Source organism: Thunnus thynnus, chromosome 21 (genome assembly GCF_963924715.1).
Source record: "Thunnus thynnus chromosome 21, fThuThy2.1, whole genome shotgun sequence".
NCBI classification, from domain to species: Eukaryota; Metazoa; Chordata; class Actinopteri; order Scombriformes; family Scombridae; genus Thunnus; species Thunnus thynnus.
This window is the reverse complement of record NC_089537.1, coordinates 13222481-13364480: the sequence shown is the minus strand read 5'-3', so window position 1 is coordinate 13364480 and position 142000 is coordinate 13222481. Positions and strand designations below refer to the sequence as shown.

The window sequence follows — 142000 nt, the reverse complement described above, 5'->3', positions numbered from 1 at the left end:
TCAATAACATGAGAGATCACTCACTCACTCTGAGTATTGGAAGTTTGCTGCAAACCAGCAACATTTACACAATGAACTTTATGTGGTGTTGATAAATGCATTTATGAATTATTACCAATAACAAATCTGCATGGGAAATTGGTGCATTTTATTTTCCCAATTAATTATAATCAATGTCAACAGGATATAGGTTTGAAATCCTGTCAAGAGGGCTGTGGATTAGCTTGAGCAAGAAGTGGGTTTCTCTGAAAGAGGAAACGCTTGTAAATGGATGAGACTACTCATTAACCTCATTATCTTTGGCCTCAGTAGTCCTGCAAAACACAAGTGTGCTGCATCCCTTCTAGATCTAGAAGAAGACTCTTCTTTTAAAACAGGCAGCACATGAAATTACATGTGCTGCCTTGGGTCTATAAATTGTATAGACCCAAACATCATCAATTAAAACTGTTTTTTCTTTTGTTTTGTTATTGGCAGCTTTTGAAATGTTCCCAAATATGCCAAAGGTGCAAATATGTGCTTTGTGATCCATCTGCAACTCTTCTCACTGCTCCTAATTCAGTGTGATGTCTCCAAGTCTAGATGCAAGGGCCGAAGCAAAGCTTTTACATAACCGAAAGCTAAGCTGCTTAGAAAAAGTGAGCTCTTGTTTACTTCTAGTTAGAAGAAAACATATGAGCACCGAGCGGCTCCACGGTTGAGCATTTATCGCTAAAGACAATTTAGGGCTGTTATTAAAAAAATGTGTGAAATAAAAAGAAAGTATGTTTTGCATCCAAGGCTTAATTTGGACATCAGCAGAGATGCAGGTCATATAATGGAGACATCAGCTACATCAACCATCACTGCTCCGTTACTAATACATCTAATCTGTTGTTGACATGCTTTACTGACTTGAGTTTGTGTCAAGTGTTTGTTACAATGAAGCCGTCTGACCTTTGATAGTAGAGTTGATAAGTAGTTTGATATGACAATATTTACTGCTAGTCAGGACTTTTGGCAACGATTTGTTATTTTGGCATCAGTGTGATGAAATACTTTCATTTCAGATTAGCCAATAACAGATTGCTACAGTCTCAGTTTACTTTATACATAAACATTTTTCTCAACTGCTTTTTCAGAAAATGTACTAAATAATGACATATATTGACATAGGAACATAAAATTACATTTTGATAATGACAGCAGCAAACCAGTTAGGAGCTCCAGTCCAGCCTACTGGGACATTTACAGTATTTTTGCTTTGGTTCAATTTTTAGATGCAGAACTCTTAATGCAAAGAGCCAATGTGACTTGCTAAGTTTTAAATTCTGTGCTCACAAACATTAAAACTGCACATTCAATCCTGAGAATACAGCCAACTAATATTATTAAAGTTTATGTTTATCACTGGTCATACAGTTTTCAGGCATTTATCTGTATATTGACCATTTCACCACAACTGCACTATATTGCTGCATCCTTTTAACTGTCAGAATGTGAGATATTTTAAGTTTCACATACTGTATTTTGGATGATCATATTTACTGTACACCATTTCAAATGCTTCTGTATGCAAGTGCACATTTTTCTACTTGTATTTTAATCTTTGAGGACAGCATGACTGCTGCTTGCAAAAATTCTATTAAAAAAAATTGTTAAAATCCAGTATTGAGCACAATGTTTTGACACTCTTATAAACTTGATGCATAAGCTGCATGCTGTAAGAATAATAGACTCATCATTAATTAATGGTATTAGTTACATCTATGCTTTCCCTGTTGTTACAAACCAAAATATCAGCAGTGAATATGATGCCTCACAGTTGTGATGACTATAAAAAAAATGTGCATTCAATCAAAAACAGAAAGGAAACAATCATCTGACTTTAATATTTGCTTTAGTAAACTTTTTATCCAAGTGTTCTCCATTAATATTACACATATTAAACATGTCAAATGGCCAGTATTTACACAATGTGTGACACTTAAAAGATGCATTTGAAGAAGAGACAGAAATCGTGGACAGTCACAGCTTCTCAGCCATCACACAGTCATTTCATATTGCATCATGTAAGTCCAGTTCAGTGCTTTGAAGCCAAGGCACAAACAGAAGCAGCAGGACACAGGAGGCTCCAGGTCTCAGTGCTTCCCAGGTTTGCCTCTCTTCTTCCCACCTCCTCCTCCTCCTCCACCTCCTGCTTTCCCTCCTTTGCCTCTCATACCCTTCCCTTTGCCTTTTCCTGGCATGTTGCCTTTGCGTCCCCTCTTCCCTGCTCCTCCTTTCTTGTATTTGGCCGCGGCCTCCTCTCTGTCTTCCTCTCTCATCTGCTTGTTGACAGCCTTGGTGATGTCCAACTTGGGCTTCTTGCTGTCCATGATTTTCAGAAGCTCCAGCTGCTTCTGCTTCTCACTGGAAAAGTCACCGATGAGGGGCTGAAACTTCCTCTTCTTGCCTGTGTTCCTCGGTGGTTTTTCTTTGGGCAGGCGGTCCTGGAACTTTCCAGCGGAGGCTGTGGAGCTCCGGGCCACACTCACGGCTCTGGCCAGCTCATCTTTAGACTGCTGGGCTACGGGGGTGAGCCCCACACCTGGCACTTTGATCTTCTGCGCTCTGGCGATGTTCTTCAGCCGGTTGAACTCATTCTTGGCCACTCTCTCCTTCTTGGCTTTGACGCGTTTGGCGAACTGGTCCTCATTCGGGTCTGCGGTCTCCGGCACCTCGATCAGCCACTCTTTGGTGTCATCTTTGGCCCTCTTGTAGCCCCAGCGGCGCCTCCATTCCTTCGCCGTCTCATCCCAAACCAGGTTGGTCTTCTTCTTCTTCTGTATGCCCTTCAGCTTGGCGAACTCTTCCCATTTTGTGGGAGGTTTGGCCTTCGGTGGAGGTTTCTCTCTGGGCAGCGGGGTCGCCGCGTCCGGTAGTTTGACCACGATCGCCTCCTCTACTCTCTCTGTGGGCTGTTTCCAGATTTCATTGACCAGCAGCTGCGTGTTGTCGCGGGCCAATGCGCGGAGGAAGTCTTCTTTCTGCTCTCTCAAGTCCCGGGTCTCGACGCGGTTTCTGTCACAAGCTAGCAGGTTGCCGATGTCAAACTCCAGGTCCAGCTCTTTCTGGACGGATATACTTTTTAGCTTTTCTGCCTCATCTTGCTCAGCTTTGGCCAACAGCGCCTCAACATTGCACGCTGCCATGATAGTCCTATTAAATATCCGGTACCCACGTGTGGTGAAACGGAAAAACACAAGAAATTACATCCGGGTCGACGATTTTTTTTTTTCCTAGGACAGCCAACTCATGACCCACCCTACTTTGCCTCTGATTGGCTAGTACTCGTTGCCTTCGGTGGTCGGATTGGTTAGGTTTAGGTATGAGGAATACGATTGGACAGGATTAGGGTAACAAGCTCAGGGTCAGCCAATCAGAGGCAGAGAAGGGCAGGTCATGACTTCACCATCCTAGGAAACATGTGACATTCACAAGGTGTCGGAATAAACGGAAAGATGAGTTCCCAACCCAGAAAATTCCCAAAATATAGCATATCTTCTTTGTAGCGTCCAAGTTATTTCCACATTACTAATTAAAAGACTTCCCAACTCGGGAAAGGGGACCATCCGAGGAGCACATGAATGCAGCAACAGTTGATGCGTGAGACATGTCCACTTAAAGCCACACGAGGGCGACATTGTTTCATTTCTGTTTTATTTGTGTATGTCTTTAAAAAAATGTTTAAAAATTCATGATATTGCAGATATAACAATTATAAAAGCCAAAGTAACAACATTTAATATAAAATTAATACAGGAATAAAGTTTTAACTTTCTGATAAGTCTGTCTTTATAAAGAAGTAACTTTCTTTTTTGCTTGAATATATTCATTGGTTCTTATATTTTTACACATACAGTAAATACATACAAAGTAAAACAAAACAAAAAACAATACAAACAAGAAAAATATAGTTCATTAGTTCAGCATACTGTCATACATGAACTTCATTTCTCAATCAGTTCATCAGAAAGTATAAAGTTGGTAACTTAGTCTCCAGATGGTGATTAAAGCGTCCCCATATTACTGAGAATGTTTGTAAATGTCCTTCTGCAGCATCCTGTGTGTCAGCTTCTCCATGGTCAGGCAGCTTGAAAGGCTTTTTAGTCATTGAGTAACAGATGGTGCTTTAGTGTTTTCCATAGAGTGCAGTAGAATATTTTGATTGTAGAAAACAAAGGCTGATCATTTTTGCTTTAAGACTTTGACAATTTCATATCATCAGGAAAAGAAAGAGAGAAAGAGACCCAGGATATAGATAGATCAATAAGATAAAGATAAAGTAGTAACTATTAATAATTAACAAATCATTAACTAGTGCTTTACACATATTTTTAAAATCAGCCATTAGTGAGATTAAGAAGTTTTGGGTTGCCAGGTTATGAGAAATACATTTGACTGTCCAGAAATAAAATACAAATATACAAATTTATGGATATACTGGGGACATAATACGCTGCCACCTGTTTACATAAATATGTGGTATTTTTACACTTTAATATTTTTTTTTAGATTTAAAGAAAGGTTTTAAAAATCATTTTCAAAAATGTAACATTCATTTTTTTAAACATATACGTATTATTTATTGTCTTAGGTACACACATAGGTACAAGAAGTAAAGCTGTGTAAACAGAAGTATATATTGTGGCAAAAAAAAATACTTTTATTTAAAAATAATTTACCTAATATCATCATATTATTATAATGATATTGTAATTCTTTGTCAAATTTAGTATCAATGCATCAATATCTATTTCTTTTTGTGTTGATTTTCTTTCTTCAGATAACTGAACATAGAAACTAAAAGATAAAAACTAAAAGATCATTCTACCAAAATACAAAACTTTCATTAGTGACAAACATTAAAGTGCAAAGACACAACGAGAAATGAAAATACAAGTTTAATCACTGCAGACAAATGGAAACAAATACTGTACGTGAATATGTCATCTTTCCATTACAAGCAGGAGGACAAAATTAACATAAAAAAACATATCAGTTTGCAGTGTGTGTGAGATATTTTAGATTCTCCTCTATTTGGATATACATTATTTAAAGAAAATAGGATTTCTTTCATGTTTTCATCCGAGTTTGAGTCTGAGTTTCTGGCTGCACATCATTTTAAACTCCTGGAGTTGTGATAAACTTTATAATAGGATTACTATGAGTGTTTTCACGAGAGATTAAATTCACTGAAGTATTAATATCCCCCTTCGCTATAATATATTCTGTAAATGTTTCTGCCATAGAGTCGGGATCCGTAATAACTCTATTTTTGTCCCAGTCTCCACTAATTTGGAGGAGGAGAAGGATGAGGAGGAGGAGGGAGTCCTGTTACAATTCACTGGCTGCTGGTCGCTCAAAGATGGTGGTGTTATTATTATTTTGGGCTCCAGTAATTGCATTCATCACCAGACTTGCCATGTGAATACCAACACTCTGACAGGCACGGAGATAAGGTCACAAGTGATGCTGTGTTTGGAGATGTGAGGAGGAAATGCGTAATTAGTGGCCCAAAGTCCCTGTCGTGATTTAGAGAAGGCTATAAGGTCCTCTGTGACGTGCGGATGTATAGTGCCTAAAGCCACCCAGTTTAGACATAGTCCAGTCCAGCTGCTGGTATCGCTTGCCTGTGTCGTCCACTGTCATTAAGCTTTTTTGCTGACTTTTGATCTGGGGTGAATTCAGCCAAACAGGATTACTTTTCCATGGTTTTTCTTTTATAGACAGCACAGGTCTCTATGAGCTGTGGCCATGGAGCAAAGTCATCCCCACTTTCAGTGTTTGTGTCTCTGCAGAGCTTAAATGTGCTTAAAGGATGAACTTTAGAAACACATTTCTCAATAACATATGGCTGCTTTCATGTCATTTATTATTTGTCACTTTTAGCTAAAAGCGCTTATCAAATGGATTCTCTGACTCTTGGTGATAATTAAACCTTCTTGCAACATAACAGATAGTCTCAGAAATGCTACATTTAAGTTTGTTTTTTTCTGAGTTTCTGAAAAATTGATATTTTGGACTTGCAGGGTGGTTTTAACTTGACATTATGCAACTGAGTGACTCACATCTGATGTTTACAGTAAAGCCAATTTAGAGTGTAATTTAACCAGAAACATGAAATATCTCTTTAACGGCAAATTGCTCCTCCAATTCCTGTCTTATTTCTTTTATTCTGGACTGACTGGACAATTTATTATTCAGTTTCTGTCCTCGTTTGCCTTTCATCTGCATCTGCAACAGGCGATGCCCTTGCAGTGCTTGCATGTACTCTTTGTATAACATCTCTTCAACCCTGTGAGAACATGCAAAGGAAGCAATTCTGTAAACATTTCTTTCGTTGCACATGAAATGATGACCTTAAAAAAACAGGAAACACAATTAAACAAAAATAAATAAAGCCAAACTTCATTTATCTACAGTGTAAAGAGATGCTGACAATGTATGAAAAACATATTTACATTTGTATATTTTTATGAATGAATGGAATCAGTGAATGGTTGACTGAGCAGGCGTTAAACCCCATAACTCTAACAGGATCAGTGGTTTGCATTATTTAAAGAGCTACAAGCACCATTCATGCTACGTATCGTAGCCCTATTTATAGAACGCATGCACATGTGCGGTTAAAATATTACATTTGTCCAGTTTATTTGCATACTGCTTTTTTCATATGTTATAACAGTATCTGTGTTTGTTCACAGAGGTTGATCACGTGAGGATCTGCGTGCGTCACTCTTTTTTTGTCTCGTCTTTAAATACCTACTGACTGGTGGCCACCAGGATCTCCACGAATCACAGGAGGAGAGAAAGCACGTTCATTCATGCAAAAACTTGCCTGAGGCTTTAAACTTCCTTCTCCCTCCAAAATATGACCTGTTAGTGTCAAAGAAGAGGTGAGAGCGCCAAAGGGCCCGATAAAGAAGGAGAGCAAAAAAAAAAAACATCTCATCAGCACCATCCTGGCATAAATAAGACATGATTAGCTGCTGACAGTTTCCTCATGTATTTATAGAGGTTGTATTATTACGTCAAATTCTTTGACCTACTTGGCTGGAAGATTTTTCTGGAAGTTTGAATGGAATATCTTTCAGATTGTTGTCTTCAAATAACATCATGCTGTATTTTTCTGTATTTTACAACAGACTGCTTTACTACAGAGAAAAATAACTGAATTTCAGGCTTCCCACGCATCAGCAAGGTATATAGGAGGCTTAAAAATATTCCCTGAACATACAGTGAGCCTATAGATCCATCACTGTGGTAAATATCACGGATAACAGCTTCACGTGACATGATTTCTCAGAGAGGAATCAATAAAAGGGATGGTCTGTCCAAGTTAACTCTGAGCTGCTCATGCAAAACAAAAAAACCTGCATGACGGAGCTGTTAGCTGATAGGCTTAGGCACTTCTGTAGATTACATTCACCACTTCCTGATTCCACATCAAGACGGAAATGAGCGTCCCCTGGCCAACAGAGTTTAGTTGGCTGACAGTTGAGGTCAGAGCCTTTATTGATCTGCTGTGGTTGAGACAAAAACACCATTTGGCCCTGTGCAATGCCTCACAGGTGCCTACTGCTTCCAAACTACCGCCTGCCCTGCGTGGGATCTCACGCTCTGAGAAGGACAAGCCAGAAGATAAACTGCATCATCTGTTTTTGCACAGGGGAAAATTAAATCAACAAGGGCTTGCACAGAATCACCAGCCACCTCACTGCATCTCCTGTACTCATTTAAAACCTCTTAATATGTGACAAAAGGAGGCAAAAGGTAATCCTGTTGCTGCGACAGGTATTACCCGTCTCTCTGGAGCCAGTTCACACTGGGTGTGCTGTTTGCAGGTGAGCGGGAAACACAGCTGTAGCCTCCCGGAAGTACATGCACCCTCTCCGTCCAGCTGACGTGAGTGAAACAGTTCAGCTGCTCCCTAAAACCTGGCCTGCTTCCTAGAACCAGCATGGTGTGGAGGGGAGAGTCCTTGAGCTATCATTCCAGTGTGTGTGCCTGTGTGTGTGTGTGTGTGTGTGTGTGTGTGGTTCAAAATCATGCAAGCAGGTGCATGACGTATGTGTATGTGTTGCAGAGGCTCCATGCTGGATGTTGGAGGCAGACAGAGCTGGTTAGCACCTGGTGTCATGGCAACTTACAGAGGTCGTCCCTCAGTTTGGTATTCAGCAGCACTGTGGGGGCTTATCGCCATGACATCATCAGATACACTCTGTACTCTGTTGAGCCAGAGCCTCTACAAAGTTATCTTACAACTTTGTGAGAAAACATGATGAAATGATAAGTAGTTGATTGACCAATCTTTTTGTCTCTGTTATCAACAGCTGGTACTTTTTTCTTTATATTTTTTGATCAGGATTTAGGATTTACATACAGCACCTTTCATGCCGGTCACAGTCTTCTCATCATTTCCATTCAATCAAAATTATATTTATTTCAAATCCAGAGGCGCAAATCCAGCAATCATGGCGAGTGTGTGCCTGTCTGAGCTTAAGGGAATAGTTTAGAATTTTGGGACATACGCTAATTTGCTTTCTTGCCAAGTGTTAGCTAAGAGGATTGATGCCACCAGAGCTACAGCCAGAAGTCGGTTAGCTTAGCTTAGCATAAAAATTAGAAACAGGGAAACAGCTAGCCTTGACTCTTTGGCCGGGCACATGTAACTTCCAGCCAACAAGTGTAGACTCCAGGAAGTTACTGCAACTAGCCAAAAAATAGTCCAGCACATAAACCTCTGTAAAACCACAACGTGTCATTTTAAGACTTTGGTTTTTGTTTGGATTAAACAAACAAGATATAACGTGTTAATTAATGAGTTTAGAGGTACCAGTAGGTGGATATTGTTACCCTTGGACAGAGCCAGGCTAGCTGTTTCACCCCGTTTCCCATCTTTGTGCTAAGCTAATGCCGTGTTCATGGTATATTGGATGGATGGGAAGGACCAGGACCATGTTAAGGACATGCGAGCATTCACACCATCTGACCATCCAGGAAGGTTGCAAAATGACATTGTATCAATTAACTTTGGATTCAGTTACACTGAATGACAGACTTGTACATGTTAGCTTAGCTCTCAGGCACTTACTGAGTGCCAAGTCGGATATATTGGACCTTTCAGAAAAATCCCAGTTTCATGGAGATTGATGTGAATGCTATTTACAAGTGTAACTCCAATACGATATGGAGGCAGCATAAGCAAACCAGCTGCTGGCTCCAGTTACATATTTACCATAAAAAAGTGGTATTATTGCTGTTCTCAGTTAACTCTGCAAGAAAGCGATTAGGTGCGTTTCCCAAAATGTCAAACTATTCCTTTAAATTGAGCAGAGTTGCACACAATAACTAGTTCTCTAGTCTTTCACCTCACAGTTGTGTTAAGTCTCCAATGGGATGCATGAAAGTGTCTTTAAATAGCTCGACATGTTCTTCTACAGCCTGTGGTCTTATTCACAAACTTATAATCAGATCCCACAACACAGAGAGAGAGAGAAAGAAAGAGAGAGAGGAGCAGAAACACCAACTTTTGCCAAACCTGTGCAGCCTAATGTGTCATCCAGCCCCTCAGGTAGAGCCCGAGAAATCCTCTTTGAAGCCTCGGTGCAGCTCCAATAATGAGTGAGCTAAGCGCTGGACCCCTACATGAGGGGCATCCAGGGACCTTATTGATCCCTTGTTAATTAGTACGTAGGTGCACATTGGCGCATAATTAGACTGATACTGAGCGTAATGAATGCAGACAACCACAGATTCCTCTGAGGAATTGTTCACTGCAGGAAGGATGTAGAATTTGGTCAATCAGACATTATTTTGGGGGGAAAGAAGGTTTTTTGTACTGTAGGTGTAACGTACACGGACAACAGTTCAGCAGGAATTTATATATATACTATTTATTTTTAATGTATATCATTATAATTCCATTTTAATGCAATTTAATGAGAGACATTTTAAGTATCTGATGATAAAAAGAAAGTCAGCCACCCTGATGACAGACACTTCACATGCTTTATCAAAGACAAGAGGGCTTTTAGCCACTAAGTGCTACTCAATCTGACACAAACAGATTTGATGGCAATGGACCATGGGGAATGTAAGAAAAAAAAAAGATACTGAAAGAAATTGTTTCAAACTAAATATTCGTTCTGACAAGTGACAAATTGGCCTTTTCAGAGATGCACTGAAGACACAGTAGAAGTGCCGTTGTCTCCCTTGTGGGCTTCGTGTCACGCACTGCAGATGTTTCAAGAGGGATTTGTAGAGCAATTCGGACATTTTATCTGTCTATTGAACTTCAAAAACTCTTCAAAAACTCATTTGTGAACGCACCTGGAGAGGGTTGAGTGGGAGATGTGGTCAGGATGATCCCAAGTTGGTGGCACAGTTTAGAGATGAACTTGTTTTTGGCTTCTTTTTATAATTTTTGCAATATATTTAGTTTGTTCCAAGCAGCTATAAAGCTTTTGCATTTTCCCACATCTATTTCTCTAATTCTTGACTGACTTTACAACCTATTAGTCAGTTTCTGGCAAAAGTCTGCCCTTACTCAGCACTTGGTGTCCCGCAACATCTGCAGCAAGTCATGCTGTTGCAGTGTTTGCATGTACTGTTCTGTAGTATATTACAGAGTATTACACCCTGAATAGGTTGAGATTCCAACACATACACCGGGGAATAATGACTTTGTTCCTGTGCCATTCAACAGGAGCGACTCCTCCTGGATCAGTCAATGTGTTGAATGAGTCAGAGCAGCAGTGCTCATTAGCAAAAGGGCAGAAGTCACCTTGCTCCACTCATCCTCAGGGCCACTGTCACTTATCGCTAACAGAGTGTCAGAATGTCGCTGGCATGCTAAACATCCCTGTATGATCAGATTCATGTTGGAGCAGAGAATCACCAATGATTTACACAGTCCTTGCCCCTCTGCTCCTCATGACTGTGTCCCTCAAAGTGACTCCTGTCAGCTAGTTTGCTTTGTTCTCCCATAAGTTGTCTCCAGCTGTCTGATCAACGCTGCGATTAAATGTTGGTCACGCATCATGCAACCCTTTAGCCTGACATGATGCTACAGTCACTAATTGCAAGCTACACTCACCTAACTGTCCTCTCTCGTAGCATGACAGACGCCGAGCAGCATCAGGATCCCAGGGGACGATCCTGAGCTATAAATACTATGGATCACATACATTTATGCAGGGACCCTCAAGCATCGCTATGCTCCCTTTGATATGTAAATTTAATCCCTGCTTTTTTCCCCCTCCCCGTGCCTTAGAGTTTGAGTAAGTGAAACAATTTAGAAGAATTTCACAAGGCGTCTCAGGTTTGGAATACTGAAACACTCATGGTTTCTAAAATAACATTTGATCATAAAGTACAAAGCATAATTTGTGTTAAATGCACTAAATTGGACTTATTGATCAGGTGCAATCCATCCTGAAGTTGTCAGCTTGTTTGCTCAGATTAGTGAGCAATTATTATGATTTTACTGCTAAATCTGTTGCTAATTTGATTAACTGCCAACTTGCTGGTTTGCATTTAAAAGCAAATCTTATCCATTAACAAGTGGACAAAAGTTGAAATGCTACATTAAAACTGAAATTAATAATCATAATAAATTTGAGGTAAATAAATCATAATTACAAATGCAAAGATGAGTCATTCATATGTTGATTGCCAATTAGCAGTGTCTCTGCCCTCAACATGAACGCTTTGTAATGTATGTTTGTCTATAAATCATGACAGCAGAAGCCCTGTGTGGACAAAGTGCATCAGCAAAGAGGAGCAGCGGTCACAAATGGATGCTTTAAAGAACGGTAGTTAAGAGCCTCGGATGTATGGCCTTCAAACATGACCACTAAAACGAACAAGCAACTCTGTCTCACATTCTCAAGAAAACTGTGGGTTGTGACCTTCAGTATACAAAGCTTGAACATATAGCAAGGCTGCCTTTCAGAAAGCACTTTTATCTAGTGCCTCCACACAAAGAATCAAAACCTGGTCTAAGGAGCACAAAACCTGCACCCCTGAGAAATGAAAGGATGTGAACATCAATGAACCTTTATGGGGAGTTTTGGATCTGAGCGTGCAAAGCAGATTTCCACCTCCTTCATCCTTCAAAGAAGGCTTTTTTTTTCAATTCAATAAACACCATTTCAGACTGTGACAGCATCTAAAGAAGGTTTGAATCTGTTTTGAAGGCAAAGCATGACGCGGCTCCCTCTTAGGTGTTTCTGTTATTTTGTCCACACTTAACTCAAGAGGTTAGATGGGGAGGTGGTGGTCAGTGATTCTCAGAGGCCTGAGCCTGAGGTTTTTTTTCATTTCTGTTATACTAACACCTAAAACATCATGAGGCCTGTCATAAGAAAACCAAACACACACACACACTCACACTTTTTTTTTTTTTTACTCTCAGTCTCCCTCTTCCTTCAAACAAGCACCTCAAAGTGAAACCAAACATCACCAGCGCTGCGCTAATTCTCAAGTTTATTTTAAGGGTTTTGTAGACTTTTCTCCCAAGCAGAGATTTACGGATAATTTACACTTGCGTTGCTTTTGCTCGTTGCCTGCATACATGGTGTCAATGAAGAGTAATGCAGAGTGACAGCCGCAGGGCCTCAACATCAGATGTATCCCCCAAATAAAAACATGATGATTCAGTGTCACAGATGATTTAGAACAGATAGCAGATGCTGGATCCATTTTTGATTCTTTACATGCAGGCAGGGAGGAGGAAGGGTGCAACAAAGCAGCATGTTGACTGTAATTGTGTGAATCACCTCCAGCTATATACAACCTACTTGTGGTTAGTTAGACTCCTGTTCCTTCTGCCCTGTTTGAAAGTCATCGCCAATCCGAGTTAAACTGAACTATCTCCACCTCGGGGCTCAACGTTATATCATACAACTCAATCAGGCAGATGGCTGCATATGCTGCTGGAGATTTATTAGTGTCAATCCGCATTGTTGTGAGCATGACGGAGACACATGCGTACATACATGTGTGTACTGGGACACAAAACAAACTTGTGCACAGCAGCGGGCTTCCAGCTCAATGCAGAGCGAGAGATTGGTGTTGTGCCAATAACCAAATCCCTCTTCTAATTAATGTTTACATAACTGTGGCTAATGTAATTCATGCTCACCCATGTTGAGAGGGGTCAAGGAGCTTGGGGGAAGCCCACCTGAGCTGACAATCGCCTGTGTGGGAGTTGTATGCACAGCCCAGTGAACTGGACACATCAGAAGGGATTGAGAGGAGGAGGAGAGAGAAAAGAAACACTAATTACAAAACACAGCTCGCAAACATTGGTCACAGAGCAGTTCAGTGATCAGATTGAAAGTTCTTGCTGAGTGCAGCCTTCTGACTATGTTGAATGAATATTTGTTCTCAAACAAATCCAAGTTTGTCTCATTTAAGTGGTGATAAAACATTTCTACATTGGGATTAGCTTGTTAAAAAGCTGTTGTTTTAACAGTAAAGCAAAGTAATTAAAACAAGCATTTCTGATTAATATGTAAAAGTCAAAATAATTAGCTATGTAAGTGCAGGTACTCAAATATAATGACGGATTAAATTAATTTCTTCTATTTACAGTATCCTGCAGCAGAACATACTCTCAAGCAATCTCAACCTGCTGCCATCAGAGAGCACTTAGTGACTTTTAAATGGCGCTGTAATTTAATTGCAAGGAATCGTGAAAGCTAATCTAAATTGCTCTGTCTCGACAGCCAAGGGCGACGAAGACGAACCTCACCTTTACGGTGTGTGACTTTATTATTTTTATTTTCAAGGCACACAATGAAAGAAATGCAGTCTCTGTCGGCAAAGCGAGTGTTCTAAAAGATGCGTTATAAAGTAAAGCAGGCTGCCACACGGCAAGAATAACTGACACATGAGAGCAACACATTTGATTGTCCTGGAATTAGATACACATCTCATTATATGTGCTACATCACAACAGCTTGATGCACAGGTAAAAATCAAAAAAACTGCATTGCATACAGGACGACTACAGAGATGTACCGAATGGAAATGATTGTTAAGATGAAAAGAAATATGTATATACACCACATGGCAAAGATACAATTTCGTGGATATTTGAAAGGCTTTTCTAAAGATAAGATGGTATAATGCGAACCTTACAACAAAGATGAGATTTAGGACCTGAGGCAGGATGTGCTAAGCAGCTTAGACTACATTCAGAGGTCAGTGTTGAAGAAGTTGTTGAATCTACAGATAGGGGTAATTCAATTGATGATGCAAAGAGAGGCTGAAAGTAGAATGTGTAGTTGTGAAAATGGACCCTGAGAGAAGTGATTGAGCGGTGAGATGCAGTACTTGGACAAAGAGGTACGGACGAGCAAGCACAACAGGTCTCGCTCTTGACACAGATAACTCTGTGTGGAACAAAACAAAGACAAAACAGGCCAATGGTAGTGGAATGAGTGCATCACCATCATGATATAGTAAAGTCTGCCAAAGCAGCTGAAGCAGAGACTAAACTAAGGAGTGTGTAAAGGAAGAAGATGATGATATTGTGTAAGCTCTGATGTGCTGCCATCACCTCAGAAGCTGCAGGCAGTGGCTGTGTGAAGACCACGCTTATATCCTCTGGGCTCAGACACAGCGGTGCTTAAACATATCAGGATGCAAAGTCTTTCACAAGGTCAATATGCTGGCAGCATAACAAGAGCCTGGCAGCTGCCACCGAGAGCACGTAAACAGAAACTAATTTTTTACCCTTTAGCAGTGAGCACCCGGTAAATAAAAATAACTTTAACGTAGCAAAGAAGGAAGAAGTTGTCGTTCACTGAGGTAAAGTTAGGGCAACTAGCAGAGGGTGGGAAGTATTTTTCCAGCTAATCCAAAAGTAGTAAATTATTTATTTAGTTTAAGACGCAGGAGAATTTTCTCCACATAGAAGAGAAAACTTAATCCTTCAGTTTATCTGAGAAATTTAAAATCACAAAATTTGGTGACTCCTGTTTTTAATTGCTTTTAAAGTTCCTGCTGTAATTACTTTTAAATATTTGCTGATGCGGTTCTTAACTGTTTCAGGCAGAAGAGTCAGAGGTGCCAGTTATCCTATATTGTTGGTTTAGTAAAAGGAGAAATGCCCAACCTATCCATCATCATGGCTCAAATTATTGGAACGATGTATCATAGATATATGTTGATTGACAAGTAACAAGAAATTATGGTAGAGATAAGCCAAAGATAGTTTGTTTTTCAGATTTAAAATATCCTGCTCAGTGCATATCATGGTATAATTGAAAGGATCCTTTGATATATTTTGTGTTTATTAAAAAAAAAAAAAGAATATTTTCTTTTGAGAGTTTTTAAATTCTCAAATATCGATATTTGCCTCTGCCTCAAAAATCCATTAAGTATTTAGTGAGGCTCTAATGCAGTGCTTTTCTGTGATTCTGGCCTGTTTCTTATGTATTTTTGGGGAATGCTATGCCTTTATTAGAGAGCCAACAGGAAATGAGGGGAGAGAAAGATGGAGAATGATGTGCCACAAAGGCCAGACCACTGATACTGAGAAGGCACATTTCTGGTGTCCACTTGATAACCCAAATGACACACCTGCTTTTTTCCCTCAAACATCCAAGTAGCAGGGACGGTTACATCAGATGCTCTGTATTGCTAAATGTTTGGATGACCTCTCCATCAGTGCTTGATAAGGGGGACAGAGAAGGACAGTGCAGTACCTGGCACCTCTTCTCCGTCTGACGGCTGCCTCGCTATGATGCTCATCCCACGAAACGGTGTCACGCTTGAATCGTGCAATCACTCACCATGATGAATTTACAAGACAAGATCAGCCCAAGTGTTCAACTTCCTGCCATCCATCCTTACTGTACCTGCATCTTCCTCTTCTCAGTCTCCCACGTATGTGTTTTTTTTTTTTTTTCTGGATCTCTAATCATAAGCTCCCCTACTGTATATTCACTCTCTCCCTCTCTCTGAGAGGTTAAGCCTGATGTTGAAAGGCTTCTGACAGAGGAAGGCTCTAGATTAATGTGTGTATCTCTGTTGATTGATTCATTACATTAGTTTTATTTGACTAGTTCGGTTGATTGATGCCGAGCTCTGGAAGCTTTTAAATTACAGCCACTCAATCGAATTAATCACAAAGAACAAAGTTGAGCGCAGCAATGACTCTCTGAAACAGTTGATGCTTTCAACACCACAATGTATTCATTAAAAACATATTATTCATTGTACAGTAAGAAATAGTACAGTAATTTCTTTATCTACTCTGTGTATGACATAGTGACTTAAATATATCCCTGAAAAGTGATTTTTCTGTGTTCAGTTTCTGAATAGCTTTGTTCAGTTTAGTCTGATGAAAAGATGAATATCTTTGCAGATTGCTGTGTCTCATCATCCTTTACTGTTCTTAAATTTTTCTTGAGTGTTGCTGTCTGGTGTAATTGTCTCATTTTTGATTTGGCCGGGTGCCACTGTGTGATCAGTGCCTGTTAGCGCCTCGCTGATAATCAGAGAGAAACCAAGGAGGGAACTCAGACACCTACACAAAAAATTAGAGCAGACAAATACCTTGCCACTTAGGAAACCCTCCGTCATCCTCTGATCTTAACCAGAAACCAGAAAAATGAAAACGAAGTCATTTGATTTACTCAAGGGTAAAACATGGAAAGTACAGAGGTCAGTTATGTACAGCGTGTTTTCATTGGACAGACACTAATTATCTTCTGATGTGATAACCACCAAAATCAAGACTTTTGCTGCACAAAGGTATATTTTTGACAAGAGCACAGCCCAGCCCGACATTTATTGTTTTTACTGAATTCACTTTCCGAAAAACAACTATCCGTCTCATCCTGCACAAACACAGCTGATTTCATTGCATCTTCACTGGCTTGCATCCTGTCTAATGTGGTGGAGGACATCCATTATGTTTGCTATGGGGCAAATGCCCAGCGCGATCATCTGAGAGGACTTGGGTTTTGCATACATGGCTTTACAAAGGGGCAGGAAGCTCCCTGTGTGTATACATAGACACCGGGTAAAGGCTTTCTTAGAAACCAGTGACCTATTAGTCAATTTGACTAAATCATCACAACTATTGCATCTCCAATATCTTATGGAAAAAGGTCAAGAGGTGAATTTATGAATAATTGATGTCAAATTGCCTTTTGAAATGACCAAACTGGTCACTGCTGTGTGTTGATAGATGAGCATTCCCTTTATTATGCAATCTTGGTTATCCTCACGCTGAACTGTAACTTACTGTGACTGCTTTTGTCTTAAAAAAAAAAAAAGTTTCAGCAGACATGCTTGGTTGAAGAAAGGAAGAAAAGACCACACTGCCTCCAGTACACTGACAGTTTTCTCTCATTAGTCCTCCACTTGACAATAAATACATTCTGCAAAACTGTGTGTCCTTCGAAACAAAGCATACGACTGGAAAGAATGCGAAGTTCATATTAAATATTACATAAAGAAGAAGAAAATGCTATAAATAGCAGGCAAAAACATTTTTATTCATTATATTTTCTGCATATTGACAGCTTGTTTGGTCTGAACCCTTGTTCAAACATAAAAGTTAACCACTGTTTGCTGTAAGACAAACCAAAGTGACAAACATCCAGAGAGACAACCATTTCATCCTTTATGCCTCTGATGGTTACATGGAACGAAGATATCTGCATTAAATTGAAAGGAGATATTTTTTAGGTCAGTGATGCTCAGAGACAAGTCTAAAATAAAGAAAACCATTCGAAGTGTTTTTTTTTCTCTGGCAGTTTTCTGTCACGTTGACCTGTACAATAACTGTCAGTGGTGATGCATATGATGTTTGTCAATCATTTTTCACTGAGGCTTCAAGTTATTTTGTTTCTCATGCTGCTGATCGCGAGTTACAGCTGCATATTTTAAATAAAATACTGAGTTATAAATGATAAACCCAATTTAACCATGATATGACAAAGAAGACAGTATAAGCGTCATATGTTCAGACTAAGGGGCTTCTATGAGAGCCAATTATGGCCAACGTGAGTTATCAAATTCACAGAAAACTGGGTTACAATTTCGATGGAATGGCTTTGGCCTAGATTTCTCTGAAGACGGCAATTTTTGTCACATTATCAACCAGTCAAATCTTTACTAGTTTCTCCACTCTTGCGGCTGCTGCCTCAGTTATTTGAGTAAAACATTATTCATGTATGGCACATATCGCTGAAATGAAATATATCTTAATAGCATCAAATCATGCACAGAGGCAGAACATTTATCACCTGGCACAGTTGCTGAGTTAAACCTTTATATATGCTTTTCAGTTTTCAAACATATAGTATTAAATGCTAGAAATACTGACTCACTCCCACAGTTACAGGCATGCCAAAGATCATCAATTCATTTCATTTTGACTAAATAGTAAGATAGACATCCTGCGTCAGTGCTAAATGGGGTTACAGTCATTTCCTTTTCAAGTAGAAGTGCAGCACAAAATGTAAACTTTTGAACATCCAAGGCCAAATGTTTTTTTGTCCTGTGAATTCGTACGAACTCAGATGTTCACCGGTGACTTGATCTATCACTGAGAACATTGATGGACATTTTCCCTTTGTCCTTTTCACACCAAAATATAAAAACAGTAAAACCACCCCCTTGAACAGAACTTACATGTAATATCTCATTGATTTATAATACAATAAGTAGTACAGCAATATCTAGTGTTCAGGTTATAAGATAAGGCTGGTGATATTACTGTTGACCAAAACCAACCATGAATTGATCCCACTAACAACCATTTCCTGTTTAGCCAAAGCCTGATACATGTATTTTTCCTCTGTTGTCCAAAAACTATTAAAAACACATCAATGAGCCAAAATCTTGCTCCAGGTGTCATGTTCCTTTCTTACAATTAACGTGGGCACTTTAGTTTATTTCCTACATACGTAGTGTTGCTATAAACAATAACTAGCGGACAACAAGTGTATTATATAGTCCTGAACAAACACACTATTTTCTCCTGTTTGACTAACCTTTGCGAAAAACCGCAGTGCCCAGCTGTTCTAGGGAATTATTGAGTCTTTTATAGAAATTAAACTAAAGTTGTGACCTGTTTTAAAAGGTTTGCTTCTGCACAGGAACCAATGGGCTTGAGGCTGAATGCCACAGACAGGGTAGAGGTGTCAGGCAGTAATAAGAGATGGACAAACACACAGTTCGTTCTGGTGTTTTCATTGGATTTGTTGTCAATAAGAAAGATATAGAAAAAAAACAGTATTATCCTAAGTAATCATCACAAAGATTTTCATTTAAATGTTAAGTCACTATCAATCACCAAATGAGGTAACACAATTGTAATTGAGGCTATGGCCCACTAATGAAAGCCCTTGCATTTGCAGTATTATGAACTAAGTGTCGATGGTGACATTCCCAGGAAAAATCCCAAGCAGCACACAGCTAGACACGTTTTCCATTATCCAGCAGTGGTTGGTCCACCAGATAAGAGCTAATGCAACAAAAAGAAGTCCGATTGTATGGAAGTCTATGAGAAAATGACCCTACATCTCACTTGATTTATTACCTCAGTAAACACTTTCCTTATGAGTTTATGGTCTCAATCGCTGGTTACGAGTCTTCTTCAATACAGCATGATGTTCATTTTGTAAATTATTTTCCCATTTAATTTAAATTTGACAATAAAGCAGCATATGCTTTAGGGTGTGGCTACATTGTAATTGACAAGTCGCTACTGTTGTGGATATTTTGAGCGATGGTCAGCACCTCAGTGGAGAAAAGCGAACACGAGCCTTTGATGTCTTAAAGCTGAAAATGTTTATCGAAGCACTTGATCAAGGAGAACTGAAATAGCGAACATCGAAGTCATCTGCAACTTGGATGCTGTCTCTTTCCGTTCTGCCCCCTGAAGGTCTGACTCTTAGTCTTTTGCCTGAGCAGATCAGCCTACAATATGAAAAATTAGTCTAATTGGTTCACTAGTTTCTAAACAAGGAACTGCGTTTTACCCATGTCAGTTCAGGTCATGTTGCATGGAACTTCAGGTCACTGTCAGCACATTCTGGCTCACACTTATCTGTGTCGTCTAGGAAGCCCTCTCTGACCTTGGTGACCATGGCAATGCTGATTTACCCTTTATCAGAGAGGTTTCTGCTTTCCCCAAAACATCACAGACAGCTGGAGTCTCAAGGAGACGAGAGGATGCCTCCTTCCTGCTTAAGAATTACAGCGTGACCCCAAGGCCCTGGCTTGACCCAATGCATCCCAAGTTGTAACCCCTAAAGACGGAAAATTCCATAACAGCGACCACGGCAACAACATTGGTTAGGTAACATAAACATCGTGTAACCCCAGATTCACAAAGTATGGCCGTATCCGTAACTATTACAGTGTGTTTTCAATTCATGAAAGTTAATTGTAACATTTTGGTTGCTTAAAAAAGCCTTGTTCAGCGTTTGGTTGTGATAAAAGACCCTCTAATGACTCTGGTGTTCATTTAGTTCATTTTGTTTTAATGGTTTCCAGCCTTTTTTTTGCTAGCGAAAATTAGCATTAGCATTAGTAATATCACAATTAATCATAGACTGTAAATGCACCATGCTAACCGAGCTAGCAATTAGCGCCATGGTCAGCCCCACCCTCACGTCCATATATGGTTACATCTGGCTCCAAAAATCAAAGATGCTAACGGTCAAATCAAAGATGGCGACAGTCCAATCGCTAAACTCGGGGCTTCAAAACGGCAGTCCACAAACCAACGGGTGATGTCACAGTGACAACATTCATATTTTTTACAGTCTATAAGTTCATGACAGATACTTTGGTTCTATTCTCTACTATTCAATGTTAAAATGAGATTAAAAGGATGTTTAATCTCCCGGTTGTTAATTCTGAAGAGATTAAGTATTGGCTTGTTGCATATATTATGTTCCCTCCTGTGTGAGAAGATTGGTCTCCACTATGTGAACAAGCATTAGGGAAGCCTCTGATTTAACGCCTTCAGAGCTACACATGCTAGATTCATATGGACAGAACGACCCTTGAGGGTTCAGCTGCATTATGGACAGATTTGCTAACACGTTCTCATGCAGGCTCCGTACACACTCTTCCGTTGCATGCAAACCTATAGGAGAAGCCCAGGAAAGCCAGCTGTCTCATGTTTAATTTTTAAGAGGTCATAATTCAAAGAGCTTGTTATACTCAAGATTGTTGTATTCTATCATGTCCAAATGCCTTGCTTATGAAATTCTGAAACTTGCATCTAGACACATTCAAAATAGCTCTTTTTTTCTAAAAGCAGCAGAAGTACACCAGAGGGGATACTGGCCAGCAGCTTTCATCCTGCATAATTAATGAGTCTGTTTAGCCATTTAGTCTGTCATGAGTGAACATTACTGTACATTTATATCATGTGGGCTGGTTACATGAATGCTTTATACAATTTTGTTGTCAATTGTAAAACAAGAAATGCCATTTCTGTGAACTTTTCCCACATCTTTTTTTCTTGAGATGAAAGGCCAAGCTCTCACTTGTGTTTTTATAACAGGTAATATCACTGTGCTATAAACCAAAAGGACACCTGAGCTACAGTACAGAGTGGTGGTCTAAGTGGGGAGTTCTGGGCTCTGCAGTCCCAGCAAACCGCACCAGAACACCCACTATTACTCTTTTAAAAAGCCAGAGTGACCTTGTTTATTAAAACGAGATTGTCAAAGTCGAGCAGAACACCGGAAGTATTAGTAGAAAAACAAAGCTCAATACACTGGGGGAAAGCTGTCCAATTATTTAGGAAGGGACAGTTTGATGAGGAGTACTTGTCCCTCCTCATAGCAGATCACTATTAGAAAGGCAAATGATCAATTAAAAGAATGTGTTGCCATGGAGAATTTGTTTGTGTGAAAGTGGTATTGTGAAATCCTTTATTGGGGGCGTGGGGTGGGGGTCTACTGTCGAGATTCAACTTTACTCATCTTGATTATTTTTGTGTTTCCCACTTGCAGAAAGAGGCTGGGGTCAAAGGTCATATTAAGTGGCAACATCCCAATTTCCCTGCAGGAATCATTAAGGTTTTATCTAATCTAATCATCTGAGAGACTTGCTCTAATTGAGGAAACAAAAGGGATAATAATTTAAGCCTGAGTCTTTTCCGGCGTGGCGTCACAGGAGAGGATTTCTCTCCCAGTGATCCGTACAGGGACAGTGATTTGAAAATGAGGTGACATGAGTTGACCACGAGCAGTCACTCTCTCATCTGGCGGTGTTTTCTATTTGTGTCAGCCAACATGTGTTTCTTATGATGGGACCTGACACCTCCCCCGGAGCAGCATGGAGCGCAGAGAGCGACAAAGTGGAAAGACACTATAGGAGAAAGAATTTCACACGGCCTGCAAATTACACTCTGATATACTAAATTGTCTAAAGCGAATAATATGTGAATTTTGGAAGATGGCAGATATTCTGAAGAAAAACTGTACTCCACAACTACATTTACTATATCAAATGTTCTCCTCTCATTTCTCTCTCAAATTGGCTGATGTTTTACTTTAGTGTGCAGTGTGTGCTTAGTCACTTTGACCTCTGCATATACTGTATGTCTGAAACTTAGTTTTTCCCCAGGCTGTATGTCTGGGGGAAATGGATTTGCTGTTAGGGATTAATGGGTAGGGTTTCATAACATTGTGGAAGGTGACTTAACAAATATGTGGAGTTTATGCTTATGTGGAAAAGTTTCACCATTAATATTTAACAGGATGTGATTCCACACACATTATTAGTCATTACTTATTTAATTGTGTTGCACTTTAGTTGAAGTAAGCGTGAAACAAGTAGAGAAACAGACAAGTGACAGTTCTACTTTCTATCATTAAGCTGTTTAGGATTCTAATGGCTCGATACTTGATGAAGGTCTCGATCTTGAGAGCGTGGTTTTGGCGGAGGGCCCTTCCGAGGTGAAGTGGCCAAGGCACCCAGTGGCAGAGGTGGTGATGTACGTGTACGTGCAGCAGCAGTAATGAATCACTGGGAGACAATGCCCGTCTCTCAGCCCGAGCCGTTTGCAGATGCACATTCGCTGAATACAACACAGGTCAGCTATGGCATCATTAGTGTGGTTCAACAGTCGGTTCTGCACATTGCACCAAAATGTACCTGTTGTACCTGCAACTATGTCATTGCATTTCCAATATGTTTAGTCTCTTTATTATTAATCATTGTTGCATTATGACTGTGTAACTGTTGCAACAAAAAGAGCAGTTAGTGGAGTGTGTTATTTAATAAGGAATATTTTTGTCATGCAGACTAAAGCACATTTAAATCTGGAAACATACAAATTCTGAAAATAAGTGGTGAGTAAGAAGTAGAGTGAGGGAAAAAAAGCACAATTTGAACCCTATCTGGACTCACTACTTAGTTTTTCCAACAGTTCACTTTTGGGTATTTTCCTTTCAGAATCCAAGAATCCCTGCAATCATTTTGAATGAACTCAGTCAAGTGAAAATGCAAGCAGGTGTGGCACCTATAGGCCTATTCTGAAAGCGCCGAGGTAGAGGCGCATGCACGCGCGCGCACACTCACATATGACTCATCTCATCTAAACTAAAGCACTTTGTCAGAGGCGTCCATTCACGTTACACCCCGTGCAAGAACGCGCAGACTCAATCTCATTTTAGAGCGCGACACTTATAGTGAGCTTGGCTATATAAGTCCATTCAGCATCTACTCCTTAAGTAACTATATACTTCAAACAAGTGAAGGAGGGCGGCATCTCGCCAACTACCTGGCAACCTACACGGCTGTACTGGACCTCCTCTAAAGATTGAAGGTATGAAGGCTCTTTTTAAAGCTTCACTTATTTTATACACATTGTGAGTTTGTCTGCATGCTTTTTTTGGCATGTTGCATTTTCTCATTTTCTCGGAAACTGGTCTTGCGCTTTGGCTTCACAAACGTTTTAACAAATTTAGCTGTTTACAGATCATCGAATGCATTTTTGCTGTTAGTAATTTCTCTATATTTTAAAGCTTGATTTCGTTTTTATCGTAAGGAAAAGAGGTATGCAGGCAATGATGCTTAAACTTCCAGTTTATCCATCACCAATCCAAAAATCAGTCTTTACGCGCATATATTCCACAATACCGACCAATTTCTCAAAACCCTTTGTATAATTACTACAGATAAGTGTAAATCACAAAATCTCTTGCAACAATAAATTAACTGTAGCAATTTTGTTCATAGTTACCAACCTCTTACGTTGATGTCATGCCTGATTTATGTGCGTAAATTGCTCATTACGCAGCTCATTTTACACTACAGTTAGGGTGAAAAATAAACATATGGCATTTCTTTTTTTCTTCAGATTCCTGTTGATATCCTGACATGAAGCTCAATTTACTTGGTACCACCGTGATTCTGCTAGTTGCCTTCTTACCGCGCTACGAATGTCGGGCTATTGAGAGCCCTGGCGGTGCCCTGCGCGTCCCAGCTCCCCAAACCCAAAACTCCCAGCAGCAGCAGCAGCAGCAGCAGTCTGGTCCCATCCTAGAGCGGGTTGGAGAGGAGTATTTCATCCGACTAGGCAACGGGGACTCTAACTCTTTCCCATCATCGTCAATGTATCCCGGCGGATCACCTGCCATCTACAACAGAGCGTTGCAACTCCAGCTGACGCGGCGCCTTTTACAAGGGAAAGTTGGGAACATCAGGGCGCTCATAAGCGGCTTCGGAGACCGCGGGGACGACTCGATGGAGAGGGGAAGGAGGTCCGAGGACCCGCCGATATCCCTGGATCTGACCTTCCACCTGCTCCGGGAGATGATGGAGATGTCCAGGGCGGAACAGCTGGCCCAGCAAGCGCAAAATAACAGAAGAATGATGGAGCTCTTCGGGAAATGAAGACCTCTTTCCTGTCCGCCAAAGATCCCCCTTCCCTCTCTTTTCTTTTTTTTGCATTTTTACCATCAGCACAAAACATGCTCTGTACAATATAGTGCTGCTTTATCACTCTATTATTTATAGCTTTAACCTCAAACTATGGAGCGTAAACGGGCTTGACTTAAAATGATCCGATTGTACCTTGCCATTTTAATGTTGGTGTCAAATCTGTAGAATTACACTGTTCTTCATATTTGAAATTAAATTATTTTGGTTGAGCCAGGAAATACTGCATCGAGAAATTGGCATTTTGTTTTAGATTATGAATCACTGTATTTATGATATTTATGTTTGTTAATAAACTTATGTGCAACCAGTCATTTTCTGTTGTGCAAGAGAACGTCTTATATCTATATTTTTTAATAAAAAATTAAAAGCAATGCTTACATTTCTCTGTGGAAATCCTTACATGTGGGTTAAAAATAAATCCCCTAAAAACTAATTAGTTACTAACTCTTCCCAGTTACTCTAATTACTACTCTTGACTAACATAAACTTTATTTGTAACCTCACAATGGGGAAACTGAATATGATTTCTGGTTAAAAACAAAGCAAACAGTTGGTTGGAGAGAGCAGAAATGGCCACTGCATCTTCAGAGTCTTGCCTGCACAGATATTGATTTATAGAGAAAAGATTTTCTACCTGAATACATATGGTGTAACCGTTGCTCTGGAGCAAAGTTAACACCATGCTTCCTCTTTTATGACTGCCAAAAAACCCCAAACAAAACAGCTTTATCTACAAAAATGTACTAAATATCATTCTAAGGATGCTGTAAGAACGCCTGCAGTTATGCAGGTGAGAAACATTGATACAGCATCATTTCATCTAAAGCTTTAATCCTAAAGAAGCAATTCACATTATAACAACAAGAGGCAACCACAGACTGCTCAAAGATGCACCACTGATAGCTAATGAGTGTGAAACACACTTAGTATGTGTGCATGTGTGTGTGTGCACTTGCATGCTGTGCTGATCCTTGACCCACAGTGTCAGGGTAAACCAAACAAGAGCTGTGGGTGTGAGTCATCCTATTCTATTTGGCCCACTTAGCAACTTGAGGCTTAGTGCTGCATTGAGCCCATTTGTAAAGGATCCAACTCACTGAAAGATGGTGTGCAATAATCACATGGGGCTCAGTGGTGGACTACTTTAATACACAACAAGGTGAGACCATTTCAGGGCAGCAGATAGATGACCTGAGGTTCACTGCAGTCTGATATGTACAGTAGGTTGTAGGCAGGAATAGAAACAGTACAGGAGGATCTTATAACTGCCTGCACCGGCTTTAAAAAGGGCACTAATGCCTTTTCTAGCTGGATTTCATTTGACAGGAGAAGATGAGAGAGAAAGAGTGTGAGAAAGAGATAAAGAGAAATAAGTATTTTTTCTTTCTCATGCACACACACACACACACACACACACACACACACATACAAACAGGGAAGGGTGTTACACAAAATCTGTTTCATTGGTGATTCAGTCCAGGCAGAAACCAGAAGCACAGCGACACATGTGGTCGTAAGATGAAACTGAAGGCTGCTTGTTCATCTAGTAACAACCAAGACTTTTTTTTTTTTACAATTCAGTTTTAATGACACATAAAATATGGCAAAATGTGGTGTTTTGCTCATTATAGGAAAATATAACTGTGTTACACAACAAAGAATATGACACATAATACAGGGTGTTGTATGAGATACTTAAATGTCACAGTGCCGTTTTTTTTCCCCCCTCTGCTTCCCTACTCATAAAGTTATATCAGCCATAAAAAAAAGTATACGACATGGAGGAAAACCTGTGGCCCTCTTGTGCTGTTCTCTAATGATGTGGTTTAAACAGTGAGTCGCAAAAGGTCAGCTACATAAAAAATGTATGAATTCAGGAAAAAACAAGACACTCACATCCTGTCTCTCTTTCAGTATGTCTAAAAAATAATACAAGGAAGAGGCAAAACATGTATTTAGTGAAAAAAAAAAAGTAGTCAGTGTGCTGTGATGCGCACTGACAAAATCACAATAAAAGAGAGAGCAGTGAATTGAAACTTCTGCATCTTCTTTTAGAGCTACCTCAGCAACTCAGACTTTCCCTTCAGCACAGATATAAATCTGTCTCACGGTGCCCCAATCTTGGAGAAAAAGTATCACAACTGACCTGAAATCAACATCCAGGAGCAAAACTTATCATGCTCCTGGTTTAGGTGTTGTCTTTGCTGGCAGCTAGGTCTAGGCGGCGCTTTTGGCTGCACTGGGGGACGAGTTCAACTGCTGGGGTGCAGAAGGTTGAACGGAGGTGGCTGTAACAGCACCTCCTCCTGATACAGTCTGGGCCCCATCTCCTTCCTCGGCGCCTGCCTCTCCATCCTCATCCTCTTCGTCCTCATCCTCCTCATCTGTAGAAAGAAGTAGAGGGGGGGGGGGGGGGGGGGGGGGAGTCAGTTAACTTAGCTGTAAACAGTACATTTCTGTCATCCTCAATCTCTGTCCAATCACCTTGCAGGAAGTCGATGCTGCGCAGGGCCGTGCCCTCTTTCTTGAAGTCGACGGTGTAATGATCCATGTTCTCGTACCCACGCTCAACTTTATCCAAATGTGCCGTACTAGATGCCTCTGCAATCCTGAGTGCAAAAGGTGCAATTAGGAATTTATAGGAATAAATCCACCCTCAGATAGTCTATTTAACACTGTTTAAATTGATCTGTGATGTTTAGCACATACCACAACACGACTAAAGATAGCAATTTGATACATTTCGCAGAATTACTTTCAACAGCCCCAAGAGAAGAGGTGTGACCTTGCTGCATTAGGCAGTGGGTTTAGTGTAGATGTAAATTTTGTATGAGGATATTTTGTATGAGGATATAAAAAAGACAACAGCAAACTAAAGGGCACTAAAAAGATAAGAGACATCCCTAAAAGTGTTTTTGATGTACACAACTATACTATAAACACATGTACTCACTTTTTGAGGACATCCTTTGTGTTCTAAAAGAGACAAGAGAAAGAAAGACATTAAATACAATCAGCTAACACATAAAACACTGATGATGGGAAGCATTTTACATTAAGTTTACACCAAAATCTTGAACCCCAGTTGGTATTCTTACCACTAGGAATACAGCCATCTCTTGCTCTTCCATGGTCTGTATCCCCATCTCCACGATCTTACAGCTCTCTTCCAAATGGTCTCCGTACTTCCTGGTCAGGCCCCGGATATAATTCACCTTCTCTTCCTGCTCAGCCGTCACCTTCTGACTCATCTCCCTCTTCTTCTCTTCCAAGATGGAGTACAGGTGGTCAAACTTCTCGCACACCAGAGTCTTCTGCCTCCGACCATTCTCCTATAACACAGAAGTAAGAGACAGAAAGTCAGAAAATTCGTATGTATTGTGAAAATATAACAACATGAATCATTCATCACTACCTTGTGGGTGAGATATGTATATGCAACTTTGGGGTAAAACAGAGTTTAGAATATTCAAAACTATAAAAAGATCAAAACAAAGAAAATGAGGTAATCGTTACTTTCATGTAAATATGATCAACTACAAATGTTCTGGTGGGTTAGCCTGTCTTCCGCCCATGCGGTAGTGCCATATGTGCAGGGAGGACAGTCAAGCTCATTCTGCATGCCCGTCCTGAGTGACGACACATGGGGGACTGGAGCCATTCCAGCTTCCTCTCTACTACGTCCAACTGTGGCACGTGAACCATAGGAAAGCTGTCTGTTCTCCACCCGTTAATTACACTGCTCGTTTTTAATGTCAGTGGGCCAGAGGCAGAAATAGAGTGCCCTGCTAAGTGCACGTCAGAGCGACACAGAAGAAAATGGGAAAACATAAGACAGACTGAGGCACCAAAATATTTATTTTCCCTCTCTCTACTTCTCTGTCTACATCTCACAGACAGATAAAAGCAGAGAGAGCGGAAATGACAAGGACACATTACATCTGTTTGTACGTTGGCGCAGGTGAGTGCAGGTGCATTAGTGTGTGCACAGAGCGAGGCTTGCTGCGTGAGTGAGCAGCCAGGCGCTGCAGCAGTTGGACACTGACCTCTATGGCACGACAGGCTTCCTCTAGCTGACTAATGATGCCTTGCATCCTGTCGTTGTTACCAACCATCATGGCAATCCCGTCACTCAGCTCCGTCTGGGGGGGAAAGGACACGGCAGAGTAAATACCTGAGATTGAGTGTGATTCAAATCTGGGATTTTGATGCATGTGCTGTACATGTACTTAATGTAAATGATGAGATCATGATTTTCACACATTTCAAAAGTTAAATATGAACACATCTTCTTATCTATTTATTTATGATTGTTGTTTTTTCTGTATTATCTCACCTTCTTTGTCTGGTAGATGCTTGTGATAGGCGCCACCTCACAGTCTTTGTGAGCTCCAAATACCTTACACATGGAGCATGTGGGCACACTGTGGGTCACGCAGTAAATGTTGATCTTTTCATCCTCGTGAACATCACACATGGGCGTTTCTTCCTTGCTCTCCGGCGTTGGCTTGCTGCTGTAGAGGTTTAAAGAGAGCAGTGGAGCCTTCCGGTCAGGCAGTACATTCCAGCGCATATTGATGTGACGTGTGATGTCAATTTGATAATGTCAACATCTCAGTAGTTTATTGATGGTCCATCAGTCTTATATTACCATGCACATGGACTGCAAGCACTTTAATCAGTGTGTCACCATCACACGGTGAGGTATACAGGTGTAGGAGATTAGCAATATGCTTGATTTGTATTCATTTTTATCTTTTATATTATCAATTACTAGTCCACAAAATATTTCATTTAGTTATCTGAAATAAAGCCACAAAATACCACTCTATTGTGAATATGGAGAGTATATTCTATTCTATCGTGTATGAAGTTAAGCATCCTGAGTGTAGGAGTTGAAGTGTTTTGGATCTTATGTCATACGAGCCTTTGAGCCATACAGTCAACTAAGTTAATCATCTGTGTAGATAGATGACTACGACCAGAATGTCCTGTCATCCACTCCAGCTCTCTGACTCAGAAGCCACTGGCACTCAGGCCACACCACAGCAGTAACTGCCAACACACCACGAGGTTAAACACAGCTTCGACTGATAAACAAAGCCTGTCTCTGAAATGTCTGTAATGTGTAAGTGGTGACCGTTTAGTTAGATTTTGTCTTATATCAACAGAGACTAAACGGAGCACATCTGTGTGTCTTATCTGTCTCACCTGCTGGACTCCTGTTTGAACATGTCAATAATATTCTCAACCAGCAGGTTCCTTTGCAGCCCGTAAACCCCATGCCTGTCCAGAACCACCTCATGTCTGCAGGACGGGCATCGGAAGCGGCCGCCGGACGTCAACGAGCCGGCCCTCGTTGGGAGGTATGGATTTGAAGCCTGTAAATAGTCGCCATTCAAACCTTGAATTTAGGAGTTTAATGGATAGATTCATCTCACTTGCAGAGATTAATTTAACTGTTTCACTCAACAGTTACGAAATGTTAATCCAGTGGATTAACAGTCTATAATATAAAAGTGTTACCTCATCAAAAACATTCAAAAAATTGAAATGCTCCGCTATGACTCCCAATTTGTGTTTTAACACAAACACTAAACAACAACTAAATCCTAAATTCCCAAGGTCTGCATGTTATCTGACAGTAATAGTTCATTATATTAATAATGTTAGTAAACAAAGCCTTAAATTTTCATTAATGATCATTTGTGGCACACAAAGACGTGATTTTCTGTCTAAAATGCTTCAATTAATTTTAAAAAATATTATGTACCTGTAATTTATGTCATCCAAACAGTTACTGGTTAGGCCTTGAACAGATCAAAATGTAGGGCAAGTTCATAAAAACATCCATTGTTCAGATGACATAAACTGTTAGCTTGAGGTGCTAATGTAAAACAACAGTGTTCCTCAAATTTAAAAAATACTTTTCCCTTTACACTACAAATAAATCTGTGGTGTTTTGTTGGGTTTCTTACCGTGAAAACATCATTGGCACATTTTCTACAGAGGTTGTGCTGGCAGGGCAGGATAACCACCGGCTTTGTAAACATTTCCAGACATATAGGACAAGTGAGCTGTTTCTCCAAGTTCTCCATGCTATTCATTTTGCCAGGAAAAGCTTTAAGCTAAACAAAAACACTACCAAAACCTCATTAGACAAGACCAGTAAAGCTGGTAAAGTAGGGTAAAGTATCCGTTTCTGAGAGCGATGTACAGCGGGCCTGCTGCTCTTGTCCTAGCGGGTGTGGGCTCCTATCTTGCTGGTGTCAGTTCTGTTTTTAGAAGCTATTGCTGTCACGTCAAAGGGTGCCATTTTTACCTTGCCCATATTTGAAACTGAGCAGGGCAATAGTGAACAGCTGCCTACAGCCTCTACATCTTCCTCTACACTGACTGCTATCAAGGGTGACTGTGCAGTGTGTGTTTAAGTGGGAAGGGGGGTCAGAGGGGGGGTGATGATATTGCATTTAAGTAAAATTCAGTATCATCAAACTTACAGTATGTTCCTTACAATTCAATTCACATTTTGCCTGCAGTCACTGAAACCTTTATTCTATTTGTAAAAATGCAAAAAAGGGAGATTTCACCGCTTTTTTTCACATCTAGACCACATTGGACCAGGTCCAGATCTAAAGCCACTATATTTAGACTAGTCAAATCTGGACTATATTATCCCAGAGAGGCTAAATATTCTGTAAAACACAGTTTCAGATTTGTGAAACCTTTATTCTATTTGTAAAAATGCAAAAAAGGGGGAGATTTCACTGATATTTCTCCATCCAGACCATATTAGACTAGGTCCAGATCACAAACCACTATACTCAGACTTCTCATTTCTGGACTAGATTACCATGGAGACTCCTCATTAAAACATAGTTTCCACTTTGTAAAACTTTTATTCTAGTTGTGAAAATGCAAAAAAGGGAGATTTCACTGGGGTTTTTTTTCACGTCTAAACCACATTAGACCAGGTCCAGATCAAAAACCACTATACTTAGACTGGTCAAATCTGGACTAGATTAACAAGGAGACTCTACAGACTCATTAAAACACAGTTTTATAATTGTGAAACCTTTATTCTATTTGTGAAAACTGAAAAACTTTTTTTTTGTATTTTCACAAATAGAATAAAGATTCCACAAATCTGAATCTCTGATTTAAAGAATCTTTAACCTGTCTGGAATAATTTAGTCCAGATTTGACCAGTCTAAGTATGGTGGTTTTTGATCTGTACCTGGTCCAATATGATCTAGATGTGAACAAAACTGTGAAACCTCACTTTTTTTGCATTTTCACAACTAGAATAAATGTTTCAAGTTCAATTAAAAAAAAAATTCTCCAGTAAAAATGAATAAAATTCAGGATTATGATACCCTGTGATGTCCCTTGACGTATTGGAGTTCTGGTTTCTTGAGACTTTTGAGTAACTAAGGGTAAAATGTTAAAATGATCCAAATTTAGGATTGTAAGGCACTTAAAGACAATTTCATGTTATGAAAATGGTGAAATGGCTTCAGAAGATTTCTATGATTCATTCTCATTTAATCTATATTCCCCCTATTTCTTACTTTTTTCAGCACATGAATTAGCTTGAAAGTGACTGAACAACGCCATCTACAGGCATTATGCCACTTTTAAGGTGGACTGGAAAATTCCAGCAAGAATATGTGTATGAATTTGCTCAGACTGGAGCGAAACTGCTGTTCGCTCGACTCCGTCTCAAATGTTATTCACCTAATACAAATTAAATATCTACAGCTGACTATTCATGTGTATCATCGTATAAAACTGCAATGGCTCACCGAGACTTAGCATCTCCCTTCGATAGCTCAGTTGGTAGAGCGGAGGACTGTAGCGGATACATGGTAATCCTTAGGTCGCTGGTTCGAATCCGGCTCGAAGGAGGGTTCACTTTTCAAAATAATCTGTATTTTCCACCTGTGGCCCCTCATGTCTGCGCAGACACAGCAAATTATACCACAAACCTCATCGTTTGAAAACCAATCATGTAGCGTGGTCCATCTTCTACAAGCCAATCAAATGTCGAAGTCCACAATTTGACAACCAACCACGCTGCGTTGTCCATCTTTCTAAACGCCAATCAGATACCGATATCCAACTTTGATAAACCAATCAATTCACGAATTCCATTATTGAATTACCGATTAAGCAAAGCGCTTCATATTTATTGACTTGCCTTGACTCCTGCGTTTCAAAAGTCGCCAAATACGCGACTTTGGGCTTGTTTTTCTGTAAAGTTGTCACATATCGTTTCCTGCTGTCAGAACCACGCATGTGCCAGCCGACATAGTGTCCTTACAGCAGTGGCGCGGGTTCGATTCCGACCCAGACCCTTTGCTGCATGTCATCCCCTCTCTCTATATATCCCATCCTTCCTGTCTCTCTCCCCCATACTTGTTAAAGTGTGTGTACGATTTGTGTGTTACAGGACAAAGCTGAGGACAAGAGACAAGTTGTTCTTTCATTCATTAACTGAGATGTCCAATCAAAGGCCCAGTATGTGTAATTTTTTAAACGATTTAAAAAAAAAACATAACTCCATCTGATTAAGCCAGTAGAGTCCTGGAACTGACACATTACCTCCCTTTATAGCCTGTATTTAGTCAATGTATTCTATGTATTCAATGTATTCAATGTATTTAGTCAAAGTATTTGTGACATACAATAATAAAAGTGGAAAATGCTTTTTTAAGGTAGATTTCCTAACCTCTCTATTGTTCCCTGTTAACCTTATATGACATGATATAGGCCAATTAAAATGTAAAGTAGCCTATTTCGAAATGACAAAATTAAAATAAATTCAAAAGTAATTTTATGATCGTAATATTCCTATAATTAACCTATATGTATTCAGAATACGTGTGTATAACCACTTTGAGCTCTAGTTCATGAATGTGAATGAAGCCTGTTTTCATCTCTCCCATGGTGTTATTCAAATAACCTGCAAATTCTTCTTTAACGATCAATTGATTATTTATACATCTGATCAATTTTATCACACTGTTGACTAAACATCACACCCACAAATGAACCAAAACACAATCTCGTCATATTAGAAGGGTTAAGATGCCACAAATTAGAACCTCTGCGCTATAAAGATATAAAATGTGTAATTTAGCGGATTATACTGCTGGGCTGAAATGTGCACAGGAAACGGCAGGGGGCAGCACAGGGGCCACCTGGGCTCGAGCCTGCCGTAAAGACAGTAGAAGAAGAATCGTCATTGTTTTGGTTGGTTTTGCTCGCAGACTGAATGAAGAGAAAACATTTTGAACAGGGTGTTTGACCATAGACACATCAGTCTAGTGTAACCACATAACTGGAAGAAGTTGTGTAGAAAGCAGCGTTGTATCAAATAGTCAAATGGACTTGTAACAGTGCCGTAAAGGAGATCAATTAAAAATCTTTTTTTTTGTTGTGCAGCGACATAATAATTTTTCATCCAGATAGTAACAAGTCTTTGATGGTTCTGAAAAGTCAGACCAAAAGTACGTATTTTAAACGACCTCAATCGATTGATTATGTAAAAAAAAAGAAAAAATGCTTGTGTTGTGTAATGTATCCATGCACTAGGACCAACTAGGACCAAACAGAGTGAATTATTATGAACAACAAAATCAAAGTTTTCCTATCAAAATACATGAAGCTGCCATGAAGATCTTTACACTTTAATCTCCAACAGCATCAGACTTGGGTCAAGAACATAAGGCATAAAGACAGACAGGTTGTCCACTAATATTGCATCTAAAGTGTGCTACCCAAATAATTAAGTCTTTTACAGTGTTTCATTACAATCAATTAATAAACTGATCATTTAAAAAAGTTATTGTAAATAGATTTATTGAATTTGCATTTAAATGATGCATGAATAAATTAAGTTAAAAAAAAACAAAAGTTCATTACATTTTCTAATTAATAATTTTGTTTAGGTCACTGTCAGGACAAGAACTTACAGTTATGAGACTGATTCATTGATGAAATTGGAATGAAGGGTTAGTGTTTCCTCCTGGCACTAACAAATTCTAACCAAAGAGGGAGGTGGTGCTCAGATGGGGTTATGTTTTATATTAATAAAAGTGTTATGTTACAACATCAGAATATCTACTGGAATATCTTTGCATGATTCACAGTTCAAAAAACTACTTATTTATCTTAAACTGACTCTTTATGCAGCCCCTCAGTTCAGCCTCTGTCTGAAACAGGCAGTTTTAGCTCCTGTCTCTTAAAGTCTCCCCCTCCCAATGAGCCCACTGTGTTCTGATTGGCCAGCTCTTGGAAGCTGCACCATGGGAGACTTCTGTCAATTTTGCAAATACATCCATACATGTTTGAGCCAGAATCTGGTCAGAAATATCCAAGTGGACAATGCAAACAACACACAAAACGTTAGCAACAACATTAGCAACCAAGGCTACGGGATGGATGGCCGTTTATGGGCATGACAAGCTGATGTCAGCTCGTTAGCAAGGTAGAAAAAATCATCGCAAAACAATCATTCAGGGCAGGTTGATTTCTACATACGTTCACCTCAAGTTTTGGAACTTTGACCATGTTTAACATAGACATCCTACATCATAACAGGAAATGAATAACAGAAAATCACAGAAAGCATTATATGTCCCCCTTTAAAATTTTAATTACACAATTCAACTTTTATGCTGGTTGCTACATGTTGCAAATTACACCTGCGTTGGTTCTTTGTCTCCAAGCTCATCTGCAGTGCTAGAAGTTAATTGTTTCCAAATGTAAAAAAAAATATAAATATAAAAGGGGTAACAAGGAGGACTAAGCTGAGACCAGACAGACCAGATAGAGCAAAATGATACACAGTAATTAAACAAGGCTCAATGGACTGGTATGCTTCTGATACCGTTAACTCATCGCTGCTGTGAAGAGGAGGATAAAAAAAAGATGACAGCGTTTGGATTTTTCACAATGGTTTGTAACTCTATATTCAGACAGAGACAGCAATCATTTTTATGTTCAGTGCAGACTTAATGGATGGGTGGAAGCACCTTCCTCTAAATGTGTTTACTGTAGAGTTACATTTACAGTAATAACACTATAACCTGTTGGATGGAAAAACACTGCAGTTTTATCAACTTGCTGCTATTAAGTGATAGCTGAGGCAAAAATACAACAAAAATATTTTTCATTATATTGAATATATTTTATATTATATTGAATATATATTATATTTTTTTCTACAATGTTCCAACGCTGTATTTCACAGTATTACTGTTGTTCATGTCCTTTTTCATCTATGAAGGAGAAAAGATACCCTCAAAGCACATTTTATTTTCTTGTACAAATCACAAGATTCTTCTGGCAACAATTTTCTTCATGAGGAACTTCCTGTTTAAAAAAGATATGAGACATATGGAAGAGGATTAGGGTCACATGTGAAAAATATATTTGAGTTCTGAGATTAAAGTCAGATTTCTGACTTTATTCTCAGATTTCTGAGTTTAAAGCACCTCTCTTATTTTTATCTTCTGTGTCTTCTGTCACATTGAAAAAATGCTATTGAGCTGCTGCGGGCAAGTGAGGAGACGGAAGTGTGTCTTTGAAAATCTCTTTAAAATGTATTTGATGTTTGCACCAGGGCTATATTTGACTTGTTTTATTGTTTTAAGCCCCTACAGCTTTATTGATTTGTATTTTCAACATTGATGGTCAGTAAAATCTAAAACTTTCCTACACTATACAAACAGATATAATGTTATGTTACTACAACCCTCAGTAAATGTTTACACAGTACACACTGCACACTCTTACAACTCATTACAGTAGGTATTTAGGGAGTCCTCTAATAAATCTACAGCAATTGGGTAAAGGATAATGAACAAATAGGCTACGTCAGTCACAAAGTTAATAACTTACCTATAAAAACAAAATAATTCTCATCTGTGCCTCCATCGTAGGCATTGTCTATTAATTCCTTAGATATGAATCAAAACGTTTTTGAAAACCTGTCCAGTTGACACGGAATCCGTGCTCACAGACGCGTCCAGCACCTGAGCTGCGCACCTGTCAGCACTTGGTGCCTTTACGCACAGCGCGTGATGCGCGTGTACGTAGCGGCTGCGCTGCTCCCGCATTCCATGAGGTGATAGAACGCTTGCAGGTCACAAAGGCGCTTCCAGTCATGCAGGCGCCCTTGTGACGTTTGGTCCTTGATGACACTTCAGTTCTAAAGTCCATTTATCAACTCAAGAGAATCTGAGTGACCATTTCTACACAGACCTCCACCGTGAAAGCTACCGAGAGATCGATAAAGAAACTATCAACCGTTATGGAGAACGCACAGGTAAGAAAATCAGGTTCAGTTGTGATTGACCAGTGAGCCCATTTGATCCATTTCCATTCCATTTTGATTTTGTGGCTATGATTCTGTTTAAAACAAATTAGAAATGAATTGATCTTTACACAAAGATAGATTCAATCAATCAATCAATCAATCAAACTTTATATAGCACCTTTCAAACAAATAAAAAACAATTCATAGTGCTTTACAGGTGATTGACAAAATGTATTAAAAATGGAAAACTAACAGGTAACCAGTGTAAAGACTTTACAATAGGTGTAATGTGTGCTCTCCTTTTGGTCTTAGTCAGAGCTTGTGCAGCAGAATTTTGTAGCTGATTTATTGTATTCTTCAGTAGACCAGAAAGGAGAGCATTACAGTAGTCCAGCCTTCTAGTTATGAAAGCTGAGATGTTCTTCAGTTCAGTTCAGATCAGTTATTGTAGAAATGATAAAAGTTCATGCAATTAAATTCAATGTGTGAGAAAAATACCCTGTTATCCATCACACTGTGCTACATACTTGCAAATTTTTATTATATTTAATATCTGATAGTTAATTGTTAGGCAACATTTGACAACATGTTACCTCCATAACCCTTCAAATGCATCAAGTCACAGATTTATATCTGCTCATTCTGAATGTAGACAGCTTGCAGATTTCATTAAGAGATGGTTTGTGAATTGTGCACCAATTACCACACTGTTAATATTGTTGTCACATTTTGAACATGTAGATATTTTACAGTACCATACTGAGAACTGTTTTGTTGTTGTATAAAAGATGTCTGGTTGTTAAACCTTGTTTCTCTTTCTGTCAGATTTCATCAGATAAATTTGATATAGAGAGTTTGAGTGAAGACCGGGAACTAAAGCCCATAGATATGGCCATCACCCCAGTGATGTTATCACATCTTCATAAAATAACAGAACAGTAAGTCAAAAGTTACATTTCAGTTACATTAAGTTATCAAGCAGCAGAAATTATGACTATATACTGTGTATACACTGGTGAAATGTTTGTTTTGTTTAACCATTCCTACTCTTTACCTCCAGGCAGTGGAAGATGTTGGCAACTGCCCACACTGACACTGACACCATCAAGTTGCTCTCAAGCCTGTGCCAGGATGTGGTGGAGGTGATCACCAGCAAGGTGGGGGATGTTTTGCTAACTGAGGCCCATACCATTATGCATGAGATTGAGTCCAGCAACACTTCAACCACAATGTAAGTCAAAAGCTTCCCAACTCTGTTATTCACTCACACCTTCTTCTCCAGCATCCATATTTTATGTAGCGTACTATAACTTTGGGATTGTTATGATCCCTAAGAATATAGTTAATGATCAATACTGCCTTTTAAAACATTTTCCACCACATCATGGTCTAAAGAGTTTATGTGTTTTGTTCAAATAAAGGCCCTAAGTTATGAAAAATGTCATAAAAGAGGAAAATGTTTGAATAGCACTGCCCAGGACAGGTCAGTTAACTAATGTTTGACTGTTTCTCTTTTTGAGGAACAGGATTGATGTGTCCAAGAAGGATTGGAGTGATTACATTCTGACAGAGGAAGTTCTTGAACTAGTCCTTGGGAATTCCTTGCATGCCTGTCTTGGAACAGTGATGGGAGTTATGGTGGAGCGTTACCACAACTCCGATGAACTGCTGAAGTTGGTTGCAGCGGAGGTGACGAGGAGGGTGAACCAGTCACTGGCTAAAATTTTTCCATCAACCATTTTCCCACAATCACCACAATCTGCTGGGTCTGACATCTCCCTCGAATCTAACGTGGATGATATGGTGTACCATACAGCCCAGATCCTGCATAGGTGTATTTGGAAAAGACAACAACGTGAAGAAGATTCCCAGTTCAGTGAGTTTTCCGGTCCAGATGAAGTCACTGATGTTGAGGAGTTCAATGCTGAGGATTCAGACTCAATCTTCTCTACATCTAAGTGTTCAGTCCGCACATTTGATATCAAAAAAGCTTGTCCCAGTCCAGTAGTGGATGTATCACAAGAAGAGAATTTCTCTGGACCGAAGTGCTCAAGAAGAATCAGCACCTTTGTGAAGAGAGTGGGGAGGTCTTTTCGGAGAAACACTGCGAAAGTCGGTCCAGCCTGTGAAATCATCTACCTGGAGAATGGATCAACACCACAGCCTCCAAAGATGAAGAAGGGTCTTTCCATCACCAGGATATTCTCCTCCTTGGGCAAGATTCTGACGAAGCCGTTCATCTCCTGCATCAGTGGTGAATCACAGGATGACTAGAACACACAAGTCTCCTGAGTTCAGTCTTTCCATCTAGCTGCAGAAAGGTGAGCAGAAACAGAACAATTGAAACAGAATGTGGTACCAGTAGTGTCAAGTTTTGATAGTCTACCAAGTCTCTGGAAGCCATAATGGCTTTTTCTGCCGCTGATACTGCTCTGATACTACTACTACTACTGATACTACAGATTGGAAGATAAAGTAATTATAGGAGGTGACTTTAATATTAATGTGGAAGTTGATAATGATAGCCTAAGCACTGTGTTTATCTCATTATTAGACTCAATTGGCTTGTCTAAATGTATAAACAAACCCACTCACTCTCTTAACCACATCCTCGACCTTATCCTGACATATGGCATTGAAATTGTTAGTTTTTCCAGAAAATCCTATTTTATCAGATCATTTCTTAATAACTTTTGAATTCCTATTAAAGGAGTACACGCCATTAGACAAAAATGTCTTCACTAGATGTCTATCTGATAGTGCTATAGCTAAATTTAAGGAAGCAGTTCCATCAACACTGAATTCATTGCCATGTCTCAATTTAACAGAGGACAAAATTGATAATCTTGTTGATAGTGCTGCAGGCTCATTGCGAATGACACTCGACTCCATCGCCCATTTAAAAAAGAAGTAAATACAGAGGTTAGCTCCATGGTATAACTCCCAAACCCACAAATTAAAGCAAATATTGCAAGATAGTCTGGTAATAGTCTTAAACATAGAGGAAGGCCCTCTGTAATGCCAGAGCCACCTATTATTCATCATTAATAGAGGAGAATAAAAACAGCCCTAGGTTCCTTTTCAGCACATTGGCCAGGCTGACAAAGCGTCATAACTCTATTAATCCATGTATTCCTATAGCTCTTAGCAGTAAGGACTAAATGAGCTTCTTTAATGATAAAATTCTAACTATTAGAGACAAAATTCATCACCTCCCGCCCTCAAAAGGAACCCACAAACACAGGTTACCCTCAAACACAAGAACCTTAGAAACAGCTGTAAAACCTCATATATTTAGACTGTTTTTTTTTTCCAATCGACCTTCCTGAACTAACTTCAATGATTTATTCATCTAAACCATCAACCTGTCTCTTAGTCCCCATCCTAACTAGGCTGCTTAAGGAAGTCTTGCCCTTACTTAGCACTTAGCACTTTACTAGATATGATCAATCTGTCTTTAGTAACAGGTAACCTCTTCTCAAAAAGCTTACTCTTGATTCAGGCATTTTAGCCAACTATAGTCCTATATCTAACCTTCCTTTTCTCTCCAAGATCCTTGAGAAAGCAGTCACCAATCAGTTGTGTGACTTTCTATATAACAATAGTTTATTTGATGATTTTCAGTCAGGATTTAGAGTGCATCATGGCACAGAGACAGCACTGGTGAAAGTTACAAATTACCTCCTAATTGCATCAGACAAAGGACTTCTCTCTGTACTTGTCTTGTTAGATCTTAGTGCTGCATTTGACACCATTGACCATCACATCCCATTACAGAAACTGGAACATTTAATTGGCATTTAGGGAACTGCATTAAGCTGGTTTAAATCCTATTCATCAGATTGATTTGAGTTTGTACACATTAACGATGAATCCTCCATGCACACAAAAGTTAAACATGGAGTTCCACAAGGATCTGTGCTTGGACCAATGCTATTTGCCTTATATATGCTTCCTTTAGGTAATATTATTCGGATCCTTCCTTTGTGATAAAGCTTAGGCCTATAGTTAGGGCTGGCCAGGCTCGCCTTGGACCAGGCCCTTGTTATGCTGCTATAGGCCAGGGGACTTCCCATGATGCACTGATCTCCTCTCTCCTCTATCTCCTCCTCTTCATCTGTATGCATTCATGTACCATTAATGCATGTTACTAACTTGGCTTCTTACCCTGAGTTTTTGCTTTCTTGTCTTGCAGGTTCCATTGGATAGGGGACATGGACCCACTGCTCATGCATGATGGGCCTCCAAGGACCAGGACTGTGAGGATGCCTTGGTGACACCCATGCCTGCTATTATTATTATTCATATTTCTATTATTATCACGTCTTCCATGTGTTTCTCTCCCCTCTCTCCCACCCTCCCTCCACCATCCTTCCTCCCTAGATAGCAAAAATAATGTGGCCAAGATCCGGCCCACACCCGACACTTTCGGCATTTTCATCCGGCCCACATACCACCTGGAATGATGGCACTTGGGCAGTCCGCTCCTGTTTCCCAGATCTGGGCCACAAGCAAGCTGTATGTCAGCTAAGAACAAACCAGATAAACCAGAACTGGCCCACATCCAGAATATACATACCTGAGAACACAGCATCTTTACCAAAGAAAGCCCACATTTGATTTGGGATATTTGGGCCATATTTGCTGTTTTACATGTAGGCCATTTCAGGCTCAAATCCATTTTGTCTGGCCCAGAAGAAGGCCAGCAGTGCCGTATCATTGTCTGAAGTGGCTCACTTCCTTATGCTATCTGGGTCCTTCTTTCTATCTCAACCCAACCGGTCAAAGCAGATGGCCACCCACCTAGAGCCTGGTTCTGCTCGAGGTTTCTTCCCATTAAAGGGGAGTTTTCCTTGCCGTTGTCGCCAAGTGCTTGCTCATGGGGGACTGTTGGGTCTCTGTAAAGTAGAGTATGGTCTAGACCTGCTCTATGTGAAAAGTGCCCTGAGATAACTTCTGTTATAAATTGGCGTTATATAAATAAAATTGAATTGAAAAAAATTCTGCAATCATGTCCCAGAAAGGTCATTTGTTGCTGCACCAATTGTAATTTGCTCAGACTAGCTTGGTGACCATTATCATATTATTTTATATTGTATGTTGCAACAGTTTTCTTGTATTATTTTCACTCTTCTGTTAGTGAGCAGATCATTAATCATACTGTAATATATACTGTAATATATTTGAACACTATATATATATATATATAGTTTATAATACAGATGGAGTGGGGTTCTATTGCAGTGTTTTTGACAGAGAAGGATAAATTTCTCCTTGTTAGTCTAGTCCAGATTTGACAAGTCTAAGTATAATGGTTTTATAATGGAATGAAGGTTTCACAAATCTGAAACTGTGTTTTTATGAATCTCTGAAGTCTCCTTGTTAATCTAGTTCAGATTTGACCAGCCTAGGAAGAGTGTTTTTTGATCTGGACCTGGTCTAATGTGGTCCAGATGTGAAAAAAGCAGTGAAATCTCTAAAGGTTTTGACGTCAATAAGAAAAAATTATAATAATATTGAATAAATATTAATGAATTAAATTCAGGATAACGATACTCTGCGATGTCCCATGTCATAATGATTATTGGTTTGTTCAAACTTTTTAATACTGATCAGGTAGGACCACAGAAAATAGGCAGAAATAGCAATAAGACTGAAAATCAGTTTACCATGAGTAAGGGCAATTAGAAAAAAATGCTACTGTTAAAATGAACCAAATTTAGGATTGTAAATCAATTAAAGACCATGTAATTCTATGATTCATTCTCATTTCATCTATGCTCCCCATATTTGTTTTTCAGCACATGAATTAGCTTGAAAGTGACTGAACAACACCATCTACAGGCGTTATGCCACTTTTAAGGTGGACTGGAAAATTCCAGTAAGAATCTATGTATGAATTTGCTCAGACTGGAGCGAAACTGCTGTTCGCTCGACTCCGTCTCAAATGTTATTCACCTAATACAAATTAAATATCTACAGCTGACTATTCATGTGTATCATCATATAAAACTGCAATGGCTCACCACAGTTTAGCATCTCCCTTCGATAGCTCAGTTGGTAGAGCGGAGGACTGTAGCGGATACATGGTAATCCTTAGGTCGCTGGTTCGAATCCGGCTCGAAGGAGGGTTCTTTTTCCCATAATTCCCAAATCCGTTTTTTCCACCTGTCACTCACATATACGGCAAATCACATCACGAATTCCATCATTTGGAATCCAATCATGTAGCGTAGTCCATCTTTCTGAACGCCAATCAAATGGCGAGATCCAACATTGATAAGCCAATCAAATCATGAATTCCATTTTTGTACTAACAATCACGCGTTTTCAAAACACCTGCAGCTATCTTTCACCGTGGTTTTCCGGAAGTAAGTTAGAAAACAACAACAACTCCATGTTCTTGCCGAATTGAATTGAATTAGATTCTTATGAAACAGCCTGTGTTCATTTTGATCGCTGCTGTTCACGTAAATGTCATATAATCGCTAAATGTGTAAGGCCAACGTTCAGTTACATCTGTGGCATTACCCCTTTCTCTAAAAGTAACTTCCTAACTTTAACTATTCCAGATCAGGGTGACCAGATGTCCCGTTTTCGTCGGGACAATACCAGTTTTACTAGTTTATCAAGGTGTCCAGATCATTCTAAAATTCTGTAAATATGTCCCAATTATATATGTAACGCATGCTGATGCACACACTTAAAATCGCCAAAACAATACTGCCAATAAACCTTTCTACCTGAGGTCTCCATACTATGATTCAGTGTTTTTATGCATTACATTGTATTTTAATGTAAGCTAGAAGATATAGAGAATTGGTTGCTGTAGCTTTAGACTACTGTTTTATTTTGCAGTTGTAGGATGCAGTGGATATGCAGTAGCCTATTGTGTTATCAATGCTTCATTTCACACATTTTTGATTACTGGAAGTTATACATTGTAGCTGTATTATTTCAGAAAATGGCCTTGAAGAAGACGCACAAGGCTATGGAGGACACAGAGTGGCTGTCAAGGCTGAGGTCATTTGCCTCTACAGATGCCTGGCCAATGAGTGCAGGCAAAAGATGGCATGATCTTTATCATAAGGTAAAATAATGATCCAAAAAAACACTGACACATACTTACTTTTGTCTTTTCTTGTTTAGACAATTTTTGAAAAAGTTTGGAGGCTACACTTTCTTTTTCTTGGAGGGCATGGACAGAGAGCCGAGGAATACAAACAAAAAATCTAGATCTAACTCAAATAAGAACTTGACAAGAGGTACTAATCCGGTACAGTGTGGTGGAAACAAGATTGTTAGTCAATGACTATGTTTTGTAAGACAAGAGTGAGATATTCTTTATGGTTACAGATAAAAATGTGCAACTGAGGGGTCAGAGAATAATAATCCTCAGGTCGCTGGTTCGTATCCGGCTTGAAGGAGAAATTCTTTTTCCATAATTATTCCCAAATCCGTACTTTCTTTCCACCTGTCAGGCTTACTACATCCACGGTCACTGAGCTTCTGTCTTTCTAAAGTCAGTGTAATTAGAAACGACCTTGAGTTTCAGTTCCACTCAGTCACTGTTTTACTTAACCTTACTTTTACAAATGAACTAAACAGACTGTTCATTTTTCAAAAGAAAAATAATGATGGTACTGATTGGTTGGTTTGTCATTCAAAAGCCCACATCTGAAAAGATTTCAAAAGTAATTTCTGTGTCTTTATAGCTAGAGTGTGGATGATATGCAAGTGTTTTGGTTCTCTCCAAATTACATTTACACACCAAAGCAAAGAAGAAATGTCATTTGTTGTTCCACCACTTGGGAGAAGTTTAAAGTTAGTGTCTAACATATTTCTATTGTCTGTTCTTTTTGTATTATAGATGAAAAAGTTTCACTTTTACACTGTCAGAAAGAAATTACTACAAATAATCAACACTGCTTCAATGACCGCGGTCTCCTGAGTGAGCATATTGCATGCTCTGCCTTATCGATCTGCATGTTAAATTACAAATGATCACACCTGCGAGCACTCAAATGTTCAAAATGAGTGTAAAGGCGATCGTTGTAGTGTCTGATTTGGTTACAACCAGCGATGAAAGCAAAAAATTATCATTTGGTTTGACTGTGAAATGGCTTGTGCTGCAAACACATTTAGATGGATGACTCAGAAACGGTAATTATCAGTTGTGTGGACGACTGCAGCAAGCATCAAACACTAATAAAGTGTCTTTGTGTATAACGGCTGATAATTTTCTATGTTGTTGCACAAATGCCATCGTCCTTTCTGTAACTCTCATCAGGAGTGATGTAATTAAAATTCAGAAGTGAAACGTCTGTGCTTCTGTAATGCGGGGCTTGACCTCATGCATGTATATGTGTGTGTGTTTTTGTATAACTTATGAGGTCTAAATGTTCTCATAAGTGTGGATATTTACTGATCAGTGCTTTAATGAGATACTGTTGAAGTCTCATGATGTGTTTTGCAGTTAAATGTACAACATATAAATGATTTATAGACATTTTGTTCACTTTTTCTCAGCTGGCCCCTCTTCTATAACAAGCTCCATATCCTCAAAGTACATGCTCATGGGTTGGTTTGCATAGAGTTTAAGCAACAGCACAAGAACCAGCTGCTTTCAGGAATAAAAAGCATTTAATTACCTGAGTCACTTATTTAGAGGCATAGGTTCATGAATGAACACATAAACACAACTGACGGACTCATACTCAACACCTTAATGATAATATATTGTTTTGCCAGTAACTAGAGAGCATAGAGGAGGGTTTAACAGTTTGCTGCCCATACTGTTCAGCTACATGGAGGCCCAGTGAACTGGCTGTAAATCTCTCCTCTTGGTGACGTCTGACAGCGATGGGTCTGCATAGTTAAGACCCTTGAAACTATTTGTGGTGTTTGGCTTCCCAGGGTTGTTGGATGTGGATGGCATAGGATCCTCATCCTCATAGTTCTGGTAGTTTGTGACCTATTTAAGCATCTGTAATCAGTTTTTTTTTTACTCTGACTCATACAATATGACATCTGCCTTCCTTGCACTTTTATTCCCTTTTGCAGTAGGCCCACATGGCTGTGCACACAGTGCTTTTCACACAGACACGTCAAAGTCAGTGAGTCATATTTAAACAGATGTTACCAATGAAAATGACAGCTTTACTGTCTAATGTGTTTCTCTCTCTTTCTCTGTTTCATTTAAGCGTCCGCACAGGGACGCTCGACTGCAGATTGTGAGCTTTGAAGACACTGTAAGAATGTGCAAGTTAACACCTCAAAGGTGAGAATCATGTCTTGAAATTATAGAGAAACTGAAATAAAAATAGATTGAAAACTCAACACCTTTTGATCCTACTCTTAACTGTACAGTTTCTTTGACTTGTGATTCAAAAATTGGTGAAAATGTCAACTTGCAGACTTGATGCTTCTTGCCATCATATTATGTATGATAAGTAAAGGCATGTGCATTTCACCTGATCTCTCATTTCTTTCGTTTACATCCTTTCCCTGTGATTTACTAATGTACAAAGATGTTGATGCTGTGGGCATACCACTTAATTTAGCTTTAATCAGTAGTCTTTAAAAATTCAGACCTAGTATACTTACAAATTCATTAACCACAAGCAAGGACTGCTCAAATGCTAACCATTTAGGCAGCGCACAAAAAGTGAATTCAAATGAGAGCAATTAGGAAGATGTTCTGTTTTATGTCTTTGTGATTGCAGGGAATTTAAAATAATTTTAAGCCATTACAGTCTGACTCATTATAATGCAGTGTCTGTCAGTAAAAATGCAATAAAGATTGAAAATGGACAAGTTAAAAGCAGTGTGAAGACTGCTTGATGACAAAAAGCCTCAGTGGTCATACATAGGGCTTTGATTATAGAGTAGGAGGGTCTGCAGGCACCGTCAAGGCCACAAAATACACCACAGTCGGTGTTACACACTTGCACACAAACACAACCACACACATAAAGGTCTACAAGCTCATGAGGAAGATAAAAGTGTATATAGGATCAGAATAGGGAGCAGAGCAAAGGGTGCCATCTGTTCTCATGTATGAATATTTCAGTTAGGTGGAAGTCATATTGTATTCATACAGATGGTTAGCAGTCACTGCCTGTGATTTAAAAGGTCTTGGTACGCATTCTGAAATAACTATTTCTACATTTCAGCACGTGTTCTTAAAAGACCGCCTGACCCTGCTGCAAATTTAATTTAGAAAAATGACAAATCTACAAGTAATGGTGAAGTCAGCAGTAACTCGCTGTAGACTCACTGGAGGTAAACAGAAATGAATAAGTAAAGGTAATCATGAGAAGTAAAGGTAAAGTCACTTATTTAAACCGAGCGTTTTTCTACAGATTTTGTCCAATTCAATCAACAGTTATTAACATAAAAATGATGATAAAAAGATAAAAATTTTCACATCAGTCAATATTGATAATTATCATGATAAATGTTGAATCATTATTTCTGCGAATACCTCAATATCAATATTGACACAATATTGAGACAATATTATAGGGATGACTATTGGTGCGTTCACAAAATATTTACACAATGAGATTTTTGATAAATAATCATCAGTAATGTGGATATAATGACTAACTGGGTAAAGACAATCGAACAGCTAGAACAGTCTTTTAAGTTCAGAAAATTACATCACTTTATTGTAATACAGCCTTTAAAACCAGGAAAAGACAACACTTATGTTGTATCATGATATTATGATATCCAAAATCTAAGATGATATCTAGTCTCATATCACGATATCAATATAATATTGATATATTGCCCAGTCATAATTAACAGTGTTTGTAAACTGTAATAACGGTGATTTAAAATGTAGCAAAGTACACTTGAGTAAAAGTTTAAAAGGTACTTCAAGCTTTTCAATTACTGCAACAAGAGTAAATGCAATTAGTTAATCCCTACATCAATAAAAGTCATTGTCTAATGTAAACTCTTTCCACTTCGGTCAGTTATGACAAGCAGAGAAATATGCAGACTTTTTCCTCTATTGTGGCAAAGAGAGGTGGTTTTATATTTTTTTTTTCCTTTTTAGACTGTTGGTTGTTTGACTGAAGATCAGAACATCTGTTGATGTGCTTCCAAGACTTCTCTGTGGCTTCCTGAGTGCAAGATGTCTCCAGACTTATCCAGAACACAGTAGAGATCTTCTCCTGAGGTGAACGGTGTCTCGCCTCAGTTTTGACATCCTGTTATCATGAACTGCTTAACAGGAGACCAGGTACACTAAAAGGCCATGTACTGTAAATTAAATCAGACGTTTTAATATTTATTTAAGCTTTATTATAGTTTTCTTCTTCCTTCTTTGTCTGTCTTGTAACACTAATGGTTGTCAAAGGTTGCAGTGCCTTTTTCTGCTTGTAGGAATTTTCAAACTTCTGACAGTGTCCCTTGGATGATGTCAGCTTATTCCGGTCACATTGACAATTAACATCTGCAGCATATGACATCTCATATTGTAGTCATAGTTAATGTGACCATAGGAAATGCAAAGGTTTTTAAAAGAGAACCAAACACATGTAATTAAAAACATTGACCCACAATATCATAGTTATTGTACAGATATTGAAAATAGAATTACAGTGGAAAAAAAACTACTGACAAGCATTTTCCATAACCATAATTCACTACACTGTTTCCGGGATAATCCAGTGTAATTATAAGTAGGATGACATATATGGTTGATTTGCATGATAAATGTACTGTGGAGCCTCACAGTTTTGCAAATGTCTTACGTCATATTTGACATATAGTCATGTGATGATAAGAAGGATAACATCAAGCAGCCAGATTTCCACATGGACTTTTATATAACATCCTCTCCCATACAATGACGTAAAAGAGACGTCAGTCTGTTTTAACAGGCGTCACTGCAGCTGATGGTCATGAGAAACTAAGATACGCTCAGCATTCAAAGTGCTTCTCTCAGCCAAGCTTAAACATCACACCCTCTGCTCCATAAGAAATAAGTGCTGCCCATAGCAGGTCGGCACATGTTTTAAGAGTGCAAGGATGGACAGTGCCAGTTCTAAGTTGCCTTAAATGAAGGTGAACCTGGTCAACAGTGACAGCAATGGGGCAGGGGACATGTGTTATTTGGGTTCCTTTGTCACAGAGACCAGAGAATCTTAGCATGCTCACTTGCTCAGTGGGAAAGTCATGCACATCAAATCTGGCAAAGCACTAGTTTGCCTGGTCAGGACTAACAGTCCCCTTAAAAGGTTTCTCCTTCTCCTTTTACCACAGCTAGACTGTTCCAGACAGCCTGACTGTTGTTGTCCTTAAATGTCCCCTCCATTTTACCTCTACCCCTGCATAATGGCACATTTAGGACCCTTTGCAGTTTTAATTATATCACTGTCCCTACTGGAAAAATGCTACTTTCTTCTTATTAATAGCAATTTTGATATTGTTTGTAACTTATTGCTTCTTTTATGGATATATTTAACTGATTTATAAGGAATCACATAGTCCACAGAAATGTATGTAGCTTCTTAACTGATATATTAGTTGTAAGATGCCTTGGCAAGTGGTAGGCATTTCTGTCTTTGTGACATCTGCTGTTCCATTCATACCAAAGCCAGGCATACAAAGTCTAGTGTCAAATTATTATGGTCAGTATCATATCAGTCTTTCATGGTTTATATTCTACTGTCAGCTCTCCTACTGCTCTTTCTCTACCCAGATGAAGCAGTTTAGTGTTGCTTCTATTGAGGAGCTATGTTTGTAAATCCTACTGGCCTTTAACACGGTAAAATGGTGCTATCTAGTGGTAGAAAGCAGGCAGGCCGTGTCCAGTCATTGCATTACTGCATTTTGACATCACTGCAGTCGTCATTAAAGGGCTTACATTGCACTTGTGGTTATGCTGTTGGCTTACAGTGGGTATAAATAATGTGGATGGAAACAAGAGATTTGTCACTTCTCTAACACATAAGTATCATATTAGGCTGTCACACAGTGGTGTTATCTAGGACTCAGTCATTCAGTTGAACGTTTCTGGACTTATTATTTTACACTTACACCAAATTCTTGTTCCATTGCACAGATCCTACTACAGAATTACAACCTTTCATCAAACTGTATGCGTTAGCGCAAAGATGATGTGCCAGCTTTTAATATGTTTGTATTTGTAAAGCATTGCAGCGTATATTGTAGTTGTCAATACATTGGATAATATAAGGCTATACACCTTACTGCACAATTCTTCTGATTATGAACCAGGAGTATCCGACTCTGTAAAATATACTTAGGATATACTGTAGATATACTGTAGTGTACCTCATTATTGCTTTAATTAATTCTGGATCATACAAGCGCAGTGTCCTTGTAAGGGCTCTTTTCAACCACAAGATGGCGCTACATACATAGAGCAATACATTTCCAGGGATTTGTACTGGTTCAACACAAAAGGATACTGCAGCCTGACAATGCTGTTTCTTTCAATTCATATTGATGATAATAGTAATCATATTTTATTATCATTATCATATATAGTAAGCTAAAGGGTGCAAATGTACTATATAAATGGAGTGATAATATAGTTCACTTGTCTTTCAGTACTGCACAAATCCAACTAACAAAGGTGGGAGGGTGCGTACTTAAGCTTCTTAAAAAATGTTTGACAAAGAGCATGTGCATATATATCATAATGTTTTAAAACATAAAATAAATACTGTCTGTGTGTAAATGCGTGTTGGTGTGTTTGTTTACAGATGTAAGTGCACCGATGCACATATAGAAAATGTATGTCAAAGAGCACTATAGGGGTAAAATTGCTGCGTGGGCAATGAAGCAATAGATAGCGACTCCTGTGACGCTCACAGTGTTGTCAGAAGCTAACAGGTAAATCAATTAGGGACACCAGAGATTGCAATCTCTCTCCAGAGAGCTCTCAATAAGACTAGTCAGGGGGAGTGGAGTACTGGGGGCCCCACAAGCAGATACGGTACCTGTGACCCCACGGGGAATCAGCAGGTATGCAGCTCACCAGTTTCCTGTCATCCCAAAGCTCCTGAGGCTGATGCCGGAGTAGTTAAACACACCTGCCATGCTTCAAAGGTGTGTATGTGTGTGTGTGTGTTAGTTTGCGGAAGATATTAATTAACAAAGATGTCTCCCAAATCCTTTCCCCACGTGTACACTTAAGAGGAGTGAGTGTAAAGTATGTGCTGTCCTGTGCACACACACATGACGTGCCATTGACGTAGTTGTATGCAAGATCAAGCAGTTTCCGAGTTGTCTGGCAACAACAGGTTTGTTAACTGCACAAATGCAAAAACAGTACACCCTTGTGTGGCTGACCTTCTCTGCTCTGCTGGCACATGTTTGCAGCGAATGCCTAAGAAGTAAGATGTGATAAGCAGGAGTAGCATTTGACATTAAAGAGTGTATTCTCTGCAGTGACATGATCCACCTTTCAGTGGTACAAAGTAATTCATTAGAGGGAAAGTCAGCTGAGCTTAGCTTTTCTTCCACTTAAGTGTAAAATCAATAATTCAGCTTGATTAAGCATCATAGTTGGTTTTGAAAAGACAAAAGTTGCAGAGACAGTTATGACTAAATTAAGTGAATATGTGCATATGTGTGAATGATCCTCTGTTTACCTCTAAACGAATTCTTTGAAAAATCAGGTTTCACTCAGAATACCACATTTTTTCCTTTTAGGCGAACATATTGAACTTCTCTTTCCAGTAATTATTAACACAAGCAATTTCACTTTTCCTTGAAAACATTTCAAATGGAATCACAGTGTACCTCCACTTGAATTTGGCTCTTTTACTATTCTTTCCACCCCTGCCACTGTCTTTGATGGTTGTGTTTTGCAGTGTTGCCGTAGCTGCCTGGAAAAGATGCAGACCGTCTTGGTGGGGGGTATGATCGTGGGGGGGGACTACATTCAGACCCATGGAAATAGGGAGGGAGGGGATTATGCCTCTGTTGGCACTAAGCCTGACTGTTGCCATGGCACATCCATTGTCCCCCAGCACATGGGCATGGCACTGAAACCTCCAGCGAAAATGTTCTGGTCCATTGATGCTGTGTTTTTTTTCTTATTTTATCCACTCAGCTGCAGTATGAGGTCAGCTACACCTTATCAAGCAGAAAGTCATTGGTCTATTATCTTTAAAGGCTTATAATACAGACACATAAAACCCAAACAGTGCTTGCTGACAATAAAATGAGTAACTCAGTCTGCTTTACAATGCAAGCTGCATGTGTCTTGAGTCACCACAAGTAGTCATATGGAGGAAATTGCCTGTGCCTGCCAGAGCTGCAACATTTAGCTGTATTTCCCAGGCTGTATTTCAAACTCCCGGTGAGTCTCAGTTCCCAAGTAGTATGAGTCATGAGATGAAGGTAATCACAGGCAATGATGTGGACCGCTGCAGGGCAAGCCCCGTTGTGGAGGAATACCCTTGAGAAAGTCCACGCCGTCTGCAAACGACTGCTCATATAGGTCTTGGGATCGCCCTGACCGCATAGCCAATCAAAACAGTCGTTTCATACCTTGTAAGCAATGTCGTCCAATCAGCATAGCGGTAGCAATAGCTGCCTCACTCCTATTGGTCGAGCTTAGACAAGGGCGTTTTTTTTGCTCTCTCCAACAGCACCATCTCTGGCAGGTGGTGTGTGCTTTAAAACCATACAGTAGGCTAATGTTTAGGACGATAGGTAGGTAGTTATAGAGAAATAGACACACTTAAAGTTATTATTTGTCGGTTTTTTAGGTCGCGTGCCACTACGTTGCCTGTAAATGCCAGCGGGGGTCGCAGTTGAATGAGATGAACGTCGGGGTTCTCCTCTCTGAGCCAGACACTTTGTGCTTTACGGTCAGCGGTGAATTAGACAACTGCTCCTTCATCATGCAGCTTCTGAAAAAAGACGGAAAAGCCCTACATGTTGATTATATTTCGACACCGGTGTAAGTCTGAATGAGAGAAAAAAAACTCCCCCGCCGAACGGCTTTGACAAGGTCTCACATCCTGGAGCTGCCTCACTTCATCCGCCGGGTGTTGCACACGGTATGATATGTTGATGACATTTTTTGGAAGTGGTCGTGCCTTTTGTTTTCATTTCGGGATATGCGATATGCGGATCTGTGAGCGCCACGAAACACAAATGCACGGAGCTTTTTTTCTGCCTTGAAAATGAGGAAGCGTTTTCATAAAGATCCAGAAAATGGCAAGAAGGTCTCGTCGTCCGTGGGCCCGGATTTGAGTAAAATGAGAAGGAAAGGAGCAAATGCAACAGCAGAATGAACATTATTTCCCCCCCTCCCCAACAGAATGACACCAAAGGAGGTAAAACGGTGGAGGCAGATAAGACGCAGCATCCATGAAGGCGATCTTGACAAGTTTTGAGTCGCTCATAATGAACAGAAATACTTTACAGCTCGATTGCAGATCGTTTCCACAATATTGAAAGATTTTCTAACTCACCAGTCATATATTTTCCGCATTTTTATTTTTAATTTTTTTTTTTAATTTTATATTTTTGATCCGGATCCAGCCCTGACTATTCAATGGAAGTATGTTATCAGCTGCCGGTTTTGCCTCTAGACAGGCCGGTTCCCAAGCATGTCCTCAGCCGGAGGGGAGCCATTAGTTTCAGCTCCAGCTCTTCTCTCTTCGGGGCTCCTGATCCGAGACAGCTGTCACAGGTAAATAAATAATAATAAAAACAAATACTCAAAATAATATTCTTAACATTAAGTCACAGTGGGTTTGGCTCAGAGAGTCACAGAGGCCTTTAAAAGCAGCACCCTTTTAACAAATATATGAATAATCCACAGGAATCTTGCAGGTGGTTGTTGGATATCTAGGCCCCAATACACACTCACTTGCACAGACGCACACATTTTCTTATCTCTTTAGACCTAAACACACACACACACACACACACACACACTGACAAGCCATCTCCTGAAGCCACTTTGCATTTGTGCATGTTGCCCACAGATAAAAGGCCCCTGCTGGCTTACACTTTAGCCAGCACTGACAGTGTGATGTCTAAAGTAAACCAGTTCACTCCTGGGACTTGCTACATTTGCCAGAAGGAACGTGCCACATTGTTATTTATGTTAACATAAACCTTGACACATTGACAGAAGAAACATAAATCATTGAGTCATACTTGAACTTCCTGCTTTCTCAGAGTCTTGAACTCTTGGAAATGTGCCTCAGATAAGCCTGCCTCTATATTTCTGCTCTGCGGTGAGAGAAAAGAAAAGCGAAGGTAGGCCACAACAACAATCTTCAAGTTGTGGGGTCACATTCTGCTTGACTCTCATGTACACAGAGAAAAAGAAAACAAACTGGCACGACAGTACACAGCATCTCCAATGCATTGAGTGTTGTGTGTATGTCTCAGATAGCGTACCGTCCACTAAACCTTTTATTAAACTAACTGTTACATGTGTGTCTGCAACCTCAAGAAAAAAGTTCAGGAAAAAAGTGTGGGGAATTAGTTTATTGACTCATGACTTGTGTGATTCAATAAACATATTCCCCACAGTGTTATACTTTTTTTTTTTTGAATCCACTCTTCAAAAAGCATCCTTAGTATTGCTTCAGTAGTTTTGTACAAAAGCAGCAGCAGCAGCAGGGTGTATTCTCATCTCTTTGGGTCATGTCCTTCTAGTTGCTCATGAACAGAAATTCCCACAGCATTGCATGGCACCTCCCAGCATATTAACTAAGCATTAAGTCACTGTCTTTGACTTTGTGAGCGTCCTCTTCAATGGGCTGTCCATTAGGGCTTTGTGCAAGACCCTGCTCCACATAGCCACCCATGTGTGTCCGCTTTGAACCTAACAACACCATCACAGGCTGCTCCCTCAAAGACTAATGCATAGCCTTTGCGATGAAAGGCCCCCAGTGTTGCGTATCCCCCTGGTCTTTTTTTTTTTTTTACTTGGTTATTAACGTTTTCGCCATATGTCATGAAATGTAGGATTAAGCTGGCAGGACAAGACTCTACTTACCATTCATCCATCTTTCTATCTGTCCATTAACTCTATACTTTTAACCATTATCCTACCACTCCATTATTGCTCTGTGCTTTAGTTGCGAAGACTTATAAAACTTATCCAAAGACCTGGAGCCTTCTGTTCTGGAGCAGTCCAGTATGACTGACCTTGCTTTCTCAGACCGTAGCCCAAAGATCCCCGGAGAGATCCCAAAACCTCAGGAGAAAACCTCACCTTGGAATAATACCAGAATGCCCCATCCTCAGCATCCGAACGCAAGTGTAAAGCAGTCGTGTCCCTTGGTCAGGTTCACCAGTTGATTTCTCAAGTGGGCCAGAGTTCATTTCCAATCAGCAGGTGTGAGCTGTGCGGTTATTGTGCTCTTTTGTTGTGAAAAAAAGGGGTCATTTGCAACCAGCAGTGCACTTTGTAGTGTTAAGTGAGTTTCCAGTGAAACAATAATGATCTGCATGTGATTTTTGTGGAGACACTGTTAAATCATGCATTTAATGTGTCCAAACACTTTAATGCTTTGTGCAAAAACAACACAGTGACAGAGGGGGATTCACTAATTCAATATAAAGACCAGCTGACATAGTCTTTTGTCATTTTTTTTTTTTTTTTTTTCTTACTGAACATCGGCAGATTTGGGTGAACATGCATGTACGCATACAGCAGTGTCACTCAGCCTTTTGTCGCAGAGCAATTACACATCTACAAATATTGTGTTTCGGGCCCTATTTATGACCATAAGGGTGCGTTTGTCCTTGGTGGCTGCTGTGTTTTTGTGTGTGGTTCCACAGGCCTGTTGTTTGTGGAAGCAGGGCTGGACTACCATTGCAGAAAGAGGCAGTTAGGCATGTGCCTGGGCTCTGTGGGCAGTGGTTTGGCTCACTGCCAGACTCACAGATGGCCAGAGTCTCAGTCTCTTTTCTTTCTCTGGCTATCTTGTTCCGCTCACTCACAAGCTCTCTCTCTCTCTCTCTCTCTCTCTCTCTCTCTAGCTCTCTCTCTAGCTCTCTCTCTCTCGCCCCTCTCCTACCCCTCGCAGATGAAGACATTTCCTCTTGTAAACAGAGGACGGAGTAGGGTTGAAGGAGACGGCAGAGTCTTAGAAGAATATGTCACTCTGTGGTCGTGGAATGCTTATGATTGGGTGTAAATATGCTGTTGAAGAGGCGTTGAAAACAGCACCGACATTAAATAAATGGGCTCATTTATCTATTACAATGCTTCTATTGTCTTTGTAACAATGCATGTTTGGCTGCTTGTTGATTAAATCCTAAAAGTGAGGGGAAGATGATTTTTAGATTTTGCATGTATTGTGATGCATTTTTGCATCACCTCGGGCTTCTCTGGAGTGAAGGGTAAACACAGGACAAGGACAGATTAGATTGGTGCAGAATGAAAGGACCCAGGAGTAGGACACTGCAAAGAGTCATGTGGTTCCCATCTAAACTCCAAAACATGCATGAATTCGGAGATAAAGATAGATTTGTATTACTACACCAATCACTGAGATGTTGCACATGTCAGGGCTGAGACAGAGTTTTCATGCCATGTGGCTGGCTTTCATGATTTGGTACCAGTTACACACTCTCAGGCACAGTCACATGGTTCTGATGAGGCTGTATAATTGACAATTTTTTTTTCGAAAAAGGAAAAAAAAAAAAAAAAAAAAAAATTCAGCTGAGATACAAGAATCAATAAACAGATGCATGGTATTGATGACGAGGCAGTCACGTGGATTTCGGTGATAATGGGAGGAAAGCAGCTTAGACTGGAAACGCTGATCTGCTGTCAGTTAAGTCCATCATATCATAGTCGGTGATATCATCAGGAGTATGTTGGCCACTGACCCTAGATTGACTCCTTTTCATTTGTGGTGTTTAGGCACAGGAGGGGGATGCCTGTGCCTGAGGCCTGTGCGTAAGAGCAGCAGATAGCGCTGCTTGTTTCATCCACATTATGGATGTTTCTGTGTAGTGCACGATAAGGGGAATACACTACAGTGCTTCTTTCAGAGGGAGTTACTTTGTTGATTTTAACTGAACCGATAAGGGTTGTTTTTTTTTTTGTTGTTTTTTTTTTCTGCGCAGTGCCATCGGATTGACGTTGTTTCAGGATGTGGTAAGAATGCTGAAGGAGCCGTTCAGACTCTGCGCCTAGTGTTTCACAACCTTTCTCAAAAACTTTAACCCTTGTGCTGCCAAACTTAGGTTTTTCTGTGAAATTTTTGTGAATGAGCTGGAATCCCGGGGGTTCTGTTTGTTTCTTCTTTTTTTTTTTCTAGCAAGGATGTGTATTATTTGGTAAATAAACAGGAGTCAAACCTCACATCCTGTCCTCATTTAAACATACACACACTCTCTCTCTCTCTCTCTCTCTCTCTCTCTCTCTCTCTTTTTCTCTTTCACTGCCTGTCTGTGTCTCTCTCTCTCTCTCTCTCTCTCTCTCTCTCTCTCTCTCTCTATCTCTCTCTCTCTCTCTCTCTCTTTCTTTCTCTTTCACTGCCTGTCTGTCTCTCTCTCTCTCTGCGGGGCCCCTCTTATCACATGACCATTCTGTTTTTGTGCTGCAGTGTCGAGTGCAATCGGCCGTGAGAATGTGGCTCCACACATCAACACACTAACGGACGCTATGTCAGGGGCCAGCTGCTCTGTCTGAATATTAATCATATTAACTGTAGCCCTATAGACTCATGAGATGAGCCTATACAGGAAGGAATAATTTATTTATCATTTTAGTCTTAGTTTGAATCCCCAAATAGTTGGCGCTCTGGTTGGAGACCTGGGTTTTGTTTGTCCTCTGTAGAAGGTTAAGACTTTCAGAGAGGGGGGGGGGGGGGGGGGGGGGGGCATTAAGCTGGCCCAGAGAAGCAATTAGAGCCTGGGGATGATGTTTGAAATGAATGAAATTCCTGTGCAGGGTAGACAGACTGTGAGAATATGAAGCAAGTCTCCCCCTTCCCCCATCCTTTAACTGTACTTGTTTCATAAAACACTACAAAAAGCACATTTATACAAGGCCCATTAAAGCACTCTGTAAAGAAGGCTTAAATCATTTTATGACACTTTACCCGCCAGTTAAAAAAAAAAAAAAAAAAGGCATCAGTTGTAGATGTTACTGCTCAGCATGCATGCTGCTTTGTTCTGTGGTGACAACACTGCCCTGTCATTCGCCGGCAGAGGCCTCGGCAATTCACCCCGGGCCTCTCCTCAAACCAGCGGCCCTCTCTCAGAAACTCACTGCAGCTGGAGTGTGTCAGAGTGAACAGCAGTTCTCCTAAAACACTCTTACAACAGGTAGACTCCATCTAGGGCTTTTGTGTACGCGGCACGGCTTGAGCACAAATACACGCACTACTACTCACTCACTCACTCACTCACTCACTCCAAACCTGTCCGCGTTTACGGCCTAGCACTCAGTTAGTGGAATGTGTCGTCCCACACATTAGAGCGCTGCAAGAGGTCATAACTCAGAAGGAAGCTTTCAGTTTATGAAACTGTGGTGAGTCCGGCCGCTTTTATCTCGGGAATTTATGTGTGTGCTTGTGCGTGTGCGTGTGTGCTTTGTTTCTGATATGTCAGTTTATAGGAATACCGCTGGCTTCCTCATTTGCTTGGCCCCAACTGACTTACTGTGCAACAGGCCTGTCCTCAGCCGAAACCCTGTTTTTAAAACTAAATGAGACGATAAAGACAGGTTTTATATCTGTGTTTGAAACAAGGAAGCGTGAGAATTCTCTACTGTGCACCGGACCGTTGAATACCTTTTTAAAGAGCGTCAGACTACAATATCAGCTCAATCACAATGCGGTGATGACAAGAGAGCATGCTTGAAATAGCCACTGAGCTGTTTTGAATTTGAGTTCCTTCAACTCAGCCAGTGCCTTTTTGATTTAAACCTACACACACACACACACACACACACACACACAATACATTAGTCTGTTTGCTTTGAGCAAACGTCACCATAACAATAAGGTAGCTGTTAATGGGGACAAAAAGCACATATACAGCACACCTTTACTGGCAGAATTTCACCAGATTCCAGTAAAGGTCACTTGAGTTCACATTTCTGAACTTTTGTGATGTTGTTAGCTGTTTTCTGACTCCTATGGTTAAATAGATGCAAACATTGAAACCCTGGGGTTACTCACAGAGGTTTTGACATCACGTGACCCCTCCCGACCTCAGAAACCTGAGTGTCATGTCCCCAGGCAGAGCGACTAAGCTGAGATAAGAAATAGAGCCGTATGTAAACGAGCTGACATGCAGTTGCAGGGAGCACAATGAGCAGACTGTTATGCGTAGCAGTAAAGTCCAAACAAAACTGAATTTGGCTTGTTCTGTTGCAAGCAAACACCAACTGACTGCAACTCCAGGTGTTTGGTTAATGGCGCCCAGAGTAGATGACATATTTCCATATGTTCCTCAAAAAATTTTGTTTCAAGTAAACGAAGAAAAACATGGCTTGAAACCAACCTTTGACACTGTTAACAAGTTAAATATGACTAAAGCGGCTGTTCAGAACATTTCAATAAGTTTGGTTGAATCCAATTTGGCGCTTTTTTATGCTTGTGAATCCAATATTTTTCCTGTAAAACATGCCCAGGGTAATTTTGTTTGACATATATTGACTTCACTAATAGTTGGTTTGAATAAGTTGCTCACCCACACAACCAGCTTTATAAAATCTAGATGGTAAAATAGGCTACGGTATGTGTAGGTACTTGATTGTGCACTAGTGAGCTACAACCGTGACTTATTTTTACTACAAATAGTAGTCTCGAGTGAAAAAACACCATAGGCCAACAGATTGGAGGACATGTTAATCCTGCCATGTTTGATGCCAGAGGCTGTGGGTCATATGCAAACTGGCAACCAGCACAGCTCAGCAATGAAGCCAAAGCAAAAGTCCCATAAGCTATAATTTCTCTAATGTCCACTAGATGCTGGCACCATGGAGACTGACAAAATAAAGCCAGTGGAATAATCATCATAATAAACAGTTTCTAAGGCTGGATTGAGTGTGTTTGCTTGATTAACATGTGTCTTAGCCACAATCAGCTATAGCCAATATTGACCCTTGCTCTTCCCGGCTCATCCCAAAGTTTGCACCATTGTTTTAAATTCTGACTCTTGAAAACTGACAGCATGGAAATGATGTATACACGCAAATCCAGGCTTCAAAATCTTTCCTAATTAACCCATTGACAATGTCTCCGATATTATCTCTGTCTTTCTTCAGCCAACTGGCAGATCTCCATTAAGCCAGATACCTTTGCTGTGCCACACCTTCATGCAGCCGTGATCAGTACCTATGATATGGGCACGGTACCACCCATGTTTTAAGTTGGAGGGTAGAGATGTAACTCAGCTATGCGCATTGCCTTGCGCCTCTTTGTCTGACCAATTCACTGCTTTTTCTCTTTCAGAGAGAAATTTAAACTTGATCCAGTCACTTTCTCCAGTGACCAAGTCAATACCAACTGCAGTTTCCAGTAGTTGGCCCATGGAAGGTTTTTATTGTGAAGCAGCTGTACAAAGTGTTGCGTTCATCCCTAGTTTCCTGTATGAAACACACACATTGAGCCAGTCATTTCACTGTGACATCAGCATAACGCAGATAAGGTTTGCCTGTCTCGGTTTTGCCATGATAAAAATGTAGTAACGCCCTCCTCTGAGGATGCAATAGAGGACAGACAGAGAGAGAGAGACATCTTTAGATCAGGCAGGCAGCTGAAATGAACATGCAAGAAGGAGATTAATCGCTGTTGGACTACATTCCTCATGTTTTATATGATTTGTGATAAGCGTGTGGAAAAAATTAACAGCAAATAAAAGCTATCAAATTTATTAGTTAACCTCTATAAAAGAAGCATGTGTCTGTGAGTTCAAGTCCTGCCTTTGACATCCTGCATCTCTCTCTCCCTTATTTCTCATCACCCTCAGCTGTGAAGCATAAATGCCAAAAACACAGAGCTTACGAAGGAGCTCAAGCTCATGAATGTTGGACCGTGACAAGACCGCGAGTGTACGGCTTTGTGTGTGTTGGCATTGCAAGGCGTGGCAGGGGTGTGTGTTGTGGGGTCGGCCATTTCAAGGGTAAAACAGGACTTTCCCCTCCGTTCACATTGGGAATGTGACATTGACAAAGTGTTTGCACTGCAGCCTCCTTCTCACCGGCTCACAAGGGAACACATGCCAGTGTCCACTTAAGTGCCAACTGGTGGCTAGCCCTGTGTGTGTATGTGTGTATGTGTGTGTGTGTGTGTGTGTTTGCAGCAAGCTCTGGCCAAAAGGTTTGTTTGGGCAAGTGTTGGCAGGGTTGGTCACTCTCCCATTCCCAGCCCTAGAGCCAGCATTATACAGTTCCCACGCATGTTACAGCCGATACCAATGCCATTATACACACAAGCACACACACACACACACACACACAAACAGACACACACAACCCATGCATATATACACACAATCTATAATGCTCACACTAACCACCGGTGCTGTGTGTAAACACAGAGGCCTGTTGACACTAAAATACAGCTTTGCAGATTACCCACCCTGAGTCAAGCTGTTTGCTAGCCGGTAAAATATTAGCTTTGTATTGGCTGGTGTCATGAGCTCAGAGGACAGACAGTGTCAGGTGTGTGTGTGTGTGTGTGTTTGAAGGAGACTCACACTAATCCTTGGGATATGAAGTAATGAGTATACAAGCATGTACATTTGTGTTTGCATGTGTTTTTGTTTGTGTTGTGACCGACTGATGTTTGTCATTAAATGGTCTCAGAATATAGTACAATATATCAGCTCCATCTTTGTTCTCTGGTTGAGTCTCTGTAGTATTGGACCACGATTAAACCCAGGCTAGATTTTTAACCAGTTTGTTCACATTTTTAGCTTTACAGAAATGGTTTCCCAATCTTTTAAGAAAGTATGGATGTATAGTTTGAAAACTTCTTGGTTTTCTTTGCAGGGCAGAGGTAAATGGAGCCTTAAGGATGGTCAAGGTAAACTATCTGTTCAGTTACTTGGTTAGTTATTTAGTCAGTCATGAGTGGGCCCAACATTAGCCCATCATTTTTTACACAGTCCATCCCTACTAGACAATCAGCCCATCCATCAGTCCAGCAGCGAGTCAGTGAGCCAACTGGCCAGTCATGCAGGCTCCCTGTGGAATGGGTAATCCTACACGAGGGTAGCCCCAGAAGGGAGAGTGCGCAGTCGGCCTGGAGGGGGGCCAGGATGTGAGGAGTGCATAGAGAGGTGAGCCAATAACTCACTGTAGCCCCAAGCAGCTGTCTGTCAACAGAGCAAATATGCAGTTACCACAGTCTTACCTGCTACAACTACCACTGTGCTAGTGACTCTGCTGCTGCAGCTGCCTCCTGCTGAGGGATACTGTTTGCACTGGATGGTGTTGCAGACACAAGTAAAGATGCAACTCATCGACTTTATTCGCTGGAATACTTGTACATATTTTAGCATCTTGCACCTTTAATAAGTGCACCCTGATTAAAACAAAAAAGGTTTGATTTCACAGTAAATCAGTGGAAACTGTGGCCCCAGAAACCTAAAGAAAATGTTTTTCAGTTTATTTTTTGGTGCTCCAACACAAAGTTTGGAGCACATATGTCAAAGGGCTTTGAGACATCACTGGAAACATTTAGTGCATCTTGAGCCAATAAAAACATTTGACTTATTCGAACACACATGTCTGATGTTGTCAGTGAATATTTTAGGAACCAGTGAACTGATTTGACTTACTTGATTTGACGCATTTGTTTGTAAATCTGGACCCAGAGTTGTCTCAAAAAAGTATTAAAAAAGCAGTTATAGTGTTATCAGAAATCAATTCCTCAACCCATAACAGCAGTCATCTTTAGTTTTCACTGTATTTAATGTTTAGGAGTAGATGAAATGAGCAGTAAAAATGGTAAACCAGTAGAAATTTGTGCAACAACATCCTTGCCCTTCCGTGCCTCAAGCAACCGTGATCATGACCTGTGATGTAGACAAGTGGCAACTGTATATATCACAATAACGGCACGTAAAAAAGGTAGAGAATTGCACCTGTTTATCCTCTCCTGATACTTTGGGGGGAAAAAAACATTCCCTGATAAGAAACAACCGGTTATGGCCTGTTGGAGACCATTACTTAGATTCAAACTTGCATGGAAGGCACTGACTGTATCCCAACACAACTGCTTTATTTACAGAGTTGTTTAATTGGTTTATAATGTTAGTTGAGGTGATAAATACAGCAATTCACTTGTATTTTTTGCATATTGATCACACAGTTAAAAACAGTAGTAAGACACGGAGCAATTTTGCTCACCTTCCTCTTTACTCTTGTGCAATATTCACAAGGCATGCTCACTCTGTTCTTTGCAGCCATGCATTCAAGCCAGCCCTTTGTCTTTTTGTGTTTCCCCAGCACACAGTGTACCCATGTCTAAATCTAGACTTAGAGCAACTTTTATCCAATGAACAGTTAGTAGCTGGTCAACAAACTTGGTGGACAAGTCAACACTTCCTGTTGCTCTTTCTTTGAACAAGTCTTCCTGTGATGCAGCTGCCCACACTGTAGAGTCTAGATAATCAAATTGATTTTGCAACAGAGAAGATCATTCATAACATTTAAACATCTAATTGCCACCCAGAATGTTTTAAATCGAAAGCTATTGGCTTATTAAGGGTTGTTGGGTTACGTCCGTCTGGTTGTCAGGTCCATTGAAGTCCATTCAAATTCTAATTCAAATTCATTCAAATGGCTTTTGTTTGTTGATGTCTGATTAGGGAAATATTTTTTTGATATGTATACAACTGTACATAATGTTTGAAATGTTTGATCAACCCACACTTTTATTAGGAGGAAGACCTTTAAAGGGAAGTAAAAAAAAAAACCAGAAAACACTTTGGATGGGGGCAAATCTATTTGGACAGGCCCAAAATAAAATCTATTTATGGGAAGCTGTGTGTGTGTGTGTGTGTGTGTATGTGTGTGTGTGTGTGTGTGTATGTTTATATGTATGTGCACGTCCATATAACACGTCAGTTTCTTTGACTGATAGCGGTGTAAGTGCTGTATCGGGCTGATGATATGGAGCTGGAACATGTTTATCAGTGTAACAGTTTGTGTACACACACAAACACACACACACACACACACAGTAGATTATAACCAACAGTAGTGACATTACACTACCCTCCAGTTATCAAGCTGTATGTATATACCATTGCGGGCAGAAACAACCACTAGCCTGTTATTTGACAACATTGTATTGGTTCACGTTGGACAGACATTGATGATGTTTCCTTCTGTTTTTTTCCAGAGACGCGGGGCCATCTCCTATGACAGCTCAGACCAGACGGCACTGTACATTCGCATGCTAGGTAAGTGTTTTCCTGCTGTCCGTGCACACACATTATCTGCATACACGCACACGCACGCACACACACACACACACACACTTTACAAACATCACTAGGTTTATCTCTGCCATGATCATGTCCATTTCTTAATACACAATGGCTTAAAAAGCGGTGAGATGGGAAATGGATGGATCAGAAATGGAGAGAGGGTTGTAGAGATTATAAAGAGAAAGGGAAGCACTAGAGTGCACGTCCACTCAATCCCTGGCCTTTTGGTAATCTCTCAATCACAATAGGCTTAGGTTGTGTGTATCTGTAGCGTTGAGTGTCTTTGAAGTTTGATCAGATTTGTTAGAGTCCAGCATTTCATTTAAACCGCCAAACAGGAGACTAAAGAGTTTAGCAGCAGGGTGTGTTTTTGTCTTTATGTACACGTGTCTGCGTGTACACACTGTATGCGTGTGTCCATTTGCTCAGCGCTGCCCCAAGTGACCCTGCACAGATAAGCAGTTTAGAAAATGGATTGGAAGATGGACCGCTCGTAGCTTTGGCAGGCAGCTTGAGTCAAATGCACCGTAGGAGGCAGCCAGATCAGCCTTGGCTTCCTCATCAATAAGGTTATTGGGGATAATGGTGCGATTAGAGCCAGGGTGTACCCCTGACATCAGTTTACCAAACACAAATTTGCCCTTGCATGCAACTCTTGCTACCCTAATTTACAGATGTGATGGTGTTTGCTGGGAATGAGCAGCGAGTCAGACAGAAACTAGAGCCAGTGTTCTCCTTTTTGTTTGAGGCTTACTCAGTGACTTTGTTGAAATCCTGTTTAATGTAGGTTTCACATGATATTTCTATACTTTCCAGCTTGAGTTGACCGCTGCCACGTGTGTCTAGTTACACTAAGAGCAATTTATTGAGCTGACTGAAGGAGCTTTAGCTTTTTAATCATTTTACTTGGCTAAGTATGATGGCAGTCTCATACGTCACCGGCATAAAGCATCTGTCTCTGTAGATTTTATATTAAATTGAGTGTGAGGAGAGGCACGCTAATGTAGACTGGTGTTTGCCTGGGCCCAGGGTTCAGTCTGCCAAGTTAATGCTGATGTGCTTTCAAATAGCAGGACTCAGAGCTTTCGCCACATCAGTTATAATGACATGACCTACATCCACCTCAGAGCACCAGCACTAATGCACCGCAGGGGAAACATGGACCCTGTGACTCTCAAAACACACTAATCACACAAGCACACACACACGTGCTGAGCCCTAGCACATGCATTTGCAGATGTGACAGATGTATATACAGTAAATGTGGGCACACACACACACACACACATTCACTGCCTAGGAGTGCATGAATTGTAGTGTTTTTTTTTCTGGTCATAGTTTATGTTTTGCACGTGAAATGCCACTGATATGGTTTCACTCTCCACATTCATACCAACAACTTTACAAACAGCTTTTCAAAATACTGTTGAGCATTATGATGCCTTGAATTGTAATTCTTAGTTTTTGGTATTTTGATAGGAACTTGTGTAATATTCAAACAGCTGTTTGCAAGTAAGTAATATGCTGGTTGGGGGAAACACACCTGTGTGACTGCTTCGATTTTAATTCTACTGCACATACGACAGTCAGGAGTGCCATGCTGGAAACATACCATTGCACTGTTTAGCACCTTGATCAGTATAACGCCACATAGAGTCTTGCTGTATATAGAGTGTTGCCTGGAACGACACACAAGCATTTTACTGCATCAGTGTCATAGCACCATCCCGTCACCTCACTACGCTCTCACTGCTCCTGACTACAGTTTACAAGCAGGCCGGCCGCCGTCTGTCTGGCCCAAGTCTGGAGCCTGCTCCTGTTCCTCTGCCTGACTAATAAAAAAATGGTCATCGACAGACTATAGACCACTTTCAATGACTCTTGAGTACTAATAGTAGAGCAGACTGTCCTGACATGGCATTGCATGCTCAGCTGTTTGACTGACTTGTCTCATTGTTTGTCCATTGAATCTTCTTGTTTGAGGATGTGGGAGTGTGTGTTTGTGTGTGATTGTGCCCGCACATGGATAACATAAGATACATCAGGTCTGGGTCAAATAGTATTTACAAAATCACATCTTTCGCTTGTTTTCATTTGCTTAGAGTACCAAATTGTCCTTTTCACTTATTCTATGATTCTTTGTGAAAAGTTGAAACATGATGGTGAGGTTTTCTGTGCACACACTAAGCTATAGTAAGGGCAAATATATATATTAATGTATTGGCTAGAAAAGTTTAACACATCGTTTTAACAAAAAAAAAAAGATTGATTATTTTGTTAGCAGTCAACAACTATAGCTCCCATGAGTCTTGACAGCAATTTTGTGGTTAAAACCAACAAAAATCCATGATTTGTCTTAAAAAGGGAAAAATTACTCAATTTTGACTAACTTGCACAGTAAGTAAAGATTCATATATGGATTTGGACTTTTTTAAAGCAAAAGTTACAAAGCGCCTCACAGTTAAAGCATTTAGCAGGCAGGATTATAAAAAAACACAGGAGCAACAGAATAGAGTTTACAATGCAAACATAACATCAAAAAAAGCAGAACTTCTTGAAAAGTGAGGGAATATAAACTATAACACTCATCTATCTCAGAATATTGCCAGAAAACCAGTATCAATGTCAGCTTTTCACAAAGACTGAGTGGAACAGAGACTTGCTCATTAGTGGTCAGGATTTCGGACGTGTTGGTAAATCAATCAAATGAAACTGAATCTCACATAATGTTTGCAATCATCTGATTTGTGTGCTCTGTTTATCGTCCTGGGGTAAAGCCCGTCCTCGTGACACTTAAGCAAGATCAATTCCAGTGTATATAATCAAAAATAAATGTAAATACTACTTGGCCTGGCTCATCCAGACTCCTTTCTTTTCAATCAACATGAGTCTTGAGGAAATAAGTGCTGATTTCTTCTAGGAGATGTGAGAGTGAGAAGTCAGGTTGGATTTGAACCAGAACGAAGAAGCTCCCACCCGTACCTGTGCATTGACTTCCGAACTCTTCACGGTGAGTACAGTATGAATCATAGTCAGTTTCCTTGACTTTGCGGTCTCTTTGATAACGAGAGGCATTATCAATCTCTGCACACAGTTTGTTCCTCTCCACAAGATTGACAGATATTTGTGCACCTGCTTTTGTACAGTATTTCACATGATGATAAAGACCAAGGTGTGTCTTAGTGTAAACCCTGTGCGAGGCTTTTTTATCAAAGCTGTAAATGGTTGTGTGATAAAATAGAAACCTTTTCTATAACCCTCAAACACCTACAGAGAAGTTGTGTGTGTGTGTGTGTGTGTGTGTGTGTGTGTGTGTGTGTGTGTGTGTGTGTGTGTGTGTGTGTGTGTGTGTGTGTGTGTGTGTGTGTGTGTGTGTGTGTGTGTGTGTGTGTGTGTGTGTGTGTGTGTTGGCATTTTGACCCGAAAGTAATCCGACCTCATGCTGACGTGTTTCCGGATTGCAGCCACGGTTTATTCAAACACAGTGCTTTTGTGTGTGTGTGTGTGTGTGCGTGCGTGCGTGTGTGTGTGAGACCACTGACAAAGCATGTCTGCTGTGTGATCCCAGACGAAAGGCTTATGAGTGGGCGGCTGTGTCAGCAGCGACTGTTTGTATATCGCTGTGTTGGTGTCAGATCCCCACCGAGTTTGTGTGACCCACAAGACTCTCCGAGCCTAATGAGCTTCTGAAATAAACATTTCCGGGGGAAAAAAAAAATTGTTGCTCATTTTTTCCTTATGACACCTTTCGTCAGTTATTTATTAATGTGCGTGTGCGTCTCTGTGTGTGCAGTGCGGCTGGGCTGTGGGTCTGCCAGCTCTGCTCCTGAAAGGAGGGTCCACAGACTGCTCAGCTTCCAGAGGTACCTGCACTCGTCCCGCCTGCTGCGGGGAGTCCCCCAGCAGATCCCCCTCCACATCCTGGATGAAGACTACACTGGACAGGCCAGAGTATGACACCCACCTTTTTATATAATCATACCATAATAATCACACAACATTCAGACCTATAGTAACACGCAGGATTTGTTTGTTGTGATGGGAAATCATAATTCTGTGCTTCTTCTTCTCTTGTAGTGCATGCTGGAAAAAGTCGGGAACTGGAATTTTGATATTTTCCTCTTCGATAGGTTGACAAATGGTATGTAAAATATGTTAAATACTGGTCAGAATTAGTTTTAAAAGTCATGATAACATGGAGTAATGCAGCACTGACAGGAGAATCCAGCATTTAACCAGCCTTACATACAATGTGTTAACAATGGTGCCATCTATTGGAAGGCTGACACAGAGGATTTATGGCATAAAGATTGACTCCAAAATTGAATTGCTGCATTTTCAGGACAAAACCACCTTAAATTAATTCAATTTTAGGTCTAAATTTTTTTGTCATGTTCTTAAGCGTCAGACCTCAGAGAGCAACAGCTTCTTCTAGACCATTTAACAGTATATTGAGAAATATAATGGATCAGAATGTGATCAAGCCACGAGATATGCTGTGTTTAGAATAAAGGGCATGACTTTGACCAGACCATTTCCTGGAAAAAAAACAGTATGTCATAATGTGTTTTCAATCAAAAAAATCATTTAAAAAAGCAATTATGGGAAATGAAATAGAGGAAATAAGTGACGCAGAGGTAGTTTTGGCAGATTGAGAGAAAGTGGACATACCAATAATGTAAAAGACTAGAATACACTGAGCATAACTAATATTTTACAGTGTAACAATATCTGATGGTGCAATTTCTCTCCTCTAATACAAACAAAAAGAGACACATCAACCAAATGAAAGCAGAACGCTCATTCTGATTGTCTTCCTGTTCAGGAAACAGCCTGATCACTCTGACCTTCCACCTGCTGAACCAGTATGGCCTGGTGGAGCTCTTCCAGCTGGACATGGTCAAACTATGGAGGTTCCTGGTCATGGTCCAGGAGGATTACCACGGCGACAACCCCTACCACAACGCAGTCCACGCTGCAGATGTCACACAGGCCATGTACTGCTATATGCGGGAGCCCATGGTGAGACATGCAGATAGGAGTGCATATTTTGGGTCTGATTGAACTCATTTTGGGTTGATTTTGTCATTTGCAGAAATGAGAGTGCATCTACAGTGAAAGTGTATTATGTCTTAACTGGACGTATTTTTGTGCCTTTGTCTTGTTGCGAGTGCAGCTTGCAAAGTCTCTAACCTCCTATGACATCCTACTGGGACTGCTAGCAGCCGCCACTCATGACCTGGACCATCCTGGGGTCAACCAGCCTTTCCTCATCAAGACTGACCACTATCTCGCTACACTCTACAGGGTAAGAACACACATACAGTCACTCTTTAGCATGACAAAAACTTACTTATGAATGTACTGCAGCAGAAAACATCGTCTGATTAATTAAAATCCATGTGTCTGTGCACAATTTTCAACACACAGAATACCTCAGTTCTGGAAAATCACCACTGGAAGTCAGCAGTGGGGCTGCTCAGAGAGACTGGGCTGTTCTCCCACCTGCCAGCTGAGGACAGGTCAGTCTGACACTGACATGTTGTTGAGTGCACCAATTCACAGAAAAACACCAACAGATGCCACAGTTTGTACCAAACACCCTAAATACATGTACTTTCTGACCCCACAGGCTGAGCATGGAGAGGGAGTTAGGCTCCTTAATCTTGGCCACGGACATCAGCAGACAGAATGATTACCTGTCCAGGTTTCGTCTGCACCTGGACCAGGAGAACCTGTGCTTGAGCAGTGCCAGCCACCGCCACTTCATCCTGCAGGTCGGTCACCTCCTCTGCCACACACAAACGTGACACACACACACACACACACACACCTTCTTCATCTCAGCATAACTCTGCGTTCTTTTGTTTTATTCCCACCCTGTACAGATGGCTCTGAAGTGTGCGGACATCTGTAACCCCTGCAGACCCTGGGAGCTGAGCAAACAGTGGAGTGAGAAAGTCACTGAGGAGTTCTTCCAACAAGGTTATCTTTATGTCTTTCATTGTTTGTCGTTTATTCCTTTCCTTTTCTTGAATCGTTAAGTTTTTCCTCTTTGTTTTCTGTTCATTTATCATCTTTAACCGCTTAATTCTAAAAGATAATAGAAGCATAATAGCTCATATATTAACTGTATATTGTAGGAGACATTGAGAGGAAGCACAAACTTGAAGTCAGCCCACTTTGTGACAGAGACAACAACACAGTTGGCAACATTCAAATAGGTAAGCAACAGTGTTACAATATATTTGCTTTATTACCCTTTCACTTATTGCTTGTATCTAATATTTAGCTCAAATCTGCCCTCACTGCCTCTTCTCCCCCTCCAGGCTTCATGACATATGTGGCGGAGCCGCTGTTTGCAGAGTGGGCCCGTTTCTCCGACACGCGTCTGTCCCAGACCATGCTGGGCCACATGGGGCTGAACAAGGCCAGCTGGGGCGGCCTGCAGCAGGAACAAACCGCTGTCTCCGAGGAGGGAGAGCCCAGCACAGCCGGCGCAGACACCGAAGACGGCGCCACTCCCCGAAGAAACGGCAACACAGCTACAGGCGCAGGAGGAACCAGCTCCAAAGAAATACCTCAGGGAAGCAGAGAATCCTGACACTCCTCGTGTGCCCTTTCACCTCAACCTCCTGACCCCTGACCCCGGGCCTCAGGGCCTCACCACACACACTGGGGACCGGGTGGGGCATCCACAGCCTGCAGCCCTGCCGCTGCCTCACCTGATCCTAACACCTTGTTTATGTTTTGTTGCTTTTGCCTCCCATCTTGATAAACCACTGATTTTATTTAATTTATTTAATTTTTAATTCCTCTTTTTTGACATAGAGCAATACATAGATACCTCATTTGGCTACTGCTGTATTTTCTTTTTATTTGCTTTATTTTATTTATTTGTCCACTGTAGTTTTGGCATTACTGACTGAACACACCACTTTTTTTTTTGTGTCGGTGAACCTTAAGGGGAAAGCAGTATAAAAACTGAAGAAGACATTTTTCTGGTATTTTGAAGTGCCATTTGAAAACAAAGATTTTGAAGAATGATCTGAACTGAATTGACTGAGACAACTGGAGTATTCAGACATGAGACCCTCCTAAGACTTTAGAGTAATGCCATGTTGCATTTGTATTGAAGATTCTTCCTCATGTAAAAAAAAAAACAAACAAAACAAAACGAAACAAAAAAAAATGTGACAAGCCCAGTCCTTTTGCTGCCTCTATGAAGACTGTTTACTCATCTTCTTGTTTGTTGTTTCCTTTTTCCCCCTCGAACTGAAGTGAACCATGTCGGCTTCACGGTTTGCCTTCGAAGCACAGATGTGACGAACCACTTGTCTGAACTGTCATCCCACTGTTAAAGCCATGAGCAGAACCTTACTCAAACACACCAGATGCCATAAGTAACTCCACCTGTGCTACAATGTGTTCTTGCACTCCCTAAATAACGATGGTGTTGGATGCGCAGCTTCGTCTCCATGAAATCTTCAAGACACCCTGTGAAGGTATTATTATAGAAATTAGTCCTTTTCCGATGATGTTTCCAACTCTTCCAGTGCTGGTTGAACTCGGGGAGGCGGGGGGAGCTCACCCCTCCCCACAACCCCCCTCCCCCCCAGACTGGAGATCAGTTACTCACTGCACATGCATCTCACCTGAAACTCCACTCCACGCAACTTGACTCGCTCAGGGATTTGCCAGTCTCTTATCAAGAGGGAGAGGGATGGGGGTGACTGCGGGGTGATGCGAGGTTGTTTTTTTTTTGTTTTTTTTTCCCTGGCGAGGATCTACTGAAGGAGACTCTCCCTCTCCGCAGAATGTCTCTCACAGCCACATGCAACCTAAAGGACTGCTCGATTGATGCCTTATAACTATGCACAAACTATGCTAAGTGACCAAACCAACTCCTGTTCCCATCAAGTGCATGGTGTGCTTGTCTTTTGAATGCACTGTCCAATCCCTTTGCCTTTTTGTTGTGAGGAACAACTCCAGCTGTCTTTTTTTTTTTTTCTTTCTTCTTCTTCTCCTTCTTCTTCTTTTGTACGGAAACAAAATGGTCAAGTGTGACTTTGAACATTCCATTTATTTGTGTTTGGTTTGTCTACTTTGACTCTGTATAGTGGCACAAAATTGTGTTTGTGTTTAAACATTTTGAGAAATAACAGGTGCTTTTCTTACTTTAGCTGATTTGTATTTTGCTGTAAGTGCTGTAAGACTGTTGATAAAACTGTTTACAATTTGTTGCGACAGCCATTTTTTGGGAAGACTTAAGTGTCGAGCCAGATTTTGTAAAGGCTTTGCTGTATTGACCTTTTTGATACATGCCTGTTGCAGTTACAATTTGAATAATAAAACCTGTTGTTGACAAATGTTTGCTTGACTTCCACGCAGTACAAGTCTAATAATTGTACGTCAAAGTTTTCCGCCACGATTAACTGCACACTGAACTACAAGTGAAATTAATCTCTGTGGGTTCATTTTTACTTCCCCTTTGATCCATCTCAATGATTCAGGAACAATTTAATGATAGCAGGTGACTTTTATAAAGGTTATAATTCAACCAATGCAAATATACACCAGAGTGAGTCGGGACAGAGAGAAATAAACTTTTATTTAGAGATTTGACAATTCAAGTTAAGTCATTTTTATGAACTCTTCTACAAAATCTTAAACAGTACATTTAAAATCACTCAATTACTGACAGACCCAGTCCACCGTCCCTTACAAAAAGCTAATAACAGTTGACTTGAAGCAGCAACTACACGGGCATGAATAGTGAACAGAATCATGTGTCAGTCACTTTGAACAAAATACTACCTATAACTCTACATGACCCAGTGGAGGCGGTAAGTTTTGTGTCACATTTCCAAACTGGGGCATGAAAATGTCATATTACTGGCAAGACAGCAATACACCTTTGGGATACTGATAACAGGTGCCTTAGGACCCAAGACTTGTTCTTATAAACAAAATTTGTCAACATATGTTGACATGAATGTAGTGATTCTTTTGTCATGATGTTTTACTGAGTGAAAAGGTTAAAGTGTTCTGAGATAAAAGGCTTATCTTATCAAATGAGGTACAATACACTGCGCAACAATACACTGCGCGTGTACTTGTAACCGTCATTGACCTAGAAATATGAACTTTGCATTACAGTTACGGTCTCTGTTTTCCTCACTATTTAAGTGTCTTCCAAACTTGGAAATAAAAAAAGGACACAAAAGGTAAAAATTGGCAGTGAAGGGCAGAATCTCGCAGAGCATCACTGGAATGCCTTTGGCTTTTAAACGTTAATCGTAGTAAAGAGATAAATAATGTCAAATAAAATTGGAATGCATGTATTTGAACCAATTAAAACAAAAAACATACAAGCCCCAACAAGACTGGCAACTACGACACAACTTAACACCTGGAATTAATAAGGGACAAATCTAGGACATAATTACTGTTGTTAAGATCAAGATTACTTAACCACAACATAAATAAATGGTAATAATCATAAATTAGGCTATATATATTAACAATACAGCACAAGATTCCACAAAGAAAGTGCTCGCTTTCTTCAGTGGTAGAAGAACTTCAGCTTTCACAGACCACTCAGACATGGGAATGAAAAGCCGACTGTGTGCAACAAACCAAAATGAAAACCTAAACAAAGATCGAACAATAAAACTAATAACATTTCCTAGTGTTGCTTAAACATGCGTTTCTGTGCCTCTGACACTTTCATTCCAGACTGTGATGAGTAGGAACATGAGTTAAACAAAAAAATAAATCACGTTTGTAAAACAGAAAGCTAATGTTATAAGTTATAAAAGTGCAAAAACAGATGGTCAGGATGATCATCGGATGCAACACTATGAGATGATACTTGGAGCGGCCCGTCTTCTAGTTCAGGGAGAATCTCTTGTTCCTCCAGAAACAGCTGTGAAAAAGCCGGATAAGGCACTTTAAAGTGTCCACAGGACCTTGAGTTCTGAACCTCCGATTCATCAGTGAGCCAGTCTCCTGTTTAGATCAACTTCCTCCTTCCAGTCGATTTCAACATGTGCTGCCCAAACTGTGAAAAACACAAAAGACAGAATCAAATACACGACACACATCAGTAACATTACATTCACTTGATTCCAAAGATGACAAAAAAAAACATGAAAATGCCACATGAAATTCCACCTTTAAATCGTGTTTTTCAAATGAATATCTACAAATACAGTCTACCTAAGATGAAAATCAAAGCATCAACATATTTTTGTAACTTTGTAATTGTGGCTTCTTTTAGATATTAACTTTTGTAGCTGTAAATCAGAAAGAAGTGCCCACATTCAGCTAATGAATACAGAAACATCTCTCACCAAAGGGGTTTCGGTTTTAGGTTTCACTTCTGGGACTTCTGGGTCTTTGAAATCGTCCTTGTCTTCTTGTCCGCTGTCATGTCGATAACGATGGGCAAACTTGCGTTTCAGGGCCTCAGCGATGAGCATCGCAGCGTCTGCGGGATTACTGGCCTTCGGTTTGGCCTCACCATCTACTGGACGACTATGAAAACGTACAGACAACAAGAGCATTTAAGGACGTTAAAGGAGGTAAATAGTTTAATTTATAGTTTTGATGAACTTCAACGCTACACCTCATCACAGTAAAACCTCGGTGGTCATGTTTGATCATTTCATTATGTATCTGAATATACATTAATCCAAAGAGAGGCCTACCTTTTGACAGATCGCAACTTGACTTTCCCCATGTCTTTCAGAACATCGAGCATGCTGGGGATTTCTGCCGGCCTTGAGTCCAAAACCGTCTGGCTGTCTGTCTTCTTCCCTCTGCGCTCCTTTATCAAGTCAATGGCTGAAAATGTCCGATGGAGACCTGGGGGTGGTGGTGGAGGTGGTGGGGGAGGAGGGGGTGGGGGAGGGGGAGGCAGGGTGCCACCGGGTGGAGGGGGAGGAGGAGGGGCCCCTGTGGTAGCAGCTGAGGTGAAACAAAGGAAAGAAGAACCTTAGAGCTGTGTGACATTCTGCTGCCATCTAGTGGACGTATTCTATTATTATTATTATTATTACAGTGCTGTAAAAAGCATTCAGTTTGAGCAAGATAAGCCTGTTTAGGAAGCTTTTGTTAGGAAATACCTGGCTGTGTGCTCTTTTCTTGCGCCAGTACGATTTGTGCTATCTGAGCTCTGAGTTTAGCAAGTTCAGTCTCCAGTGCGCTGATCTTCTGAATGGCCTCATCATTGGCGATCGTCGGCCCCTGCGGGTCAGGAGCCCCCTGATGCAGGCTCGGTAGTGACCTCCGGCGGGTTAAGGGTTTTGCCTGAGGGTGAGGCTGGCGGGCTCGAAACATGAGCCCTGATGGGAGCCCTGACCTGTTTCAAAAAGAGACAATTATTATCATTATTATTATTATTACAGATGAGTGACAAAAATCACAGGAACACACAAGAAAAGACCATAAATGACAGCAGAAAGCAGTCGAGACGATGTTAATTTTTGTGATTTTTACCTAATTTGTGTGCACTTGTTAGTTCAGCTCAGTGTGAAAGTCTTTACTGCGTTTTCCTGTCATTTATGGTCACGCTAGAAACTATTTAAACCACAAACTATTTATTCATTGAGTTTACAGATATCATGATAAGTATCATTATCGTGATGTGACATTTTGGTCATATCGCACATCCCTACACAAGAACAAGTCCATTTTTAAACATGCAACTTCAATTCTCCAAAAGATACAAAAGATCTCTATGTCACACTCACCTAGGTCTCCCAAGGTAGTCTTCATCATCATCATCATCATCCTCTTCCTGGTCGATCCAGGCGACATCAGCAAGAGTGGCAACGAGACCGTTCTGCTTCCTGGCACCAATCAGGACACCAGCGTCCTCAGAGTATGGATAAAGCTGTCAGAGAGGGAGACCAGCCTTGTTTAAGATTAAAAAACCTTTAAAAAAAAAAAAAAAGCATGCCAGGGAAAACCACACACCAGCACACATCACAACACTGCACTTCAACAACTAATGAAGGGAAATAATCAAGTAAAAATGAGGGCGGTTGAGAAGGAGGAGGTGGTGACGGGCAAGTTGTTAATGAAAGGTTCAAGTAGCTCAGTAGATCTTTAATCAGCACAAGGTTGTCGCAGGTCGCTGAACAAACTGACCTAAAGCAGACATACTGCATTCCTTATAGCGAGGGAGGGTAGCTGGAGACAGAAGAAAAGAAGAAAAGAGAAGGTAGTGTTGAAAGAGACAGAAAGGTAAAGAAAAGCAATTCAGTCTTTAAAACAACATGCCACAGAGCTGAAATATTTTACTTTGATTTGTTCCTAATCTGAACACAATGTCAGTGCTCTGATAATAAGGAACTATCGCTGTTTTGATGACTTCATCCACTCTGTTTATGGTTCATAAATGAAAACAGTCAGACAAGCAGAGGTAAACAAAGGTTGAAGAGTGTACATGATTTATTGTCACATATCAGAGTTCAACAGTAAAGAGAAACAGGAAGAAAGACAGAGGAGGATACTGAGCTAAATTGTATGTAACCAATTAAAAGAAATACACATCATAAAAAAGACTGCATGCCATTATCTTAAAAAACATTGTCAAAGTCAGACTGGCCTGCCTGTCACATGACACTACACTATTAAATAATGAACCTGGAGGCCATCCCTCACCTGAAAATGAACCCTGGGGCAGGGTTTCAGTGGAAGACTAGTAGCTATTCTCCTCACAATACTTCTGGAGGACCCATAGGGCTTGGCTGATCCAAAAGCCTGCAAAACAAAAACTCATGTAACGCACATGCTGAAAATTCACATCACACATTAGTAAAAAAAAAAAAAAAGAAGACAAAGTTTCTGTGTAAAGCTCCAACTATTGGTTGATTGTCAGAAATTAATCGGCAACTATTTTGATAATAATTTCTGTTATTCTTTGAGAAAGAATGCCAAATATTTGATGGTCCAGCTTCTTAAAAGTGAAGATTTACAGCTTTTCCTTAATTAAGTTAATTGAATATCTTAACATTTTAAACAATTAGCCAGACAAAACAAGCAATTTGAAGACATCACCATGTGCCATGTGTGTTTCACTATTTTCTAACATTTCAGTCTAAACGGTTAATCAAGTAATCAAGAAAATAATCAACAGATTTATGGATAATGAAAATAACTGTTAGTTGCAGCCCTGTTTCCATGTTTTGCTCACAGTGTGTATCTAAGGCTTCAAAATCAAGTTTTTGAAATGTAGTTGTTCATCAAACTCTATCAGATATCTAATGAGATCAGATATCAGCACAGGCTGCTACATACCAGGTCCATTTCGATCCGTGCATTGTCTTTACTCATTTCTGTTGAGGTCCGTCACATGAGCAGATGGATACACGTCCAAATACTGAGGGCACCATCACCAAATAGCAATCTATTGGAAACACAAGACAAGACTGAAGAATTCAGTTTGTGTCACCTTTAAACAAACAACATAAAACCATATGAGTAGCTATTTACATATATAATTATAGCAAGTACTTGAGGTGACTCCAGAGTGATGTGCTGAGCTAAAGATGCTCCTGAACACCAGATACAATTTCCAAAAACCTTTAGTGCTTTTGGATGATATCAACTTTAAAAAGCAATACAGTTATCCGTCCAAAGCTATTATTGATGCCGATATTTAATAGCTTAAGGCAGCGGGAGGCAAATAACGGCCCGTGGGCCAAATCTGGCACTCTAGCAAAAATGTTTGGCACTGATGAAAGTTGAACTTTTGACTTATATTGTTTGCATCAAACCTTTTACATAAGCTTTCACAAATCTACTGTAGATAACAAAATAAACACAGGGCTTGTCTAAATCCAAATGAATATAACATGTAATCCTGCCTCCACACAAGGAGAGGCGTTAAAACCAGTGTTGAAATTAACTCTAATAAACTAACCACAAATTGAATTTTAATGTGTAAATTCCAACACTGTTTTGATTTCACAATTTTAAAATTTGTTGTTCACAAACACAAGTAGATAAATATTCACTTATGAGTAATTTTTAAAGAAAAATTGGTATTAAAAATAAACTTTAACTCACTCACTAATGGGAAGAATTACATCTGACCTCATACACAATCCTAAACAATTCATTAAAAACTATTAACAATTACACAATTAAAAGAAATAAACAACATATAGAACAAAACAAATCCCTGGTTTAAGGAATTAAGCTTTTTTTCATCATCTGTTTTTCCAGTGACAACTGTCAAAGCAGCAATAGCATAAAGAAACATTACTATGATCTTAAATTTCAAGACATTTTAGGAAATAAAGTATTTTATGTGAGCAATGTCACTGAATTCACAGCAGAAAAATACACAGATTAGGATGCAGTTTCGTTTTGATACTGCGTAGTTACAAGCGAGATTAGCTCTAAAGTAGAAAAACAAAAATAAACACAGTCAAAGATGAAGCTAGATATTATTAGTATTCCTAACAGTAAGTTAACGTTGCCATTAACTTAAGTTACCATCTGTGTTGTTTTGTGATTTTATGAGTGACCTACCTGCTTAAACAGCAAAGGTAATCTTAACTGCTTTTTACTTGATTAAAATCTTTATAAAGAACACCAAAAAGCGTGGAAAAAGGAGTCGTCGCCTTCCTCTGAATTAAATTAAATTAGCCGGTGAATCGTAACTTTAGCGGGCAACATGGGCTAACTGTTGCTAACAACGATAGCGGGCTAAACTCATCCCAGCAAACTTTCACAAACACTGAGACAATTTTTCGGATTTTGGCGAAGACGCGCACAATTTTGGTTGCCCCCTGACGTGCCACAGAAACCCTCAAAGGTTATATTAACGTTACATACAGCCGCTCAGTTGTGAAAGTGACTTTGAAAACAACTTACCGAGGCTAACGCTGGCTGATAACTTCCTAAATTTTTCCACCTTGTCAAACTGCAGGAGGGAGGAAGAGTCATGGAATATGAGATTACATATGTAGGTTGTGGCTATTGCACGTCACCATAGGTCAATCATATTGAGTGGCAGACAGTTTCACCAATTGGAATCCACACATAAAATTATACTGTATTGTGATTGGATATTATGTCAGTCGATCAAATAATATTACCCAATCATCTTCTAGAATTCCTATAGATGTTCGTTACATATCCCTGTATTTCCCGGCGGGGCTGTGTCCCGTTAGAAAACTGTAGGATCCTTTAGATGGGAAAACTGGCACGTCCTCAGTCACAAAACAGGTGCACCCCATTGATGTGCCACAAAAACCCAAACAGTGTGCACAGCTGCTAGCTAAACGGAGCATAGTAAGAAAGCGGCGCAGGCCTAACGTTAGTGACAGTATTTTGTAACGGTTGTTTTTAAAGTGGCACCGGGACGAAGCCGTTTCTCACTACGTTGTTTTTAGCGTCTATTGTAGCTGAAGTTACCCGAGGTTGTCTCATGATTTAACTTGAATACTGACGGAAAGGTAAGCTGTATTGTGAAGTAACATTAGCCTAGCCTAGCTGCTGAATCGCCTCTGTAGCACAGGGCGTGATTTGAGGTGAGGTTGGGGGTCGTAGAAAGTGTCTTTGGCAAAAACAAACGAGCTTTATGAAAATAGTTTAAGAATTTGTTCACTGTAAATCATGACATTACATGGGATGACTTTAACATTTGCCTACCATTGCATGCTAAGCTGCTTTCAGGTGATAACTAATCTTATCAAAGCATGTCAGTTTAATCAGTCACCTAACAAGAGTCACTAATCAGTCCAATCAGTACTATAGCACACATTTCATTGATTTAAGATCTCAGACACGCCGTCAAATCTGTAAAATGTGGATTATGACAATGGGCTGCGTTGTTAAAGTTGGAAATTCAATACATCCAGCTGAGACTTAATTTAATGAATGGTTCTGCACCAAGTTAGTAAAATACATGAAAATAGCTTTTGAGACTTATCTGTTTATATAAATAAAATGTATTTGTATTACTGCTGCAAAGATTAGTTGATTTAATCAGTTAATTTATGTAATTTTGTGTAATTGTGTTTTTTTAATTTAGCCCATAAAATAGGCCAAAAAATCTGCTGGTTTCAGCCTCTCAAATGTGAGGATTTGCTGCTTTTTGGGTTTGTTCTGTTGCAAATTGGAGAAAAAAGAATCACCATGGACTCTGAGAAATTGTGTTTGGTTTTCACCATTTTCTGATGTTTCACACAAACAAAACTATAAATTTGAAGAAAAAAGACCACAGTTAGTCGTAGCCCTAACTTGCACAATGTGAACTCCCTAATTAACCTCTTAATTCCTTTTTCAGTAGAGTGAAGAGAGGTTGGATTGATGTGCGTGGCTTCAAGACAAGAGGCACCATGAGTGCGGAGTTGGATGCACTGACTGTGGTGAACCAGCTGCGAGATCTTGCTGCGGACCCCCTGAACCGAAGAGCCATAGTAGAAGATCAAGGCTGCCTGCCAGGTCTCATCCTTTTTCTGGACCACCCCAACCCACAGGTCGTCTACTCTGCACTCTTGGTAAGCAGCATCCAACTATTTATATTTATATATACACACTACGGATAATATTACAAGTAGATAGTTAGTTATTCAGTACCTTCATACAGAAATATCTACAGCAGCTTAGATTAATTCGTCTCGGCTGAATAATCAGTAGAGTTCCCTGCTTGTTCCGTAAATAGTTGTTTTCAGTTCATGCTTCATAATTTGTCCCCCCCTGCTGTCCTGCCGTCTCATAGTAGGTTTCAGTGACAGTCTAAAGGCCACGAGCAGGCACGTGGTGGCATTGAAACAGCGACATATTAAAAACACTGTACAATGGTGACATCTGCTGTCTGTTTTGTGGTGTAAACAGAATACAAAGTCAATATAGCAACCTCTCCCCACTTCCACCACCACCACCACCACCACCACCACTATCCTTTTTGTGCTGTGCATGACTTGTGTTTGTGAGTACACATTTAAGTGCCTTTACGTAATAGTTGCTCCTTGACGGTAACCCGTGAAGTGTAAACACGGGGGCAGTGCATGTGTATTTATATTGGTTATGTAATATTTCACCACTGAACATGCGCACCCATTTGAATAGCTCTCTCTCTCTTATAATATTGCAAAAGGTCTGTCAGCTTTTTAGCTGGGGAATAGATAACGGTTGCCCTTGTCTTTGCAGGCTGTGCGCTACCTGGCAGAATGTCGAGCCAACAGGGAGAAGATGAAGGGCGAGCTGGGCATGATGCTGAGTTTGCAGAATGTCATGCAGAAGCAAGTCGCTGTCACCACATCACACACACACGCACACACACCAACACATGCTCACTGTGCACTTTCTCTACGTAAAACCTTAACCTAGGATTTCTTTTGTTTTGCACAGACAATATGTGCCTGTCTGCAAATTTTCCAGGCAGGATGATGTCCTTTTGTCAGGATGAATATGATTAAAGTTGAATTAAAATAGGGCAGTAAACAGTTAAATTGCTGTTTCTGCAGGTCATAGATTTTAATGCATCCTGCCACCTCTCTACAATTTTTTGATGAGTCCACTTGCATGTTTTAACTGATGAAGGCTTGTGTTTGCTTGTTATGACGCATCGTTAGCAAGTTATTTTGCAGAGGTGGCTCATTTTGCACACATCTTTGTTGCTCTCTTTTTTTTAAGTGTAATATCCCTTTTAGACTCAGGTTTCTAGCTTCCTAAAACAGGATGAACATCGATCGTCTGGCCACCCATTTAGTTTCAGAGGCAGGTCGGGTTTAAGGAGGTGCTAGCTAGTGCTACCAGAGGGTCTGTGTCAGTTTTGCTAAATGACTGCTGTTTATCATTAGCACCCAGACAGGAATAGACCTACGTTCAAGTGGCCGACTGTAGATTGCATGATTTTATTTTCCCCCCCTACTCAACCTGCGGCAAAGCCCTCGCTCGCCCTGGAGTAAGCCAGTCACTTCAGCTAGTCAGGGGTGGCATCAAGAGGAGCCCTGCAGTAACAGCAGCAGCTCTCCCTGCTCGCAGTCCAGTCAGTCTGACTTTGGGTGGAGGTCGATCATAGCTGGACAGAGCGGGAACACATGGCTGAGGGGAGGGGACGTGTAGCGTAGTTGCGCTAAACAGGTGCAATTCTTATTCAGATTTAAGATACGAAACTCAAGAAGATATGACTCGAGATGAATAAATAAAAGATAATGTTTGGCTTACTGACAGGCCTCCATAAAGCCGAGGTAGGAATGTGTTGCACAGTGCTAGGGGGGAGCATCAGGCTCCCAGAGGGCAGCAGTGCCAGACAGCTGATGTCGTATGTGGTTACTATAGAAGGAGTGATGACTTTGTGACATATAAAGCAGTATAGCCTGCAGGTATCCCGGGATCTCTCACAAAATATCAGTCATGGCAATGCAAGTGCAACTGACCTCATGTGGCTTCTTCATGGAAAGCTGCTGCCCACTACAATATTATGCTCTGCTTTATTTTTGTTGTCTTTGGTTTTTTGTTTGTTTGTTTTGGTGGGGTTTTTGCTAAGAGAGTAGAAAAAACAGACTAATGTACAGAAAAGCTTAATTAACATACATTTTGTATGTTGTGTGGGAAGATGGCAGCCTTTTTGTTTAGTACATGATTCAATTGAATTATTCTTGGAACTACCTTCAGTACATTCACCTGCACTGTGCTTCAACTGTATAGTTATATTAATACATGCATCACATCAAAACAACAAATAATTTTAACGTGTGTATAAACTACATTTGACAAACACAAAATCTAAAATTTTTCTTCCGCAATTTTCTCTCTCTGATTAATTTATTTTTACTCTCTCATCAAAGGAGTACATCCCCCGGAGAAACCAAACTCCTGGCCTCTGAGATCTACGAAATTTTGCAGGCGGCCGGCAAAGACGAGGCCGAACAGGCCGAGGCAGATGCTGCCTCCTGCCGACGTAAAGCCCAGTTCTTCCTGGGCTCTAACAACAAGAGGGCCAAAACTGTGGTGCTGCACATCGATGGACTAGATGACTCTGTAAGTGTTGACAACTTGCATACAGGAATCCAGACAATGAAGTAGAACACATCTGTCATGTTCACATCTGATGATATATAAAAATCTCTTTTCAGGGCATTCTGCTGTCATTATCACAGTGTTGTCAGTGCATCTTAGCGGTGTCTATCCGGTGCGGGATAGGAGGGTGGAGGGGTCGGGTTGTAAATGTCAGCCATTGAACAGCAGGACGTTGAGATTGAACCTGAATGCTGCTCTGCAGGAAGCTTGCACCTAGCCAGATTACATTACAGCAGACAGACGGCCTCTGGTGGGCTGCATCCCTATCATTCCAGCAGGAACACACAAGACTGTGGCAGCTGGAGCCATAGATATGTAAACTGTATTCCTTAGTGTAATATTATTTGTAGCTATTAAACACAAAATAATATATATTTCTATGTCCTATTTCTGCCTAATTCAGTTGTGGTTGATTATGTACCTTTAAACCGCTGTTTAGCGCATTTTAATCACACATTTCATCTGGTTCTATTCTTTTGTCAGACTCGGAGGAGCCTTTGTGAGGAGGCCTTGTTAAAGATCCGAGGGGTCATCAGCTTCACCTTCCAGATGGCCGTCAAGAGATGTGTTGTCAGGATCCGCTCTGACCTTAAAGCTGAAGTAAGTGTTCTGTGTCCGGACACAGAAAACCATCCAGGAACTTAAAGAGAAAACATAACAGACTTACTGTATCTTAGCTTAACTTTCAAACATCTTTGAGCCTGCACTTGTTCCACAGTAACTGGATCTTTTCAAAGCTGCCTGATTGTAACCTGCTGACTGGTCCAGTAGTATTCAAACTGGCTAGAAATTGTCATGATTAAACAGAAATAACCTGATTTGTGTAAAATAAATTAAAATGTACACCTGCCAAGTAAAGTGATCAAAGTGGTTTGATGTAGAGCTGCAGTGATCAGTCAATCGACAGAAAATGAATCGCTAATCATTTTGATAATTAATCATTTTGAGTCATTTTTAAAGAAAAAATATCAAAATTCTCTGATTTCAGCTTCTCAAATGTCAATATTTTCTGTCTGCTGTGAAAGTAAATCAAATATCTTTGGGTTGTGGACTGCTGGTCAGGACAAAAGGAGACACTTCAGGAAGTCACATTTCTTTTACCATTTTCTGACATTTTATGCACCAAACAACTATGAGATTAATCAAGAAAATAATCGACAGATTCATCAACAATGACAATATAATTGTTAGTTGCAGCGCTAGTTTGATGTGCAAGGTATAACTTTGATATTGGTCACAGTACCAACAACATTATTTCTAAGCAAAAATTGCCAGATACTGAAAAGCTGACAAATATATTGTCAACCATTGGGAACGTCTTTGGCGTGCTGCTACTGTGTTTATACTTGAACAGCAGTGTTTGACTTTTAACATTTAATATCCCCAAAGTAGTTGAAGAAAGACATGTTATCAACAAATGTAAACAAGTTGTTTTCTTTCTCTCTCACAGGCGTTGGGCACAGCAATCAACTCCACCAAAGTAATGAAAGCCCAGCAAGTGGTGAAGACGGAGGATGGAGGAGAGGTAATAAAGTAGTAATAGGTATTATTTACCTGTAACTGCTGTACATTACACTCATTTTTTTCACCGACAGTAAGTCAGTTGTGCTCGCTGTATGTTGTGAGTATCTCTGTACGGGAAGTGTAGTGTCCCCCCCACCCCCCACCCAGCCTGTGGCTGAGACTTATTCACACTGACATGATTAGCTAGTCACATCTCTGCCTCAGCCTATAGGCAAGTTGCCTTTTGACAAACACGTGACCAATCCCTGATTAAATCTCTGTGTTACCAATTTGCAGCATGCACCTAAACTCCATAATTAACTTAAATATTTAAAATCCTGCCCTTTAACAAAATGTGACTCTCCAAAGGTTTTGTTTCTCATCACACTGTGAAGAATTTGATTGATACATTCCCAAATAGTAGTGATATATTGTGTGGCCAGCAGGGGGCAGACCTGGCTCAGTCTTTATGATCTCACTCAAGGTGATGATGATGATTATTTAGCTCTGTTGAGGACTGTGCTTTATGTCAATCCTGAAATCTTTAAAATTAGTTTTTTTGGGGGCAAATTTCCATGCTTCATGGTAATACAAAAACAATTAATGTCCTTTGCTGTTTAAAATTTTACTTAAATCATATTTCTTTTCTGTCTTTTGCGCAGCTGATACTGCCATTCCAGGAGGGCTCGGCAGTGCTGGTGGAGGAGAACACAGACATCCCAGACTACCTGCCTGAGGAGGAGAGTCCGTCCCAGGAGCAGGACAAGGCCGTCACACGCGTAGGCTCCATCACAGACGGCATGGGCTGGCTCAACACGGCCGCCAACTTCCTGACGCGCTCCTTTTACTGGTGACCACTTCCTGTGCTCATTCTCTACTCCCTTTTTTTTTTTTTCTCCTCTAAAGTAACCATCCAGCTGCAGCGTTTTGGCATCTCTCAGCCTAGTCCCGGACTAAGCCCTGTCTCACGGCCTTACACTAGTCTAGACTCCCCCCCCCCCTTCCCCCCCTCTGCAAAGCACACGGAGCCCGGCCACGCGTGTGTGCGACAAGTGCTGGACTGCCAAGTGGAACCTGCAATAACTTTAACTTGTGTATATATTGAGCTCCAAATTCCACCACTGGCTGTATGTGCACAACTATATACTAGCTGCATATGTATCTCACAAAACATCACCAGAGGACTTTAAATCACACGAAACCAAATAGCATTCTGGTAATGTGTGTCGCTGCGTTGACAGAGTTTACACGTGGCAGGCATATTTAACAGTTCTAAGGCTGATTTTTACATATGTTGAAAATTGGGAGTTCGTTTTTTTTGCATGGTTTTGGTTGCTTTTCTCCAGGTGTCGATTCCCAATCATTGTACTTTTACTACACATGTAGTACATACAACTACATGCTTTTCATATCTTTCATCCTTTAATTTCCCAATTAAGCTGATTTTTTTTTTTCTTCCCTCTTGTTTTTTTGTTTTTTTAGCATGCTTTGAGTCTTTTGTGCCAATCTCGCCTGATGCCTAGATCCTCGATTATTGTGTGTGCCTTTTTGACATTTCACTGTAATTATTATTTATTCATCATTGTAACTTCATTCAAATAATTTGAGAGCTCAGAGCACGTCAGATGTAACATTTGTGCTTCCCAGGTGGCCCTTAGCAGCAGCCGGCCTCGTCCAGCTTTTTAGCTCACTGAGGGACGTCACTTCAGTAGAATTAACGAACTAGACACCAGCAAGAGGCTGCAGCCCCGTTCAGCCACTGGCATACATGTCAGTATCATAAGACTGTTTTGTTGTGTACTGATTAGCTAGTCGGCTGATTAATACACCACCCCTCACTGCGTTTTAGTTGTTTCTGTCACAAATCAGGACTCCTGTGATGATGCTATAATGCAGGGGAAAAATCAAAAGTGAGTTCTGTAGCGGCGGCGAATCGGCTGATGGCTACTTGTGTTTAATTGCACAGACTTTAGGCTACCTCTGTTTTCAGCCCTCTATCTCACGTCTTGCATTACGGTCTTCTGTAGGTTTAGGTCAGCATGGCGAAGACACACCTGGTAGATGCCTGCTTGTACTTAATTTCTCGCTTTACCTGGAATTCCACTCACATTTTTTACAGTATTGTAGCCCCACCTGTTCAGCTCAGTTTTTTCAGTTTAGCCAGCAGTGTCCTTAAAGCAAAGATCATGTTGGTGCACGCTCACACACGCATACAGAGGACTCACTAATGCTGTCATATGAGCAGTAGTGGTATACTGTAACAATGGTGTGGTTATGTACATTTTGTAAATGGTGCCTGATTCCCAACAGTCGCACATGTGAAGGAAACTGTTTTTTTTTGTAATATTGATTTGCATTTTATGTCACAAAATGGGAGAAGAGGTCGTAGCAGCCAATGCTAACACTTCTAGTGAGTTTTTTTTATTCTTAAGCTCCTACTACCCTGTGACTCACACCAGGTTTAATCATTATCTCCTCTGAATTGTGTGTGTCATTAACAATTATTATATCCAGTGCTGACTAGGCGGCTTTTATTGTTTTGATGGTGCAGAAACGTCACAGTTGGTTGAGGTCAAACTGGCACAGAATGACCTGAATAATCTGAGTCAATGGTGGTTATTCTCTGGAAAAGCAATAATATTTTTTGCATTAGTGATTATAGTTCAGCAGCAGCCTTCAATATAATGTTTTTGAATGAAAGGTATTAGTTAAGTCATTATCAGTATTAAATTTAAGCATCTTTTCTTTGTTTTGCACACAATTAATCTCCAAGGTACATCATGTAATTTCATTTTAACAATAGCGATGTCTCGGTTCATACTGCAAAGCAAGAATACTTGAACATGTTTATTAGAACTGCATTCATGTGATGATCAAATTCCCTCCTGATAGATTAACCACATCTGTAAGGTTGACAAAGAACGGCAAACCAACAATGTAACTTCATGTGTATAGACTTCATCAAATGTATTATAATGTAATGCAGATCTTAAAACTGTAGATTCCCTTACACTGTTAATGCAAATGATGATAAACCTAAAATCTAAATTTGTCTTGTGCTTTTTATTTTCAGCAGAATATTTTGCGGCTGTTTATACTGAATATGATAAAATGGAGTCATATCTTCATGTGCAATGGTCCAGATTATCACTTTGTCAAAATCAAACTGCTGAAGGCAGCAACCATTCTTAATACACACAGAGAGAGAGAGAGACAGGAAATTCAGTTTTCTTTACTGGTGTATAAGTGAGGAGCCCCAGGGCAATCCTGTGGTCAGCCCACCACCTCCCCCAGCCTTGGTGCTGGTAGGCAGGCAGAGGCGGCAGCCAGCCCCAGCTGGAGGCCCTGGAGCCACTGCTGATGCTGCTGCTGAGCCTCCAATGAGACACTGTGCCAAGCTAGAGAGGAGGCCTTCACTCCACTGCTGCATCATCTGGATGGAAGGCAACTAGAGAGCATGTTTAGGGACAATTTCGAATCTGTTTTTGACATTCTTAAATGAAACCTTTTATTTATACTGAACAATCCCTTGAGAAAACCAGTAATTTACACTAAGGTTCTGGAAAATAAAACACAACTCAAATATTTTACACAGCACACATGAGATGTTAAAAATAAGTTGCAACAGGAGGTCAACTATGGTGTTTTAAGTATACTATACAATCAATACAATAGTATACAATCTATACATTCTGTGCACAGATAAAAGTGAAACAAAGCTCATTTGTTCAGTAGAGTTGCATAAATAATAAGCATGCGAAAGCAATCTCATTTCAGAGGGATAACAATCTCACCTCATGGGCCTTTTATTATTAGCTGTTCTGAAGTTTTTGATCATATCAGATGATCAGCAGATGGTGTTTGCGCAGTTGTCATGGAATTGTACTGTAGATATTGAAATTTCCAATTTTTTTTCGGAGCACTTTAAGGAGTTCTCATCTATGGTGGCTTAAAAGTGAAGTTTCAAATCTCTTTTCAAATCAGATTTCTCACAAATCGCCACTAGAGAGAGACAGCAAGCCTGACAAAGAGGAAGAATGAGCTGTTAGGTGCAGAGTGTACTCCAAAAAATCTGATGAAAACACTTGTTTGTAATTAGATGACCTAATGCAATGGAGAGCCTTGCTGAAATTACATTTCCATGTGGTCGGTTTGAGCCTGAGCAAGAATCATCATAACCATTAACACAGTGTGACCATTAACATGCACCTCAGCCTCCAATATCTGTATGTGCAGACATTTGCCATGCAGACCTAAGGGGACCTGAGCAGCCATAAGGTTGTTTTTATAAGTTAATATAGCACACAATGCCTGAGCACTAATGTAAAAAGCAATTCTCTGTTTTAAATGATTTTCTTCAAGGGTTCATATGCTGCCATATAGGGATATTACTCCTCTTAGAGGTTTCTGCACATAAGGGGATATCCTCCAGAGAACGTAAAGTGGCACTCACCCTTCATTTTCAAATTAGAGCCATAGATAATTTCACTCACTCCTCCTCGACTTCTTTGGATAAACCACCCCTCCCCGCCAAGCCTGCCTTGTGCACAGTCCTCGTCCCCCATGGCCATATCAGTCCTGTTGCCTAAATGTGCGTATAAATGTGTTGTCGGTATCACCCTCCCACCTGTGCGTATTTGCATGGTTAATCTGCGTGCAGGGGGGGTGGGGGGTGGAAGAGGGAGCTGATGGAGGGGAGATAAGGTGCGTCTCATGCGCCCCATGGGCTCTTGAGGAATTTTATTGGAGGTTCAGCTCCCAGTCAATGGGATCAGCCGTAAATCCCGCTCAGAGTGTGGCAGGAAATGATGTGACTCTGGCAATTTATGTCAAATAACTTTTGAGGATGTGTGAGTGTAGCGATCAGCGCTACCGGGGCAGCGATAACTCTTCGGCGGGGGGCCCCCGGTGAAGATTTAATTGAGACATTTTTCTTTATCTAGAGCGAAGCGCCGGGGCCGTGTTGTTGTGTAACGAGATGTAATGTCTCTCTTTATACGGGGGTCAACATTCAGGATGAGGGAAGGTCACGGACTGACTGTTTGAGCATCCAATTTGCTCACGTAATACCTGCTCTACAGGGAGCACAAAGTATAAAGTTACACAGTTCACATATCACAGGCAGACATGAAGCCCTGCTGCAGAACAATACAAGAGTGTGATTTCATTTGTAGCTTGTTGTTGAATAATGTGCTTTTCTTTCTAATAAGGCACCCTTGATAAATATGTGACTAATGGCTTCAATGAATCTTTCTTTAGGCCTATAGATCAGTTGTAAGACAGTGATAAGAACCCATTTTGAGTTACAATTGGCTGTTTTTTTAATCTTTTTTATTTGGTAGCCAATGCAGTTAATATTTCACTTCAAATAAGCCATCAAGTCTGCTACAGTTATAACTGTTATGAGTTATTAATGAAGGCTTTTAATAATCAGATCTGCAATAAGTTATTAGATAACAAGGGCAAAAAAGTCAAGCCAGTCAAATTGATTTTTCACAACCTGGCAACTCAAAAAGTGTCCTAAAACGGAGCTTTAAAGCATTAATATATTAATAATTATTAATACACTAATCATAATTAAGGGGATTAGTGTGTACTGCTCACCTGGCTTAAAGGCTTTGCTAGGTACTAAAAGGCAATAACAAGTTATTTTTAGCACTGCTTATCATTAATGAAGTCATCATTATAACCTCTTTATAGACATACAGACCGTTTACTTAAGTAAAAGTAAAAGATTTTATTATATGTACAATATATAGAACAATATTTGAATTATTATTACATCATCATTATTATTAAGTGTAAGCAGCCTTTTAATGTTGTATCTGATCATGTTGGACCTAATTTCAGTTGCTATTGAGTGGGATTGTATAGTATAATCTATAATAATGTACTGTATTTTATAACATGACACGTTTTAATCATAAATTTTGTCAATTCAATTATTCTTAAAGTAACTTGTAAAGCTGTCAAATAATAAAAAAGAGGTAGAATATTTGCCTTTGAAAAGTAGCTCTGCATAAAATGGAAGTACTCAAGTAAAGTGCAAATACAGTAGTTGAGTAGTTTCACAGATTAAATCACTATCTTGTAAGAATGCAGATCTCTCCACGAGTAGGTGAAAAAACTCTGGTCTGCATCATGAAATGATCTTGTAAAAACGTATTCTTCAGATGCATATAGTTGTTGCATATCTCTGTGCGTGCTCCTCCTCCTCCTCCTCCTCCTGCAGCAGCTTGCATGGGGGCCTTGATGAGATGCATGCACACACAGGCAGCTCATAATTGTGGCCATAGCTCATTATTGTCCCCCGGATGATTTGGATCCGCTGGGGGGGAGTCTCGTCCTCTGACACCGCCACGTCCGCCCGGCGACAACCACTCCAGGCACTGATTGGTGGGATGAAATATTGCCGGCGAAAATTAAAAGGTCCCAGTGTCAAAATAATTCATGATATGCATATCTTCCTGGCTTGATGAAATCGCTGATATCTGGATTAGGCGGATAATAAAAGCGATCAAGCTACAGTTAAACTGTTTCAGCAGCAGCAACGGGGGGAGGCATTTTCTTTATGTGTCAAGAGAGAGGTGCATTGCAGGGTCAGGATACAACAGGTGTGTGCGTGCGTGCGTGCACGTGGAGAGCCGTTGGTCAGACCCTTGTCAGGTTGTGTGCGGTGCAGTTCAAGCACACACCCGGACCTGTGATTTGAATATCCACTGTAATTGTCCCAAAACGGCTCATCAGTGGACCTGCCTGCCGCCATTAGGGCCCAACAATATGGTGTGACATTCAAATTCCCCTCAGTGACAGGTTATTAGGAGCCCCAAGCAGCCGGCACATAATTAAGCACCGTAACGTTGACCTGTGATATGAAGTGATGGCTCAGTCATATAGTGAGCACGAATGAAGTAGGTGCTTTGTTAAAAAACACAGGAGAACTGGTGGATTTTTTTTTTTTTACACATGGAGCAAAGTGATCATGAAGAGATGACAGCTGTCAGTGAATGACAATTTAAAATTTAACCCAAACTTGCGCTTTAAAATGTATAATCCGAAAGTTTCCCTTTAAATGCTGCTCCTCTATGAGACCATGTTGGCTTATGTTACACAGTTTCCTTACATTTTTATCTAGAGTGATGCTGAGCAGTGTGAAAAATAATCTTTCATTCCAAAAAAAAGAGGAGAAAAACAAACAATCCGAGAGAAAAAAATGAATGTGTGACTTTCATTTGTGACACTAAAAGCCTATTACACAACTTAAGACATGCTGTCTGAGTCCCCCGCTTTCCCCTTTAGAACAAGTGGACGTTGTGATGAGCAATGGACCCATCTGCTGTGCCCTCTCCTCCAACTGGTGTGTGAATATGATGTAGTCTGTATAGGTGCCATTTCCAAGCCGGAATATAATACCAGCAGTGGTACCTGGAAAATATTCCAAATTTAAAAAAAGAAGTTTTGATTTTATAGTAGCTGTGCTGCTTCTGAGCTGTCATGTCTCAGCATATAGCATTAAAGCAATCTTTCTCTGCTGTTGAGATTCTTTTTATCGGTCTTTAAATCATATTAAACAATAACAAGTGCACAAGTTTAATGACCCACTTCTGCTTCTTTAACCGGACCCAAAGCTCACCTTCACATACAAAGCAAGTCTTTATGTTAAACTGTAGGCCAGAGGCCTGTGTAATGGTGGGTTTGTGGCAGGGCTGCTGAACAGAAGGTCTGCATTTCCCTCCCTCCCTTCCTCCCTCCATCTCTCTCCCTTTCTCTCTCTATCTCTCCCTCACCCCCCCCCCCTCCTCCCCTCCTCCCTCCCCCCCCTTTCATAACGGTGGCAGATGGCTGCAGATGAATCCCTCATAATCATGTCAGGACGGCTCCTCCGATCCCAATTCATCTCTTTAAACACATTTCATCAGACGGAGAATTACACAAAGATAAAGGCGGCCGGCAGACAACAAAAGCACACAAAGATTGTCCTTGCAAACAAGTGTTCCTAGTCCCTAACACCACTTAATCATTTGTGCTCCTGTTATTGCTCCTCACCCCCATGTGCAATCAACTCTACCCCATTTTCCTCCTCTGTCTCTCACTCTTTCACTCTTTATTTATGCTTTTCCATACCGTTAATTGTCTTCATCCCCAGCTACTGTCTGTCCTTATTAAGCGTAAATCTTTCTAACAAGCTTTTGCTCTCATCCCTGTCGCTGTCTTTTTAAAAAGACAGGTGTGTAAAATCCTCTCCTCCCCTCATTGAGCCCCAGTTTCTGATGGCTGCCCTTTTTGGAGGGGGTGATAATTTGCCACAAAGTGAATTGTGATTTTTTTTGTCCCCCCCCTCCCCTGCTGTGACCCCGTGTCACCCATCCGCATGACGCCGTTAATTGTGGATCAGGTGAAGTTTGTCTCACCTCATTTCAGGGCCATGCTCTGCTAGGGCCATTCTCCCCACTCAAAGGCCACATAATTTCACAGCCTCCTACTTCTCATTAATCCCTCCTGAGTGGCTGCTCTCTGAGTTCCAGATCACAGATTTGTTTTGCTCTTGTTTTCTGACTCACTGCCCTCCCTGCACCACCCACTCCTCCCCTCCGCCTTCATATTAACCCCTTTAGTGAGACCCCCCTCCCAGGTCTCCAATGAGCCTGGGTCTTCACTGTACACTCATATTTCCTTCATCTCTTCTTCACTATAATTCCAAACTCCTGACATTTTGCTAACATTTGACAGCTGATAGTCCACATTATTTCTTCTGTCTCCCTTGCAGGACCTATTTGTTGTCCCTCTTTAGGAGTGGACATGAACAGGCGTTAAGCAGCGTCTCCATGTGATGTCAGTATCACATCACCGCTCCTTCCAAAACAACGCCACACCTGGCTGCTTTTAAATCCACCTGCCACCTTCAGCCTACTAAATATCAAGCAACAAATTGAACAAAATAACAGGAACTGAAGGAAAGCTGTGTGTTGTGTTTGTCTCACACACACAACTTCCTCGTTCCTTCCCTGCTAAAACTTTTTTTGTTGTTGTTGATTCATAAATTATTCATGAGGAAAAGAAGCTGAAGATCTCTCATTAACATAAAATAACAATTTGCTAATTTATGGAAACTCCTAATTACTTGCCTTATTTGCCATGACCATATTAAATATTCATAAATATGTGATTATTTCTGTGATTTGACTGTCGTTCAGTTTAATCTACTATTTTTACTCTACAAAAGCATGCCAGCTTGTGCTGCGTGTAACAAAAACTCAGAGGAGAACAATGAGCAATATTCTTCATTCATGGTAGGCGCCTTTAATTTTTGGACTCCTTACATTCAATACACCTTTATTTTATGTTAACCATATGCTAATTGTGTGTCTTTGTAGTTATTGATGATTTGAATCCCTTTTCTATACATGGAAAGGTCTAATGTCACAGGTTATGTTGCATAAAAGGTTATAATAGTGTTGGTGTTGATTAAATATACTTTATTTTTAAATGATTTAAATGCATCTGGGAATAAGTTCCCCACTGACAGGAGAAAAAGATAATATTTACAAAACTGTGTGAGCAACATCAGGCTTTGTAAGCTGGAGTTACTAAAAGAGCAAGCTGAATACACAAAACATATAGTAAACTGATATTTTTGAATGTGTAGTAGCACAAAAATGATACGGAAGAGCAAAAACTCAGACTATTCAAGCTTGTAAATCGTCGTGCGACTGCAGCTTCATTTCATTGCAAGTCAAAAATCAAAATGCATTAATTCATTTGGCTCCCATCCAGAACTAATCATTTCATTTTCCGTTCTGTAGCCTGGAAGTCGGCTTTCACTCCAGTTCATTTCGATTAACTCAAAATTGAAAAGGAATGAGAGAAGGGAATGCAAGAAAAAGACGAGTCTATCTTTGAATATTTCCTCTTGTCTTCACAGCAAACAGTTGTCAGAGGAGGTCTCAGCCAAGTTCTTGGGAGAAAGCAGAGTCTTGGATCCCATCTGGGACGGCTAGATGAGGTCTCTTGCTGTCATCGCGTCTGTTGTCAAGGCTGCATTTAACCTCAAATTTATGACTTTGTTATATCAGAATTAATTACAGATATTTCCCCCCAAAGTGAGTGACGTTGACGAAAACGCTAAGCACAGGCAATTTAGCTCTATTTGCAGATTAATTTGTGCCCACCTGTGATGCTTGGTGTGCTAAGTAGGTACATCAGTTTTAATTACAGACCTCGCAGAGTGGGTTTAGTTAAATTACAGTATTAATTATCACATTTACCAGATATCAGAGTGACAAACGGTTGTGGAGAAGCACTTCCCTCAAACCTCCTGTTTCTCCAGACGATGGCCTCACTTCTGTCCTTCAAGCAACCTTCAGACAGTTGGATATGATGGAAAGCTTTGTTTCTTTAATGCATCTGAAGGAGAAACATCTACCTTGATTCATCACCTTCAGATGACTACCAGAGATGTCGTTTCTGGAGCTCAAAACCTTAATTTTTAATGGGTTTTGACATTTCACGCTTCAACACAGAACCAGTTCTGATGCAAAGTTTTGCTGCCATATGGTAAAAATCAGGGGAATATTTTGAAAATGAAGAAAACACCTCACAGAAAATCAAAGTGGTTACTCCCATTACAAAGGGAAAATAAGTGGCCTTTGTCCACATCATTACCCTCTTCATTCAGTCAGCTACATTAATCTCTTCAAGGATAATATGATTCATGCTTGACTGCCACTTCACTATAGTCTACATCTGAAAGAGAAAATAGCAACCTTTGACCCATGGGATCATTACAACTAGAAGATATATAGAAGCATGAGTGATCACTTTACGACATCAATCTTCCACATGTTTATATGAGATCAGCATTATAGTTCACAAAGCAATAAAGGAAACAAGAGTATTTCACCTTTGGAGGTGGATCTAGTCATTGTAATTTCATAGAGAGAAAATATCAGCAACATTTATTAACAAGGTAGAGAAGCTGTGTTCATAATTTAAAGGATAAGGCTGCTAATTTTCTATATTTTCTTTATTGTCAACAAATCTCGTGAAGAGCCAAACCAACAATGAATTGATCATACTCACAAGTTCTCACTTGTACAATGTACAACGTAGCGCGGAGTCAAGAGGTTGTGATACGTAGCTCTGTAAACTGAACTGTGTTCCCGCACATGCGCAGTGGCATCTGCCTTACAAGGAACTACTCTCCGGAGACTGAAAACATGATCGCTGTTATTTATCTTTGGAGCCGTTTCCAAACAAACTACCATGCCCAACTCTTTGAGGTGAAGGGACATGTCATATAGTGCAATGGTGTGGCTCACTGATGTGTTTTTAATAGTTTTTGGATAACAAAGCAATTACACCTCAGAGGAATAAGATATATCAGGCTTTGGATACACTCACAATACTTGTAGGATCAATTAATTGTTGGTTTGGCTCTGCACCAGAGATTTGTTGACAATAATGTGATAACACTGGTACAAATACGTAGGTGGCTGCTGAGCAATTAACCTTATAAACAGTGCTAGCAACGTACTGAACGTACTACCTAATTGAAGACAGAATCAGTGCTAAACATTGTGGGCGGTATATGTTTATTTACTGATGTATGTACTGATGTGTATTGGAAAACACTGAAAACGTAACTTGGAAAAAACTAATTACATAGTCAGTGACTTCGAATTTTTGAACTGAACAAGACGATTCGAATCAGCAAAGTGATTTGTAATATCGACCTCAATGTGGGGGGTGATGTGCTGGACTATTTCTTGGCTGGGTGCAGTGACTTCCTGTAGTCTCTGGTTGTCTGACAACCTCACAGGGACAATGATTTTGTTACCTTTGGACGGAGTCAAGCTATTTTTTTCCTTACGTTTCCAGTCTTTGTGCTAAGCTAAGCTAACTGGCCACTGGCTGTAGCTTCGTATTTACTGTACAGACATGAGAGTGCTTTCAATCTTCTCATCTAACTCTCAGCAAGCCCTCAAACTACAGTGTCCCTTAGGTATAAGCAAAGACATATAGGCATAGTAATGCACAGTGTTCAATAAATTCCACAGTCACTATCTAAGCTAGGAGACAGACACAGGCTCTGTACAGAGGTCCAAAGCAGAGCTGAGATGTGTCCAGGACTGGAACTGGAGAGGGAAGGTCCTCATTTAGCCCTTGGCTGATGTTCTCTCCCACCAAAGTACTATATTAATCATAATCACACAACACCATTAGACTATGTCATTCTATTAAAGAAATCACATTATCATACATTTCATTAATTAAACTCAAACCCAGTCCATCCACTCTGAGGAGCGCCTCATCCAGAGGGTGAGAGCAGGAGACAGAGGTGGGGAGGACAGAGGACAGAGGAGGGAGGGAGGGAGGGTGGGTGGTTAGCAGAGGGCAGGACACTTCACCACTCCACTCACCATCTCGCCAAAGTGAAATCAAGGGGACAGATTTGCATGTCACGGGCTCCTGGTGTGGGGTTGGGCCGGAGGCTTAGACAATAGCAACTGATGATGGAGTTGGAGTGAAGGAGTCTGGGAAGCTAAAATATCCTTCTGACAAGTGTTTGCATGATGGAGAGAAGTATGAGGAGGACATTGAGGAAGAGGAGAGGAATTCCCTCCTTACAGGTTAATCACTTGCTGGGTCACAAGGTGATCCTGTATGGCATGATGAGGGATGCAGGAGCTGCAATGCCTCCTCCCTGACACAAACACACCTCAAGTGGCTGTGAAGAGACACTAGTGTTACTGATACCTCTTAGACAAGAAAATATGCACTTGTTCATGCTTTGAATGCAGCCCCAGGCCTCTTTAATGTTATTTTTCATCCTCTGTATTTACACCACTAGTACACTGTAGATTTTACCAACATAAAAGGTGGAAAAGAGAAGTTAGATCCAGGTGAACAAAAGGAAATGAGAGATACGAAACACCAAAAATATCACTGTAGTGGTGAAACTTTTGTCAAACATGAACATAACGTCTTACATATAACATCAGAACATACATATAACAAAGTCTAACATATAATGAAGAACTCGTCAGAAGTGATTGATTATTTATATTAAATGTAGCACCAAAATAATAATCTTACAATATAATGAACAAAAAAAATTAGATGGACTATGATATTGCATAAATCACAAAACAATCTTTTGTCTTTAGGGAAACCATTATACCTGCCTGTTTCTGTAGGTTAGCTAATGGTAATGTACCTGAACTTAACTGTGCACACATGAGATGTTATGCATGTTAAAAAAAATTGAGTTATATTATAGGAAAACATTTTAAAATACAAAAGAAACTGTGTTCAGAAAAAACTTTTTTGTTCATGGTGAATTTTTACAGTGATGAAAAAATCCTTTGCGACTTCAGTCAGCGTGATTGCTCTGTTAAAATATCATCCGATATTCACACCCAACAAAACAGTTTTCTGAATAAAAAGCGAGCTATTTACTGAAAGTCATCTTACATTTCATATTTTTGTTATACACAAACCAGATGAGTTCAGTCATATTCCTTCCCCTCTTTTCATCTGTTTTTTCCAGCTCTGAACAAACAATCCACTCTTTCTTTGTCTTTTTTATCTTTATAATATATTCTCTCTTTATTGTCTCTTTCTGTGTTTCTTCCTGTTCACTCTTTTTTTTTTACTCTCTTCATCCCTCCCTCCATCTGCCCGTCTTCCTCCCTTTGCCTCTCCCTCTCTCCATCTCTCCGGGTCTGATTAGCATGTGTAGTGTATGTTCCGTCACGCTGTAGTGTTGACCTGTGCTGTCATCTCCCTGATTACCTCCCTGATTCACTTTCCTTGTTTAGTAATGTGCAATCAATCATAATCAATTAGCCAAAATGTTGAATCATTAAAACCATTATCATTAATTAAAATAATTATCACTTTCTGCCAATGCTTCATTACCAGTGTTGTCTAACGTGTCTGCCACACACCAGACTTTCCTGCTCCTGCTTTTTTTCTTTCAGAAGTCAGATTTCTAAAGTTCTTTTTAAAGCTCTGTTGATGATGTGAGCTAACAAGCACTGATTGCTTTACTTTTTATAACAATTGGAAGTAGATTTTCTCTAATATGCACATTTCACAAAGGATTTGATTAATTGTATGATCCAAAATATATATGATATACTGATGCAATAAGAAAAGTTTTACTTGTGCAATGCTATTACATAAAAACATTTTTCAAAAAGAGCTTTGTTTAAAAGTCTGGGCATCAAGTTTGTCTAAGAAACTCACAGCACACAAGCAGCTCCTCTTGACATGAACTGAAGTGTTTTCTCACTGTGTCAAGGATTCTGATCTCCCCCTTTTGCAGCACTGCTTTCTTTCTCTCACGCTTGACCAGAAACTGTCTTTTCCTCCACCTCAGACCTACTAGAGCCCTGTTCTTCTAAAGGACAGAGCAGAGATGAGACAGGGGAACCTTAATGATGTGTAAACATCCAGGGAGAGGCAGCGCGCTCGTCTAAAAAGCCCTGAGGGGGGAAAAGAGAGGCAACATGCAGCTCACTTAGCCCAGCACACTGCCTCAACCCGAGTGGTAATTCCAGACGATTGTCAGCCCGCTTCTCCTCTATGCGCCTGTTGAAACCTGGAATAGACCTGTCACTCCCTAACCCTCAATAATTGCTCGTGTCAAAATTTCCTTGAAAGTAGGCTGGAGCCCCTGAGGGTGAGAAGGATGCAACTGAGTGTATGTGTGCGTAAGAGATGTGCGAGTCTGTGTGGGCGTCTGTTTTTCCAGCCCAACCCACTGGGCAAAGAAGGGTCTCCTCGCTCCCCTGCCCTGACACTGTGGAGGAGCATCGCTCACTGCCACCTGGGGAAAGCAGGCGTCTCATTGGGGTCATGCCACCCCAGTGGAATGTGAGTCAAAAGGAAATGGGCCTGAACATTGCACAGTATCCCCAGTCTGAGCTCCATTAAGCTAGGCATCCTCACTCTGGGATGGATGTCCATTATTACGCAGAGCACAAGGACCATCCATTGAGCTCATAGTCACCCTGCTTCATGCCCTACATCACTACATCACTGCACTAAGGCTGGAGAATAATGAGCTTATAGTACCCAGAAAAGGAATGTTTTCCTGTATTTTTGAATCTCTAAACAAATAAAACATGAACTCATGTGCAGTAAAAATAATCAGAAATCATGCACTAATTCACACCAATATCAGTCAGTGGGGATGTCTGTCTGGCTGCTCCATCCCTCTCAGCTCTGTCGATGCCCATCACACTGCCTGGTCTGAACATGCGGCACCCCACTCTTCCTCCACACCAAGAGGCCCCTCAATCCTTCGATGGAGCCCATCCTGCCCACCTGATTGCATTATTCACAAATGGTCTCCAGGAGTGGATGTAATTGTGTCTCATTAAAGGTTATGAAGTGTGACAGGAGGCGACTGAAAATGTTCAGATTTGACCAAAAGAATGAAGGAAAAATGTCTTCAAAAGCAACATATGTAGTGCATTTTTTGAAGCCATATAGCTACACACTGTACAGGTGGACATCTTCTGACAAAAATCTAAAAAAAAAAAAGCAAGTTTATTTTTAGAAACATACATTTGAGACAGAAATCAGAACATGAAAGCAAGCGTGTTTCACAAGAACACAAGACAAAAAGACATCCCACTCAGCTCTGGTTGTCTCTACTGTACCTCCGCCTGTTTATGATGAAGGGCTCTTTTTGGTGTGAGAGTGAAAGAGACAGGCTGGGCTGGCTGTCATGTCATAAAGGATGCAGTCAGTGAGAGCAGACATGATTTCATGGCTAATGATTCCCGCACTAATATCAGTGTGGGCTGCAGAGGGGATAACCAAGTTGAGCTGTCTTAGCTCAAATGATTCAATTAGGCCAGCTGTCCCTATTTGTCATGGCTCAACTGGCTTCTAGATTACCTTTCCAGAGTGCATACGTGCCTCTGCATTGAACTTACCAGCTCAACAGTTTCAAAAAAAAAAAAAAAAAAGCAGAAAGAGAGAGAGAGAGAGAAAGGAGAAAGAAAAGGGAGTGAGGAAGCGGTGGAGAGGAAGAAATGAAACAAAGAATGCAGTAATAACCACATTATCCACTTAAACGCTGAGGCCAATTACAGAGATAAATGTGACTTTTGTTTTGCGGTGGATCCTTGTTGTGAGACTCAGAGCGTGCTGGAGTGACTGGAGAGACAATACACATGGAAATCTGATCACTAAAGAGCATAAAATACAAGAGCAGAGACGATGTGAAGGTCAAGAAATGAGAGACGCAGATGAAGAAAGGAGAGGAAAGATGAAAAAATGATGAGTGAAAAAGCACCTTACAATCTCCTAAAATAATAAAAACTCACCTTTTCTTCCACAGTTGCTTACTTTAAGATTATTTGTAAAAATTGATCCTTAAGCTGTCTCAAATATAAAAATGTAAAAAGGCATAGAAAACACTCCTGCTCCCTCACCTTTCCCCACAAGCCTCAATTAGGTGTGTGATAAATATTAAATTCAAAGAAGCATTAGAGTCATTAGCATTGATTGAGCTGATGACTCTGAGGGCGATGTCTTCTTCCTTTCACTTTAATGTAGTTAAACATAAATTTGTGCCAACTAACCTCATCAGATCTAATTAACCAAATTGTCAGTTTTGGGTCATGGAGTGGAAGACAAGGATCGGCACACTAAAATGGTAAAATATCTCGTTTATTAAAGGTAATTAGTTATGTTAGCATTATTAGTGCTGTCAGTTTTGCATGAGTGCACTGTAGCACCTATAAAACAAGAGAACTACTGTATCTCTCCGCCACATACAGCATAACGCAACGTATAGCTCGATTAGACATGTCTTCTCACATTGGGAATAAACAACGTCCCATTAAAAGCAGGGACATAACATGCTCTGCGGATAGTGTGCTCAATGCTCACGCGACCATGAAAACACAAATGATGTTCCATTTTTCACTTCTTCGTGGCTAAACAACAACATCGCATTACTGCACTCCACAGAATGTCAACATTAATACGAGGAATAAAAGGTTATATCCTTGTGGGAGAGATCTGAGCAGCTTAATGGGACCATATTCCTTAAAGATGCTCTGTGTGTGCTTCCACTGTGCTGCCTATGGTCTGATAACAACGTGAGTGGAGATAATGAGATAATACTGCTAAGTACATTACTAGAGCTTCTCATCCTTGAAATGATATGAATGATGTGTGTTTATGGGAGAACTGACTAAACTCCTCCATCACACCACAAAATAAGAGAGATTCCACTATGAGTGATTCAATCTAAAATACTATATGTGTTGTTGTGACAGGATGCTGAGACAAAAATAATGCAGGCAGCGTTCATTAAAAAGTATAAATTAACTCGTAGCTCATTGACACAAGGGGCAGAAAAATGTTGTAATGTCTCCAGTGAGGTAAAAAGAGTGAAAATTTGGTATAAAAACACAAGAATAGTAAAAAAAATGTGGGATTTTTGCAGAAGTGATTCAACGGATGTCTATTATTTCTTGGGAAACTGTTAGATAATGAACATTGTATTTGTAATTACTTTAATTAGAGCTCAGGATGTGTTCATGTCCTGTGGAAAATTTGAGCTTCATGTTACCTTTCATGGCATGAATGTTACGTGGGAACTTCACCAAAAAATTTTCTTTGATTTCATGGTTGACGCAACAAATATCTACTGAAAACTTCAATCATGGGGCCCTGATGGCTAAATGAGTTTAAACATACAGTTAGATGATTCCTATCACATGTGAATGAAACAAACAAAATATCCCCCAAACAAGCTTTAATTAGCGTGTTAGCAGAAACTCAGATATACAAGAATAAAGTCAACAGGGAGCAAATTTATTTATGTAAGACTGAACTCAATAGTCTGAGGAAAGTCATGACCTCTGAGTTTAATCTTAAAATTGTGAAATACCAAATATTTTTCTCAGATCATGCTGTTCAAAACTCTCTTGAAATTTCGTCACACCTGACATCAAGTTTAACTCACAAGCGGCTTGTCTACAGTCACTGGTGATTTCGTCTCCCCTTGTGCTGAACTGAGCACTGCGGAGAACGAGGGCAGCCTCGCCTCTGAGCTGTCAAAGCTCTGACTGGGATCAGCCTTATTACAATGATTGAGAGAACAGGCCTTTGCAGCAGAAATACCATCCAAAGGGAGCAGAAAGGCCACATTCATACAACTGAGTTCACACATTTGTCTTCATTAATCCGATTCTTTTCTGTTTTGTCAGTTTTGCGACCAAACAGTTACACAGTTATACAGTCAGTGACCAGGTAAAAGGACCAGATATTGCCGGAGGTCATAAAATTGATACAGTAAATAGGAGTGCTTCATTTTGTGGTCTATCTTGTTAGCTAAGAAGGTCTCTCGGTAGCTGGTGTTGACTCTTTTAACACTAAGAGTGTGATAATAGTGACATTTAATATAATGAGTCAATGATTGATTAATTATTATTATAGTTATTCTTATTACTATCTAATAATATAGCATGGTCTTCATCTATTTTCCTCTTGACCTTCAAATAGTTGTCTTAAAAGACAGTGAGATGACTTGGAAATGAATAGTTTTAGATTAATTTAGCATATGTTGTCAGCATGCTATTTTGCTGTTGAGCTCTTTACCACTCGGGCCAAATAGTGACTAACACCCAGACTCGACAGGCCCAGGAATACAGAACGTCATTACTGCCTTATCTTTAGAGATGGAACGAGGTGTCAATGACACTTCTGCTGCATGCAGGCAGCAGCTGAGCTGTGAGATGTCCTGGCACAAAAACACAGTCTTCCTGGCCAGAGCTTTGTAGCCGAACTCTCAGTATCTTTACCTTTTAATTACAGGAATATTCATTGCTTATAGAGTCTACATATGATACAATTTTGTACCAGTTCTGACTGGAAAATGGTTTTGTTATATTTAGCTATTATTGAGAGTTTAGCACAAATGTTCTGGACATGATAGTTTCTTCTCTCCTGTAGAAGAGCAAAACAAATAATTTTTGGCACATAATATTTGCTTTTGTGCTGAGAGTCAGAAAAGAAGATCGATATCACTAATATTGATATGATAAATATGAATCTCAAGGAGATGGTTAGCTTAGCTTAGCACAAAGACTGGAGAAAGAGGGGAACAGTTAGCCTGGCTGTTTCTCCTGCTTATAGTCCCTCTGCTGAGCTAAGCTCCTGACTTGAGTTTCATATTTATCGCACACATTAGCGTGATATTGATCTCGGCAAGAAAGCATATTTTCCACAATGTACAAACTGTTCCCTCAAATGTTTTTTTGTGGAAACATTCACAGAGCTTGGTGTATCAAAAAAGTTGTATGTCATGAAAAGCTGAACGTGAAAAGATAATGTAGTTTGGATCTGTTGTAATTTCCTTATATTTAGCAATATGTTCATTTAACCAACTTCATAATCATGTCAGGGGCTTTACAATTATATAAACCACATTTTTTTGGCCAGAATATCACTTATGGCCCTTTTCTAACAATCTCCTCATGTGTCGTTTGGGAAGAAGAACACACAGGATATTATAACACAACGTGAAGGTTATAACAGGTGATATCATATCATTTAGTCTTGTCTTTGTTCATGTACTGTATCTGCTCTCCCAGATTTCCTCCTGTATCCGAGTTCAGTGCCTGGCTGGAGAGCAGAGAGACTCATAAAAAACAAAACCTCTTCACCTGCTCCCTTCACCCCTCCTCCTCTCCTTCATGTGTACCTGCAACACTGGGCTGCACTGCATCATGGGTGCAGCTGAGGCCATGCCAAAACCCAATTTGGATCGTGTCCAGCACTTCATTGGAAAGTAATGGTTTTCACTGAACTGAGTTATGACCAGCTGTTTGCAGACAGTCTGTGACATACTGATGGAGCAGAACACCGTATGTTGCTTTCCAAATCAAATGATACAAGGAGTGTGACAGTGTGGAGAAACATCTGTCATTAGCAATTTTCAGCACGCTCCACTAATTCTGGACAAAATACGCCTAATGAAGTTACTGCAGGAAACTTCAAATATTGTCAGTGCAACAAGGCCATAAGAAGCCGGTGCTCACCAAGGCCTGTAATCTGATTCATTTTTGTGAGGAAAATACAGAAGGAGGAGGGTAATTGTTTTTGATCATGATGTTTTAAAATGCAAATCACAAACGTTCTTCTTTAATCCAAGAACAAAAACCCAAGAAATCAAGGACGAGTGGGTGGCTGGCTCTTCTTTATTGATGTCTCCTCCCTTGTAGTGGCACTTCATAGATGGAGTTTCCATATAGGGGGGAGGGGGGGGACACAAAGGCTTTGATATGCCTGGTTATCAAGTTCAGCCACCATATACATGAAACTGATAATGCTATCTGTCATCTGCAAAAGAAACACACAGAGGATCAGACTGGGTTACTTTCCAAGTTATCTCACAGGTTGTTTCTTCAGTGAATTCATTTTTTTAAAATAAAATTTGTCTAAAAATGTAAATAGTAAAAAGTTTTATAATGACAGATTTTTGTTCTTTTATTTTAGCACTATGACAAAACACTAAATAGGAAGGCCTCCTCGTTGCCTTCATGGTTCAATATTGAGTTGAAATGCAGACTATAAGTCTAGCCCTAACAATATTCGTTTGGCTTCTCTGTGTTTTTAATTTGCCAGCTTCCTAGAACTGTCCTCAATTTATTCAGACTCTGCTGTGAGGATGAGAGGCTTTGTGACAGGCATCTCTGCTGAAAGTGGTCCTCTCCTCCAGAACAGTTGTTGTAGTGAGAAGTGTTAGAGACGGGTGGGCGTCTGGACCCAAGTATGCTGCTCAAACACGAGGCCTGTTGTCTATCTGGCAGCCATCTCCTGGCGGCAGAAGGGCCATAAACCCGCCTGTGTTAATTCTGCCGTAATTATCATGGGTGCCACATGTTCTGCAGGATGTCCTACCACTGCAGATCCACTCAGAAGTTTGCAGTGAAATCCTTCCACACTGCTGCTTAAAGCTGTGGCAGACGAGCGGATGCAGAGGGTGACAGTTGGCCATTGTGATTAGAAAGGGCTGCTCCTGGAGCCCTGCCCCACATCTCATTTCCTGTTGCGGCCCTTTGTAATGATGTGTTTTATGCGGTGCATGTTGGTGAATAACTGGCTGCACTGAGATGACAATAATCACCCATAATGCCCCTAGGGAGGGGGCGGCTTCTCTCAGGGACAACATTAGTCATAAATATGCAAAACGGCTGCTGTCCTTACTGCATGCTATTTCACAAACACGCTTTGTTTTAGTTCAAGGTTGCTCTCACTGTACAATTAAAAATATGTTATTTAAATTGTTAGAAATTTATAGAAGTTGATACATTTGAAAGCAAATGAGACTCTTCAGTGTATTTTTGCATCACTGTGAATCAGATAATACAAAATCTTACAGAACGATGCACAAGACTAAACAAAGCTCAAGCAGAATAAGGATGTTTACTTGGTTGAGCGGTTTACCCAGAAATCCAGCTGTTTATACATCTGCAATATTAACATTACCCATCACTCTCTGCCTTAGTCGTCCTCTTGCTGTCAGAGCTGATAAGTGGTCCTCTCCACTGCCTCATCTTGAGTCTCGGTATCCCCCAGGAGAGTGGTGTCACTGCTGAGAGCCACAAGCAGCCCCTCTCAACCTGCCTCTTTCCGTGCTTTGGCAAGACTGCGTGGTTTAGCACCCTGAGAAATTGCACACTCTCTACCAGTCAGCGTGGAAGGCTTTGTGTCTCTCCCATCTTGACCTTCTCCCACTCCCGCGCTCCTGTCATCCATCTGTCAGAGAATGCTTTCTTCCTGTTGTCCTGTGATTCTGACAAGATCACCCACATGCTCCCATCGTGCTGTCTGTTCACAGGGAGACAAACTGCACACGCAGCCATTGTTTGTTTCACTATAGTAAACTGAATATCTGCATTCTTTCATATTGCACACATTCAGAGCTTGGATTATTATTTCTAAACTACAACATCAATCTGTATAGCCTCTTGCGTGATCACTAATAGAATGCATTGTTTTATCTGTGATAGTAATATGGTACCCTCTGTCTTTCCCTCTCAGTACACTCATCTGTATTAACAGACCGTCCTGTTTCTGGGCTCTTAGCAGGGAGAGCAGGGCAGTGACATCTAGACATGTCTGTCAGGTTAGTGGATGTCTCCCTGCCTAAATCTGCTGACGTTGATTTGTGAGCATAATGCCTGATTATAGGATGGGTGACAGATAAATTTTATCAAAATTAAGGCACAATTAAACATTTCATCTCCGCTAATTACTGGCTGTAGATTTGGCAAGATGACCATGTGCTGTAGGAAATCAGCAACCATAACACATTTTAATGGGGCACAGCTGTCTTACAGCTTGGTAATATTTGCACAGTGCACCAGAACTGTAATTTATGAGACAGAAAGAGGGAGAAAATCTGCATTGGATTGAGAGCCAGAATAGATTTTGAATTTATATTCTTTAATGAGGTTTGGATTTGTTGCTGCTGGTTGTTCCTTATTAAACACTGATGTGGATGTTGTGGCATCTTGCTGCTACTGGGAAGTGTGTGCAGTTTATTTAAACGTTCACTAAAGTGATGTTAATGTTGTACCTTTCAGCCTTGCACGTGTAACATTTAGATTTCTTTGATAAGCTGCGATGAAAAGAGAAAGGTAGCTGGCTTTTTGAACGTGCACGCTTTGCAGGCACTGGGCAGACATGATGGGTTCACGCTAAAGTAATCAGCCCCAGTATCCACTTGTGCCAAGGAATAAGCCTGGGAAATTCACCAAAATGTGGGAACAGCTTGGGAACAGATTGATGCAGAAGGGTGAAAAAGGCTGAGAGTGAGTGTATGTGAGTGCTGATACGGGTGTGTATGTGTGTATGTGCTCTCAGAGCTAATTCCAAGGCAAACAAGAGGAAGCTTCCTCTAAGTAACTCAGCTCTGGTGTGCTCCGATGATATGTCTCCGGTGGGGTCTAGCATAGCCTCTTCAATTACATGGAAGTTTGGCCACCAAATCCCCTTTAAAACAGATGCGTTGTGAGGAATGTGAATTTTATTATTTTCACATAGAATGGATCTTATTCATCTTAAAATTAGTTGTTTCATGTCAGATTTTTCACCTCAGCATGGCCTAGAAGCTAGAAATGCTGCACCATAACTGCAAGCTGACTTCTGTGTCCACAGCACTACAGCTCAAGTATGTGACTGTGCTTAATACTGCAATTTAGAAGTCATTAGAATACTTATCAGTCCATACTCAATCTGCTTTAAATACATAAGGCTGCAGGACGCTGCTACGTGGCTCTCCAAAGCAAAGCAATGTAATCAGTTCTGTGTAACACTCACCAAATGTTTATCCATCCTTCACCACTGTGTTCTAATATCATCCCAGCGTTGTTTCACCAGGACTTCAGTGGGCCAGGCAGAAATTGAAAGGGGCTCGGTTGGACTGTGCTGGCATGCTGCAGGCTGTATTTGGTTGGAGCCCACCGAGGTTAATTTAACTGCTGTTTTCTGGGTGACACCTTCAGTCTGTGACAGGCCTGCGAGGAGCTAGGCGCTTATGGCACTTTCCATGATACCCCACCGATCTGCAGTTGGGTCCAGTTCAGGTGCTGCTCAGTATAGTACACCCCCTAAAGGCTCCACTGACCTTCTTTCATGAGTGATTATTTTCATGTTTAGTATGGTGACATCACAGTGCTGTGTGGTCAAATAGCAAGTCAGATACTGTCTCTGTGATGGACTTTACTCATTTTTTACATGAAACTGCAGCAGATCACTGAGATAGATTAAAGCGTAATACTTATTCTACAGACAAGAGCTTAGGGATGACAAACACATTTTACTGTAGGTTAAACAGTTTTTTTTTTTTTTTTTTTTTTTTAAAAAGATAACATATTAAGATGTATTTACAGTATCTTCTCAGGTTGCCGTGGCTGAGTTTGACCAAAGTGATGCCGCAGTCTGTGGCCATGCAGTGTTTCCGCTTTGCCCTGAGCTGAAATGTGACCACAGGCTGGCGTACAGTATGTCAGTTTGTGCACTGTGCTGGAGACTGACGAGGGGGCTCACCCTCGCAGATAGCCGGCTGTTGTCCTAAAAGTGCAGCACATTGCTGTATTGCCCCAGGACAGAGAATCAGGGACAGCAAAGGACAATAGAGTACGTACTGTGTGTTGTATTGACATCAACACATTCCTTTGACAAACAGGCAGTGATTTACTTGGTTTCTAGCCCTCATACAAAGGAATTATGTTGTTTTTTTTTCAGCTGATATGCTACAGTGAAGAGAGATTATTTATGCAAGGGAGTGTTTCTTCACTCATTAGGTCAGCTATGCGCATGAATAGTGCATCTTTGCTGAGGGAATCCAAACATTAGATTAGATGTAATTGAGAGAAATGAAGCCATGCTTCGAGCAGTTAAGCCTTTTGCATTAAAGCATGCTCTGAAATGCTCTTTGTTAATCTCTGATCAAGTGGGATATTACCTCTCATGAAGAGCTTAGTAAATGCTCATTAAGGCATTACACCGTAAATGCCTGAATAATTATGAATTCCATTTCAGCTCCCTATAAAATCGCACAGGCATTAAAGTGAATGAACTTTAGGATTCTAAAGGAGCATGACAAATGTGTGGTGACGTTACACATGTCAGTTTTTAATCCTGAACATACTCTTCACCCTCCTGGTCATGCAGTACATATGTCAAGGATAGGGACAACAGCCTCCTGCCAATGTCTCATACCAAGCTGAATCTGTTTGAATCAGCCTTATGCATGATTGGACATTTGTGCACACAGACTCTGTTGCACAGCATTGTGCTTTGATGATTTTATTATGACAATCTCCAGGCACACACACACTGATGTCTCTTTAAAAGCATTTATAAGTGTTGATCAATTGGCCGATGTGGACACATAGCCTTTGCCATGATCCTGCAGGATACTGTCAACAAATTATATAAAGGTGTGACATTGACAATGTACTGTGTGTCAGTAATCCTAGATGTCACATATCAAATCACAATGTCTATTACATGACAGCGTGTTACCAAGACCACAAATGTCACCGACACCCATCCCCACCTAACATTTTGCCACATGCCATATTTTCCCATTATTCAGGATTAGAAACAGGTGTTAGTGTGTGTATATCTGTGTGTGTATGCAGATGTATTAACACAACCATCACATGCCCTGAGTAGATCTGTGTTTGTTTTTTTGACAAGTGGTCCTGTGTGCTATGCGTGTGTGTCCGTGTGTATGTGTGTGTGTGTGTGTGTGTGTGTGTGTGTGTGTGCTGTCGTAGGCCAGTGACAGCTGAAGAAGAGGACTGTATTTGTGGAGGAACAGCATGGCTGCAGAGAGGAGTGGAGATCCTGAGGGAGGCCTAATGGTTCCACTCCTTCCTGCACAGAGATAAAGACTCATAATAAGCGTGTATGCTCACCATCTGGCCCTGTGCATGTGGCCCTTATGGAGGCGAAAGCAGCGCAATCTGTAAACGATCAGGAGCCATGGCGCTCCCCCTAGAGAGGCCGCCATGCAATCAAGGTGACAGATGGCAGCACCACTGCTGTGGCCTCATGGAGGAGATCAAAATCACCTTCAATAAACTCTGACTGGAATGGGCACAAGCCCCTCAAAAAGTCAGTTTGTCAGTCAAACTGTGGCAGCTTGCTGAAACAGGGGGAACACACAGCGGTCCGTCCGTCCACCGCCTGATTTCCATATTTTCCGTCTGACTGAGCCTGAACTGTGATCTTTCTCCAGTTGTCCTCTCGACTCGTGCCGGTGTGGGCGAGCTGGCTGCCAGGACTAGCAATGCTACTGGGGGAAAATTGAGAACATGATGCTGCTAATGTGGGGCAATAGGAGCGGATGGTGGTACAGACATTAAATATGTGACTGGTACTCTATTTCTGACATGACAGGACCCCCATGATTTGCCTCTTTTTTATTTAATTACACATTTACACACACACAAACACACAAACCAAGATTATTATACAGTATATAATACAACCCATCACTATAAAATAGCAGTACATTCAATGGAGAGCTCGTACTGAATTCCTGGTCCTTGCAAATTTTTTGTTTTAACATCTGATGGAGCAGCATGGTCCGGCCTCCGCACCGTGTCTGTATCTGAGTGTTTGTGTCCTGAGCATGGAGACAGAAATGCTTGGGAATGCTATTTCACACATCCCCTTCATCTGATGCACAGCTTCTGTCAGTGATGTGAGAAAAACAGCCTGACTCTCCAAGCTTTTTTTTCTTTTTTTTTGCACCAGTGCAAAAGTTCAAAATTGAAACGCCATCTGTTCAATAAAACTAATCTAAGCAGGGAGAGCTGCTTCCAAGGCTGTCCTGATTGGATGTGTTTCTTGTTTTTTGAACACCCTGCCACAAGGTTCAGCATCAACCCAGGATAATGTCATTTGCAGGAGAAGCCACATTTATGTCTAGGTTGGACTAAAACAAACCCAATCAGTCTTTTCACAAGAGTTGTCAATAATTATATTTGTATATTGCCTATGCTTTATAAAGTGTGCTTTAGTTCATATTGAACATTCCTCTGTGTCCATACTTCCTTTATGTTATTAATTCAGCTGTAGGCACTTTTATTGTACATTTTATATCTGGATTCCTGCTCACTCTTTAGTTCTAATGAAATGAGAGGCTGTAAGTACTTTCAGAGAAAATCAATTGTCCTCTCTTCCGCTGCACCCCTTCAGCACTCACTTAGTTAATTGCCACACTTATTTGATTAATTGGACGAGTTCCATTGTAGTCTCTCTTTACCTCCCATGTTTTATAGAGGTGTCTCAGAGTGTCCTTAATCATCCACTTTTAAACATTTTTACAAATGTTAAATATGTGCACTTTAACTAATAATTAGATCAATTACACTAATTAGTATCATAAGTAGAACTGAAAACAGTAAAGTGGCTTTTAGGTTTCATAACCGTGCTGTCTTTTTGACTCTAGTCTTAAATCTGTGACCAGTGGCTACTGAGATGTACTGCAAGGACATCAAGGCTGTGGTCATTCCACTTAAGGTTAAAATAATAGTACTTAAGAAAAATCCCCCAAATTGAATTGGTTATATTTGGGCAATATATTAACTGTGAGAGCAGAGATCACTGCACTAGAGCTGATTTTTTTTAACCATTTGTTAAGCTTTTAATGCACTACTTCATATTCAGACTGTTACACATTGTACGTTGGGTCTACCCAGTTCAACCACAATGTGATTTCTGCTGGTTTCAGAGAAAACAGAAGAAGAAGAAGAAGAAGAAGAAGAAGAAGAAGAAGAAGAAGAACTGAGAGGGTTGCACTTTGGACAAAGGCATCTGCAAACACATGTAATGTAAATGAAGGAAAAAAGACTATTTCTTTACCATTTTGAGAGTTTTGTGAACAAAGAAAATAAGGTTGTTTTTATCATAATTCTTATTATTAATCAAATATTGTTACTGTTAATGTGCATTTGTCTTTGCTGATTTAACCCTCTAACTGCTGGGCCACAACTAAAACTTTTGTTTGTTTACAGTAAATTTTGATCTTTTGGATGGATTATAGCTACCTTTCCATCTTTGAATACATATTGTAGACAAAATTATCACAAAGTCATGTAAATATTTAAATATTTAAACAATACATAACATTCTACAGTTAAAGTGCACTCTTACACATCTATTGGATCTAACATATGAACTGCTGTCCTATTTGGTTGCCTTCTGAGTGAGGTCTTGCAAAGAACAAACATCTAGTTTTCCCAAATATTATTTTCAGTATTATGAGATTGAGTGGTAGACATGTAGCCTAACTTGCTATGACTTCCCTTTTCTATTTTGACTGACTGACACTTATTCTCAAGATACAGTAGGATACAGGACTCAATCTTCACTTCATAAAATAGGTTAAATTGTGGATCATGCATCCTCTGTAATCACCCTGAATCTGTTCAACATGTGTTACTGGAATGTAGGCCTGGTGTCTATGAGGAGGAAAGAAGGAAACTGGTATTGTCATTAGTCACTCAACAAATGTGCTTCTTTTGCCTATTTTTTGATCAACAAAACAAGTGCGCACACAGAAAACCTCAATAAAATATTCTCAAAAGCCAGGATCACAACCGGATCATATACAAAAAAATAACTAATTATCTTTTGGAAATTGCATTTCAGTCCCCCAAATCTGTGCAACAGCAAGCAGTAACTGGGACTCTTTGAAGGATGCAGCCCTTTAAATAAGTTGTAGACTCAAGAGGTCCATATTGGTATTGGAATTAGGGAATTAATCACCTAATTAAATACTTAAAAGAAACAGGTTTAGTCGAGAATTTAATAGTTTTTTTTTTTTTTTAACGTTTTGGGGTTTTTTGTCTGCCAATCTGCTGCTCTACACTTCAGACCAGTAGATGGTGGTAATGCAGCTTTAAGCTGGTTTGCCAACCGCCAATAAATTCAAAAGAAGAAGAAGAAGAAGAAGAAGAAGAAGAAGAAGAAGAAGAAGAAGAAGAAGCCTGACTGCCAGTGGGCGGGGTTTATCAATTAACTCAGGTGAGCGACATACTGATGCATCGTAGTTTCGGCGGACATTTTGAACTGTTGTTTGGATTGAAATTTGGAGCCTGTATCCTAAATGTATGTATGTTGAAATATTAGCCTTCCTGTGCAGTGAAGCTGTGTTGGTGGCATCTGAAACACAGACTTGCAGTGGAAGCACACTGGACATCAGAGTAGGAGCAGTGTTGAAGGGAATAGGTAAGCATTTTTAGGTCTAACTGAGCAGTGTTGGAGGGAATTTGGTGTTAAACAAACCCAAACTCACTTAGCCTTAGAAAGTTTGTGACCCTTTCTAAATACCGTAGGACTATGTTGTTGTGGCAGTATAGCTGAAATTCCTGTTTGGGTCACAGAATTTGGTGTAACACTGACCCTCCAACCTGGCAATGGTACATTTATCTGGTAAGAAGAATGCTAATGCTAACAGACACACTACAGAAAAAGGCCCTGTCTGGTGTGTCACATGCTATATGTTGTTCTGGGGAATGCAGCTTTTTCAGTTTGCCTATCACTCCTGTAACAGTAAATTATTGCAGTAAATTCAGCTAGTTCATGCAGTCACCAGTGGGATTAAGTCAATGATATGACAAACAATAACAATAGAGTGACATGCACATCTTTTACAAGTCTAACATGATACCGATACAAACATGGTCAAGGTTCTTGGGAAGGATGACGAGATTGTGGTTTCTTTGGCCTTGCTGAAATTCTGGTGGGTCACACAAACATGACAGCAGGCTTGAACCCGGTTGAACCTCAGAACCAAACGTTCCCTTTAAGACTTAATGAAGGAAATGTGAAGAAGGGCAAATGGGTTGATCCTGCGTAGAAAGTTTGGCTTTGGGGTCTTATATGATTGGATTAAATCACACTGATTCATGAGTGAGCTCACACAGTTCCCATTGCTTTGTCAGATGAGGATTTTAATTTGAGCCTCACCTGATGGATGCCAGTAATTTATGCTGATTAGAAATAAAGCATCATATTTTCCTTTATCTCCCCCACCCATCTGAACAGAAGAAGATTTTTTTTTTTTTCCAAGAAGGGTATAAGGAGAGCGGTTGATTAGTTGTAATGTGACTGCAGTACCCCACGGGCTGAAATTTATGTCCTCCATTTGAACTGTGGCTGTGTGTGCTGTATACATCAGGTTTGTTAATGAAATTTGTCGCCAGGAGGGAGCTGGTGGCTGCGGTTTTTCAGCGCCTTGACACATAATTGTGTGAAATCTAACCTTTCAAACTTCAACTCAGCACTACTTTAATTGTAATATTATTATTCCCCCAAATCAGAACATAATCCATCGATTTGCTTTAAGGACTATTGCTTTAATACTGTTGATCAACCATTGGAAACAATGAAATTGCCAGAGTTTTATGTAATAATTGTTGATGTTGTCTCCTCTGTTGCTGTAAATGTTTGGTCATATCAGCAGTGTCACCGTGTAACAGCACGACTGTACCTGCTGCGTATGTAAGAGAAAGAGTTTCAAAGGGAGTTCGGTGCTGTGCTGCACTAACATGTGGAGATGTGTATGCTGCTGTCCTCTCCATCCTGTCAGTGTGTGTATGACTGACAGCAGGCTTGTCATGGCTTCCCAGGGCTTGATGTGGGTGAGATGTGCGGTGGAGGGTGGGGGGCAGTGAGAGGTGGAGGCTGTAGAGGAGAGGGACGACGAGAGGGAGTCTGTCATTTCATTCAGGCTGTTCTCTTTCTGACACGCATCCTCACCCCCGTATTGTCTATCAGCATCAGCAGATGACTGACAAAGGAACTGCTCTGCTACAGACAGGTCCACATCGGGACTGTGTGTGTGTGTGTGTGTGTGTGTGTGTGTGTGTGTCATTGTACACTATGTACTTGAGTGGCTCATGCAAGTGTAAATACAGTGCGAGCCATTAAACTAATGCTATGCCGCTGCCTTGCGAGATCAGCATATCCTCACAGTGATGATCAGACTTTCATTCCAGACCTTGCAGCGTTAGCGCACAATACAACACAGTATGATGGAGCCTGCTGCCTCTTGACCGCCCTCTCCCCTTTACACTCACTGACTGACTTGACTCTGGCCATCAAAATGCTGACTGCTTTCCAAAAACTTGATTTCACAAATGGAAAAACAGCATCTGCTTTCCTACAGCTTCACATATGGTGGCCATAGCCGCTCATATGAACTGAAGCAGGTAAGCAGGGTAGGGGGTTTGCCCCCGGGGACCCCGAACAGAGGGCCTGGCTCTGGGGACTCTGTTGGGCCTCTCTGCAGTGAGGGCCACGCTGTCCCAAGCCAGATGAACCTGCATATGAAATGAGGACACAGAGCCTAAAGAGCAGGCGATCACAAGCATGAAGGAAAGCAGACGATGTGTCTGTTTTGTGATGGTTAGAAAAGGAAAACATTTGTTGGATGTTGGTGGATTTTTGTGCCACTGCGAAGTGTTATACTCGAGATTATGCATTTTATCATAAATTATAAGCAGTGCATATTGGTTCACATTGCCAGACCTATATTTATCTCATTGTGATTGTGCTGTAGTGCAGGAGATGGATCTGATTTGAATAACTATTATTCTGGTATAAAAAGTGATGGTTACTTGAATTTCTTAAGTTCTACGATCTGCAAGCAGGAAGAGATGGATATTAATTCGTGTTACCTGTATATTGTTTCGGTCCTGATTGTTTGTCTGTTAGCAGAATATCTGAAAATGTTGTTGAATCTTCTTTGATGTCGTGTTACATTTGGCTGAGGGACAGCCAGCTTTTTTTTTTTTTTTTTTAGAGTTGTGCACTGTAATTTAATGAGGTAATAATTAGGCTGACAGTTTAATGAATTTACGGAAGAATACTTACTGAACCTGCAGCTTCACCCACTTAGTCAGTTGATGATCTCTAATGTTGCAATTGGTTCAAACTCTAACCACAAGTATGGTATAAGCTAGCTGCTTGTTTTGGTAGTTGCTTTGGATCTCACTCCCTGAGGTGAAACTCCTGCTGTTTTAGGTGTAGTTATGTTACCTTTTTTCTTTTTTCCTTTTTTGTGGGACCCCCCCCATCCTCCTTCCCTCCCTCTGGTCTCGCTCTCCTGGCGGTGTTATCAGTGATCACAGCGTGACAGACTGTCCTTGGGGAGCCAGGAGCACCGTTTACAGCTCTTTTGGTGTCAATGCCTCCTGTCTGCTCCAATTTCCACCTCATGGCTGTACCTCCCACACTTGCCCCGCACTTGTCCCTACTCAGGACGTGCACATCTATTATACACCACTATCATACTATCATACAGTAGAGGAGATGGGTCAGTGTTAATGTTTGCAGAAAAATACACTGGTGGTCCTGGATTTTAACTTCTGTGTGTATTTCTCTTTTTAAAAACATACAGATGCACACATGCACATCTGAGAGATTAGATATCAGTTGGTTAAAATCATTACCAATACCCGCCTGTAGGCAACCCAGAGTAGAAATGTGTAATGATTGCTAATTGCCTTGTTAGTATGAAAACAAAGCAGGGTTTTTTTTTTCATGTGCTGAAGGGCTAAATTACCAGGAAACAAACAAGTGGAGGGGAACATGTGAATAAGGATGTTTTTACATGAGCATCTGTGGATACAGCTGCCGCTCGCTCTGACCATCCTGCCTTCTCCTCTCTGTTTCTCTCAGGCTCAAACAAACAAAGCCAAACAAGACAGCAGCCTCATGTGCCTGTTTTGGGTAAGTGTTCAAATCTAAAGGTCCAATTGTTTATGATACCAGTTCATGTCTTTTTTTTTTTAAGTCCACGTGAGCAGAAGAGAGTCATATCCATCCATCTCTTATGAAGTCTCTGCTGTTTAAAAGTTTATTTTTATGTGTTAAGCACTGAAATAGTGAATCAGAACCACCTACATGTACATTAGTGTGGTAGATTAATGTTAGAGCTAGCATTTCTACTGGTAATTATGGTGACAAATGGGCGTTTGTTCCTTCCACAGTTGAGCACAAGTTTTTGAGCAGCTTTCACACTGCTTCCATTGTCTGTCTGGTACTCCATCTCTGCTCATGCTTCCCCCCCCCCCGCCCTCCAGAGAAATGTGTTTACCTCAACAGTCACCTGCCACCGCGGGAGCCAGAATGAGATTCAGGGGCCTTTTGTCCCAATCAGCTTTTCCTATCAGGCTAAATGCTCTCTGGAGACGGGGCTTATTACATGACACGATCCTCAGAGTGGATAAATGGCCATCCATGTCATGAGATGGACCCCGCTCGTTGGTGGGGGGGGTAGGTGGGGGCGAGGAGACAGACAGCTTGGGGCCCAAGAGATGAAAGGAGCCCATAGCCTTATTGACGTTTTAATCAAAAACAGTTAGCGCTGAATCGGTCTGTTTGCAGGCAGGAATGCTGGGAGGCTTTTCATTGTTGCCTATTGAAAATATGCAAGGATTGAAATGCAGACCGCGCTGACATATAATTTACCTGCTGTCAGTCTGTATAGGCCTGTTTTATCATGAGTGCTTGTTGTGATGCCCCCACTCACTCCCAACACACACACACACACACACACACACACACACACACACACACACACACACACACACACACGCACACACACACACACACACACAATATCTGCACCCTTCCCCTCACATATTCTGCCACCTGTTTCAGTCTCAACTACATATTGGAAAGCGATGCGAGTTTGTGACGATGAATTATATTTACAAACTGTCTTTGGTTAGTTTGAGGTCAGTTCTTCTGCTTTGTTTGTGAGGACAGGGGATGAACGAGCGAGCACTTGGAGAGCATCGCATCGCTCTCGTGTTGTGAACATGAGAGTATTATTTTTAATGCCCTGCACACTTACACAGGTGTTTTTCAGAGACATTTTTCATGATAGACATTTTGACATATCACAGCAGGAAAAGCACAGATGTAAATAATACAGTTAATAGTTGCTGAACTATTTAGCTGCTGCTCTTATTGTGCATGCTGGCTGATTATCATTGCTTACTGGGACACTTGAATGGGATGGAGCCATTGTTCATGTTGTTTGTGATACCTGAGCCTTTTCTGCTATGACTAGTCAGAATGTCTGCTGTGAAAAAGGCCTAATGTAGTTGGTTACTATACAAGAAATTAGCATACTTTAAAAGGAATCAACATTTTTCACCTGATTTTGATTCAAACACGCTAAAATGAACACTCAGCAGTTAATAGTTTTGGTTTAATTTAAATTCCAATTAGTGGAGTACCAGCACAACAACAAATGTGTCACTGTCCACATGTTTTCGGACTGCTCTCTACTTCATAACAACATGTAGCAACATTACATGTTTGGCTTTTAATAAGGGACATGACCGACACATAGAGCGACTGAGTGCAACAAGTGAAGACATCCTTTCATAGAGTCATTTAATCACATTCTGGGAAATGGAGAAATGATTCGCTGCACTAGACGAGGCGGGTTGAGAGGAAATTAGCGCACCAAAGATTTAAATTTCTACACTCTATCTGATATTCCTGAAATGAACAATCACTGATTACTGATGTATAACTGTCAGTGTGTCTCATATCTTCCTTTTTTTTCTCTTTTCCAATGTCCTCATAAGATGAAATATTTACCGACTATAGGATGTTTAAAGTGAAGTAATTTAGTATGCAGGATTAAAGCAATTCAAGACATTGTTTGCAATGTTTCTTTTTAGGATGATGGGAATGTGTGTATAATTCATATCCTGTATGTATATTTTTACCTTCCATGCCACATCATAGTATGAAATATGTATCATAACATCTTAATGTTGACTGAGCAGAGTCCTCCTCTGTGGCAGCTTGTGAAGGTTATCTCAGTTTACCTCTGTCGCATCCCATTTCTCCCTCAGGATTAGAATGTTTAGAGAATGTTATACACTAGCAATCTCAAACATTAGCATTTCTGTTAAATAATTCATTTTGCATGCTTTAATCTGAGTCAGAGAATGCGGCGAACAAATTTTCCACACTCAGACCTACACAACTAATTGTTAAACACACTCCACTGGGTTTTAAAGATGTTGTCACAGACTTTTCATCACACATTAACGCGTGGTACCAGTGATTTCATGCAGTCGCTCTTAACATTTCGCTTTTAATGGCGCTCTGAGAGGAGAAAAAAAAAAAAAAAGGATTAAAACTAATCATAAATTACAAAATGATAATGGGAGAGTGAGAAAGGCTCTGCTCCCCGACCGGTCATAAGTTGATCATCTTAAGCTCCGAGCTGCAGGTAGGCGGTGACAGCTGCTTAATTTGGTTTTGTCACCGGGGTGACTTAATCCTGTAACGGGCCCCAGTGACAGCGGCCTCACAGACGGCTGAGAGACAGAACGGCACTCTGGTTGCCCGTTTACAGATGCAGCAATAGAAACCAAGGTCACTTTAATTAACTGCCAAATTACAATTTAAACGATAATACTAATCACTCACTTTTGCGGTAGCAAGAAGCTACTGGCTGTCATGTTAATTTAAGGCTGTGGGAGGAAATGGACATTTCCACCTCTGCCTCACAGTGGGATCTGTGTCTGTGCTGCTGTGTATTTATTTGCTCTGTGAGCTGTTACTTTCCCCGATCAAGAACAGGATGAGCTGAGTTTTCCTCTCTTTAGTCTCCATCCCATCATCACCTTCTCTGTCCGTCTGTGTCAGGTTATTCTCTCTCCTCCTCTCCCTCTTCACTCTCTGAAGGATTTCAATTAGATGACACTGATGCCTTCGCCTGTGTGTATTCCCTAGTTGGGCTGGAGAGACAAAAGGGCCTCATTGCTGCTGCCTTTCTCCGTTAAGTGTTTGAGTCAATGGTACATTCAAATCCATGAGGACTTTCCAACTTAATATCCAAAATCCTTTGTTTATGGTTTTGAAACATTTTTCACACATGAAACTACAGGAAATTGGTAGGAATAATCACTCGTGCCTATGAGGTGTCGCTTAAGTTTGTGATTATGAAGGCAGACATGATTTAGATTTTAGTTTGAGTTTGAGCAAAAGTGATGTTTCACTGTAACATGCAGTAATTTTTTATAATACACAGACTTGGTACAGCACAGATTGCAAGAATCTCTACATTGGGGCTGCAACTCATTTCCTCTATAAAATGTCAAAATTTAAATTGCTTGTTTTTGTCCAAACAACAGTCCAAAATCTTGAAATCAGAAAACCAGCAAATAATCACATTTGAGAAGCTGGAACCAATTAACTTTTAAATTTTACCTTTAAAAGTATACTTGCTTAAAATTTACAAATGGCTACAACTAGCGATTAATCAATATTCAGACTTGTTGCAGATGAGTTTTCTATCAATTGACTAATTGATTAATTAGCTCTACTCTCCATGACTTTGATTCCAGGAGTCTTAACCTTTCTTTGTGGTGGACTCGGTCATGGAGCCTAGTTGGATGCTGTAGAGACGAGGTAAGTTCCAGACCATGGGATATTTATTCAAGCCAACCTCCACCCCATTACAGTTACTGCCCATCTGCCACTGCTGCCACTTGGAGCCCTCCTAAAGGTTACTCATTTACATATTTGGGGTGGGGGGGTTCGGGGGGTCCACTGATAACAGAGCTTCAATCAATCAATGCTTCATGATTAGTCCCATGTAAAAACCTCTGTATTTGCCTAAAACTCTGCCTGATTGCCTGATTCAAATGAGGTCCTGGAATGCCACAACTGCTAACTAGAAACAACTGAATGGGGAAAATTCATAATTTCTCAGATAAATTATGACTGGGTGCCTGAAATTGATTTATTGTTGTGATCGTTAGCCATATGGCACAGAGTGCTTCCCTCCTCCTAACATTCAAAAATCTGCGATTACAGGGCTAGGTCAGTGCAACCTTTACCATTGCACAAATGAATCTCAGCCTAATCAGGAGGGGAGAACAACAAAGGAATTAACTTGTAATTTTTAAAGCTGGATTTACAACACAACAATGGAAGACATGAGTGTGACTCTCTCTGCAAAGTCCTGATGAGTGTTTAGATGGAGAGGACATACTTTTGTTTGTTTTTCTGATTATTAAATGAAACTTAAATAAAAATAGTTAAAAGAAAGAAGCCTTTAACAAACTGCCTGATAGACCCACAACCAAAACATCTGCAAATTGGTTGACACAGCAAACTCATGAGGTCCATTTGTGAAATCGGAGGTGGGACATTTTGATCATATCACCTGATGTTCCTCATAAGATGACATTTGCACAATTATAACAGAATTGCAAATGTTCAATCTTCAAGGAATTCTCGTCCCCGTCGGCTTAAAAGTCGAGGTTCAAAGATCATTCTTGACCTCGGAAACAGCAGTTGACAAAATAATCTAACCTTGAAGTTCATTTTAGTAGCTGTTCTGGAGGTTTTGATCATACGACATGATCTTCCTCACCGCATGAAGAATGCTTTCTTGTCATGGCATTGATGATGTTCAAATCCCCATTTTGTCTGAGCACTTTGAAAACTTCTCAATTAGATTTTATTTATCAAGACAGTTTGTTGTTGTCCCTAAGAAGCCTTAGTTTAACAAACTGTTCATGACCTGACAGACCCCATAACCAAAACACAAGAAAATAATGAAGTGACATATTTATTTAATACTTGCGTCATGTGATACTAAACTACACAAAGTCCATGACAACTGAGCAGCTTCGTCTGCTGAGCAAGGCGACAAGATATAGCTGAAGGAAACACAAATAAATGGATCTTGTGTTTAGATTTTTTTGCCAAAATGGGAAAATTAGACTGTTATATTCATGTTCCCTTACTCACTAAAGGGAGCGATGGACAACTTTACATGATACTTTACTAATTGAATCCTATTTTAGCCTTGTTCTAGACTCTTGAGACCTCACCCCTCCTTCATTTTGCACAAGCAATTACACCAAAAGTTAAAGCTTTAGGAAGAAATATCCCATTTGTAATTATTTGCATGTGGCCTGCCAACATTTACATTATCATCTCTGTCTCATAATAATTGCCTGGTCCTCCCAGTGGCTCAGGGCAATGTTGTATTAGATTGTAATCTCCAACACTGTTTCCTGACACAAACTTGATGTGTCACTGTGATTGGTGTGGAGGAGATGACATGACAGAGCTGGTTTTGGGGGGACTGACAGATAGTTGGCAGGTTAAGGCTCCCCTGTTGGGTTCCGCGCTGCCTCAGGACAGTCACCTGTCAACTCAGGTGAAGGCTCGTCATAGCTGATGACTGGGAGCAGCAGAGTGGATATAATGGGATGAGCAGACTGACACAGACGTAGTGCAGGACTCCCTTTGTCTGTGGGCGAAGGAGTAGACCTTGCTTCAGTCAAGTGTGCCACCATGCTGAATAAAGAGTATAAAGAGTTTTAGCACTGAGGGTGATGTGTTGGCATTTATGTCTCACGCACACAATTGATCCAAGTTATGGTCTTATGGTGTCAAACTGTATGAATAACCACTATATCGTCATTCTGCTTTCTTTGTCAGATATCATCCAAACGATCCAGTTTCATCACAAGTTTTAAAGGCGAAGACACTCCGTAGTGCGCCCGTCTTTCCAGAGCTCATCACGACAACATGAATAACATCAAACGGTGAAAATAAAGGTTTGTGCTTGTGTGTTTGAGCATATAAGTGCATGTCTGTGTGTTTTTCGCAAGTTGAGGTCTGGGGGGCATCGGGTTGTGTCGACCCAATCCCTGTTGCCGTTTTTGTCGAGTTTCCTCAAAAGAACGTCCTGCCAAGCACAGAGGGAGCATGTGTCCATCAAAGTCAGGCTGATATGAGGCGTGAGGGCTGAGGCCTGCTCCAGAGATGGAAGGGTGGGACTGACTCACAGAAAAGCTCGGGAATCAGCATGTCACTCTCAGCACAGCGCACTGCCACAGCGCATCAACACATACCGGCTTCATGGAAGAAACTTCAAGCAACTTGATCACATTTAGATACAACATGGGGCAGTATTGATTGATGAGCGGGAAAATGCAAATCTAGAGCAAAAAACAAGACGTAGTGTCGCTGTTTAGTTTGCATATTCAAGGGAAACCTTACCTGTACATTTTTGATGAGCCTCTTTAGATGCAAAGTCACAGTAAAGTAGCATTTTAAGAGCATGTTAATTCTGTAATTAGTTGTATTTAATGGGATATCGGTGTGGGAAGTAAGGCAGGACAAGATCATTCAAAAGGGTAAAAAATGAGGTAGCTTTTATTTAATGCCATACAATATACTGTACTTGTCTAATTACTCAACTCAGCACAGCATCCAAACATTTAAGTGAAACTACATAAAAATGACACTACAGAGACATTAGAATACACCTAAATAATCAGCGAAAAGTCAAAAGTAGCCTCTTTGATTCAGGAAAAAGGAAAGTATAAGGAATCTCTCCTTTGGTCTGCTGGAAAGAAGGAAAATATTTCTTGTTTGAAAAACAGGATGGCTTCATGGATTTAAATCTTCATGAATACACCAAGATTATCATTTTTTCTGGAGGAAAAGACTTTAAAATTTGTTCAGTTTTGACAGGCTGAAACTGTGGAGAGAACTTTTTTTCATTCCAGTGTAACTGAAACAGATGTTCAATGTATGAATTTTCAGTTAATTTTTGATGATAATCATCGTAGGAACTTTGCCTCGCTGATATTTTTTCCATACATACACATCTTCTGGACACACACACACTCACTCAACAGCTGGTGCTCACCTGTCCACTGTCCAGCTATTCTGTAGTAGCAGGTCTCTAGATCTCCCTGTCAAATCATCCACTCAGTCTCCGGGGCCCCCCGAGCGTCCATCAGTAAGGCCTGTCAGTTATGAGGTCCGATCTGTATTCATAACTTCTGTCAAAGCAGCGCCATCCAATCTGTCCTCCCAGCCTCTGTGAAGAGCAGCAGCAGCAGCAGAGCTCAGTAACCTGGATATAATCTTTATAACCTGTTCAGATTATGCACCTTCCCGGCCAAATAGAGTGATATAACGATTAAATGTTGCTGCTTGACCTAACCACTGTCAAAGCAAACGTTGTGAGTCACGCTACCCCTGAAGCTTTCGACTTAACCTCGCACCCTTCCTCATCTGATTCATTCAATGTATGAATTATGGATTGTTTTACTCTTGAGTGGTGGAGCTCGCGAGGGTGTAATGCTGGTAGCGGAAACAGTGGATGACAACATGATGAGTGTTGTGCCACTTTTTTGAGATGCGAATACAGGTGCCGCCATCAAGCAATGATTAACGTCAACTAAAACAATTTTTGAATTCATTTTTTACCGGTTCTGCCACTCAGAAAGTGCTCAAGGAGTTTGGCCCAAGAGCTCAAAACAATAATATATGCAGCAGTATCTACATACAGCAGTAATCAAAGGTAATTGTGTGATAATTACTGCACTGTCCCTGGATGAATTTGCGAGAAGCTTGTTTTCATCTCGTCTCTATCATCCCACACTGCTGCAGGTGATTTTCCGGTTTCACTCTCCTCAGGGGCGAACTTCAAATAGAACATCTGCATTGTAAATATTGAGATATGCATCGTCTTTATCAGGAGATTAGTGTTTTTCTAACATTAGCAGCACGCCCTCGGTGCATTCGGTTAAACCTCGCCACCGGAAGGTTGGTTCCCACTGGCAAAGTGCACATGAAGGTGCTGCCCACATTTTACCTTTCCCTCTGAGGGGAGGATTTAATCAGTGTGCAGTCAAGAAAACCTTGTTAATTAATGAGACCTCCATGAGAGATCAGCATTAAACAGAACTTCCGAACAAAGTAGTTTGTAGGAGACAGGCCGGCAGTGGTCGCCTCAAGGCTGTGTTGAGTATTCATTTGCTGTTTTATTTGGCATGTTGTTTTTTTTTCTTTTTTTTTTCCTACTGATCGCAGACCCAACTGGGGACATCTTAATTCTCTAAATGACTTTTTAAGTAGTGCCTCTGCTCCACATGACCCCGCTGAGTGACAGGCTATTCTAATCCTTTTTCACGAGGGGAAACAGCCTTTATTGCAGCCTCTGGTCAGTTTGTTTTGCCCCAGCTCACAACATACGGCATTTAACACTCTCATAATTAAGTAGCTGAAGCCAAAGTGCTCTGCCCAATCTCTGGCCATGAGCTGGCGCTGATTGACAGATGAGCAGACAGACAGTTGGAGTCCTGTTAACATTATAAATTGGCTTTTTAATATACACATAAAATTTATGATCACAGCTGTGAGCAGACTTGAAACGGTGGAGAATTTGGGATAAATAGAAATGACTCTGAATAAGCAGGTATTTCAGGGTATATCTGAGTATTATAGTATTTGTTGTGCTTTCATCAAACAGTAAAATTCATGTATTTGAGGAAGATAAGCACTCTGACACAAAATTACATGCAATATTAGGGAGTCTTGACAGTGTCCCTGCTTGCCGTTTATTCTGGTCTTTTCTAGCCAACTGGGTGAAGGATACTCTGCCTGTTTCCCCACCCAAACTCTAGGTCCCATCTGCTCACAGAAAGGCACAACATTTGTCAAAGTAGACTGGATAATGGCTTTGGCATCCTTATTATAATCTCAGCATAATCTTCATTTGTCCACTTTTGGCATCGGGACACTTCTGGGTTTGGGAAATCGGTCAGGACTCTTAAGTGTCCTTGTTTCATTTTCATTAGCTCAAATCTAGGCATGAAAGCTCATTTAATTCCAATTTAAAACATGATGGTTCTGTGTTTTTTAGAGGCACACACAGAGAGCTGAGGTTGTTTTTCCATCCTACTGTGATTAGCCTAACAAAATTTCCCCAAATTAAAACGGTCACAGGAACAAAGCCTTATTAATCTGTGAGTCTGATTATATTTAATATTTGGGGGTTATGTGTTCACACCAAGACTCCCTCGGACACATTTTAGGCATAGAACAGCATCATGAGTGAGCGATTTAGACTCAAATCTTCCATCCTACATCACTACAGAAAAATATTACAACAATCGCTACTCATAGGGAGCGCAGCATCAGAGATTGATCTGTCTAATATCTGTGCAATCACATTTTATGCATGTATAGACAATAGAGAGACAAACTTCATATCATGTCTCTCCATTCTCCATTAAGGTTGTGGCTCTCAGTTGACTACTGCTCCCCCTGTATGTGGGTCACACACACCGTTCCCAGCTGTGCAGCCCAGTCAGCTGTGCCTTTTGCCATGCCCGCCAACATCTGCTCCACAAAAACAATATCCAGCTTTTAGCACTCAAATGGAGGTTACACCATATGCCAGCAAGCCACTTAGTTTCTGCCAGGGGAGCTGGGACCTGGCCGCATTCAGTGAGGTAACAATGAAGGAGAGCGGCGCTGGGATGTGAAGGAGAGCTCATCTTTCTCTCTCTTCTTTTTTTTTTCTCTTTCAGTCTTTTGGTAGCTCTCATGTTCCTTCCTCACCTCAATCTTTGATTTTATCTTCTTTCTCTCCATTATTTATTTTTTTGTGTCAACCTCTCTCTTGTACTGTTTCCTCTCCACTGCTGCTGCTGCTGCTGCTCCTGCGGCTCCTCGCTTAGGCCATCAATGTGTGCCAGTGTGCATCTGCTCAAGGTGCTTTGGCAGCATCACCTTTTGAATATTAATGCTCCACCTAAACAACAGTTTGTCTGCAAGGTCTGCCACAAGGTCTGGTAAAGTGCATGTACATACACTCTTATGTCTGAGAATTATTTGTTTTAACACTGATTTTAGTTTACACCTTTCCAGATGTGGGAGACTTTTTAACAAGAATCTAAACTACTTGCAGCACTTTCTTAACTTCTCCTTTTTAGAGAGCTGTAAGACTGATTACACGAAGAGCGTTTAAGCCATTTAAAACTAATTAAGAGTGCAGATCCGGATAGTATGGGCTGAAGTGCTGCTCACTATGCTGAGAGGTGATAATGGATTTTTAATTAAATATGGGAACCAAAGGTCCCAAAATGGAGCTTACAGCTAACCAAGCAGTAGCCATTTGGTGACTGTACAGACAAGGTCCATTATTGTCTCCCTGGCCTTGAGTCTCTTCACTTTCTGCTTTTCTCTCTGCGGTCCTGCCGCTGACCGATCGCTCCCGGCCACCACAACAGCTTCTTGTAAACGTAAAAGGATAAATGATGTGAATGGGGAAATAAGTATCATCATACCATGATGTACAGTATATAAGTTAAGCGGAACAACATATTTTTTTAAACACAAACCTACGCTTGAAGGTATAATGCCAGTGATGATCTTTATCGCCTGATGCAGTATTTTTAAGGCTGATATTGATATTTGAGAGTTTAAAAATACAATAATATGTTCTTTTTACACAACCCTTAACATACATTTTTTGATGAGGTTCCCCTCATTTATTTTTTAACAATTGCAACTGAAAACATGTACTGGGCAGGAAGGTTTACTGGTTAAAAAAATAAACTTGTCACTACTCTCTGTTTAGCAAACTATAGAACAATGACACTGTTTGACATTTCTGTACTTCATTTTCTTGTCATTTATCGGCAGACATATACACCAATTAGCCAATATACATTTCGGCCAGGACGCTTTATCAGTTGGGTTCAAGTTATTTTATTTATCTTGTGCTGCTCTTGTCCTTGTTCAGTCTTGAGCAGGGAGAGAGAGGGGGGCAGACAGACAGCGCCACACGCTCGGAGGGGTGGATCCACTGAGAAGCTCTGGGACGGCAGGTCGGGGCTGCCTTCTGCAGGTCATGGTTTCACTTGTGGGTATTAATTTGGGAGGGACCAGCACACAACAGCTGTGTGTGTGTGTTTGTGTGTGTGTGTGTGTGTGTGTGTGTGTGTGTGTGTGTGTGTGTGTGTGTGTGTGTGTTGGCCATGGTGAGAGCTGTTGGAGGAGCTGGTGAGCAGTGAGAAATCACCTTGACAGGGCCTGTACTGTAGATCATACCAGGAGCTGATGCCACTCATGAATGCTGATTAGAGTCTACCGGGAGTTTAATTACTTTTTGCGAAGATGCTGCCGCTGTTTGTGGTTTGAATCTCACAGGAGCAGTTTGTTTACCAGAGTTAGCTGTACAGTTTTTAAAAGAGATAGAAAAATGGTCTTCTTTTGGCTAAAGAACAACTTTTAGTATCATCTAGTTACCAGCTGGTTGAGCTTAAAATTACAACACCACCACTAAAAATCTAACCAAAAGGGTCTGCTGGCAACACCAATATAAGATAATTTTGTTTTTTTTTCGCAGCAACATACTGTGACTTATTTTCCAAGTTGTTTATACCCACCTCTAGCTTGTATTTATTCAATCCTATTGCTATTTTTTGTCCAAATTCACACCTTTGTCACATTTATTTGATCAAATCACATCCGTTTCAGAGTCACTGCTTGTGTCGTACAAATGCCAGCGCTTTTGGCAACGGCAGCAGATTTCTGTCAGCGTCTATCTTTGAACAACTCCCACATCATGTTCTGAGGAAGTGATTCCTTCCGCCTGCCAAAGGGGTGCAGTCCAACAACAAATGGCACTGGATAGGGGGCTGGAGCCGGGATGGGGAGGGGTCTCTCATCCACTAGAGTGTGCACTCTAGATAAAAAAAAAAAAAAAACTAATCTTGAAGTTATTGTCGCCTTTGGAGAGTATAAGGATTTGGAGCAGTCATGAGAAGTAGTTGTTGCCTTATGTGTGAGTGTATGCACTTCCATGGACAGTCAGAGGAGGGCAGTGCTTAAGTGGAAACAAAGCAGAAGCTGTCAGAGTACAATCAGCTTCATATTATATGTGTGTGTAAAGCTCTGTGTTTGTGTGTGTATGTGTGTCTGCGCGTGCTAAGGTGTCGTGTGTGTCCTTGTTTATATTCTGTGAGCCGTGTGGGTCTCTCACAGGTCAATAAGAATGTGTGGTTTGCTATTATCCGCTGTGTGTAACATGCTGTTGGGTGTCTCTATTGTGCTATACATTACAGTAAGTAACACGGACAAACTAGCACAGAAATTATGCTAATGATGACAATGATTATGTTAATTTGACTTTACCAGTCCAGTGCAATGACGCTGAGCAACATGATTATTAATAGGATCACAACATGTTAGATCACATAATGGTTAAGATATGCTTACGGTCTTTAAGGGGAATCATCTGTGACAATACCCCTTTCATTCACATGCATTTAAAATAACCCTTTAAACATTACACACCAAAATCAAATACTACTTGTAACATTTTATAAGGTTAATTTTTCAGTCTGACTTTGTTTCACACATTTCTGTTTAAAATCACAAATATATTGAAATGAACAACAATCTCCCTTCAGTTTTTGTAAAAAATATTGCTGCTAGCTTATACTTAAAATCTTTCTTTAGATATTATTAGATTTGATCTTTTCTTCTGATAAAATTAGAGAGGTTAGTTCAACATAAGCTGGACTCGATGTCTCTGTCAGATATTAAGACATAAAAGGCTCTTATCTCTGCTCCAGCTGTGACTTCTCTCAGAGACAACTTTTAAGGCCGTTGCATGACTGCTCCGAACGAGAGTGAGACCTCAACAAATGCGTTCAGTCAGCGACCACATCTGGGTGTGATGCATCATGAAGACCTGTCAAAAAACTTTGATCCTGATCACTGTGAAAAGTGTAGACAAGGATGTAATATTGAATGTCCAGATGGTTTCCAAGCAGAGACAGACGTGCGGTGGCTTGGCGTTATCTTTAATTCATATCTGCTCAGCCGTTCTCACTGCATTGTTCGGGCCTTGTCTCTGGGCACTTGGAGATGTGCAACTAATTTAATACCGGGGAACAAACAAACTTAGTTTAGTCAGTGTCACTTTGGCTGGCACTCCAGCTAATTTGTGTGAACAGTATTGTGTATGATATAGTGCAACATGGTGAATGCTTTCTGTTACAATTGGAAATGACTTTTTGGGGTGTGTTGCCAAGAGCTTGATGATGATGCTCAGAAGCCCAGTATGGTTCACGCCTCACTGCTTCAAAGCAACCGCTAAGCTCCTTTTAATGATGTGACATAAACCATTATTGTGGTTGACTTAGTCTCATATACCTGTATATGTCTTATTTAATTGCTTTTTTTTTGCGTATTCATACATTAACAAAGAATAAAGTTGTTAAAACGCCAAATATTAAACATTTTAATATGTGATATTTTGATTTATCTTGTCTGAATTTTATAGACTGTCTGTGTGGCCTGATTGTGTGTCAACTGCTGTTGTCACTTTGTGCATTTTATAACTTAAACAGAGGTTCATGAACCCAGGAAGTGCCTCTTTTCCCTGGGCCATGCAGAGGTGATGAATGATTCAGAGGGTTAGACACGCTCCTCTGCTATTGATTATGCTGCACATGTGCCTGTATGTGATTGGCAGGAGGTGAGAAAGTCCTGACAATAGTAGAGCAGCGTTTGACAGCGTCAGACGTACAAACAAACGCTTCAGAGTTTCAGTCACTGGCAGCATGTATGTGGTTTGTCTTTAATCTGTGTCTTTATTTAATTAATTTTCAGTTAGGTATACAATTTCAATGCCAATATTGATCAGCTGTTGAGATGATGAACTTTTTTTTTTTTTCCCAAGGAGAATAGTTGGCTTCCAAAGTTCAATGCATCTGCTTTTCAGAAACAACTGACAAATGTATGTTAATGTGTTGGCAGGATTTAAAAAGTGAAATGAGGCAGACCATCTTTTCAGATCAGTCATGTGTCACAAAGCCAGAGCCTCAGCTCTTTCCTCTCTTCTCCATGGGGCCGGGATGACCTCAATAATTAAGGGACAATTTTAAAATGCATTTCTAATTTTCTACTAGACTGAAAAGCTTTATTATGGAATAGCTGACAAAAACCCTCCCCTTGAATGGGGGTGACTCCTGGGCTTCCACTAAACTGGTCATGAATGCACAAACCATCTGTTTTTCTGGCCGTTTGTCAGTGTGAGCGTGGCGGAGGCAGCTGTCGGAGTGGCCCCGGTTTGAATGATGGAGCACACAACCTTTGTTTCGCTCGGCAGTGGCTTTGTGAGCTCTGGCTCGTCCCGCTCATGCTGCCCTGCGCCGGAATAAGGCAGGAGACGGTTTCTGTTGTCGACCCACCAGTCACCACCAAGTTGCCAGGAAATACAGAGTCAGAGAAGCAGAAGATAGACTTGGAGAGAGCTTGAGGAAATTAAATGGGGGGACGAGAATGAATGAGAGGGAAAGAAAAATGAGGAAATGGACAGAAGGGATGTGGTAGGAGAGAGTTAAAGAGAAGGCAAGGTGTACGGCCGGTGAGTGCATTGTGTTGGTGAATGAGGATCTGGGGCATTGTGTGCCGGCCAATCTGTAGCTCAGTGGGTGAGGTTGTCAGGAGCCAGAGCCAGGGATGAGGGCCAGAGGGCCAGGAGAGAGAGGTGAGAGCAGCCAGCAGGGCTGAGGTACTGCAGGAGAGTGGAAGCATGAAAAAAAAGACTGTGAGGAGAGGGAGGGTAGAGGTGTATAGAGAGGAAACATTGGCTGGTAGAGTTAAATCTATGTTTTTCTATTTCTTATTTTGGTTTCATGGTGATGACGCATGTTCTGCAGAAACTCTAGAGCCAGATGACGTTTCGACAGTAAGAAAATAAACTGTGAAAAATAAAGCAATGTAGGTTTTTAAGGAGGTATGTGCCTTCATTTAGGTTTGTATGGGTGTGTGTGTGTGTGTGTGTGTGTGTGTGAAGGGGGGCCTCCAGAATATTACACACTTGAAACATAATTTCCTGGCCACATTATGCCTTTATATTTCTAAATTAAAGGTTGGCAGCACACTGGAGGATAATTCAATTCTTAGCATGCACAGTGCGTGCTCCTGCTCTCAGTTTATTTATCTGTTGTCTTGTTTATTAAGGTGATTCCCTCGGACAATTTTCCCTTCCTCTTCCCTAATAAGGATTTACTTTTTATTTAATATTGACAATGACTGTTATCACCCGTTTGGGTCACACTGGCCAGCATGACCTAATTGCATATATTTGCCTGGCTGATGCACTTGACCGGAACAGAGAGGCTGTGATTTTTAGGATACGGGGTCAACCCGTGTGTGTGGGGGGGGTAGACAGTGTGCAGTGTGTGTGTCTTATACTACCCGACACTAGACCAACATATGTCAGCAATAAAATACCATTATCATGAAGATTTGTGTAGAGATACAGGTTGGTATCACAATCATTTAGCTCAGTTGTTGTGTTGGGTATATATTTTTTTGTCCGACACAACTTCTTTTTTTTATGATATTCTGCAAAACTTGTGAAACTTCTGTCATTGACTTTGTCAGCAACTGTGGCCAAAAGCTGCATAAAGGCTCCAAAGAACATTTTGGCCAGCTCCTCTCATGTGTGTTTGTAATTCACCACAGCTGAATGGACGAGGAGCTGATAAGGTCTGTTCTTTGTGTCACAACGCAAAGCTTTTCTCACATGATTTGCTGTTTAGTCACAGTCTTATTGTGACTGTCTGCTAAGAAAGTGTCTTTTTTGCTGTGAATGGTTTAATGAAGTGGCATGCATTATCCTCTGCAGTTTATTATTGTTGTTTGAAGAATGTGATGAGAGCTGTGAAAGCAGATGTTTTTTGTTGTATGGCAAAGAATTCAAGTTTGTGTTTTTTTTTTTTTTCATTTCACAGCCTTCATATGTCACACATTTGGCAAATGATATGCTGGTAAGAAAGAAATCCCAAAATATTGAAATAATTTCTCACTGTTTAGCCGTATGTTACATTTCAGTTGGTTGTCTAATACCAAATATAATTAAAAAACACTTGCTTTATTGCTCTCATTGTATCCCACTCCCCTGTAATGGCACAGCGATGTGGGCTGTGGGCTGGTAGAGCTTATGGTGGTAAAGCAGAGCTTAGCAGAAAGCAGTTGTGTTCTCTCACACGGCAGTCTGAGCATGGCGTTTTTCTGTAGCCCCGGGGCAGGCAGGCACCCAGCGCTAGCACTGCCCGTGCCCAGCCCCTCCCCATCTGTGTGTCACGAGTCAGATCTCGTTAGGGATGACTGCTCTCTGATGTGGACAAATTGTCACTAAGGGGGGACCTGGAGAGTGAGAGACACAGCTTTGGCTACTTCGAGGGGAGAAAGTGCAGGGGAAATGCGTGTTCAGAGGAGGGCCCCTGGAGATGGTAGAGGGGTAATGCTGTAGCCTGCTCCTTGCTGTGAGGTATGAGTATCCCTGGGGTTTCATCCAGCTCCTCTGTGGTCTCATGTGTATCTGACTGCCTGTCTGGGTACTAAGAGTGGCCAGGAAGTCTGGTTAGGTAGTTAGCTGCACTTTGTGTAGGAAAGACACCATATGAAAATCCCATATGCGCAACATGATGTCTCTTTTCTTTGCTGAGATGTTGAAGATCAGTGTGCCAATAGCTTGAAAGTGAACAATACCCCTTTTTATTTAATGAGGCCACTCCAACAAACAAAGTCACCCCCTTTTCTCTTTGAAAATAGATGCTTGAATTGCATCAGGTGCACGTTCTCATTTCAATTGTGTTGATGGAAACCTCCAATAGACTGCCAAGCACTCATTCATGATCTCACACTTTTGTCTCTTAACCTCGGAGGCCCACAATAGGCCGTGCGGTGACAGAATGGCCCCTCTTTTAATGGTTAACGGGCCAAGAGAGGCCAAGCATCAACACCAGGCTTTGAGAGTAGGCTGGAGAAGCATATGGAGCTCTAAATAAAATTCAGATCAAGCACAATGATAGCTGAAGTCTGCTTTTGTGTGAGGACAGCCTGGTGAAAAAAAGGGGGTGGAGTGGAAAGTTAGATCCCCATAATAAGATCGTGAAGCATGAGCAAATGAATGTATGGCTCTGTAATGCGGCATGCTTTTGAGACTAGAGGAAAATTGCTGCAGCAGTGGCATTGTCGGCGACAAACTCTTCAAACTCTTTTAGCCCTTTATTACTTCAACGGCCCGGCTTCAATGAAGCCTCATCATCCGCCCAGAGTCCTGCTTCTAATCAATGACTCTGACAGTTGACAGATTTTCCAGTCTTGCGGTCTTTGTTAAAGGCTGATGACCTGAAAGGGCTTGGGTGGTAGGGCAATGAATAAGATGTTTAAAACTAATAAATAAAACCTCCAAAAGCTGCTGTGTGAATTGTGTGTGTGTGTGTGACTATTGCAGTAGTAGGGGTGTGGGGGGTGTGGGTGAGTGGGGGGTGTGGGTGAGTGGGGGGGGGGGGATTTTTCTCTTTTCCTTTTTTCCTCCCTCTTTTTTCACACTTGCAGAATCTGCGGCCTTTGAAGGACTTGTGAAGCCGAAGGCGTCCCGTTGCTCAATCAAACAGATTAAGTCAGTCAGACAAGCAGCGATCTGTCCCATTCAATAAAGTTACTTTTGTCATGCTGGATCTCAGAGGGCCTCATATATGCATAACACCAGGCTTGGACATGTCACTGTTTTATCACACTGTGAGCAGGCTTTGGCTAGATTTTAGTTTGCTGTTTTTATATGGCTTTTGGATTGCAAAACTTTCTGTGCTAATGTCATTATTTAAAAAAAAAAAAATCATGTTTCACAGATGACTAATATAGATTTTTCCCACTGATATACCTACCTAGACAGTTTACTTGAAAATGGAAAAAAGATCGCTCATTAAACTTTCTGAGAAAGGTGAGCACATTGTATTTTTAAAGCACGGGCGACCCAGTAATGAGGACATCTGTTTTCATATGGTCCTTGACACATAGCACCAGAAATTTGATGTCATCCTGTCCAAACTGGTACATGGCTGGCAGACAGCATGGCATCCTGTGATTGGTTCTGACAAGCCAGTGACAGCTCTGGAGGTGAGGAGGGTGCATGACAAAGGGCAAGCAGAGGATGAGGGGAACGGCGTCAGGCTATAGGTCTGCCAGTCTTTACTGTCTCTTCTACCCATAACCCCCCTCATAACCTCCATCACCCCCCCACCCCCCATCATAGCATTCTGCCATCAACACCCACCCTCAGAAATTAATCAGACCAATCAGAGCCTTAGTAGATGACTTCCATAGTCTTAACATTTTACAGCAATACAGCGCATGTTTATGCTCATATTATATATCTTTGCTACTTATGCTAGGTTTAGTTATTATTTTGACTGTAAGGGAGTGCCATATTTTTAGAGCAAAAATCTGCTTTGCATTGTCATCTGCACCAGGCATCTTTCTACATGTGCAACCCTGTCACCCAGAAATGTAATTTATATACTACTAGTTTGTTTTCCGTAATGTGTTTAATGGGACACAGAAGGTCTATCAACCCTAATGTGGTTTTAATCATGGTTTTGTTTAAATCACAGAAAATGTCCATCACAAGCTCCCGGAGCCCGTTGTGATGTCTTAAAATGTTGAAAACCCAAAGATGGATTTCTAACTATATTATATTGAAACTATATACTTCCTATCTCAAGCTTCAAGACAGTGTTTTCTATTATTTAACCAAGAACATGATCTTTATCTAACCTTAACCAAGTGCTTGAGTGCCTAAACATAACTATAAGAATATGAATTATGCAGATATTGTAGGGAAAACAAATGGAATACATTGAGTCAACTTTTTGCAGATGGGTTCGATATGAACATTTTGATATTTTGCGGATACTTTCCTTAAAAGCGTTTCCTCATTATGTTGAAAAACAATATTTGAGCAGCTTTATGTTTCTCTCAGTGTGTATTTGCTGTTGCAGACTAGAAGTCTATAAATGTAATTAGGAGGTTGAAATGTAGCAGCCACTGTGGTTTATGGCTAGTATTGTATGTAGATCTGATTTAAAGATGGCCACCTGCCATTATGAAAATCAGAGGCTGCCATGCTTTTACACACAGCTGAGCACTGTGGGAGCCAACGGAGCCTCCTTGACATTGAGCGTACAACAGATTTTTGGCAGTGATATCCCCTCATCATTTTCTCCTCTCCCGGACATAAAAGGGAATCCTCTATTTTATCGAAGCGCCATTTATTAGAGCCGCTAATGAAAAGAGGGGGTTCTGTTTAACACACTGACATTTTATTGTAGGGCATTCTGACTACATCAGTAGATTGTGTCTGTGTTGGACTCACAAGGCAAATTGGCTGGCTGTTTTCTCCTCATGTGGCCAGTCTCCAGTGTGACCTTGCATTAGTGCATATGCTCACAGCAGGGTCACTGGTTGAGGGCATGATCTGCCAGCCTTTGTTTATGAAAGGCAGACAGCACAAGCCTGTAAGATAACATATTTCATGCAATTAGTGGTCTGCTGTACTGCATTACAATGTCTATACAGCCACAGTAAACAACATACAGTAGATTAAAGTCTAATTTTCAGCTGTATGTATTCATAAACAATACTTTTTTAATGTAATGGTACAAGAAAGTGTATTCTTTAAAGAATTTACACAACTACAGTCTAAAGACGAAATGCTCACACATTTTATATATTTTCTCTATTAATTGATTAATTACCTGACCTATAGAATGTCAGTAAATCATAGAAAATACCCATCACAAGATCCCAGAGCCCATTGTGATGTCTTAAAATGTCTTGTTTTGTCTGCCCAACAATCCAAAACTCAAAGATATTCAGTTCACTATTATAAGAGATGTTGAAAGCTCGCAAATATTCACATTTGAGAAGCTGGATCTTGCCATTTTTGCTTTAAAATTTACTTCCAATGAGTCAATTTTAAAATCTATCTCCTCTGATGAAGATGTGAGCAGGATAGCTCCGTATACATCTCGGGCAATCTTGCTGTTCACATGATTGAGATGGTTTCGATATGATAGAGATAGGTTGACAGAGTCTGTCAGTGTGAAGTCGGCAGCAGCTCTGACGGCAGGCGCCCTCTGACAGTTGCTCTATAAGGCTTGGTAACCAGCCTTTTTCCTGGGAGGTGTTTACTGTCACTGTGTGTTGTGGGTGCCTGGCAGCAGTATTTCTCCAGGCTGTCAATCTCCACAGACACTAACCTGCCATGTTAGATTTGACCTCCACAGGGGAGATTACTGTCTTCAAGCTTTGGAGGCATCCTTCATTTTTCCTCTGCTCTGTAGGGATACCTGCGAGAGGGAAGACGGGCATGCACGCAATATTCACAACATTCAGATTAGGCCTGAATATTCATATGTCACGAAAATGATCTCATCTCTAAACATCTGCTACTACAGTTTTATTACAGTGAGCAAGGATGCTTTTTAAATACAGTAAAATCTCATTTCCATGAATTGCAGCACTACTATTTCTATATTCCTAATGGATTTTATTTCAATATCCAAAACTACATTTCTACAATATGCAGTATGTGTTAATATTAGACGGTTGGTTTGTATAGTTGCACTGCATATACTTGTTTCTGTAGAGCAGAGATGAGTTTTGGAGAAGGACACTGGCTGTGAGTTTTAATGCAGTATGTGTGTGGGAGGTCTCTGAAATGCCTGTTAATTAATGGTGTTACATGATTACTCTCAACACAACCAGTATAGGTTCCAGACTGAACTGTAGTATTTTGGGATGTGATTTTTTTTTTTTTTCCTGTGTGTGTGTAAAGCCCTTTTTATGTATTGTGTGTATGTTTGTGGGTTGTAGGGGAAGTTTTCAGTTATGGTGGGTGGATTTTAAAATTCAGCTACAAAAAAACCCACCCAAAAAAACAAAATAAGACTGGTGATATAATTTCCTGAACTCAGTCTGCTCTGTTATAAGAACTGTAACTGAGTATTATAGTCCAACACTGCGATTTGACTCCTGACCAACAGGTTTGTGCTTCTTAACTTTGGCTACAGATCGGGGATGCTCCAATCTGTCGGATTGTTATCGGGACCATTATTGACTTTATTCATTGAGGTTTTTTTGTAAATGTCATTATAAAATCCCGCTATCGGTTACATTTATTAAGTCACAGTGGGCCACCAACTCAGTTTTTAGCACCACATTAATCTCTTACCCAATGTTATCTGATATAAAAATAATCTCATGTAGTGTTGGTTTACAGATTTTGAACATGAGGAAAAAGAAAGCTCTAATTCCTGGTAGATACTTGGAGTAATAGTTAGACACTTTGGAAAATTATTTGCTTTGCCTATTTGCTTTCTTGCCAAGAGTTAGATCAATACCACTGATATATGTCTGGTAAACATGAAGCTACAGCCAGTATAAAGCCTGGAGATAGCCTGCAGCCATCCGAAGGTAACAGAATCTGAGTACCAACACCTCTAAAGCTCACTAATTATCATGTTGAGTTTGTTGTAATCCATGCAAAAATCGAAGTTCAAAAACAACAAGTTGTGGTTTTACAGGGATTATGTACAGGACTAGTTCTTGGCAGGTTCCTGAAGTCTTATCATCACCGTGAGGTTACCCAGCAACCAGAAGTATTTTTGGACAGAAAAAATTTTATTTCTCAAAATGTCAAACTATTGCTTTAAGGTACTGGAAGTGGTATCAGAAGAGAAAATGCTGGATCAGAGCATCCCGACTAAATATCCAGTGGAGATCTTACCTGTTTAGTTCAAACGGTTTAAGTCTAGTCCAGACACGCAGAACAAACTGCTGGCTGTTTATCTCAGACACAAAAGTGAGTCAAATACTGTGGCATAGAGACTGTCTGTCCCTGTTGTAACCCCCCCCCCCCCTTCTGTAAATGACTAAATGACATTCAAGCACATTGAGATACTAGCCAGTGATTCATACAGTATGTATTACAGCATGTTCATATAAGTTCTGCGTTCAGTTATTACTGTTAATTTGAATAATTTAGTTCTTGTTTGGCCATTTTTTTTACATGGGTGCCTTTTTTTTCATAAACTGTGTTCAACTTTGCAGTAAAATTTCATTCTTTTTATATTTTAATCTTTTTTTCAAATAATTATTGCCTAGAATTTTGTGATTGTCCTGTTGAATATGGATACACCGCTGCCCTATCGGAGGCTGGTTCGACCCGTAATGATGTTGTTTGAGATGGGCCATCGCACATAAATTTACAGCTCTTTCCATTCTTATCATAAATTGACTGGTGCGCTAAGAACGGGCGGTTATACAGTCGCATAAAACCTCCAGTTATGGCCTGTGTTCTGTTTAGCCCTTGATAGAAACGTGGTGTTGCTTCCTGGTGTATTTTTGACCATGAAAATTATAATGGAACAAAGATTAGAATGAAATTATCGTGGCCGGGAGGCATTTACCCGCCGTGCTGAGGCGCACTACACAGGGTTAGGGGAGGGGGAGAAAAAACCCTGGTCCTCAAGAATAATGATAATACATTAGGCTGTGAGCGTGCTGGTATTATTGCTGTACATTATGTATGTTCCATTTATACTACCTCACACAGCCCAACCACTGCTGACGGATAGGTCATTACTCCCCGCACCGATGAACACTTATCAGGCCCCACTGCTGTTTATGGCCAGAATGAAGAGCACTTGTCAGTCAAGGTCACTGCTTTGTGTGTCCTCTTTAATAGTTCCTTCTTCACAGTTGTTGAACTTTGTATGCTAGCTCGGGCCCCCCTCTAAGCGGCGAGGGAGATAGGCCGGCTGCTTTAACAGGAAGATTCAGTCTTTTATGTTGTGTAGAGGGACGTCCTTGCTGCCAGTGTTAACAGCCACTGTGTGTTTGACTGGTGGAGATTCTGGAGAGCTTTCACTGGTCTGAACAGTGTTGAATTATGTTTCCTGTGTGTGTGACCGGCAGAGTGCATCTGTGTTTGTTTCTTTCCCTGTCTGAAGCACGGACACAGTGAAGGAGCTTTATGTATCGCATAAAGGTCTGCGCATACTCGCTGCAGCAAACAAGCTGCTTTTTCCGTGTGTGTGTGTGTATGTGTATGTGTATGTGTATGTGTGTGTGTGTGTGTGTGTGTTTGTGTGTGTGTGTGTGCTGTGAGAGTATATGATAAGTTCGGGTGACAGGATCCTAAGAGCCTGCTCTAACTGGAGGGCCAATGCTAATGCATGGCTGGTTGCGTTACACCAGCTAGTGCTGAAATCAGAAGTGGCCCACAGTGCAGTGCAGGGTTTGGCCCTGGGACAAAAACAGATTTTGGTTGCCTTGGATTCTTTTAGCCTCAAGCCCCTTATATTTGTCATCGCTGCACAAGTCGTATCTCTGTATCTTGTAGCACTGTAGGCCTGTACGAGCAAAGACACACACACTTGTTTATCCAGACTGCTTAGGTAAAAAGGCTTGCCCCATGGTGACTGTCGGTGTTGTTTTATGTTACGTTCTGATCATATTTTTTGCTTGTTATATTTTTTTTCTTTACTAGTAAAATAGTCATCAGTAGATTTTAGTTTTCATTTCAGTCATTCATAAACTGTTGCGTATTTTTAATTAATGCACGTTTGCAGTAGTTTCTGCTCACGTGGGATTTTTGTTGACGGATACATCCAAATTAAAGACTCAGATTAGCATTTTTACCAGTGTTGTCTGCACTTAGTAAAAAAAACCAAAACAACAACAACAAAAAAAAAACAAAAAGCAAATGATGTATCAGGTTTCCTCACAAGGCGTAAGATGAAATCACAGGTGTTACCGTGTGTTGCACCATGCAGACAACACACTAACAGCACACTCACAGTGTCACACAGACGTTTTTGCCTCCGACACCAGGAAGCTCCATCTCTGAAAATCACTCTTATCTTTGTCTCAAGTCTCCCTTCAACTTAACCCTCCGTCACAGCCTTATTTTGACTCTGCTGTCATAAATCCAAATGGGCAATGGTTGACAAGGTGCTTTTCATTGTCATCATTTTTCCATTAAGTCACCTAAAATGATTTACGGTGCTCACCTTCCCGGCCTGTTTCCCCCCCTAGAAAACACCCTCCACAGTCCAACTCTGAGCTGTAAAAATGAACAGTTCCTGTTTCTCCGCTTTGATGCAATGCTGACAGGAGTCACTTTGATATACTTGGGAGGATGAAATTTCGATCCGTCCAGTTTTTTTTTTTTTTTTTTTTTTCTTCCTCGTCCCGAGGCTTCATCTTTGCAGACATGGGGAGCTGTCATTTCGCAACACCCTGTGACGTGGGTGACACTCAGCCGTTATGACAGGTGCTGGACAGCAGACGCACTCTTAGGCGAACTGGCAATATTTCTTCAGGTAAAGCTGAAATGTGTAAACAAATTATCTATAAATTCATCACAGCAGGTTTTTCCTATACTTTAAAAAAATTTTTAAAAAAATCAAGCATTCACTCCACTAC

At 40.6% G+C, this 142000-nt stretch overlaps 7 protein-coding genes and 2 non-coding genes across 16 annotated transcripts; 6 read left to right on the top strand and 3 right to left on the bottom strand.

Moving 5' to 3' along the window:
- Positions 1-1850: 1850 nt before the first annotated feature.
- rrs1 (ribosome biogenesis regulator 1 homolog) lies at positions 1851-3220 on the bottom strand. Its single transcript, XM_067578201.1, has one exon. It carries the CDS (start codon positions 3171-3173, stop codon positions 2121-2123), a length of 1053 nt encoding a protein of 350 aa, XP_067434302.1. The 5' UTR covers positions 3174-3220; the 3' UTR covers positions 1851-2120.
- Positions 3221-23674: 20454 nt separating this feature from the next.
- crhb (corticotropin releasing hormone b) lies at positions 23675-25293 on the top strand. The gene is made up of 2 exons (XM_067577882.1): positions 23675-23848; positions 24383-25293. The coding sequence occupies exon 2, from the start codon at positions 24403-24405 to the stop codon at positions 24916-24918; it is 516 nt and encodes a 171-aa protein (XP_067433983.1). The 5' UTR covers positions 23675-23848; positions 24383-24402; the 3' UTR covers positions 24919-25293.
- Positions 25294-26133: 840 nt separating this feature from the next.
- Positions 26134-31331, bottom strand: trim55b (tripartite motif containing 55b). The gene is made up of 8 exons (XM_067578161.1): positions 30945-31331; positions 30178-30347; positions 29303-29480; positions 29013-29108; positions 28065-28298; positions 27920-27942; positions 27451-27575; positions 26134-27350 (listed from the first exon to the last, which is right to left on the bottom strand). The coding sequence occupies exons 1-8, from the start codon at positions 31071-31073 to the stop codon at positions 27184-27186; spliced, it is 1122 nt and encodes a 373-aa protein (XP_067434262.1). The 5' UTR covers positions 31074-31331; the 3' UTR covers positions 26134-27183.
- A 1456-nt stretch (positions 31332-32787) lies between these two features.
- trnay-gua (transfer RNA tyrosine (anticodon GUA)) lies at positions 32788-32873 on the top strand. Its single transcript is given in 2 exon segments — positions 32788-32824; positions 32838-32873. It is a non-coding gene; the product is annotated as a tRNA-Tyr (tRNA).
- Positions 32874-37185: 4312 nt separating this feature from the next.
- On the top strand, positions 37186-42772 carry LOC137173752 (uncharacterized). Of its 3 annotated transcripts, none has more exons than XM_067578814.1 (5): positions 37186-37300; positions 38117-38229; positions 38352-38522; positions 38812-39612; positions 41487-42772. In XM_067578814.1, the coding sequence occupies exons 1-4, from the start codon at positions 37286-37288 to the stop codon at positions 39563-39565; spliced, it is 1053 nt and encodes a 350-aa protein (XP_067434915.1). In that variant the 5' UTR covers positions 37186-37285; the 3' UTR covers positions 39566-39612; positions 41487-42772. The 3 variants fall into 3 exon arrangements, with proteins under 3 accessions (XP_067434915.1, XP_067434916.1, XP_067434917.1); XM_067578815.1 differs by having other exon boundaries at positions 37192-37300; positions 38818-39612; XM_067578816.1 differs by lacking the exon at positions 37186-37300 and having other exon boundaries at positions 37308-38522.
- A 561-nt stretch (positions 42773-43333) lies between these two features.
- On the top strand, positions 43334-43419 carry trnay-gua (transfer RNA tyrosine (anticodon GUA)). Its single transcript is given in 2 exon segments — positions 43334-43370; positions 43384-43419. It is a non-coding gene; the product is annotated as a tRNA-Tyr (tRNA).
- Positions 43420-44252: 833 nt separating this feature from the next.
- Positions 44253-73092, top strand: pde7a (phosphodiesterase 7A). Of its 5 annotated transcripts, XM_067578813.1 has the most exons (14): positions 44253-44381; positions 46495-46571; positions 48360-48482; positions 64636-64696; positions 67644-67733; positions 68517-68674; positions 68801-68864; positions 69549-69745; positions 69900-70031; positions 70154-70245; positions 70356-70500; positions 70612-70708; positions 70867-70947; positions 71053-73092. In XM_067578813.1, exons 4-14 carry the CDS (start codon positions 64690-64692, stop codon positions 71325-71327), a joined length of 1338 nt encoding a protein of 445 aa, XP_067434914.1. In that variant the 5' UTR covers positions 44253-44381; positions 46495-46571; positions 48360-48482; positions 64636-64689; the 3' UTR covers positions 71328-73092. The 5 variants fall into 5 exon arrangements, with proteins under 5 accessions (XP_067434914.1, XP_067434909.1, XP_067434913.1 ...); XM_067578808.1 differs by lacking the exons at positions 44253-44381; positions 46495-46571; positions 48360-48482 and adding exons at positions 52911-53987; positions 66203-66235; XM_067578811.1 differs by lacking the exons at positions 44253-44381; positions 46495-46571; positions 48360-48482 and adding an exon at positions 52914-53987 and having other exon boundaries at positions 67647-67733.
- Positions 73093-73315: 223 nt separating this feature from the next.
- On the bottom strand, positions 73316-79704 carry mtfr1 (mitochondrial fission regulator 1). Of its 2 annotated transcripts, none has more exons than XM_067578817.1 (8): positions 79616-79704; positions 78032-78140; positions 77396-77494; positions 76480-76622; positions 75853-76088; positions 75436-75694; positions 75079-75262; positions 73316-74786 (listed from the first exon to the last, which is right to left on the bottom strand). In XM_067578817.1, exons 2-8 carry the CDS (start codon positions 78065-78067, stop codon positions 74739-74741), a joined length of 1005 nt encoding a protein of 334 aa, XP_067434918.1. In that variant the 5' UTR covers positions 78068-78140; positions 79616-79704; the 3' UTR covers positions 73316-74738. The 2 variants fall into 2 exon arrangements, with proteins under 2 accessions (XP_067434918.1, XP_067434919.1); XM_067578818.1 differs by lacking the exon at positions 79616-79704 and adding an exon at positions 79271-79290.
- Positions 79705-79939: 235 nt separating this feature from the next.
- armc1 (armadillo repeat containing 1) lies at positions 79940-88324 on the top strand. The gene is made up of 7 exons (XM_067577787.1): positions 79940-80199; positions 81033-81246; positions 81899-81990; positions 83542-83734; positions 84257-84373; positions 85224-85298; positions 85939-88324. Exons 2-7 carry the CDS (start codon positions 81085-81087, stop codon positions 86128-86130), a joined length of 831 nt encoding a protein of 276 aa, XP_067433888.1. The 5' UTR covers positions 79940-80199; positions 81033-81084; the 3' UTR covers positions 86131-88324.
- Positions 88325-142000: the final 53676 nt, after the last annotated feature.

Excerpts from the sequence above, each read along its gene's own strand:
- rrs1 (XM_067578201.1), bottom strand. The coding sequence starts at position 3,173 with ATGGCAGCGTGCAATGTTGAGGCGCTGTTGGCCAAAGCTGAGCAAGAT.
- crhb (XM_067577882.1), top strand. The coding sequence starts at position 24,403 with ATGAAGCTCAATTTACTTGGTACCACCGTGATTCTGCTAGTTGCCTTC.
- trim55b (XM_067578161.1), bottom strand. The coding sequence starts at position 31,073 with ATGAATAGCATGGAGAACTTGGAGAAACAGCTCACTTGTCCTATATGT. Across the intron at positions 30,348-30,944 it reads GTGCCAATGATGTTTTCACG|GCTTCAAATCCATACCTCCC; the intron begins GTAAGAAACCCA and ends GACTATTTACAG. Across the intron at positions 27,576-27,919 it reads ACAAAGGATGTCCTCAAAAA|GATTGCAGAGGCATCTAGTA; the intron begins GTGAGTACATGT and ends TTTTGCACTCAG.
- LOC137173752 (XM_067578814.1), top strand. Across the intron at positions 38,230-38,351 it reads CTTCATAAAATAACAGAACA|GCAGTGGAAGATGTTGGCAA; the intron begins GTAAGTCAAAAG and ends CTTTACCTCCAG. Across the intron at positions 38,523-38,811 it reads AGCAACACTTCAACCACAAT|GAACAGGATTGATGTGTCCA; the intron begins GTAAGTCAAAAG and ends TCTCTTTTTGAG.
- pde7a (XM_067578808.1), top strand. The coding sequence starts at position 53,850 with ATGGAAGTATGTTATCAGCTGCCGGTTTTGCCTCTAGACAGGCCGGTT. Across the intron at positions 66,236-67,643 it reads ATTCAAACAGCTGTTTGCAA|GAGATGTGAGAGTGAGAAGT; the intron begins GTAAGTAATATG and ends GATTTCTTCTAG. Across the intron at positions 70,948-71,052 it reads AGTTGGCAACATTCAAATAG|GCTTCATGACATATGTGGCG; the intron begins GTAAGCAACAGT and ends CTCCCCCTCCAG.
- mtfr1 (XM_067578817.1), bottom strand. The coding sequence starts at position 78,067 with ATGAGTAAAGACAATGCACGGATCGAAATGGACCTG. Across the intron at positions 77,495-78,031 it reads CACGGATCGAAATGGACCTG|GCTTTTGGATCAGCCAAGCC; the intron begins GTATGTAGCAGC and ends TTTGTTTTGCAG. Across the intron at positions 76,089-76,479 it reads GACTACCTTGGGAGACCTAG|GTCAGGGCTCCCATCAGGGC; the intron begins GTGAGTGTGACA and ends TTTTTGAAACAG.
- armc1 (XM_067577787.1), top strand. The coding sequence starts at position 81,085 with ATGAGTGCGGAGTTGGATGCACTGACTGTGGTGAACCAGCTGCGAGAT. Across the intron at positions 81,991-83,541 it reads TTGCAGAATGTCATGCAGAA|GAGTACATCCCCCGGAGAAA; the intron begins GCAAGTCGCTGT and ends CTCTCATCAAAG. Across the intron at positions 84,374-85,223 it reads GCTCTGACCTTAAAGCTGAA|GCGTTGGGCACAGCAATCAA; the intron begins GTAAGTGTTCTG and ends TCTCTCTCACAG.